Source organism: Schistocerca gregaria, chromosome 1, assembly GCF_023897955.1.
Source record: "Schistocerca gregaria isolate iqSchGreg1 chromosome 1, iqSchGreg1.2, whole genome shotgun sequence".
NCBI lineage: Eukaryota > Metazoa > Arthropoda > Insecta > Orthoptera > Acrididae > Schistocerca > Schistocerca gregaria.
The window spans coordinates 739131439-739275617 of record NC_064920.1 but is presented as its reverse complement, the minus strand read 5'-3'; the positions used below and the strand labels follow the sequence as shown (position 1 = coordinate 739275617).

General features: G+C 39.5%; 1 protein-coding gene across 1 annotated transcript; it reads right to left on the bottom strand.

The window, feature by feature from the left end:
- Positions 1-42001: 42001 nt before the first annotated feature.
- LOC126267270 (nuclear pore complex protein Nup153-like) lies at positions 42002-126967 on the bottom strand. The gene is made up of 9 exons (XM_049972339.1): positions 126710-126967; positions 126035-126260; positions 102415-102663; positions 102209-102331; positions 101998-102116; positions 101810-101923; positions 62493-62857; positions 59094-62405; positions 42002-44034 (listed from the first exon to the last, which is right to left on the bottom strand). Exons 1-9 carry the CDS (start codon positions 126776-126778, stop codon positions 43950-43952), a joined length of 4662 nt encoding a protein of 1553 aa, XP_049828296.1. The 5' UTR covers positions 126779-126967; the 3' UTR covers positions 42002-43949.
- Positions 126968-144179: the final 17212 nt, after the last annotated feature.

Genomic DNA, 144179 nt, shown 5'->3' with positions numbered 1-144179 from the left:
GAGGCCGATATGCACGCGTTTTAGCTCACGCAAGCTGGCGTGAGGTCTGGAACATGACAAGGGAATTAGAAGTGTGAAAAACGGACGTAGCTGGTGGAATACTTAACTTTAATCCATTAATGGAGAAAGTCGCTCTTTATGGTACATGATTCACAATATCAATAATACGGATACTGGCGCCTTGCTAGGTCGTAGCAATTAACGTAGCTGAAGGCTATGCTAACTATCGTCTCGGCAAATGAGAGCGTAGAAGTCAGTGAACCATCGCTAGCAAAGTCGGCTGTACAACTGGGGCGAGTTCTAGGAAGTCTTCCTAGACCTGCCGTGTGGCGGCGCAAGGTTTGCAATCATTGATAGTGGAGACACGCGGGTCCGACGTATACTACCGGACCGCGGCCGATTTAAAGGCTAGCACCTAGCAAGTGTGGTGTCTGGCGGTGACACCACATAAACCGCAGTTGCATTGTGCTCCAGGCAATCAGAAACAATGACAAAGCTCATATGCTCAGTTTTGGCTTCCTGTTTGTAATATATAACAAAAGGATGAGTGGTAATCTGTTGTCTTGTCCAGTGGAAACTCTGAGCTTCATCCTGTATAACTATACTACAGTTTTCTGAATAATCACATATGACAACAAATTCAGATTCCATAAGGTTTTCACCGAGCGAGGTGGCGCAGTGGTTAGACACTGGACTCGCATTCGGGAGCACGACGGTTCAATCCCGCGTCCGACCATCCTGATTTAGGTTTTCCGTGATTTCCCTAAATCACTCCAGGCAAATGCCGGGATGGTACCTTTGAAAGGGCACGGCCGACTTCCTTCCCCATCCTTCCCTAATCCCATGAGACCGATGACCTCGCTGTCTGGTCTCCTTGCCTAAACCAACCAACCAACCATAAGGTTTTCTCTTGTGGAGTTAAGGAATGTTCGTTGTTGCTTGGCAATGAAGTCATGCCGAATCAATGTCGACATCTTACTACAAAATAAATCTATGAATTCTTCAGAAGATTTCTGAACAATTTTCAGATTACATCGGTCAACTGACATTCACTGTCTTAACTGAACTTGTTCAATTAAGTTTTCATGAAAAAAGTCTTAACATTTTACGTATGACAGTTTCTCCTGGGCAGTATTCACAGTTTCCCCATGTTGCAATCAATTGATGATGGGTTGCAAAGCATTTTTGCAATGCACTGCTTATAATTGTTTAAGCTGCTGTGTGTTACTGTATTTAGTTTGGCATTTTCTATCATTAATTTTATGTTTTGGCGAGTTGTGCACACGCAGACAGTTTGTATGCCACTCCGGCCACCTAATACACAATGTTTTGGTCTCCACTCAGCAAATTTAGAGAAACCTATTTTTATGTTAGGAAACTTGTCTTTAAAGTGTTTGTAAGCGTCTTTAAGGTTACACAAAATAAGCCTTTTTGATATTTTTGTTTATTTCCACTTGTTTCTGTAATTATCACACAATCTTTAATACCTGGCGTTGCCCTGCTAATTTCATCATTTTCATAAAATGAATGTACAGTTTTGACAGTTTCTGTTGGTAAACACTTCCCTCGTTTTGTGTTCGGACTTTCCATTAATCCTCTCTCTTTCAAATTTTTTTTGGACTGCCGAACAATGTAATTAGGAGCATTAAATTCCCTCATTATTTTCCTGACACTCCACTTTTCAGGTAAACTTGTAAGAATCATTAGTTTTTTGCTCTAGTTATAGAATTTTTAAAGTTTCTTCTAAGATTTTCAAGAACGGATTCATCAGTATCAGTATCTGACGAAGAAGTTTCAGGAGCAACAAAAAGTTTACATGTCATTGATGAGATTTTCTTCACTTTTGATTTGGAGTAATGCCCAGATGTTAGTTTTTTCTTGTCAATTGGGGAATCACTTAGTTCTTGAAGTGTTGTGTTAAATGTTTTAACATCTACTGAAGTTGGAGTGAAGTCAGGGTCTTGGATGATTATCTCTGATCCAGAAGATTCTTCATCAACACTTTCATCACTAATGGGCTCTGGTGTATTTTTCAATTTGGTTACATCTTTTCTACATTTATCACAAATCTTGGCACCGTTTGGTATTTGAGGAAATAATTTGGGCATCAATGTTGTGACATTTCTCAGTTTTTTTCTGTCTCTAATAAAATGATTTGACTTCTTCAATGATTACAACACTGTGCTCTTACAGCACTGCACGTTTTACTTGGTTCCATATTTATACAAAAACCACTTATAAACTGTCCTTCAATGTATTTACTTGAAAATGAACTATTAAAAATGTTAGATACAGACTGATCAACACAGAGGTAACAATTGATTTGCACTAAAACCACAGTGCACAACAATGCTGTAGGCACAGAAAGCCTTAGAAGGTAACAATGCAGACTACATCATCCCAACAATGGCTCCAGTCTCTGAATTATTGTACAGCCATCAAGCCCTATGTATACGGTACTCTATTGATGTACTATCTTAAAAGTCAGTTTGGTCAAACCAGGGCTGTTCGTGAAAAACAAGAGTCCAGAATAATTTTTTTTAACAATGAACCCATCATCATCCCACATTTATATTTTGCCATGTGATTTACAACAGTATGAAGAAGTTATGAAAATATTTTGAAAATTTTCAATGATGTACTTTTTGTAAAAAATTTAAATCAAAATATTAATTACCATTTTGAAAAAGGTTGTTAATTAGAAGCTGGAAAGAGCATGAAAAATGCTGCAAAATAACACCCTTCACAGTTCTCTAGCTCAATTAGAGCAGCTCCTAGGGCAATTTAAAAAAGTCCGTTCACACATTTTTGGCCAGTTTTTGAAAAGTTTACATGACCATATTTCAGGAATTGTTTGAGGTAAAAAATTGAAATTTGGTATTTTTCTTAGCACCCATTATAAGTATACCAACTTTCAGCAAAAATCTAAGAGGGTGAGATAATTTTTATTTAAAGTGTGCTGATTTGACATGGAATGACTCAGTTGCAAAAATTAAACTATCTTTTAAGTAAACAGTACAAAAGTTTGATTTCAAACGAATTCACACTACATAAAATACAGATATTAAAAATATTTAAAGCCAATGGTACCAAAAATTTAACAGAGCCCTTTCACATAATCTTGTTGAAACCCTTGTACATATTGTAAGTAAGAAAGCAGACTGTCTGCATTGAACAGAAAAATTCCAAAAAGTTCCTAGCACTCATTTAAACAAATTGCTTAGATTCTTTTGCAGAAACGGAATACAAATTATATAAAGATGTCAAATAATACTATACATGTACTGTAGTGCCGCCATCGCTGCTATTTAAGAAGAGCTGTACAGCTATTATTTTGTATTATCAATTTTGTGGAGGTTATTTTGGGCGATATTATCAATAAAACAGAAATTGCACTAGTGCTCGATGTTAATGGAGGACTTTTGTGACTGTTACATTTATAGTCTGTCACAGCTCAATAACAAGCATTAGTTTTGACACTGACCACTATGTAACAGGTATGCACTATTCAGTCACAGGTATTTCAGGAAGTGCGTCAAAGACATAACCATGACATAAAAACATCTGCAATAAAGTAGCAGGGTGTGATTTATTGTCCATTACTATTTCTAGTTGTACACCAGCAGAAATGGATGTGTGTTTTGGTAGTGTTTCATTTTCTTCTTCTCTTTTACAGCTAGGGTGGAACTGTTTCCAGCTAAATTCATAGATTATGACATTGAGAGATATGTTGGGCATCCTCCAGCCAATGATGAGGAAAAGCTGCGAGCATTAAAAGAGCCTTGGACCCCCGGGATACTTTCAAGTTTCCAGTCACTGGCAAGAAGAACCTTTCTTATCAACGTCATTGGACTTCCAGGCACTCATGGCTTGTGTATTCAGACATCATGCAGGGCGCATTTTGCAAAACATGTGTTTTACTTGTAAAAATGCAAGGCGGCTGTGGAACTTGGAGCCTCTGTTAGTATGCCATTTACTAACTGGAAGAAAGCTTTAGACAGCTTTAATCACTATGCTGATACAAAATATCATAAATTTGCTGTCGAGCAGGCAGCAAATTTTATAAAAGTCGTGGAGGGAAAAGCTCTTGATGTTTCAGAGTCCATCAATGTGGAAAATAGTAAAATTGCTGAAGAGAACAGAAGAAGATTTAAAGCTATTGTAGAAACAATTCTTCTCTGTGGAAGACAGGAAATTGCCCTAAGAGGGTGCCGTGATTCTGGAGAAGTTGGAATAAACGAACCTGCACATAATGACGGTACTTTTAGAGCGCCACTTCGTTTTCGTGCTCGATCCGGTGATGAAGCACTTAAGAATCACTTACTTACGCAAAACATCTACAGTAGAGCCATGTATACCTCTTCAGGAATTCAGAATGAAGTTAGTGAACTGTGCGATAATGCTATTCAAGCACAAGTACTGAAAAGGATCAAGAAGTCAGGCTTTTTTACTGAAATGACTAACGAAACAAGAGTCATATCACACCAAGAACAAGTAGCGTTATGTTTACGATATGTACACTGCCCATCTGGAAAATCGAGTATCATGGAGGATTTTCTTGACTTTATTTACGTGGAAGATGTTTCAGCGCAAGCATTGGGAAACACAATCATAATACATCTCTTATCTTCTAACTTGGATATGGACAAATTGGTAGGGCAAGGCTTTGATGGCGCTGCAGTAATGTGCAGCCGGTTACGAGGCGTGAAAACAATGATTGCAGAACAATATCCGACAGCACAATTTGTACACTGTGTGGCACATGTTCTTAATTTAGTTCTTGCCCATTCGTGTGAAATACCTATGATTCGTAACTGTATTGGAACAATAAAAACTAGAATAAACTTTTTCGACAATCTCCACTTCGTGACAACCTTTTGAAGAAAATTTCAGATCAAACTAACTCATCTCATTCAACGCTGACCTCCCTTTGCGAGACGCGATGGATCGAAAAGCATGTGGCTGTTGAGAGATTTGCAGAAATGCTTCCTGTAGTATACACAATACTTGAGGCCCTTCAAGAATCTGTTAGTAGGGATGTCGCCACTGAAGCATACCAACTGCAGACTGCCGTGGAAAATAGCCAATTTATCATGTCACTTGTTATAGTACGAAAAGTTTTTTTCGTATACCACGAACCTGAATAATTTTTTTTTAATTGATTTATTTAACCTGGCAAGATTAGAGCCATCAGGCCCTCTCTTACATCTAACCAGGCATTCACATGTTTTAGTAGGCATGTTAAACTACATCTAGTACAAAAAGTGAAATAAACAATTAGAAAGGTACACCTGGAAAAATACATACATATAGCGTTTATATTCGTAGATCATAAGTACTGTTATAATTAGACATTATTGAAGAGACAGATTTTAGATAGGAGTGCTCGCAGCAGGGAGTATGAGGGAGACTCATGGTGAAGGGAGGAGAAGAATAGAGAGACATGATGAAACATAATTAAGGAAATATAAAGGAAAAGAAGATTGCGTGGCTAATAGAGATAGATGAAGAGGAAGGCATCTCAGGAGCAAGATAGGAGACGCCAACTTTGCTATCTGACAGATGAGAGGATTGGCCTTGTACATTACTTTTGTGGAGAACTTTATGAGGATGATAGTAGGAAATGCTTCAACTTCTTCTTAAAAGCAGCAGGAGATTGAATTTTGCGCAAGGTAAGGGGCAGTTTGTTCCAGAGGCGGACAGCGGCAACTGAAAAGGATTTTGCAAAAGTTTTTGTTTTGTGAGTGGGCACAGTTAGGATACCAAATAAGAGTGACCTCGTGTTTCGATTATGATGGCGTGACAGGTTTTTAATCTCTGAGGCAAGGTACTGGGTTGAGGAGTCGGTGAAGTAGACATAGAGTGTGGTAGTCACGCAATTTGTCCGGCCGCAGCCACCCTAGCTCGGAGTATGAAGCACTAACATGATCATATCGGCGAATGTTGCAGATGTAACGCACACAGGCATTCATGGTTAGCCGTCTTTTGTTTTCACTACTCACGCCTTGTTGAATTACATCACAATAGTGGAGGTTCGGTAGAACGAGTGCTTGCACCAGCTAGCGTTTCAAGTCCTGTGGAAATATGTTCCGAAACTTTTTGAGAGCATAGAGACAAGCAGACGTCTTTCGGCACACTGCGACTGTATTCTCCGCCCATTTGAGATGCTCATCCAAAGATAGACCCAAGTACTTCACTGTTTTCTGATATGGTATTGGAGTACCGCCGAGCAGAATAGGAGGTAGCCGTTCGCGGAAATCTGAACTTATTAATTTATGATGGGCTATTAAGATTACTTGCGTCTTTTTTGCATTTAGTTTAAGCCCCAGGTTTTTGGCCCATGTCGCTACTGAAGACAGATCATCATTCATCTGAGCGATTGCAGTGTTTACGTCTTCAGGTCTGACGCTTAGGTAGAGCTGGAGGTAGTCGGCATAGAAATGATATTTACAGGAGGACAGAACCGACGAAATATCGTTGACATATAAAGAAAACAAAAGTGCTCCTAAGACTGATCCTTATGGCACACCCGAAGAAACATGTTTCCAGGAAGATTTTTCATTTACGCAGACAACACATTGCTGTCTGTCTTTTAAGTAGCTTTCAAACCATCTCATTGCACTATGAGAGAAAGTAAGCTGTTGCATTTTCCTGAGCAATATGTCAAAGTTAACAGTGTCAAAAGCTTTGCTGAAGTCCAGTAGCGTTAATATTGTTGCCTTTCGATTGTCGATGGCATATTTCAGGTCATCAGTTACTTTAATTAGAGCAGTGTTTGTGCTGTGATGTTTACGGAAACTGGATTGAAATTTGTCATATAGGCTGAATTCGTGCAAGTGTTCAGTGATTTGGTCATGAACAATATATTCCAGTGCTTTGGAAACAGCAGGCAGTATGCTAATTGGTCGGTAACAACTAGGCAGTTGCGAGTTTTCGATCTTAGGGATGGGTCGAATTATGCTTCTTTCCCATGCAATGGGGTATATTCCGTTCACGAGGGAAAAATTAAATATGTCAGTTAAGACAGGTACTAAGATATCGGCAACATTCTTAATCATGGATATACCGATACTGTCGTTGCCTATTGCATCAGAAGAGATTCTCATTATTGCTTTTCTTGCCGTATTTGTTGTTACATGTTTTAGATGGAAGGTATCGTTGTTAGTTATCCTGTTTAGGGACTCTTGTGGATGGTAATTATCAGCCGTGCGGGTATTCAGAGGTGCAGAGAAGAATTCATTTAATTCGTTAGCTGACACGTGAAAAGTATTTTCCGATTTTGCCTTTCCGACCCCCAAGCTACGAAGATTCTTCCATAGAGTCGTGGGCGTCAGATCGCTGCGTACAAGGGAGCGAGCGTGCCTGATTTTAGCATTGTGAATGCATTGTTTCACTCCGTTCCGTAGCTTTCTATACTCTTCGAAAGGCTCGGGTTTCGGATCTGCCTTGAAACGCCTGAAAGCAATGCAAAAGGTCAATGTTGACCTGATGAGCACTTGCATTAATGCAAAAACAGTTAAAAGTAATCTACAAAATACTCGGAATGAAAGTAAGTTCTTAGTCCTTTTCGAGCAGGCAAAACAGATTAGCTCAAGTGACAAAACTGTTCCAAGAACGACTGGAAGGCAAACTCAGCACAGCAATGTACCACGAGAAACTGCTGAAATATATTATCGTCAAAATGTATTTTCCCCTTTTATTGAACGTGTGATCACAGAACTTGATGCTCGTTTTAAAACACATGAAGCAACAATCGAAGAATTCAGATGCTTCTGCCTGAGAAAACCAATAATGACTCCAGGACAAAAGAAAATCTTAAAAAGATAGCGCAAATATTTGTTGGTGAGAATGCAGGCAGAACAATTCTGAGTGAATACAAGATGTGGCACAATCACTGGAAATCTGTAGATGAAAAACCCGTCACTGCTATAGAAGCTCTTGATCAGTGTGATGAACTATTTTTCCCTTCGATAAAAAAGTTTATTATCATATTAGCCACACTCCCAGTGTCAACGCCGACTCCTGAAAGATGTTTCTCGACTATGAAGAGGCTAAAAACTTACATAAGGAATAAAATGGGAGGTGAAAGACTTACTGGTCTTGCTCTAGTGAGTGTTCATCGTGATCTGGCGGTGTAACTAGATTGTGAAGAAATTATTAGTAAGTTAGCAGCAAGACGCAAAAGGCTAAATCTAATACTTTAAATTAAATTAATTAAAGTTTATTTTTAAATTATCTTACGACCTGAAGTTACAGAAAAATGTCAAAGAGTCACAATTTAAATACAAAGACTAATATAATAATATTATTGCTTAATATAAATGATTAATAATGGTATTCAAAAATATATAATTACCTCCAATGTTAGCTTACAGTTAGTTGCTTTTTCATAAATAAATACCTCAACAGCTACAATACATGTGTTTTATTTAAAGACGTTTGGATCAATTAGCGTTTCTCTACAGTTTTACCCGCATGTAATATGGATGCTAACGTATTTGTGTGTGTGTGTGGTTTTTTTTTTTTAATTTCTGCTTGATTGACTCTATTGGCTTTAAGAGCAATACCTTTTTATGTGGTGGGCGAAGACAGGTTTACCTTCCTAAAAGATAGTGTTGCCCCCCCCCCCCCCCCATGCACAAGCTGAAGGTACGTTCCTGAGTCAATCATACTTACACCAGAACAGAAGCATGATTTACATGCCATACTGAAATAGTTCCCCCCCCATGAACTATGGACGTTGCCGTTGGTGGGGAGGCATGCGTGCCTCAGCAATACAGATGGCCGTACCATAGGTGCAACCACAACGGAGGGGTATCTGTTGAGAGGCCAGACAAACATGTGAACATGTGGTTCCTGAAGAAGGGCAGCAGCCTTTTCAGTAGTTGCAGGGGCAACAGTCTGGATGATTGACTGATCTGGCCTTGCAACATTAACCAAAACGGTCTTGCTGTGCTGGTACTGCGAACGGCTGAAAGCAAGGGGAAACTACAGCCGTAATTTTTCCCGAGGACATGCAGCTTTACTGTATGGTTAAATGATGATGGGGTCCTCTTGGGTAAAATATTCCGGAGGTAATATAGTACACCATTCGGATCTCCGGGCGGGGACTACTCAGGAGGACGTCGTTATCAGGAGAAAGAAAACTGGCGTTCTACGGATCGGAGCGTGGAATGTCAGATCCCTTAATCGGGCAGGTAGGTTAGAAAATTAAAAAAGGGAAATGGATAGGTTAAAGTTAGATATAGTGGGAATTAGTGAAGTTCGGTGGCAGGAGGAACAAGACTTTTGGTCACGTGAATACAGGGTTATAAATACAAAATCAAATAGCGGTAATGCAGGAGTAGCTTTAATAATGAATAAAAAAATAGGAGTGCGGGTAAGCTACTACAAACAGCATAGTGAATGCATAATTGTGGCCAAGATAGGCACAAAACCCACACCTACTACAGCAGTACAAGTTTATATGCCAACTAGCTCTGCAGATGATGAAGAAATTGATGAAATGTATGAGGAGATAAAAGAAATTATTCAGGTAGTGAAGGGAGACGAAAATTTAATAGTCATGGGTGACTGGAATTCGTCAGTAGGAAAAGGGAGAGAAGGAAACATAGTAGGTGAATATGGATTGGGGCTAAGAAATGAAAGAGGAAGCCGTCTGGTAGAATTTTGCACAGAGCATAACATAATCATAGCTAACACTTGGTTCAAGAATCATAAAAGAAGGTTGTATACATGGAAGAATCCTGGAGATACTAAAAGGTATCAGATAGATTATATAATGGTAAGACAGAGATTTAGGAATCAGGTTTTAAATTGTAGGACATTTCCAGGGGCAGATGTGGACTCTGACCACAATCTATTGGTTATGACCTGTAGATTAAAACTGAAGAAACTGCAAAAAGGTGGGAATTTAAGGACATGGGATCTGGATAAGCTGAAAGAACCAGGGGTTGTACAGAGTTTCAAGGAGAGCATAAGGGAACAATTGACAGGAACGGGGGAAAGAAACACAGTAGAAGAAGAATGGGTAGCTCTGAGGGATGAAGAGGATAAAGTAGGTAAAAAGACAAGGCTGCTAGAAATCCTTGGGTAACAGAAGAAATATTGAATTTAATTGATGAAAGGAGAAAATATAAAAATGCAGTAAATGAAGCAGGCAAAAAGGAATACAAACGTCTCAAAAATGAGATCGACAGGAAGTGCAAAATGGCTAAGGAGGGATGGCTAGAGGGCAAATGTAAGGATGTAGAAGCTTATCTCAATAGGGGTAAGATAGATACTGCCTACAGGAAAATTAAAGAGACCTTTGGAGATTAGAGAACCACTTGTATGAATATCAAGAGCTCAGATGGAAACCTAGTTCTAAGCAAAGAAGGGAAGGCAGAAAGGTGGAAGGAGTATATAGAGGGTTTATACAAGGGCGATGTACTTGAGGACAATATTATGGAAATGGAAGAGGATGTAGATGAAGACGAAATGGGAATAAGATACTGCGTGAAGAGTTTGACAGAGCACTGAAATACCTGAGTCGAAATAAGGCCCCGGGAGTAGACAACATTCCATTAGAACTACTGACCGGCTTGGGAGAGCCAATCATGACAAAACTCTACCATCTGGTGAGCAAGATGTATGAGACAGGCGAAATACCCTCAGACTTCAACAAGAATATAATAATTCCAATCCCAAAGAAAGCAGGTGCTGACAGATGTGAAAATTACCGAACTGTCAGTTTAATAAGTCACAGCTGCAAAATATTAACTCGAATTCTTTACAGGCGAATGGAAAAACTGGTAGATGCGAACCTCGGGGAGGATCAATTTGGATTCCGTAGAAATGTTGCAACACGTGAGGCAATACTGACCTTACGACTTATCTTAGAAGAAAGATTAAGAAAAGGCAAACCTACGTTTCTAGCATTTGTAGACTTGGAGAAAGCTTTTGACAATGTTGACTGGAATACTCTCTTTCAAATTCTGAAGGTGGCAGGGGTAAAATACAGGGAGCGAAAGGCTATTTACAATTTGTACAGAAACCAGATGGCAGTTATAAGAGTCGAGGGGCATGAAAGGAAAGCAGTTGTTGGGAACGGAGTAAGACAGGGTTGTAGCCTCTCCCCTATGTTATTCAATCTGTATATTGAGCAAGCAGGAAAGGAAACAAAAGAAAAATTCGGAGTAGGTATTAAAATCCATGGAGAAGAAGTAAAAACTTTGAGGTTCGCCGATGACATTGTAATTCTGTCCGAGACAGCAAAGGACCTGGAAGAGCAGTTGAACGGAATGGACAGTGTCTTGAAAGGAGGATATAAGATGAACGTCGACAAAAGCAAAACGAGGATAATGGAATGTAGTCAAATTAAATCGGGTGATGCTGAGGGAATGAGATTAGGAAATGAGACACTTAAAGTAGTAAAGGAGTTTTGCTATTTAGGAAGTAAAATAACTGATGATGGTCGAAGTAGAGAGGATATAAAATGTAGACTGGCAATGGCAAGGAAAGCGTTTCTGAAGAAGAGAAATTTGTTAACATCGAATCTAGATTTAAGTGTCAGGAAGTCGTTTCTGAAAGTATTTGTGTGGAGTGTAGCCATGTATGGAAGTGAAACATGGACGATAACTAGTTTGGACAAGAAGAGAATAGAAGCTTTCGAAATGTGCTGCTACAGAAGAATGCTGAAGATCAGGTGGATAGATCACGTAACTAATGAGGAGGTATTGAATAGGATTGGGGAGAAGAGAAGTCTGTGGCACAACTTGACTAGAAGAAGGGATCGGTTGGTAGTACATGTTCTGAGGCATCAAGGGATCACAAATTTAGCATTGGACGGCAGCGTGGAGGGTAAAAATCGTAGAGGGAGACCAAGAGATGAATACACTAAGCAGATTCAGAAGGATGTGGGTTGTAGTAGGTACTGGGAGATGAAGAAGCTTGCACAGGACGGAGTAGCACAGAGAGCTGCATCAAACCAGTCTCAGGACTGAAGACAACAACAACAACATTGAAATAGTTCTCACACGTTTTTGAAGAAAACTATAGTAATAAAGCGTAACGTGTATCAAATGAAGGTACACCCACATGAAACTCTCTGTCGCACGCTATATGCAATTTCATGAATGAAGAAGAAGGCAATAGTCAAACCTGATGGTAGTGTTCGCTTTGTCCTTGAAGCTAGGGTAATAAATAAAATCATCATACCCATAAGAACAAGGCCAGACAATACTGAAGAGCAATTGTTAAAATTGCACGGAGTTAAGTATTTGACCTCAGGGCCTCGTACTCCACCCTGGAAGACGTCAGTATGCTGCCTTCCTGTGCAACGGTAGAAGTTTGCGTTCTGCCTCAATGTGGGTCTCGGCGTATTTATTGCAGCATTAGATACAGTGCTTAGGCCAGAACATTTGAGTCAAATCACTATATGTGGATGACCTTCTTATCGCTACATCCACGTGGGAAGCTCATGCACAAATACTTAGAAAAGTCTTAGAATGGTTCTCTGAATAAGAAGTTACCGCTAACTTGTCAAAATTTGAGTTTCCGCGGGAAGAGAGAAGATTTTTAGACCGCATCATCTCACCTATAGGTATTAGACCTGATCCCAAAAAGCTAGATGCAATCAAACATTTTCCTTGACCACAGACAAAGAAATACCTAAAGGCATTCCTAGAGTTAGCATCATTTTTTCGAAAATTCGTGCCCAATCAATTATTAAATAGCGATGCTCAACCGAATTCATCAAGGAAAAACACACATGGTTGTTGATGCCCAAGTGCCAAGAATGAAGGCAATGAAACAGGTTTTAATAAACTCAGACACATACCCAGTCATCACAAGGACTGGGGACAATATTGTTTCAAACCGCATCAGAACAGGAACATCAACACATGAGCATCATCAGTTTCGGAAGTCGTACAACTACAGAAAGTGAACGAGCTTATTCAGTCACAGAAATTGAGGCATTGGCAATAATATGGGCTTTTCGAAAATTTCAGTATTTTTAATGGGGAAATCACACTAAGATATTCTGTGGTAATCAAGCGCTTTCATTCCTATTAACATGCAAATTATTACACCAACAAGTAGCCTGATGATGCCTATTTTTACAAGAATTCGATTTTGAAGTAATTTATGTCAATGGTGAACAGAATGAAAGTTGAAACAAATGAGCCCCTGGTCACAACATTTCTAAGAGTGCCTTCATCAGAAGTTAAACGTTTAAAGTTACAAATTATGAGAAAAGAAATTTTTAACAGCCAGCTGTACGGGCATGTCTCGGTCTTGTATTGTTAGTCAGTACTTACACTTTTTTATATATAAAATATTTCTTTTCCCATCAATATGTAATTATATTATAAGCCACATTAAACGTTTAAATTCTGATGAAGGCACTCTTAGAAGTGTTGAAACCTGGTTAATAAGACTAAAAATTGTGACTGAGTGCTCATTTGTTTCAAGTTTAATTTATAAACCATCACCGAAAAAATCAGCCATGTTTAAAACTTGGTAAACAGAATATTTTGGCACACACTTTGTCTAGGATTCCGCAAGGACTGAGAGAATATGCGTAACTCAAGGAGCAAATCTCAGATTTCAGACTAGTAGTTATGCATGACAATTCTCTTAGACCTTATTATCTTAAAATGGTGTAGGAACATACCTCAGTAACAAGGAGAGGATGAACAGTGGCATAAGCAACAGGCAGTTTGTGGACAACAATTCTGAAGTAGGGAAACGACACAAATGGAAGAACGGAGTATTATTTTACTAAAGAACACATGAATCTCAGAAGTGGTGTGGCTGCTTGCCAGAAAAATGCATTGACAGCTTTACATAGTTCACACACAATGAATGGGGACATTATGGCATGGCAAAGTGTACTAGTAAATCACATCTTACTGTTATTTTCCCAAATATTAGAAAACGGCTACTGCAAGTAATCAATTAATGCATTATATGTCAAAACGCTAAACAACCAAATAAATCATGTCTGAATGAACTGTCTTCAATCCTACCAACCAAACCCGGAAACCTCGTGTCTATTGACGCGGAACTGTTTCCAACCGCCAGAGGAGGTGCAAAACACGTAATCGTCTTATAATCACAGATTTTCAAATATATTAAAATTGTATGTTACCAAATCTCTTGTAGCGGGAGCCATAATAAAAAGATTAGTAGGAGGTTATTTTGTTTGAGTCTGCAAGCCGAACGCCATACTCACTGATCATACTATAAATTTTACAGGCTCTAAGTGGAAAGAATGTGTTAAATCTCAAGGCATAAAACATATTTTTGCTATCTAAATTCCACCCAGAAACAATCGCCATTGAACAGGTATTTCAAGAATTTAATAGACTCATCAGAACATACATCCCCACTAAACACAGTACACGGATACAGTTTGTAACAAATTTCGAACAAATAATAAACAACTTGCCTCACTTATCTTCAGGGTACACATCTTCCTAAAATAATGTTTGACAAGCTTTAAAGTGATGATTGGGTCAAGCCTTTACTAAAATTGTACTATAAGACAGTATCTTTGAAAGAAATGGTACGACAAGGATTGCTAGCTCTAGAACAAATCACACAGTACAGGAAGGCGGTGTACTTTAAAAAGGTTGGTCGTACGACTGCCTTTCATGTTGGGTAAGACGTGTTGTTACGGTCACATCCACTATCAACAAAACATAGGATACCGAACCGAAAATGCTAATTAGTGTATGTAGGACCTTATGTCATACATAAAATATAATATCCAGGATGTTACTGAGTAATACAAAAATCGGGAAAACGCGAGGATTGTACCCACATAAAGATGTGAACGTATTTATACGATAAGACGGAGGTCATGGACAGACTACGATTAGGAAAGAGTCATTTCCAAATAACACATGAAAGCGAAATATGGAGGAGGTCATAAAAAGCACAAATTGTTTTTAGGGTGATATTTATTCCATACTTTAGCGTCTTGTATATAAGGAAAGAAGGTGAAGGAAGTAAGCGAAAACACACATTTCTACACTCCTGGAAATTGAAATAAGAACACCGTGAATTCATTGTCCCAGGCAGGGGAAACTTTATTGACACATTCCTGGGGTCAGATACATCACATGATCACACTGACAGAACCATAGTCACATAGACACAGGCAACAGAGCATGCACAATGTCGGCACTAGTACAGTGTATATCCACTTTTCGCAGCAATGCAGGCTGCTATTCTCCCATGGAGACGATCGTAGAGATGCTGGATGCAGTCCTGTGGAACGGCTTGCCATGCCATTTCCACCTGGCGCCTCAGTTGGACCAGCGTTCGTGCTGGACGTGCAGACCGCGTGAGACGACGCTTCATCCAGTCCCAAACATGCTCAATGGGGGACAGATGCGGAGATCTTGCTGGCCAGGGTAGTTGACTTACACCTTCTAGAGCACGTTGGGTGGCACGGGATACATGCGGACGTGCATTGTACTGTTGGAACAGCAAGTTCCCTTGCCGGTCTAGGAATGGTAGAACGATGGGTTCGATGACGGTTTGGGTGTACCGTGCACTATTCAGTGTCCCCTTGACGATCACCAGAGGTGTACGGCCAGTGTAGGAGATCGCTCGCCACACCATAATGCCGGGTGTTGGCCGTGTGTGCCTCGGTCGTATGCAGTCCTGATTGTGGCGCTCACCTGCACGGCGCCAAACACGCATACGACCATCATTGGCACCAAGGCAGAAGCGACTCTCATCGCTGAAGACGACACGTCTCCATTCTTCCCTCCATTCACGCCTGTCGCGACCCCACTGGAGGCGGGCTGCACGATGTTGGGGCGTGAGCGGAAGACGGCCTAACGGTGTGCGGGACCGTAGCCCAGCTTCATGGAGACGGTTGCGAATGGTCCTCGCCGATACCCCCGGAGCAACAGTGTCCCTAATTTGCTGGGAAGTGGCGGTGCGGTCCCCTACGGCACTGCGTAGGATCCTACGGTCTTGGCGTGCATCCGTGCGTCGCTGCGGTCCGGTCCCAGGTCGACGGGCACGTGCACCTTCCGCCGACCACTGGCGACAACATCGATGTACTGTGGAGACCTCACGCCCCACGTGTTGAGCAATTCGGCAGTACGTCCACCTGGCCTCCAGCATGCCCACTATACACCCTCACTCAAAGTCCGTCAACTGCACATACGGTTCACGTCCACGCTGTCGTGGCATGCTACCAGTGTTAAAGACTGCGATGGAGCTCCGTATGCCACGGCAAACTGGCTGACACTGACGGCGGCGGTCCACAAATGCTGCGCAGCTAGCGCCATTCGACGGTCAACACCGCGGTTCCCGGTGTGTCCGCTGTGCCGTGCGTGTGATCATTGCTTGTACAGCCCTCTCGCAGTGTCCGGAGCAAGTATGATGGGTCTGACACACCGGTGTCAATGTGTTCTTTTTTCCATTTCCAGGAGTGTATATAGGCTGGGGTGTAATATAATGTTAAGTAAGGTAAGTAATATAGCTAGAAAAAAATAGTTTGTGAGAGAATTTATATTTGTAACACTCTTCTAAAAGATAAAAATTATAAACATTACACTGTGTATTATTTCTCATTTGCTGGAACCTCACTGGAATTCGTTTCACGTGGAGCGGATGTCAAGCTGCCTCAAGAACAGTCACGTAAGACAATGAGGATACGTTTTATGCTGTGCGTTACGCGTACGTACATCGACTCAGATGATACGGGGCAACAGCTTTACAGGCACATTGAACTCGGACAGCACCGGCCAGGAAAGTGATCCAAATAAGCTGCAGTTCTGCGAACAGTTGTAAAGATGTAAAAAGAAACAATATAGCTTTGGATGTAAATAAACAATATAGCTTTGGATGTCACTTAATTTTTAAACAGAAGGAAATAATGTGTGGCAAAAGTTAACAATTCTTAGGTGACCCGTCGAAAAACATAAAATGCTCTCGATCTTAGCTAACATTGTATTACAATTAGACACAAGAATGAAGAAAATTCCTGACTTTAACAAGGGCAATTTTTCTGCACGAACTGTGTGTGGTGTAAAAGCGCACTTCTCTTTCCCATGTAGTTAAATATTGAAGTCACTGAAGGTATTACACTCAGTAGTCTGGTGGCCTCTGAACTCATTTCGTATAGGACTTCGAGGAGTACGGTACAGATCAGTACTGTTACGTTGATGACGAGGCGATCAGTTACAGAATCCAAATACACTAAAAATCCACATTTCCTCCTCCTTTTTTATGACGTGTTGTTCTACATTGCGCCATCGTTCGACAGTGACGTGTCACAAAGCTTCGTACATTAGTTTCAATACCTTTGGCAGGTTAAATGTCCTATTACTCGCGACAAAGCCCTTAACTTGGATCCAGATCAATTCTACTCGATCCAGATTGCAATTTTACCGCGAAAATGTTTTCCATGTTTCTATGATGTTTAATCAGTCTGGGTCGTGTGAAACCACATTTGTCCATAAAACGATGGGAATACTCAAATAAAGAGTATTTCATTTCCCATTTTTCTCCAAAAAATTTAATTGTGTAATATTTTCTTAACTTCAACAATATTTTATAAAATATTGTCATGTAGAAGGAGGTGCAATTAGATGAATGACGAACACTAACTTCACTTAGTGAAGGTTTATTCAGGACTTGCACATACAGGAGGTCGGGGCGAACTGCCTCTGGCCAGAACACATACAGTATATATACAGATACAGAACATTCCAGTACAATGATTCTGGACATTTGTGGATACTTCTAGAATGTACTCGAGCCGAATATAGAAATTAAAATTGTATAGTCCAGGTAAGTTTCGAACTCACACAACTCGATATAACAGTTTATTATCATAACCACTACATCACAGTGCAACTCAGCTTCCTTTATGACATTGCTTCCTCCTTAAGAGTACAGCGTCTCGGTGTTATGTCCTAGTCTGGCAATGAGTCATCGGTCCTGCATACTCTGACTCCCAATGACTGGCGGTGATCTTCTTAGAACTGGTGCTATGCTCTTCATCATCTTTCAACCTGTTGCCTGTCGCTGGAGCTTCGAATTTACTCTGGGTTGCAGGATCCTTGTAAGGCTTCATTCGAAGTATGTGAACTGTATCTCTGGTCTCTGGTCTTTCGTCGTCTTGTGTCAGGGTCGAAATCTTCCAACTTCATAAGTAACATCAGACAACTGTCTTACAACCTTATAAGGTCCAAAGTAGCGCCGTAGGAGCTCCTCAGAGAGATCAATCTTCCAAACAGGAGTGAAGATCCAGACAAGGTCATCAGGCTGGTGGTTCACATCATACCTTCGGAAATCTTTTTCTTGAGCCTGCAGCATGTGGAGTCGAGCTAACTGGCGTGCTTCCTCATCTCTAATTAACACCTGACCGCTGTTGTCGCCGTCGTCCACATCATCAGGATGTAATGGAAACACAGTGTCATCATCGTAGTCGTCTCACGCCCATGCGCCAGGAAAAATTGCGTACATCCTACGGTGCCTTGTTTGGCAGTGATGTAGGCAAACGTCACGAAAGGTAGCACCTCATCCCAGTTGCTCTGCTCAACACTGACGAACATTGATAGCATGTTGGCCAAGGTCTTATTAAGGCTTTCAGTAAGCCCATTACTTTGTGGATAGTAGGCAGTTGTCATGTGATGAGTTATGTTGCACCGACAGTTTATCTCTGTCAAAAACTTTCCTTTGATCCGTAATTAATGACCATGAAGCACCATGTTTTAATACGATGTCTTCTAAGTTGAATTTGGCTACCTCAAATGCTTTGACTGTTTGCACGGCTTTTGTAATGGCGTAGCATGTCAGATAATCAGTGTAAATAATAATCTATCTATTGCCACTAGAAATCGTTGGAAATCGTCCAAGGAGGTCAAGCCCAACACACTGGAAAGGCATTTCGGCTGGAGGAATTGGTATGAGTCGGCCAGGTGGTTTCTGAGGAACTGCCTTTCTCCTCTGGCACTCTCGACAGCGCGACACATAGTGATGGACACTCCTAAATAAACCTGGCCAGAAAAATCTCTTGCGGATTCTACCATATGTCTTAATAAATCCTAAATGTCCGGCCACAGATGTGCCATGGAATTTCTGTAGAGCATCTAAGTCCATATGTTTAGGAATCACTGGTAGCCACCTCTTTCCAAACGGATCAGAGTTTTTCTTGCAAAGTAATCCATTAACTACCTTAAATTGTCCTTTCACATCCTCTGACCGATTTAAGGCAAGCATAATTTGAGATATCTTTGTGTCCTTCTCCTGCTCAGCAGAGAGAACCTGGAGTGGAGCAAGACAGTCGCTATCTTAATCAAACTCTTGATGGTCTTGTGCAGGGTTTCTTGAGAGACAGTCGGCATCTTTGTGTTTTCTTCCACTTTTGTACACTATGGTAATGTCATACTCCTCAAAACGCAGTGCCCACGTTGCGGATTGTCCTGTTGGATCCTTAAGACCTGTCAGCCAACAAAGTGAATGATGGTCTGTAACAACTGTGAATGGCGTTCCATAGAGATATTGTCGAAATTTTCACACGGCCCAGATCACAGATCGAAAGAATTTTGTTGAACACCAGCCCATATAAATTTAGCATCACCTTTTAACAACTCTTGGAGAGGCCTGGCTTTGATACAAAAGTCTTTGATAAAATGATGGTAATAAGAAAATAATCCGAGGAAGCTTCTCACATCTCTAATACTTTTAGGAATAGGAAATTCCGTTATAGAGCTCACCTTTTCTGGGTCTGGAAGCACAACTTCGTTTGACACAATGTGTCCAAGTACAGTAGAGCGTCGATTATCCGAAGTAACTGGGCGACATGGGTGTTCAGAAAACTGGTTTGTTCGGATAATCGAACTGTACAAGTTTATTTGTCAAAAGGAAGTACTGTACAGTAAATTTATTCATAAAACAGGCATCTCTTTTAGTACTGTAAAGTAACATACAAAGGCAACTTCAGTAAGAATACAGGGTGATTCAAAAAGAATACCACAACTTTAAAAATATGTATTTAATGAAAGAAGCATAATATAACCTTCTGTTATACATCATTACAAAGAAAATTTAAAAAGGTTTTTTTTCACTCAAAAACAAGTTCATAGATGTTCAATATGGCCCCCTCCAGACACTCGAGCAATATCAACCCGATACTCCAACTCGTTCCACACTCTCTGTAGCATATCAGGTGTAACAGTTTGGATAGCTGCTGTTATTTCTCGTTTCAAATCATCAATGGTGGCTTGGAGAGGTGGCCGAAACACCATATCCTTAACATACCCCCATAAGAAAAAATCGCAGGGGGTAAGATTAGGGCTTCTTGGAGGCCAGTGATGAAGTGCTCTGTCACGGGCTGCCTGGCGGCCGATCCATCGCCTCGGGTAGTTGACGTTCAGGTAGTTACGGACATCTAAGTGCCAATGTGGACTCTCCATACAGTTGATTGTGGAATTTGCAGCTCTCTGCTAGCCCTGCGAGTCGATTTTCCTGGGCTGCGAACAAATGCTTGCTGGATGAGTTCTACATTTTCATCACTCGTTCTCGGCCGTCCAGAACTTTTCCCTTTGCACAAACACCCATTCTCTGTAAACTGTTTATACCAACGTTTAATACACCACCTATCAGGAGGTTTAACACCATACTTCGTTCGAAATGCACGCTGAACAACTGTCGTCGATTCACTTCTGCCGTACTCAATAACACAAAAAGCTTTCTGTTGAGCGGTCGCCATCTTAGCATCAACTGACGCTGACGCCCAGTCAACAGCGCCTCAAGCGAACAAATGTACAACTAAATGAAACTTTATAGCTCCCTTAATTCGCCTACAGATAGTGCTTAGCTCTGCCTTTTGTCGTTGCAGAGTTTTAAATTCCTAAAGTTGTGGTATTCTTTTTGAATCACCCTGTATATAGTATGTGGCACATTTTACATACGCATTTTGCATGAACAATACACACAGTACACAAAATTAACGTTTAAAAAAATCCTTTATTTTGGTCTGTCTAAGCAAACCTACATGCTTACGAGCAGCTAAGTCACGTACTTTTTTCATTACAGGTATGAGAAACTGGGCACTTTCATCTTGGGCTTCAACCCATCGCAAGGCAATATCTAAACAAGTGAACGGCCCAGAAGCTGTTGGTATACTTTCATCTTCACTTTCTGGAGCACTGATTGATGAGATGCTGGCGGCGTCATCTTTATCAGTGACGAGGTTTACAATCTCGCTGTCCTGCAGGATTTGGTGTCCTGGATCTGCATCATCGATATTCATCCATTCATGAACGTCTTCTTCATCACACTTGTGGCAATCTATTTCGTTTAACATGCCGAGAATTTTGAACATATCATTCTGTTCGTCATTTTCAATCATACCTTGTGAATTTTCTTGTGTCCAAAATTTTATTCCAGGCTTTCTTCAAATTCTCTTCCTTTACACTATTTCATGCTGCACTGATCATGTAGGACGCGTCTTTCTATTCAATATTCTTATGATTTCTTAAGAGACTTTTTTCTCTATCCTCTTCTCTTTCTAACAATAACTTACGCAACAATTCTTTCCTGTAATATTGTTTGAAAGTCTCAATAACGCCTTGATCCATGGTCTGTAATAAGGAGGTTACGTTAGGTGGAAGAAATATTACCTTTATGAACTCGTCTTTTTCGTTTAAAATATCACATGAGTTGGTGCATTGTGAAGGAGAAGCAGTGTTTTCTCACCTCTTCCCATTCTTTAGCTGATGAGCTTTTACAGAGGGTACGAAAACGTCCAGAAACCACTTCATAAAAATCGTACTATCCATCCAGGCACTCTTTTGTGAGGTGTACACAACAGGCAAGGCTAGCATATTAACGTGCTTGAAACAAGGAGGTTTTTTTACTTTTACCAATGACGAACACGGGCAGCCGGTGACTTCCAGTAGCATTAGCACAAGCCAAAGCTGTAATACGGTCCTTGCTCGTTTTAGGACCAGTAAAGTCCAGCTTCGTCAGCATTGCAAACGTTTTCGGGAGCATAATCTTCTTCCCTTAATACGTCCCTTAGTTTGACTTCGAAAAAATCAGCTGCTGAAGAATCAGCCGACAGTTTTTCTCCTTGTATTGTAAGCTCACGAATACCGTGTCTTGTGAAGCGTTTTAATCAGCCCATACTCGCTTTAAAGTTTGAATGCCCTCCAAGTTTTCGTTGAGCTGCATTGCCTTCTCACAGAGAATGGGACCTGAGATAGGTTCACCTTCCGATCTCTTTTGTGTAAACTACTTATAAACAGCAACATCTAGATCTGTGTTAGTGGCGAGCTTCATAGTTTTACGGCTTGTTGATCCATCAGTAGAATCAAGCATAGCTATAAAATTTGCTATGCTCGTCTTTTGTTTTTTTTGTCCGCAATTTTCGACTTCCCCACCTTGTACTCATTGGATAAAGTGGTTGTAGATTCACCTTCTTCTAACCTTTTAATAATCTCGTGCTTGTCTCTCATAAAAAGGATAACAAGTTTACGTTTAAGCATTTTGTATCGTCAAGTTCACTTCTTCACGCAGCAGCACACGAGTGGTCGCAACAGAGAACAGAAGGTGACTACACCGTGAGAAGCTCTTCTTGGGGGCGCGCAATACTTCAAACTGCGCGGAGCGGCATGCCTCAACTCTAAGCTGGCTCAGCTGTTGCTGTGAACAGCTTTGACACTGCCGCTGCTTCTACTGCCAATGCCAAACCGACAGAAGTGTGCTGATTGTTGAAACACAGCGACTGGCGGCTTGGCCGGTCAGCAGCTCCTTGTGAAGGCCCCATTAGAAGCAATGTTCCGCCAGCGGTGGCCCAGTGCGGCGACTACTGTGGGATACTTGGTTTGGGAGTGAGGGGGAAGATGGACGGTAGGGTGGGAGAGTAACAGGTGCGAGCGAGTCGGACGTCGGTTGACCGACGTTCGGATGATCGACGCTCTATTGTAATTTGATTTCTTTTGCACCCAGGAGACACTTTCTTGGATTAAGTTTCAGTCTGCCTACTTGGAGACACTTAAGAACGGGCCTCAGTCTTTTTATATGTTCATCAAATGTTTCCGAGAACACTATAATGTCATCTAAATAACAAAGACACATTGTCCACTTCAGGTGAAGTAGAAGATTATCCATCAACCGTTCAAAAGTTGATGGTGCATTACACAAACCAAACGTCATTACCTTAAACTCATACAGACCCTCAGGGGTGATGAATGCAGTTTTCTCACAATCAGCCTCGTCTACCTCAATTTGCCAGTATCCCGAGTACATGTCCATGGTTGAGAAAAACGTAGCAGCCTTCAGACAATCTAGTGTATCGTCAATTCATGGAAGAGTGTAAACGTCATTTTAGTTATCGTCAGTTCGTGGAAGAGGATAAATGTCCTTTTTAGTGATCTTATTAAGCTTCCTGTAATCAACACAAAAGCGCCAACTGCCATACTTCTTCCTGACAAGAGCCACTGGTGACGACTGTGAGCTCGGCAAAGGCTGAATGATGTCATTCTTCATCATTTTCTCTATGTAGTCACGAATTATTCGACTTCCTGTTGCTGACATACGGTATGCTCTCTAACTTATTGGTTGATGGCCTGCAGTGCTAATCCGGTTCCTCACCAATGATTTGCCTAATTTGCTCTTCGCCTGTTAGTGGGATCTGGTGATAGACGAGCTAGAAGATCTAGTCTCATAGTGGTAGCGCTAATTTCGCCCACAGACTCAGCATGGAAGGTTTCTATGACACACAGCTGTTCTGCAATTAACGACTCCTGGGGTGTTTTAATAGGAAGGAGGAGGGCGTGAAATTGAATGACATCTGGATGCCGGTGCTGAAGAAGATGTGTACCAGTCTTCCGCCATGGGATGATAGCAACAGCGGACGGCGGCAACCGACAACGGCCAATTGCGCTCGCGTATTCAAAACATGTGACGTCACGCCTATGCGCGGGAGCACGCGAAAACAAAAATTTGCTGCAGTCAGTAGTGAGACAGTGTGTGTTTCGGAAGTTAACAGAAGCCACGAACCCCCTTGAAGATGTCCTCCGCAGATGGGGACGAAACGTTGGGTTACAATGCGAAATCCATCAGACCACGGCATAATAGCCCGGAAAAGAATTTTATTAATCATGACAGTTCCGGCCGTGAAAGTTTACATTTTACAATTAGACGCCTCTACGGGGAGGAGATGTCAAGGAATGTGCGACGCATGGAAAATCTCCAGAAGAAGAGAGTGCAGCTTTTGTGTTCACTCACATTTCTGTCTCGTTGCAGAGCGGTCGGTGTTATTCCAAAGTTTTTGAGGATTAAGCGACTATGCAGCTCGGCCAAGGCGCAGCGTATTTTCAAACGGACGGAAGACGCTTTAATCCGAGAGCGGATTCAACAGACCCGCCGGGACTTGGCAAGCACAAACTGTAAGTTAATGTCTCTCCATATTACTATCAGTAATAAATTGTGTAGTGGTGACTGGGATAGAATTGACAGACTGTTGCATGGCGTGATTAGGAACTACATGTTGACAACGTCTAGTAGACAGAGGAAGAAATTTGATAATTTGCATCCTAATCAGACGATCCGCCAGTTAGACGCTTCCCGTACTGTTATCAATTTATCCGAACACTTGTTATCTGACGATGAGAGATCTGTGCTTGCCAAGGGTGGAAATTTTGTCATTAGTCCGCGAGTTGTGCCCACTGAGGAGATAATTGCCAGTGTAGAAGCAGGCATTCGTAGTGTGGACGCGATTACAGCCGAAGAAATCCGCATAGAAACTGTGAGAGTATTAGCTCGCGCAAAGCCTCCAAAAAGTAATTTAACCGTGGGTGAGAGGAATGCAATAAAACGCCTAAATGAGGACGATAGTATTATCATTGTCCCCGCTGACAAGGGAAATGCGACGGTGGTTTTGAATGTTACTGACTATCACAGCAAGATTAATGACTTACTAGATCCGCAGACTTACAAGAAGTTGAGTAAAGACCCGACTGATAAAGTTCTTAGAACGGTTACGCGGTTAATTAAGAAGTCCTCTATCGAACAGAACGTTCAGAAAAGTCTGTTCAATTCAGTTGCGCTGCCACCAAGACTCTATGGCTTGCCGAAGGTTCATAAACAACTTGTTCCTCTGAGACCTATAGTGAGTGCCATTGGTTCGCCCACCTATTCTATTGCAAAGTTTTTGACAACGCTATTACGGCCGCATGTGGGACGATCGGACTCCTATATCAAGAATTCTGCACATTTCATCAGTAAATTAAGCGGCATAGTGGTCCAGCCGGAGGACATGTTAGTCAGTTTCGATGTGGCATCGCTATTTACTATGGTTCCTCTCAATGAGGTGTTGCAACAGCTGAATAGAATTTTTCCTCCCGACATTGCAGAACTATTTAAATATTGCCTTACGACCACATATTTCAAATGGAACGATGAGTTCTACGAACAGACTGATGGCGTGGCAATGGGGAGCCCCTTAAGCCCGGTTATAGCTAACTTTTTCATGGAAAAATTCGAGGCGCAGGCTCTAGAAACTGCCAACAAAAAACCGAATATCTGGTTCCACTACGTAGATGATACGTTTGTGTTGTGGAGGCATGGCAGAGAGGAACTAGGCCGTTTTCACAAACATCTAAACGGTATTAATCCGAAGATTCAGTTTACCATGGAGGAGGAGGCAGAAGGAGACTAAATTTTCTGGATGTGCTAGTTTGCAAGAAACAAGATGGTAGCTTAGGCCATACAGTTTACCGGAAACCCACGCGCACGGATCGTTATCTACACCGGGATTCGAACCACCACCCACAACAAAAGCGAGGCATAATAAAAACGTTGGCGGATAGAGCGAGGAACATCTGTGAACCTGGGCTACTGGATACGGAACTGGAACACCTCACTGATGCATTACTCAGGAATGGTTACTCGGCTGCTGAGATAAAAAGAGCGTTAAGACCGCCGCGTGAAAATCATAGCACTGCACAAGCGCTTGCAAAATTCTAAAGTTTTCCTGCCTTTTATTAAGGACGTCACTGACCGCATAGGGAAAATATTGAAAAAACGGAATATCGCGGTGATTTACAAACCTACCCGGAAGATACAAGAACACCTGAGATTGGCTAAGGATGCTCGTAAACCGCTGGAAAAAGCAGGAATTTACAGGATCCCGTGTAGTTGTGGGGAGGTATATGTGGGTACCACAAAAAGAACGGTCAAAAAACGACTAGAAGAGCACAAGGGCAATTGTAGAAGGGGAGAGATTGATAGATCAGCTGTTGCGGAACACGCTTTGCAGTCAGGAGACCACCACATTTATTTTGATAGAACTCAAGTACTGGCAGCCACAAGCGGATATCATGAAAGGCTTTACAGAGAGGCTATAGAGATTATGAAACACCCCAGGAATTTTAATAGGAAGGAGGAGGGCGTGAAATTAAATGACATCTGGATGCCGGTGCTGAAGAAGATGTGTACCAGTCTTCCGCCATGGGATGATAGCAACAGCGGACGGCGGCAACCGACAACGGCCAATTGCGCTCGCGTATTCAAAACATGTGACGTCACGCCTATGCGCGGGAGCACGCGAAAACAAAAATTTGCTGCAGTCAGTAGTGAGACAGTGTGTGTTTCGGAAGTTAACAGAAGCCACGAACCCCCTTGAAGATGTCCTCCGCAGATGGGGACGAAACGTTGGGTTACAATGCGAAATCCATCAGACCACGGCATAATAGCCTGGAAAAGAATTTTATTAATCATGACAGTTCCGGCCGTGAAAGTTTACATTTTACAATTGGTTCTAGGCACTGCAGTCTGGAGCTGAGCGACCGCTACGGTCGCAGGTTCGAATCCTGCCTCAGGCATGGATTTGTGTGATGTCCTTAGGTTAGTTAGGTTTAATTAGTTCTAAGTTCTAGGCGACTGATGACCTCAGAAGTTAAGTCGCATAGTGCTCAGAGCCATTTGAACCATTTCTCATACCATTGCTTGGCAGTGCCCTCCAAGTAGAAAAAAACGTTACCCAAACACATGGTGCCACCCCATTTGTTAAATTTGGCTATACCCTAATATACCTTCAGCCACTTGTTTGGATCTTGGCCATCGTCACCAGAGAACCTGGAAGGATGTGTCATGTGGTGGCACACAGTCCCTGGTAGATTGCGATCTGTTGAATATGGCTCGAACTCGGGTTTCTCGCCACGTAAACGGCGGCTCTGTCGTGGCGTGATGGGAGCTGCTGTGTCGTCGATAATGTGCGCTGTCACAAGTTCCAATACCCAGCGCCTCCACCGGAATAATGCCACGTAGAAGACGATGTAATTAGATGAATGACGAACACTAACTTCGTTTAACGAAGATTTATTCAGAACTTGCACATACAAGAGTACAGAGCGAACTGCCTGCGGCCACAACCCCTATAGTATATCCCTTTCAGACCAGCACCTAAACTTGAAATGAAAATTTTGAAATAAATGCATTTTTGTAACTAAAAAAATATAGAATAGTGGACCAATTGCTTAGAAAATTTTATTTTTTAATTTTGATACAAATTTTGAACCCACACGATTGTGTGGGTCGGGATTATCTTACATATTTATATCATGCAGTGATATTCACGAAAGCAATTACTGTCTTTTGACAAACACAAATAAATATTACACTTCAGACATCTTGTTCTCGTCTTCTTCTCACAATTTTTTTGCCTGCAGCAAGGAGCTGAAGGCAAATTATCAACAATGGCTAGTGATGATATCCGTCTAGCCGCTTCTCATCACATGGTGTGTTTGCTGGTTTGTACATTTTATCTGGTGGCTGTTCATCGGATTCACTTTAATGTTCCTGCCCTGAAGAAGAAGTAATTAGCGCTTGCCCAATCACTTGTTGGAATCCAAGAAGATCTAAAGTGATTTTCTTTTGTACTTTATTGGCTTCGCATTCAACCTTGTATTGTAACCAGGAATTGACGCTAGCCAAATCAAGTAAATGAATCAAAACTTTTAAAGTCCACTTTTTTGTCTTCAAGAAAGTCCTGTAGGTCTCCCACATTTGATCGCAGAGGTTTACTCCTCCCATACACAGGTTGTACTTCACTATTACTGCAGGACATGGCACTAAGATGTACTTCTTTTCTGGTTTACTCCATCTCTCAACATCGCTTACAGGTTCACATCCTGTATAAGTAGAGGCAAGGGTCACAGCTTTTGAATCTTTCCACTGGACAATGACTATTTTATCATCGGCCCTGCAGAATTCTTGCGTATCTCCTCTCTTCAGTCTTTCTTCTTCTCTCAGGTGAACAGGTTTCACTCTGTTTTTCATTATGGTTCCTGTTCCTTCCAGCCCCAGGTCAAGTAACTGTTACAATAATGGCAAAACTGTAAAATATCTGTCAAAATATAGCCTTGCACCTTGAGGTAATGTTTGAGCAAGGTGAAGTATTACAGATGGCCCAAGACCAAGACCAACATCTGGCAGAGCAGTTGATTTACCTTGATAAAATTCAAAATTAAGTACTAAACCTTTAGTTGTTGCCAAAACAAAATTTTTGAATTCCCAAAGGGCGCGGATTGTTTGGAACATACTGAGACAATGTACAACGTCCAATAAATGGTACCATTTGCTCATCAATGGAATAATCATTTCCAGATGGGCGTGGAAGTTTCAAACAAACACTGCGCACAACATTAATTGCAGGTTGTACTTTCCACAATCTATTAGTTTCTGATTCACATGGAAAGTTGTTAGTGTCCACAACATGCAGTGCTGTTCTGAGAGTGAAGAACCTGTCTCTAGACATACAACCTGCAATAGCTGCCATACGCAATGACTTCTGCCAGTGCATACGTGTACAAGGATATCTAATGCATCCAGTAAGTACATGCATGCCATACAGCTTTTTTATCTCTTGAGGATTTGTATGAAGCAACTTGCATTTCTTCGAAAGGTAGCAACTGTTAGTGCTGTCAGATGCTAACTGAAAAAAATCTTCTGGGTAGTACTCGCTGAAATAGCTCATTGGAGTTTTAATTTCCTGTCCTATATCATTCTCTGAGTGCGCAGAAATTTTGGAGGTCAATGGTCTTTTTCTCCAAGTGGACAAACGACGATGTGTTTCCACTGTTTTTTTAGAACTCTATCTACTGTGAAACTTCCTGGCAGATTAAAACTGTGTGCCCGACCGAGACTCGAACTCGGGACCTTTGCCTTTCGCGGGCAAGTGCTCTACCATCTGAGCTACCGAAGCATGACTCACGCCTGGTACTCACAGCTTTACTTCTGCCAGTATCCGTCTCCTACCTTCCAAACTTTACAGAAGCTTTCCTGCGAACCTTGCAGAACTAGCACTCCTGAAAGAAAGGATATTGCGGAGACATGGCTTAGCCACAGCCTGGGGGATGCTTCCAGAATGAGATTTTCACACTGCAGCGGAGTGTGCGCTGATATGAAACTTCCTGGCAGATTAAAACTGTGTGCCCGACCGAGACTCGAAATCGGGACCTTTGCCTTTCGCGGGCAAGTGCTCTACCATCTGAGCTACCGAAGCACGACTCACGCCCGGTACTCACAGCTTTACTTCTGCCAGTATCGTCTCCTACCTTCCAAACTTTACAGAAGCTCTCCTGCATACCTTGCAGAACTAGCACTCCTGAAAGAAAGGATACTGCGGAGACATGGCTTAGCCACAGCCTGGGGGATACTGGCAGAAGTAAAGCTGTGAGTACCGGGCGTGAGTCATGCTTCGGTAGCTCAGATGGTAGAGCACTTGCCCGCGAAAGGCAAAGATCCCGAGTTCGAGTCTCGGTCGGGCACACATTTTTAATCTGCCAGGAAGTTTCATATCAGCGCACACTCCGCTGCAGAGTGAAAATCTCATTCTTTCTACTGTGTTGACTGGGAAAATTGTCCTGAACTTCTGGAGCAACTGGTAGTATTATTGAAGAAGCTTTGTTACAATTTTCCTCCTCGTCAGAAGATTCAGAGCTTTCTCCAAGTCTAAGTTTGATTGTTGGAAGACTCCAAGTGGTATCTAACAATTCGTCTTCACTACTGAAGACTTCCACTTCAGAGTCATCTAATATGGCTAGAATTTCCTCCTCAGTAAGCCCTAAAACGAAACAAACAAACGAACTGTGAAATTAATGCGTAAATACAATAGTAAAATGACTTACCTATTCCGAATCGTAACCACAATCATCGATCGAAAACGACCATATGTTGGTAAAATAGTCCAAACACGCACAATTGTGCGTATGGATGTTACAGTCATGTCAGCTATGAAAGTATTCAAATAATTGTGGCGCACATATTTTTATTTACTTCTGTACACCTTTCGGAATCTCAAACACATTTTTCCCAAATGTCAAAACGCAATAAATAAAGCGCAATAAAAATTTCCCTCCACAGACATGATTCCGACCCGCCATCTTGAAAATTACCAAAGATTAAGACACAACATCTCGAGTCTGTAACGAGATGTCGATATAAATCGAGTTGTATAGGAAACAGTAATTCCTGCACACTCGTGTGACTTGGGACTCAACTGTATAGCGGAATAATATGATGCTGCAACGGAAATAAACCGCACCCACACAATTGTGCTTATCGAGTCTGAAAGGAATGTATACGAATACAGGACATTCCAGTACAATGATTCTTGACATTTGTGGATAGTTCTAGAATGTACTCGAACCGAATATAGAAACTAAAATTTTACAGTCCAGGTGAGTTTTGAAATCACGACCCTCCATGCAACAGTTAACTATCATAACCACTACACCACAGTGATACTCAGCTTCTTCTGAGACAATATCGGTAATACAGAACGTATATTTGCAATGAAAACCAGACTTCTGCATCCGATATGTGATTAGAAACTGGAAAACGTGCATTTTTATTGAAGAATGATAGTTAAGTATGAGTCAGTTAACATATACTTGATGAATTTAGATATTCTAACTGAACAAAAAATGTTTTATAGAACACATCGAGTTTCGAACCGCCGCCCACCACCATACACGAATTTCATCCTACGACAATATCGTTGCCCTAGACATAGTAATATACAGTACATTGTATTTATTACATAGTATTTCTCGAAAAACGTCAGACTTGACTTTTCTCTCTAAACTTGAGAAAGATGTTCCACATAAGTGTTTCACTGGGAAGCAAGAAACAGTGTTGTCCACATCCACAGTGCTTATTAATAGCGAGACAATCAGAGCACAAGTAATATTCGCACAGACAAAGTTGATAATCGGCACAGTGGCTGATGAGAGCGACTGTAAGTGGAAAATGCCTTTACAGTCGCTCCCCTGAGCCACAGCACCGAGTTCAACTTAGTTTGCGTGTGCAATAACGTTTACGGAGGCTATGACTGTGCACGATTTTTGAAATAAAAATCACATAGCTAAAGTATGATTAAGAAAAAGTATGATGGTTGTTAATACATTAGAATATCTTAAAGGTTCTTTTGCAGTGACATAGTAGTAAGATATTTAATACATAAGTTGGACCTACTTCCAAGAGTGGAACAACGCCAACTTACAAGAAGTATGGATTCTGACCAATCATCGCATTTGTGGATGTTTATATCTGGTTTATTCTTATGATGAACGAAGTATAGCAATACGCTGTTGAAGTTCCTACCAAGAGGCAAGTGCTACTGTGTGCAACTAAAAGAGCAATTAATCTGACCAATCAGATAAAGATTTCTTAAGTCAGTGGAGAATAAATGTTGTAAATAGATCTTTGTTGGCTAGTGCTAACACATTCACCTACAGTATTAAGCAGCGATAGGAAGGGCCAAATAGTGTACATATTTATCTTAAGGAATATGACACTTCAGGAACGAACTAATATTCTGAATATTTGAATGAATAAATGAAGGGCCAGTGTAGTTACTCTTTGTGAGCATGTAAATAATATGGAAAATAGATTAGGATAGTGGGAAGCAATATATACAGGAGGAAAGGAGATTATACAGGGTGAGCACAAAGTCTTGTCCTGATTATAAAAATTTATAAGAGAATAACCGTTTGACATAATAAGTAACATTTGATGCCGTTACAAGGGTTAGTGTTATTAGTTGTTGTGGGCTGTGACCAGTAGATGGCGCTAGAGCTCCACAACGCCGACGCGGTCTGTTAGGTCACGTTAGCTGCTGGCGAAATGGCATCGAAGCAGGAGAAAGCGCAAAGTGTGCTTTGGTTTCACCAAACGAAATCGTCCATTAGTGTTCAGTGTAAATTTCGGGCTTCTTACGGGTGCAGCCCTCCTTACGTCAAATCAATAAAGCGATGGTATGCAAAGTTTAACAAAATAGGCAGCGGTGAAGATCATCCTCGAAGTGGCAGATCTCGTGTGAGTGATGCAACTGTTGATCGTGTTCGGCAATAGTTTCAACAGAGTCCGTCTAAATCAACTCGTCAAGCATCACGTGAACTTCAAATACTGCAAGCAAGTGTGGTGAAGATTCTGCATGAAATGCTTAGGTTGCATACTTACAAAGTGCAAATTGTGCAGGCCTTGCAACCGAATGATTTGCTGACACATGCTGAATTTGCAACTGAGATTCTTAACAGGAATGATGGGGCTAACATTTTCTTAAATCGCATATGCTTAACTGATGAATCCATCTTTCATGTCAGTGGAATGGTAAATAGCCATAATGTCCATATATGGGGTTCAGAGTCCCCACATGCTACTGTATAGTCACAGCGAGACAACGAATGTTTGGTGCGGCCTCATGAACAACCAGGTTTTTGGACTGTTTTTCTTTGCGGAAAAATCCGTTACTGCTAACATTTACTTAGACGTTTTGCAACAGTCCATTGCCCCTAAGTTAGAAGAATATCAACCATGGATACTTTTCAGCAAGATGGAGCACCCGCCGCCGCCCCCACCCATGGTCTTTGATAGTGCGTGATTTTCTGGATCGGTGGATTGGAAGAAACAGTCCACCACCCTGCTCTCCAGACATTACGCCCCTTGACTTTTTTTTATCTGGGGTATATCAAGGAAAGCGTCTTCGTCACACCAGTTGCTGACGTCGACGAACCGAAGGCTAGGATACAAGCTGCTGTGGGTACTGTGTTACGAAACACCTGGGGGGAACTGGAATATCGCCTCGACATTCTCCAAGCTACCAAGGGAGCACACATTGACATTTACTAACTAAGTGGTTTTTTTTTTTTTTTAAGAAAAAACCCTATGTCACGGCATCAAACATAAAACGGGTATTCTGTAATAAATTGATATAATCAGGACAAGACCCTGTGCCCACCCTGTATATACACACGAACTATTTAAAAACATAGAATCACAAAGAGAAGGAAAAACTATGTACAACGAGATTATTAAGCGAACAAAAGAACGGGTTATACGAAAGCTAAATACACTTTATATTCTACTAGCTACTGCTATTTAATCTCAAAACGCCACATGCTAAGTTTGCTACGAACTACAACCGATTAAGCTACTCAACTACAAGCTACACGAAACTACAGCTAGCAAAACTTATATCTAATGGATTACTACTACGCTAAAGCGCCGAAAGGAATGCTAGCTATACACGTAAATGGATTCGACACAGCACAGTGAGCGGAAGCAAGTTGCAAAGCTAAGTTAAAACGCCACAACACAAAACGTGATTGTGAAAACAAATCAATGCAGGGGAATTCGCTGCCAAATATTGAAATAATAAGGTAAAGAGCGATTTGTTCTCAGGAAAGCAAAGAAACAGAGGTGGCTAGCAATCTGGAGAAGTACATAGCTGTAAAATTTGTACATGCGTGTGTGTGTGTGTGTGTGTGTGGAAAAGTTGTCTATAGCTTCTCGGAGCGACATGTGTACTTAAGGATTTATTAATATTGCATATGAAGTGTAGGCAGCAGGTACCCCATAACGGGACCCTCCCCCACGGTCTATTATTTTTAGGTATGTATGTTAGTGATTGTGTGCGAGTAGTAATGAGAATTGTCCAAGCCAAGTACACTTGTTCTTTTACACTGCAGCGGTAAGCTTGAACTCTTGCTGCATTGCTTACTAAGGAAGAGAACGGATCCAATTCGCACTAATTACAGCCTGCGTGGTGGAATACGACACAAAAAAGTATCAAAAGATCCTTGTTCACGCATTACATTAGATTATGCATGATGTATAAATGCATTAATTAATAATTTATTACTCTTAAGGTACGAGATTCTTATGAATATGATAAAATATACATCACCACTAATGTTTGTTCAACGCAATGACTTTTGAAGATGAAGGTAGCTATTAAGTCATAATTTAATAAATAGCTTGACTAATCAGTTGCTTAATTAAGTCCTTTCCTAACCTCACCTCATTTGTGGTCGAAATGTTCTTGTATTTATGATGACAGTAATATTAACGATTTCCGAACTCAGCTCGCATAAGTTCTCTCTGTTGTCTGAAGGAGAAAGCTATAATAAATAAAAGGAAAAAAAGCAATGGTGTCCGAGGAGGAAGTTTACCCCAAAAGTAGCTGGTAAGATGACACTAGAGGAGACCTAATTTAAATTTCAAAAATACATAAGATTAAAACTCTAATCCTTCATAAAACTTTGTTTCCAAAAATTGTATATGTATGTTGAGTGTTCTATGTGGAAGTGCAAACATGTCTAATCGAAAAGTGTGAAATAGAGAGGGGGGGGGGGGGGGAAATCATGACACAATGAATTAAGCGTCCCAAAGGAGCTACAAACCAGACGAAGTAATCAATTTATTAGTGACACCAGGATTTACGATCCAAACAATGACGCATTGTTGGCGAAGACATGCGGGTACCCACCTCAGATAGTGGAATAATTTCTTTGGGTGTGGATGTTCTGGTGGGTTCCTAAGGCGATGCACATCCGTGCTGTCGTCTGAGTCTGTATATTATATAGACAAAATTAAAAAGAACTGGTCTCGGACTCCACGCTGTTACCCTTAAATTGCGAAATGAATTTTCTGTAACGTATACCACGAAATGGGGTATCTGGGCCCCCTCTGTTTAAACCAAGGTTTAAGGCAAAAATCATTTGAAATTCTTAATTTATGCTATATAACTTTTAGTTTTACAGTTACTTAAGTGTTGTTTAAATGCTTCTAGTTCGTTTTATTGCACTAAACAAAACCTGCAGCATTTTATTATTTATGACACAAAGGCACATAATTTTGTGTGGTTCTTTTAAATAGTACTCATAAATAGACTGTTGAAAAGTACTGAATTTCACATTCTGAACAATTATACCATCTCTGTAGAAAATAGACTTCCAAGTAAAACTTAATTCCTGGGTTTAAATTTTAGCATAAAAACTCCACCCGATATGTGCAAAAAGAAAGTCTCAAATTGACACTCACTGTTGGGAAGTAAATTTTTCTACCCAACGGCAATTATGTATTAGTAACATAATGATTGTTAAAGGGTCTGCAACAGGCAGAGAATGATTTTCCAGCTGGCCTAAAACACAGTCACAATAGTTAAGTAGCTACACAGAACTCTTTTATCAAGTTTCTATGTTAAGGTTTATACAGATCAAGCCAGACTGTACAGAAATACAGTTTCTTGTAACCAGATTAAATACCCAGTACTAATGTTATAAAATACATCAGAATTTTTTAAAGTGGGAACATGTCAATAAAGGGGGGGGGACAGGTTTGAACTCACGAAATATTGTTAGGTTTGGAGAAGAGGAATACACATGTCGGCAGCAATTCAGTAAGTGTATCAGGGAGTTAGTCGCCATTTTTCCAGCCCAGTTTGTATATACTGTCAATCATGCAACTTTCAGATGTTGGGGTTAGATGGAAGCACCAGAGTGTGAAGGAGTAGTGTCACTGCCTGGGCCACATTTCAGAATAGTGGGGAATCACTGGATCTACTCTGTTTTCACCAGAAAGTGGCAATAAATTTTGAGACCAAGACTTTCAAGGGTTTAGCAAATTTGAGGTACAGGGGAGGGGGGGGGCTATTGATTAATGGTATGAGATTTGATATGGCTGAAACACAATTTAACCTTCCTATTACAATTACCGGAACTGCTACGATTACAGATTCATGACCAATGTATTAGTCAGGAACACCTTTCAGTGTAGTACTTACACAAAATTTAACTTTTCTGAATAGCACTTTAGATTTCACATTGCTACCTGATCAAATCAGGAAGAAGACAAGTGTCAATGAGTCGCATGTTACAGTATGTACAGAAGTATTATGTACAACGTAAACTGTACATTGCAACAATTGGTGTATCAACCACTAGTATTTTTTCTGTTTGCTAGCATTTGTTTGATTTATATTCTTAGACAATCAGGAATGTAAATGAGAGACCGATTCATGAAACTCCTGTACAATGAATTAACATAAACAAGTAAAAAGATGGAGAAATGTGCGATTAAGCTGTGGAAATAGGATAAACTCGAGAGAGAAGGTAGTAAGTAGAACTATTGTTATAATAACATTGTACAATGTACTAAGGAAATAAACAAAATGTGGGACAAATGTTCTAAGAGGAGGAAGGTGTAGCACAGTGGAACATTTTTGTGTGGGAAGACAAAATACTAAGGTTATCGGCCGAGCATTGTGTCTGCAGTGAAGCCAGTGTGTCAACAACTGTGGCATTTGTCTTAAGTGAGTACACTTGGCAAATTGGCTGGCAGAAAGAGCAAGCTTGGCAAGGCAGTGTGGGGCTGCGAGCAATTCAGTAACAAATGTGCAACAGAGACAGGTGAGTCTCAATGTGCCTCCATAACATTATTTAAGGAGGACGATATTCACTTTGCAACTCCATTCACCATGGGTTTATCAAGAGGGCTAACTTAACAAAATAAATCGTGAAGCAGATGTAGCAGTGGGGGAGGGTACTGATGGCTAGGAATAATGGAGGATGGTTGGTCACTACAAATGATGTCTAATAGCAAGACCCCTTCTCAAACTATAATAAATACACCAACCGACAGGCCAGTAGTCACTTGATCAGAGGGATCGACAGTGTTCATCTTGTTTATGCTCAAATCTGTTAGGTAAAGTTTGTGAAGATTGTTCCAGTTCTCTGGTATATCTCTGCTACACTGATGGGTGAGGATGACTGATATTTGTGAGCTGCCTTCAAGACTGGAAAGACAACTGCCACTGATGAGCTACTCAGGAGGCAATCATCATGACACTGAGATTGGGCACAAGCTGCTCTCATATCGCAGCCACCAATCCACCACTGGTTAGCAGAAGGGCGGGTCACGATCAGTAAACAGGATGACATCACAACGCAGTCACGTGCTGGGCTATCATCAGTCATCACATTATCCAACAATTAAGTGCCTGGTGGGGCATCTGGCAACTCTACAACACAGTGTGTGAGGCGAGAGGAGCTGTGGGAGGGACTGAGCACTCCTGCTTTCTCTCAGAGGTCCAGTCAGAGAACCACAGCAGCCAACAGACATTAGTCTCTGCTCCCAGGACCTAGCTTAGAAAGGAAGCAGCTCTCTGGATTGTAAAAATTACTAAACAAACATGTCTTACAATTGATTCTGTTACTGAATCTGCTCATGCGTCTAGGAAACTACCAGGACCATCCTAAACACACTAGAGGCACCAGCTGGATGTGTTGGCTTCTACAGTAGTGAGATGTATCAACTGCTATGCCTAAATGTTTCTTCTCATCATCAGCATTAATTGCCACTTCTGGGTCTAAACAGGTGGTGCACTTTGTACAGGAATACCCCAGGGGTGATTTATCCACAATTTCGGATCTCATACTCTTCAATAAAAGGAAGGTAGTCATTCTGGAGTGCCAAGATACTTTTCTCTCATACTTCACATTGACCTGTAGTGTTTTTAGTTGTATATCTGATATCAGCCTTTTGAGGCCACAGCATATTTATGTTGTCATGTGGATCTATTTTTAAGCTAACCTGTTCCTACAAAACTTCTAGTTTGAAAAATTTCCTGTTTAAGGAAGCTACGATAGCATCTGACTGGTCAGGTTGAGCCATCTGTGACTAATATCAGACAGTCTCAAAAGATGGGAGATGAGCTCTCAACAGCTTATCTCTCAAAGCCTGACTTAGTAATTCCAGTAGTGACTTAAGGTTTTTGTTTTGCCTTCTTTTTCCTTTCTGCTTTTTTCACATACTTTTCAACAGCTGTTAATTTTCCACCCACTAGAGGGGACAAAAATTTTGTAAGACAACAGACATGGCTATAATATTGTTGGAATTAGCTGGGCAGGATGGTGGTCAGAAGCAGCCCGAAAAGCTTGCAAGGGTGTTGTCCAGAACAACTTTCACAGTTTCTGATTTAATTAGCATCAAAGTTAGCCAATCGGGTTGCAACACGTGCAAATTCAAGCAGCCTGCCAGAGACACTGATGCCAAATGGGTTCATTCTTCATTTGGTTTCCCAACTTAAATTTATCACTTCCAAAGAAGGAAAATTTTTCTGGTAATAAGCATTTGAATAAGAGGTAACCTAGGGACCCACAGGTGTCTGTATCTTACCACATTTTAGTGCATGCAAGTGCTTTAACTTGTTTGCATGGTGACCTGGTTGGCTAACTTCAATGATAAATAAAGCAGAAATAACAAACACACTGAATTTTTTTCTTAACAATTATATCTCAGCTCAACCACCCCTCCAAAAGCCTTACAAGTTATCAAACTGTTTCTAACCACCCTGTAATAAAGCTCTCAGAAACTGAAAAAGGTTCTAGTCAACACTAGGATAACCTTGTCCGAAAGGCACCATGCATTGTAAGCAAGTTGTATGTCCCAAAGCTTGGGATCCTCTGCATTATCCTCAATTTTAAGCTTGCTCTTCAGTTCTCTTAGGAAAGTCTTATTAAAATTAGGGCCATCTATGGACACATTAACAACTGGGGTTTTCAGATATATCTTATATTGGGATGCACTTCCCTCAAATTCATCAACTAAATGTTTCGCAGGACTTTTTCCAAAAATCATTGGAGTGAGGTACTTGCTCGAAACCTTGCCCAATACAATATTCGAGAAATTAAAAAACAGATCTCTGCTGGTTTTGGCTAAGCTTATTCAAACCCTCCCCAAACCCAATAATGACTATGTCGCAGGCAACAGTATCCTGTAGTTGTTGGCCAAGAAGCACTGTTATCAACTGTCTTTTTAGTAGCAGCATATAACACATGCATAAGAATTATTACATTTCCCTTAAGTGCCAAGGGGGGTGGGGAAAAATCTGAACACAATGCAATAATTTATTTTTGACTTTTTAAGCTGCACTTTGCAGAATACTGTTACTGTCTGGGAACAGATTCGGTAAGAGATTAACAAGGCTGCAAGAAGATTGGCATCTCGCAGTACCCAACACACAAACGGATCTCTTTCCTTCATCACTGCATCCCTTGGTACGTAATCCAGCACCATTGGCCACCTACCAGACTTTTCTGCAGTTTGTGCTTGATGCAAATGCTTTGGCTTAGGACCATGTTGCCGAGACATCACAACTGCACAACACATTCAGTGCCCGAGCCACAGCAGACTAAATATGCATGTGGACTATTACAAAAGATTTCTTTTTTTTTCACTGAAATTTTACTTTCCAGTGCATATATGGAGTCAAGAGCGCTGTCAGGATTGTTCTTTCCAATGTCAGAGTGGATGATTGCATTTCTTCAAAACTTCTTTTCCTTCTGTTCCTCATCTCTATGGATCTTGAAGTATTGGCACCAGCCTATTAAAATACAATGTTAATTATTGTTGCAGCTTTAGACATGTAAACTTCATATGACTGGGATGTCATATGAGTGTTTTTATAAAACATACCAACATTGATCATCTAAGTATGTAACTCACCCTGAAATTTGTATCATTCTTAAAATTCACAGTTAAGGCTGTATCTCTATTCTGATATGCTACTGTTGTCACTGACCAGCCCCATGATTGCTGAACACAATCTGTTCAGTTAACTTTTACAAGCTTCCAGTGCTAGTGGTTTCTTCTTCTGGCAGAAGAGTTGAAGGAGAAGGAAGTGGGGGTGAAGGAAAAGGACTGGAGAGGTTTAGGGAAAGGGGTACAGTTCGGAAAAGTCACCCAGAATTCTGGGTCAGGGGAGACTTCCCAGACGGCCCTTCTCATCCCACCCGGTAAGTCTCCCCTGACCCACGGTTCTGGGTGACTTTTCTGAACTATACCCCTTTTCCTAAACCTCTCCAGTCCTTTTCCTTCCCCCTTCAACTCTTCTGCCAGAGGGAGCCACTGGATCTGAAACCTCAAACAGTTAAATCCGTGTGTGTTTGTTTTTCCCCTGCCGCCACTTTTTTTACCTGTCTGTTTCTATTATATTATCAATAATTGATTATTTCCATTCCAATTCTGTGGAGTTTGCTACTGGGTCCTACATTTGAATAAACACATTATTTAATGGTCCATATGTCACCCTTGCTCTGAGAAAGGGCTGTCTGTATGTTACTCAACTGAAATCACATTTCTGTCCATTGTGATGCTTCTTGGCAGGTACACAGCACTAGGAGCAGGACAACTTACCTGTGCAACATTCACCCCCCCTTTTTTTGCTTCTATGTGTAACTCAATTATTAAATCAAACAGCTCATTACAAAACCCCAGATTATAAGTTCACCCACACGGCATTTTGTATTCCTGGGGAGGGGGGGGGGGGGGGGGGGGGGGGGACATTTGCAACCCATAAATGCTTCCTTGATTTTACATAAAAAAGTTTAGCAGACATGTGACTCCCAATGGTTCACACTAAAATGTCCCTACTGGGTTAACTACAAATGCCAGTGGCCCTTCTTCAGTTTGGCACTTAGTTTTCAGATATTCCAGGGAAGATAATGGACAGTCTACCAGTTTTCAAACTACTGTTGGAAAATCACACTATATGCAGTGCAGGCCACCATGCAAATTGTGGTAAGTTCTTTACAAAATCAGAATAGAGCCAATGGTGTAGGGACTTTAATCATGTGCTACCACACAAAAAGTAGAAGCACATACAACAGTTATAACATTTTCCTTTCAATGCCAATGGAACAACTATAGCAATACAAAATGTGCATTACAAAATTCTCATTATAAATTGTCATTTTTTGATGTTATCAACTGTCTTTTAGTAGCAGCATATAACACATGTACAAGAATTATTATATTTCTCATAAGTGCCAATGGAACAACTAATGCAACAAAAAATTTACAACAAAATTCTCATCAAAAAGGAATCAGGTATTTCTTGAAGTTATAAGTCATCCTTTACTACATCATGGCATCTTTCAATACACATTCTAGTACTTCCTTGCCCCTGTGAGACTGCTCTATCTTTAATTAAGGCTGCTGAATACTGCTTCAGTAAACTGAAAGATTTTAATGTTTATACTGAGTCAGACTGTGTCTGACACAGGACGATCCGTAAGATATGAACAGTCACACTCTTTCAATATTGCTTACAAATAGCAACAACATGGTTTATTTTCCTGTGTTGAGTTACAGCCATTACTTCTTGAGGGGTATCTTCCCCATATATTATGCTGCATAATCAGAAGGATAATTCTAACACTATTTCTCTCTTGTGTATCTTCTAAAGAGGATATAGTTTTAAGAAATTATGTACTTAATTCTGACCATGCTCAATCTTTGCTATTTTGATTTAGAGGGGAAGGAGAGCAGAAGGAAAACTGCTTCAAAAATAGAAGACTATAAAAGAATGGACTCAAAACTAAGTGAAAAATTGACTTACAGGAAGATACCCACCAATACTGAGACTGAATTCAGTTTTCTACACACAACTTGCAAAATCACACTACCATCCAAACATATATAATAGCTTTACCCCTTATTTTGAGGGGTGTTGTTGACTTTATTACATGGAAAAAAATTATTCAACACTTAGGACAACAGAGAACTATATTTAAAAAGAAGTTGTTCTATCAGTAACTCCAGAATAAAAAATGGAACAGTGGAGATATATACATGCTCTTCGTGTAAGAACACACATGTAATACACCAAACAGCAATTTTAAGAAGAAACTTAAGGTTTGAAAACAATATATTTTGAACATGTTATGGATACAGATGTAATTTACATGTACAAGCTGTAATATGGAAACCGGATCATTTTCAAGCTGGTATAAATACTGATCAAAAATGAAATAGTATAAACTCTAGAAAAGAATCATACAACAATTCATACTGCTTCAACATTGTCTCTTAGACTTACATACACTATACATGCTAAAATTCTTAAGGAAATTAATGTCACTCAGCACTGTGTCGAAAAGGAAAACATTTACTGGGCCATAGAATAAAACAAAACGACTTTGAGAGTCTCAGACAGTGGGAACACACTGATATACCACAGAAAAATAATCATAAAGGCACAAATAATTGTATATGTGTGTTTGTGTGTCTTTAAACATACATATTTATATATTTGTTCACTCATTCATTTATTTATTTATTTATTGGTGCTGAAAATTTCATCTTATATTTTCAACATATTTACACATATTCTGAAGAAACATAAAGTCAACAGGCATAACACATTTGCACACGACATACACATATATATATATATTATATAAACAACTATTTAAGATGTCATGTAGAAATGTTTTCTGTTGATATGGAGTCACAACCATCTATGTACAAAACTATCATAAGCATTACAAAATGGTATTCCACAAATATATAATAAGTACCAAGATGAAACTTTCAGCAGTAAATTTAAAAATATGACATTACAATTTAGTACAGTATTTACACACTAAGCAGTCTAACTCCTTACACACATTTTTTCATTTTCCTTTTTTTTAACCCATAAAAATTGTAACAAAATCATTTATAGATATTCAAAGCACACGTCACTCACTTCATAAATCCACTATGCTGGTGACAGTCATTCTGTACAAACTAAAATAAGCTGTATAACAAATTGGCCAGCGTCATTATTTCTAAAGAGGAATCTTCAAGGAGTGAGCCTGCCTATGCACAAGGCCTGGCCCACTAGAATATCACAGAAATGCTCATTCTCCACAGTTTGTGGCGATTTTGTTTTGGGCCTTGCCAATTTATTCTTTTGTCTTATTTTACCTCAATATTGTGTACACAGAAGCCTCAAAATAAATTCTATGGACCAGGCCATTATATCGGTGTGTGTGTTGTGTGTGTGTGTGTGTGTGTGTTTTGTTTACATAAAAAAGGTGTCATTTCACTGCAACTAATATTTATATCATTCTAGTGCAGTAAATGACCTCTACCACTAAGTCATTACATAAATATTCACTAAAACTATGAACATTCTCTTTCATTAAATACATGGCACTCAAATAAGGCCCTGATACAATTTACATTCTTTCAAAATATTAAATTCAATATACATATTCTAGTCCAAATACTCGAGGAATGACAAATGAGGACATAGCCCTCAGATAACTGAGAATGTTCACAGTGTTCTTCTTCTATTAAAAATCCAAAGGAATCTACATGCTCAGTCACAGTAAATGTGCAATCACTACTATGAGTGAATGATGTGGCTGAGCAAAGCTCTAAGGAAAGGGATAAGGAATTGAAGGAAATTCCAAACATCACAGAGCCTTAAAACTTAATAACAACATAGTGCACTGCACAGACACCTCAAGCACAACACATTAACAAGTTGTGCTAAAACGTGAATTATAATCTGATTGTTGGGTTAATCAATCAAAACTGCAATTTCAATAATGCTTTCAGAATATTAAATTTACAAAATGATTTTACGATGATCATTATGCAGGTAAACTTTGAAAACAGTTCTCAAATGTCTGAGGTAGAACTTTTTCCTTAGGAAATTAATGTGAGCTTCTTTATTACATGAGAACATGAATATGCAAACAAATACAGTGTGAACTAAATTTGCATCAAAACAATTTAACTACCAAAAGTATTAATGCTTCCATCTAGTTAACACAATAATGCTTAGCGCCACTGTAGTGAGCCAATTATAAAGCATTGGCTCTTGCCTGTGTTCTGCGTACTGCCTTTTTAATTCGTCGTTGAGCAGGAGCAGGTGAATTAGCTTCAGCTCTGGAATCAAAATAAATGAATTATTTATCCTCAATAATATGTCTGGATTACATTTAGTTAAGATCTTTATACTAATTTGCTCAAAGTGCTAAATACAGAAACAAAGAAATTGGTTCAGTGATATCTGCAAATCTCTTCCAGTCGCGTTATGCAAACATCTATGAAGGTGTTAGCAGACAACACATTTATTAACTAAATGGTGACATCATTAGGAAATTGTTATGACATGCAGATACCTAATCGTCACCACTTAATTGATGTGTTAACACACCCACTTTAAGGAGGGTAGGATATCAAACAGGCCGACTTGGAGCAGGAGAAGCACCACAGGACACATTAATTAGACTGTCTATACTTTTACAAATTAATTCATAAAACTATGTCGTCATGTCCTGGAAGGATTCAAGATTCACACTTACAGCAGTGGAAGTTCAAAATCAAACTCTAGAATTTATTTAATTTATGACTGTTATCTCAATTTTTACCACAGTTTTTAATAGATTTTGAAAATTCTAGACTTTCATACACCTGTAGGTATGATTTATATGCTGTGCAAAATTCATGGAAGAATCTCTCTTACTTATGAAGAAAAGTGTACCTATAGCAACAAATGCAGCCAATAGTAAGAGAAAAAAAATGATGAAATGTCACATGTAAGAAATTTTATTTTGTTATGTTTAGAACGTCCACTGTTTTGAGTGTGAATCCTGAATTCTTTCTGGTCATGCTGATAAAGTTTCATGAATTTATTTTTAAAAGTATAGACAGTGGAAATTAAAATGTTCTGTGGTGCCTCTCATGCTCGAAGTCAGCCCGTTTGTCGTCCTAACCCCCCTTGGTCATAAGGAAACCGCTGCCAGGTTCATGAAGTATTGTTAAATTACCAAGTTGGATTAAAACACAGAAGACTGAAAAAGATTTATAAATGAGCTATATTCTTTACCATGGGTTTAGTCAGCAAAACAGTACTACAAAAATATTAAATACATTGTGCTAGTGATAAAAAAGGGTGCTGTGTAAGACTATGAACCTAACTCACAAAATTTGAAGAGACCACATTCCAAAACATAATTCTTCCAACACATATCTTGTATAGTGATCGAAAGACAGCAAAATTAGAGAAAAACTGTAGCTCATACAGCGAGACGTTGATACTTTCTTCCATATATCGTATGCACATAGAATAATGGGAGGGGGCTGTCACTCTGACTGAATAAGTATCCTACACCACATGCGAGGTATATCCACAAAGTAAGTTCTGTTTGGTTGTATAAAACAAACGTGTACAGATACAGAAAAAATGTTTATTGTACAAAAATCTACAGCGGGTAAACTACTTATCTACATAGCTTCCGAAATTTTGTAGGCACGTGTCATAGCGTGGCACAAGTTTTTGTATGCCTTTTTCATAGAAGAAATGGTAGTCATGACTTTTCGAGGTGTCATAATTTGCTTAGGCTTACCCTTAATTGGGGATGAAGTGTGCCTCCATTCCACTGATTGCTGTTTTGTTTCTGGGGTGTTGTGTATTCAACCATGTGGTAACATGTTCTTTAAGTTCATCATCATCATCATCGTTGAAGTGTTGACCACCAAGGACAGATTTTAGGTGTAAGAAGAGATGGAAGTCGCTAGAAGCGAGGTCCGAGCTGTAAGGATGATGATGAAACGAGTCCCAGTGAAATTCCTGTAAGAGTTGTTTGGTCACATTCGCCATGTGATGTCAGGCAGTGTATGTGCGGATGGATATGTGTGTGTGCGCGCGTGTGAGTGTATACCTGTCCTTTTTTCCCCCTAAGGTAAGTCTTTCCGCTCCCGGGATTGGAATGACTCCTTACCCTCTCCCTTAAAACCCACATCCTTTCGTCTTTCCCTCTCCTTCCCTCTTTCCTGAAGAAGCAACCGTTGGTTGCGAAAGCTTAAATTTTGTGTGTATGTTTGTGTCTCTATTGACCTGCCAGCGCTTTTGCTTGGTAATTCACATCATCTATTCAAAAAATGTGTGTGCACAGAGAAAAACTTCATCCAAATTGGTGGGGGGGGGGGGGGGGGGGGGGGAAATTGCAACTGTTCTTCACCAGACAGGAGACAGACGACAAATATCATCAGAGTCTCCCCTCAGAAAACAATACGAAGGAGAAGGGGGGACATTTCAGCGAATTTTAGTTGTAATTTTTCCTAATGAAACACTATACCAAATGTACTGGTATGAAATGAGCATTTTTTCCTTCTTTTTGTGAAAATGAAACACTAATTCCGAATTGAAAAGTAAAAACATTTTATTCAAAGTACTGACCATTGCTTTCTATACATTTTAACCACCTTTCTGGCAATTTGTGGACACCACGCCAATAGATATGTTCGTCTTTTGAAGCAAACCAATCAAGACAGCCAATTTTTGACTTCTTCGTAGGAATCGAAGTGTTCCTCAGCCAATGCGTGTCCCACTGATGAAAACAAATGGTAGTCGGAAGGGGCCAAGTCTGGTGAATATGGCAGGTGGGGTAGCAGGTAGCAGCTCCCAGCCAAGTGTTTTGACTGTAACCTGAACCAGTTTTTATTTGTGTGCAGGTGCATTGTCGTGTAAAAAAATTAATTTGCCATGTCTTCTGGCCCATTCTGGTCTTTTTCTGATCAATGTATAGTTCAAATTGATCATTTGTTGTCTGTAGCAATTAGTATTCACAGTTTCACCGGGTTTTAGAAGCTCACGATACACCACACCTTTCTGATCCCACCTTCATGTTTATGACTGTCCCAGATTAACCCATGATTTTTCACGTTTAGGATTCTTAAAATAAATCCATTTTTCATCACCACTAATAGTTCAATGCAAAATTTATTTTCTTTCATGTCTTTGAAGCAAAATTTGACAAATGGTTTTTCGGTTTTCCATCTGTCTTTCATTCATGTGGCACCCATTTTCCACACTTTTGGATCTTTCCCATAGCTTTCAAATGGTCAGAAATTGTTTGTTGTACAACATTTAGCATTGCTACCATTTGCTTCTGACTCAAAAGTACAATCTTCATCCAATATTGCTTGCAATTCGGTGTCTTCGAATTTTTTTGGTGGTCTTCCACGTTCTTCATTTCTTACATCAAAATCATTATTTTTGAACCGTTGAAACCGTCTTTTGCATGTTGCTTCTGATAAAAGCATGATAACCATATGCCTCAACAAGCATTCGTGTGACTCCACAGCACTTCTTTTTCAAAATGAAAACAAAAAATTATTGCTTTCTGCAAATCATCACTTTCTGGCACAAAATTCGACATTGCTAACACGATGAAAACATATGATGTTGTTTGTTCCATGACTTGATGTATACTACATATCTTTTGACAGATGTCATACCAAAAAAAAGGGGCTCGTTCACAACTAATGTTCCCTAGTGAACAATTTCATGTTATGTCTAATGGAAGTACATGGTATTCAAAACTATCTATACTCTTTCAAATCATTGCAAAACATGTTTGTACTAAGGTTAGGTATTATATGTATGGAAGAAACAACTCGAGAAGCTTTCTGCGCTAAAGAGCTCCCCACCAACCAGGTTGCCGGACCCATGGAGAAGGCATTTTGTGCGATTGAGTCCTCCAAGAGTGAGCCCACAACCACACTGTCAGAAATTTAGGACCATATTTAACAAAGCTCCACCTACCAGGAAATCCATTTACAAATGGGTGCACAAGTTCAAGGAAACAAGATGTCTTTGTAAAGACAACAGCAGTGCGTGGTCATATACCTCTGAGGAACAAAAAAAAGTTGAGTGGACGGGGGGAACACTTCTCAGTAATTCACGAAAGTCAAAGTGTTTTGTACCTGTCAAGAGCTAGAAATTCTGAAATTGATTGGAGTGTGCTGAGCAACATCTGCAAATGAAACCATACTTGATTCGATTGCTTCAACCTTTTATACATTGTGACAAATTTTTATTGAAACAGTTTTGCTTTTCTATGCAAATGGAAGAGGAAACTTTTACCCTCAGGGTTGTTTTCAACAATGAGGCTGCCTTTCACCTGAACACTGCTGTAAACTGGCACAGTGTGGGCATATGGGGAGCAAGAATCCCCCCTGCCCCCAAACGTTGTTGAACATACATGATTTTCACCTGTGGAGTTATATCAAAGACACCAGCTTCACTTCCCCATAACATCGCTGACATACAAGGACATATGGTTGCACATACAAGGACGTATCATGGCACCTGCAACTGACATCTATGAAGACACTTTGGCCAACTGTGGGCTGAACTGGACTATTGGCTGGATATAGATGGTGCAGCTAATGGTTCACACTCCGAATATTTGTGAACATGACACAAAAACCTTCTCAGCCGCATATATATAAAATACCTCACTGTAATACAAACATATTTTACAATCACTTGAAAGTGTCTCGATCATTTTGTATAAACCTTTACAAAATTAAACACAAACACTGTCAATAATGACACATAGCCTGTTTTTTCATGGCATTTCAGATCAGAGCAGATCCAAAGGTTATTTAAAAAGGAAAGCATGTTATCTGGAGCACAGTCTTCTGTCTTAAGACATAAATGGCTGAGTTTAGGGGTGTTGAAACTCCAAGCTAAAATGCTTGGAGAGTCCCCCAATCTCTAGTTACTGTTTAACAGACCTCCAAAATCTTCTTAAAATATTCTTCCGGGATTTAAGTCTGAGGCTGTATCCAGAGAAATGAGTTCACCTTTGTGTATCTCAATACATTAGCCTATCAGTTCAATAAAATCAACTTCCCATGTTCATCAACACATATTTCACAGTTTGGACAGAGGCATAAGAAAGCAGCTATATTCACACTTTCACATGCATGTCCAGTTGTGTTCAGGTGTGCCTTCTATGTACTAAATGGAATTCAAAGATCACCTTTCTGACAGTCATGACATCTGGCAAAATGAGTTCATATATTTGCGATTTCTTGGCAATTTCAACAATGGGTAAATAACAGAATATCCATAGTAGCCTGAGAATACGTTTTATTTGCGGACAGCCCAAACTGTTTCCTTACTTTTGACTTTTTGGTAATGCACAGCTAAAATACATAATCTGGAGCCTTCCAGTTCTTTTATTATTCTGAGCTCACTAGTCATCATGATGTCAAAGCTGTTATATAGTGGCTGCTTCCATGCTGCAAATAAATTGCGCAACACAATCAGCTTAAGTATCACACAAGCAGTTGTAACTTATTCAACTATCAACGTACATTTTATCAATGTGAGAACACAGGCCTCTTCAAAGGTTCTGAATATTTCTCTTCCAGCAGTAATTAAACTCCCTCATCCATGTTTGGAGTGCTGAACAACTGGGCAAAGGATACTACTGTCTCCTCAAGTAATTGAATGCATTGGGAGAGAACGAATATTGCATGAACTTTCTTTCCAGTCAGTTATGTGTCAAATTGGGTGCCAATTTAACTGGTATTTCATGTTATAACAAATGGCAAAGACAAAAGCGAAAACAACTTGCTCCTAAATATTGAGTTCTTTTATTCAGTATGTCCCAGTGAGGATATGACACTCAGTGCACTGAAGTACCTGGCAGGATATGTTGTCTTCAAATGCAGGAACATCACCAGTTCACTGGGTAGTCTAAGAACATATTGTCATTTTAGACATTACTGGCGTATGATTATTTTTAGACGTTCTTAGTTATTAAGCCAAGTGGAACTGTCCAAATGGTGTGATATTCAGAAAATTGAATTGTTACTATACTGAGGCAGTCGCAATGACTGACTATATCCCACTGCATGCCATGGTGTATACTCTCTGCCCTCCTTCCTGCTGTCGATTAGAGTCAAAGGTGCCAACATGTAATTACATTACTGAAGTGCTGGTAGGAAGTGATCATCAGACAGTGTGTCACCAAGAAGATCATGTCACAGATGAAGTGGAGAGGCTTCCATGCAGTGTGGTTGGATTGTTTAGGGGAGGAGACCAGACAGCGAGATTGTCGGTCTCGCTGGATTAGGGAAGGAAGTTGGCCATGCCCTTTCAAAGGAACCACCCCGTTATTTACCTGGAGTGATTTAGGTTAATCACGGAAAACCTAAATCAGGGTGGCTGGATGCGGGATTGAACCGCTGTCCTCCCAAATGCGAGTTCAGTGTGCTAGTCACTGCGCCACCTTGCTCGGTGCAGTGTGGTCTCTGCTCTTCAGTCAGAATGGCATAATTGGGTCTTCCTACAGATTGCAGTTGTGGTCCAAGCATGATCAAGGCTGAGTCACAGGCCTTAGTTGCCTGTAGCCTTTATTTATTAGCCACCAAGTAGTCGGATATCTACAGTTGTTTTTTTTTTTTTTAACGATGAAATGCAATCCCCATTATGCTGGCTGTTTTTAGCAACTTAATGTCATCATAATCCATTCCATTACCTTTGAAGATACAGTTCGCTGTTGTTATTTATCTGTGTGATGCCTGTTCTCTGTGCAGCTTTGTGGCATGGTCTGACCTATGTACATTTTTCAGCACTGGCACAGTATGCAGTAGATTTGTTTTCAGAATTCTAAGTCGTCCATAAACAGACTTCAAGAAGGCTTTCATATTTGTGTGGCGGGCAAAATGCATACTTTATGGTATATAGTCACAGTGTTCTTCAAATTTCTAACAATGTGTTACAGATGTATGGAATAAACACTTGTTGCAACACACTTAACTCTCCCTATCTACTTAGCTACCTAAGTATCTTCAGTTTTTGCCATTCTGAATCTGGGATAGTAGCTGTAACCTTTCTTCCAGAACTTTTGTGTACGTGCTGCAGCTTCACTGTCTTCATCAACCCTGTTATCAGCAGTATCCAAAATGTTTATGGAGGCATTTAAACAACTTCTGGTTATGCAGCATGCAAACCATCATGTTTCTTAAACACATGGACAATTATGTTTGTAACTTGACCAAACTATACACAAGACTTTCTGAATCTAGGAAATTGTTGCACCAAATCATTAGATTCATGACAGACAGAGAGAAACAAACACCCTCTGTTTCCTGAGTATGCTATTCAAGAACAGACTGAATGGCACACTAGGACAAAGCACATACCAGGTGTAGAAGTATGAAACTAATTTCCCTGTAGATGGTGCTAGCCGTCAGTGTAGGGTCAGTGAGGCCGCATCTGCAGCACCATCTGCTTCCTATAATTGCTGATGAATGTCAACACACAGTAATCCAAGTTTCATACATCAGTATCCGTTTCAAACCCATAAACATGTCGATTTTTGTGCCTACGAACTACGACTTGTGGACAGCACTGGTTTTCTGTTATCATTTAAAGAAAACTGGTGCAGAACCACATCAAATGCTTGTCGAAGCTTTTTGCGAACATGCTCTTGGGAAAACAGTGTTTCAGGTGGTTCAAAAAATTCAAAAGTGGTGATTTTGAGATGAGAGACGACGAGTGTGGGAAACCACCAAAAAAGTTAGAAGACAATGAATTGCAGGCTTTATTGGGTGAAGAAGATATTCAAACTCAGCAGAAACTCGCAGAACAATTGAATGTGATGCAGAAAGCCATTTCTCTTCAGTTGAAAGCTGTGGGGAAAATGGGTTCCACACAAACTGAATGGAAGACAGCAACCAAACTGAAAGACCTCTTGTGAAATGCTGCTCGCTAGATACAAAAGAGTGTCGTTTCTCCATCAAATAGTGACAGATGATGAAAAATGGATATATTTTGAGAATTCTAAGAATCATAAATCATGGGTGAATCCAGACAAACCATTGAAATCCACTGCAAAACAAAATCACTTTGGAAAGAAGACAATGCTCTGTGTTTCGTGGGATCAGAAGGATATCATCTTTTATGAGCTGCTGAGACTAGTGAAACCATTTTAACAATGATCGCTATCAACAGCAAACGATCGATTTCAAACAAGCATTACATGAAAAACAATTGGAATATGGAAAAAGGTAACACAAAGTCATATGTATTGTTCCATGATAACGCCCCATCATACACTAAAAATGGCTCAGGGAAACGATCGAGGCATTCAGTCGGGAAATACTAGGGCACGTGGCTTATTATCCAGACTTGATTCCATCAGATTCTCATCTATTTGCATCACTGAGACACGCTCTGACTGAACAACGCTTCAATTCTTACGAAAATGGCTACTCATTCGCTTCAAAAGAAGAACTGTCTTTTTGATGTGTCATTCATAGCCTGCTGGAGAGATGGGAGAAACATATAAATAGCACTGGAGATTATTTTGAACAAAATATTGCTTATCAGTTTCAAACAAAAGACAAGTAATTATTGCAACCAGATTACTGTTTCATACTTTTACATCTGGTACTGTTCACCAACTCACACACATTTATAATTGTATGCCTGCAGCTGTCATGGCCTCTCTCAATGAGAAGGCATCCTTTGGAGACTAGTACACAGCACTCTTAAAACTTCCAACTGAAACATCTTAGAAGCAGGGCTGCATACCAGAAAAATGAAGAAGCCTAGAGCACAATGTGTAGAGGAAGATGAGAAACTTGTTGGGTTGATGTTTATTTCGTATGTCTGTAGTATACTTATGAAAATGAGGGAGGGGGAGACAGTCTGGTAATATAATATCAGGTGTGCGTTTCGCCCCCTCCCATAGAAAAAGTCCTGTTGGAAGTCTGTTAAGGATGACCCAGACCTCTGAAACAAGGAGTCTTTCACATCCCAGGCCAATACGCATACGTAAATAGGTCAGATGATCCACATGGTGGAGGAAGCATGTGGAACATGGGCATCACACAGATAAAAAACAACAAAGTAAGCTGTTGCAGACCAATGCATCTCAAAACAGGCAACAGATTCTGGGAATGTATTTTAAAATGTCTATAGAGATCCAATTACACTTTAGACTAAGAAATAAAGACAGCAGCTTCCAACTAAGGCCTGTGACCCATCCTTGCACATGCTCAAAGCATAAAGGCAGTCTGTGGGAAGACCCAATCATACCATCCCAACTGAAGAACTGGGAGCATCACACAGAACTCTCTGCTTCTCCAGTAGTGACATGAACTTGGCAATAATGGTTCACAGGCTCCGGATCGCCATTCACATCAAGTTGTTGCACTTCCACACAACCTCAGCAGTTGCACCATGGCCTGGCATTACAGGCCTGTGGCTGACAGGAGGATGGATGGTAGAGAGTATATGAAATGGTGCCTAGCAGAAGACAGTCAGTCATCAGGACTGTCTGAAGATGGCAACAAATCAGTCTGACAAAATATAACACCATTTGGTTGATAACTCTGAGCTGACCGCTCGAGAATATTTTGAAAGGAGTTCTCAGCCTGCAAAATAAATATTGTGGACCTGATTGGATTAATGTGACTTCTAGAGGAGATGTCACAGCTTCCATCACCTGCAAGGCAGAGTAATCAGTAGAATCTAGCATATTTTTGCGAATGATGTTATTTTAAACATCACATTTAATTGATAAACTTGCGTAACATACATGATGTGTCACATTACTATAATTTTATCATTATGACTATTATTTGACATTTATCCAAGGTGTCCAGTGATTGATCATTTTCAAATTCAAGGTTTTTTCCAAGGCTTTCAAGGCAAATTTTTTCCATCTTTTTTTTTTATTAATTTGAGACTAAAACATCCTTTTTTCAAAACTTTATATTGATAGTTGTTAGAATACGCGTCACTAATTATAAGTCATTTCTTTAGCAGTATAAACCACAGATACAAATTAAAATATTTTTAAATCATAATTAATACTATATTTTGATTTACGGGCAATAATAAATATAAAATTTACAGATTTTCTTTATTTATGTCATTAGAGGGGTTTTTCTACCTTAGTTCAACTGGTTAAGAGTGAAAGTACTGCTGAATACATGAATGCATTTGGAGGGAAGTGTTTATTTTATTTAATTTCCCTCGTACTTCATGCTGGTAGGAACTACTGCCCCCAGCAACACAACCCAACAGTGTGTGGCACTGCAGTAAGAAGCCATTATACAGTGAACAGCTGCTCATTTCAACATGATTGATGTTGGTACATGAACGGACAAATGATGAATAAAGCAACTACTTCTGCCCCATCCATATCTACACTGCTATGGACGCAGGCTGAAGCAAGAAAAATTATTACAAACATCACACAGTGTTGCAAATGAAAGAAAAACAAACAGGAGAGTACATAAAAAAGGGTGTGAATAATTACATATTAATGATAATTGTATAAAATTTCATTCATCTCCTCCTGTGTGAATACAGCCTCGATTCAATTTCTTTCGCTCACAGAAGCAATGTTAAGTTGTTCATACAGTTTGATACCTCATGTCATTTGTAGTCCATCTGTATCATGAAACTTAAAAAAATAAAAAAAATTTGGTTATAAAAATGGAGCCTGCAAGTTATCTTGTAGTTGGCGTACAAAGTAGGAAGGTCAGCTCAGATGAAAACTACAAAATAACTCTGTCAACAATTGGTAGCCAGCTTGAGTATTTTGAAACTTGTTCGACACTATGATCCATGTCTTTTTTTGTATCTGCATCAGTAGTTGTTCAGTCTTCATTGCAGATGGTTCACTGATGTTCATCATTATCTGTGTTCCATTTCCCTTGTAAAATAGCTAGTAATAATAGAAAACTGAGTGACGCAGAACTTGAACGGCTAGCTAACATGAACTAAGGAGAATAGGATGAGTTTATGGATGAATTCTCTTAAGTGAGGATTCCGATACAAACACTGAATGGAATGAAGAATGAGTAGTTTGTACAATAGCAGGCATTACGAATAACAGTGATGAATGGAGCGACATTCCTCAAGATCCACCAGTATGTGTATTTAACGAGGATGCTACACTGAAATTAAACTTACATTGGTAAAGACTGATCATGGGTTCAAATGTCAGTTTCTTTATCAGTGATGAAGGGGTGAGCCGAAAAAGTAGAGCAATGAATGAATAAAAACAAACAGTGAAGTTTGCGTACTCAAAGTGGTACAGTCACTGAATATAAATCAAAAATAAAGTGTGAAACATGTGTAAAGTGTACTTAAGATTATCTTTTAATAAAAGGTTGATTTGATTCATTTTTTAGACAATGCCCAAATGTAAAGGAGGAGATCTTGCCAGTTCTGAAGCAAAACTTCAAAAACAAAAAGAACAGTGAAGAAATGAAGTAGCTGAAGAGTGCAAAACATGTTCAAGTTTCCAATGAATGGGAATGAGCACCACGGGGAGCAGAGAAACGAAATAGCAATGAAATAAATGAACTGAAGAATTAAGAATTGCAACACAAACTTATAATAATAGACAGCAAATTCAAGTCAGCCATAGAAGCTATCATCCTATGAGAAGCATAAGTAAACGGTGCAGCCTAACAAACGAAGCATTTCAATACAATCCTATGAAAGAATATAACAAACACATCATAATCAGAAAAATGGATAACACATGCCAATTTTGCAACACAAAAAAATTCAGTAGAGAAACACAAGGATTCTATTGCATGAATGGAAAAATTCAATAACCACCACTCGAAGCACCTTCGCAACGAATTTTTACATTACATGACTGGGGACAAACTGAGTGTCACTTCGATCAACACTAAACAATAACAGAGATGAAATCAATTGTTTTGTCAATCCAGCGACAAATCTATCACAGCATGGGTCTATTACTACCACTACCCAATTAAGAGCATAAATTTCTGCAAATACACTTCATCGGAAATGAAGAAAGAGAAATTAATCAATGATGTAAAAATATCAATGGACTGAGACAATTACTAGTGCAAGATTTACAGAAGAACTTACACAAAAACAATAAACTGATTCACGTATTCAAAATAGAACTAGACTGAACAATTTTTGATGACTATAAACATATAATTCGACCTGACAAAAAGACCTGCTGGAGAACACAAATGTTGATTTAATGCACCTCAGATAGATGAAGACGCCATCATAACTCTGGACAACGGAAACAAAAGCTGTGACATAATTATACTACAAAGAAAAGGACTATTACACATTGCAGAGACACACCATTCATATGATGTGCTGCAATATCTATTAATATTTCTGCACAGAGAGGATGATCATCATTTTAATGTGAAAGAAATCCAACCTGAAACAGGTGTAGAAACAAACAAAAGTGTCACTTCCAAGGAGTTCAATGCTTACTGCTTGAACATCATTATTTACCTAAATATAGCATCACATTCTCAACACTGACCGTTTATTCCAACAATTCCAGTTAAATACGCATGTAAAAATAGAAGTGGAACGGATGCTTTACATAAGGCTGAATCAGAGGAAACTATGCTTGGAAGAATACATCCACCTTCAAGACGCAATCATAAATACAGAAACAATGACAACACTGGAACAATGATAATCTTACCCGCATCATACATAGGAAGTCTGAGACAAATGCATGAATACACTCAAAATGCCATGACCTACATAAGAAAATATGGACGGCTTGACCTCTTCATAACATTCACATGCAACTCAACATGGCCAGAAATCAAAGAATAACTGAGATACAGACAAGCCCCCATGTATCAACATGACACAATAGCCCGAGTTTACTGACAAAATCAAATAGATTTGTTGAAGTCCCCACGAAATATGACATCTTTGGAGCCATTAGATGCTGGATGTACACAATCAAACGGAAAATACGAGGACTGCCTCAATTCTCACGATCTCATATGGCTACATGACAGACACCATATCATGGGTAAACCAGTTGCACCACGAGATACTCAAACATCACACATCTGTGAATGGGAGGGAGGGAGGGGGGAGGGGGAGAGAAAATTCATTATTTTCTTGTATCATTCTGCTTATTTACAACTTCAATTTTGTAGTTGGAAGTTCAACAGAAATAAAATCACCATACACATGGATGTGGTCATTAATTGTCGACCCTTTATAATGTATTCAAATTGGATAAAATTCTTGGGAACCAAATAAGGAACCCTCAAACGACTACATTAAAAAAATTAAAACTGATCAGTGTAATATACATACAAGGTAATTCTGTGATGATGCAATGAACTTTCCGGGACAAAGTAGAAGGGTAAATGTATCAATTTCAGATGAAGGGCCCTGGCCCAGGAATGACTTGTGTCGAAAATCGTAAGCAAAAACTGTTGACACCTCTGACAATGGCGTTCATATTCCTGGAGGGGGGGTTTCAAAGTAAAGCAGCCCCACCTCACTTTGGACTGAGGGCTTGTGAACATGTGGACCAGACAGTCCCTGAAAACTGGACAGCATGTTCACCTGATCTCACCCTCCTTGATTTCTTCTTAGGAGGCCAAGTGAAATGTCTTATGTACGAGACGGCTGTCGAGACCATGGAGGATCTCCTGGAAATAATTCTTGGTACCTGCAACACTGCTGAAGTGACACGGGGGATATTAAAATGGGTACAACAGAATCACATGTGATGATGCCACGCCTGCTCTGACACAGAGTGGATGCCATTTTGAACAACTGTTGCAAATATAGCATCTTGCTGCTGGGTGGGTGAGGGGTTTGGTGCCGGTGTCACCATGATATGTACTTGCCTGCAGTATACCTTTCAAAATTTTCCGATTGTGACTGAAACAATCAAACATATTTTGCAACTTTATTTGAGTTTCACTCAGTCAAGTATTATCTTGCTACCAAAGGTTAGGCTATTTGTAACATTTCTACGCCAGTCTTATACATGCTATTAGATGTTCTACTGGATTTGGGTGTGTAGGACCAAAAGTGTTTCCCAATAACAACTGATCATCATCCTCAAGTGGGAATGTGACATGCAGAAAAACACCACTAAAATAGAAAAGTAGGGTTTCTATTCATGCATCTCAAGACTTATCACGGCATCTTGCACTTTTGTGTCCACAATATGAATTGTTTTCTATGCTATGCTGTAAAAAGGCTTTGACATGGCTAGTCATATTGAAAGTTAGAGAGATGAATACAGGGCAACACTGAAATTAAATTTAAGCCATACTGATGAGATCTTTTACAATACCATTCTATATAGCATTTCATCAAATTTCAAAAACAGGTAGTAGAGTGCAGTTACTGCATTGCCATAGTATATTACCACTTAAAAAGGTGCTGGACTCTGTAATCTTTTCAAAAAAACATTGGATTTCCCAGCTTGATGAGTGATTGAGAGTGAGTGAAGAGGTAAGAGGGAGCCAAGGGCAGCAATAATGGGGGTGGGGGACTGCACCGAGGAATGGCAATAACAATAGAATACTGAGGTCAATTAGAAAATTGCATTAAGCTGATCTGACAGATGTATTACTCATCCTGTTGGAGTGTTGTGTGTTCTTGCTTTCCTCAAGCTTCTGAACCAGCTCAACAACATTTTACATGCGAGCACTTGGATACTAGTTAGTTCCTGTCACCTTCCCTAATTTTTAAAATTGCATAGCCTACAAAGGCACCTGATGATCCCAGCCATTAAAACGAAGCACTGGCATGCTGAATATTCTCAAACATCAACAAAGTCACAACAGTCAGATATGAGCTGTTACATTGACTGCTGGTAAGGGTGTTGAGAATGACACCCATACAACAATCTAGTGCCTAGTATCTCATTTGTAGCCTTGACACTCACTATATGATTGAAATGTAAATGTCATGCACTCTTCCCCCTAAATTCAAGACCTACTAAATACAGCTGAAAGATGTCCCTTGTTGTTTTGGTGCTCCAATTTTAACATAAACACTCCAAAATATCTATATGGGTGAAAGAATACTTTAAAAAAAATGGAAAATCCAGAATGGAATAATGACAATATTACAAAACGGACAGACTGCTACTCAAAGTATAGACACAACACTGAGTTGCAGACAGGCACAAGACTGCTACAATCTTTTTGTTGCAATTGTCTGCAACTCAATGCCTCCTCTACAAGATGAGAAACATTACTTCTAATATTTTTTCTGGTTTGTTGATATTTTCATGATATGACAGGAAAGTTTTTATTCTCATGCTTTACATTATATATAACTAGTTTATTACCTTATAGCTCGAGATTTACGATTAGCTGAGGTAAAAAGTACTTACGTGAAAGTTGGTGTATTTCCACCGGTGAAATTGAACGAAGGTTTTGCATTAGGGTTGAATGTTGGTGGACCAGCAGGCTGCGTTGATGAAAAATTAAATCCTGAAGTTGCATTCTGACTTGCTTGTGCACCATTTGCTCCTTGGCTTGAGGTGAATCCAAAAACATTATTGTTTGTCTGCAAATTCTGTCCAAAAAAGGGAGATCCTGTAAATCCTGTATTCCCACTAGCCCCAAAGGCTGGTGCAGTTCCAGGTCCAAAAATAGCTGGTCCTCCAGATGATGAAGTTGCTGAGTTGGAGCCAAAATTACCAAATCCAAAGCCAGAACTCTGTCCTGCAGGAGAAGAGGTGTTGCCAGCTCCAAAGCTAAAGTTTGGGGGTTTTACTGCTGGCCCAGAAGCATCTGTAGCACTGTTCTGTGTTGAACCAAATGAAAATGGCAATGAAGGTAATGATGTATTAGAAGAAAAGACAAGTGGTGCAGATCCTTTACTGCCAGTGTCAATTGTTGGTTTTGTAGTAAAAGTTCCAGAAACTGAAGAACTGAAGCTTGGTACAGGTGTTGTTACATTACCAAAATTCTGAGTACTTGTTGCACCAAATGCTGGCGTTGTTAGAGGAAAGGCTGGTGTAGTTGCCGGTACTCCAAACTGCTGTGAAGTAGTTGATGGTGCACCAAATCCTGACAAGTTTGTAGCAGAAGCACCAAAATTTTGTGCTGAATTAGTACTGAATGTGCTTACTGTTGACACAGGGGCACCAAAACTCTGTTGCAATGGTTTCTGATTACCAAAGAGGGCAGTATTTCCTGATGCAGACACTGTTGATGCATTTGCAAATACTGATGTACCACCATTACTTTCTGAAGTTGCAGTTGTGCCAAAATTCAGCACTGGTTTGTCACTACTGAAATTAGTGGTGGCCGTCGTTGGTGTGGAAAAGCTTAGGGCAGCTGATGAACCAAACTGTGGAGTAGTTGTGATAGGGACTGATGTGAAACTTGATGTAGAGGCAGTACCAGCACCAACACTAGATGTATCACTTGTAGTCACTGCACCAGAATGTTGCACAGATGAGGTCACACTTCCGAAATTCTGAGTAGTCAAGGGCACACTGAAGTTTACTGGTGCTACAGAAACACTTGTTGCAGCCACTGATGTTCCAAAAATTTGTTGCACGGTATTAGTGGCACCAAAGGCTAATGATGTTCCTGATGATGAAATCTGTGAAACTGAAACAGGTACACTTGCAGCTGAAGCAACAACACCGACAGGCTTTTGTAGAATGGAGACAGATGAGCCTGAATCCTGAGTTTTGTTTGGAATATTAATTGGCAAACATGAAACTGAATTTGTCTGAGGCCCTTCGGCTAATTTTGTTAAATGCTCCTTATTGGTAAACACTGTGTTTGCAGTAGTTACAGGAACTGATTTGGCAGAGGCTTGTGATGCTCCAAAAATTGAAGCATCTTTCTCAGATTTAGATGTGACCTCATGAGCACTTTCAATCTGGCTGGATTTCATTGATTTCTTTTCACTATCACTTGCTTCATTTGTAGACACTGTCCCTCCATTATCTTCGGATAAGGTTCGAACTGCAGCATTTGACACAGTCTTGGTACCAAATGAGAACAATGAAGGTGATACTGTTGAAATACTTTCAGATGAACTACTTGGCATTAAGAATTTGAAATTCACCACTGCAGATTCAGAGGATTGTTTATCACACTCACCAGACAAATGACCAGCCAAAGGTACATCAGAACTTTTCTCTTGGTTTTTGGCGTCAGCATATGGTAAATCTGATTTCTGTGTCACTTTCACTATTTTACCCTGTTTCTCACTTAATGATTCATTACTTTCTTTGGTAGTGGCAAGATTTGCAATGCTGTCATCTGATTTACACACACCATCTCCAGAAGCTTTGCCTGCTGCTGATGCGTTTGTCTTTATCTCCACAGGAGGAGGAATACCAAAAGTAAACACTGCTTTCTTCTCTGTACTTGTATTTTGAAAGTTGCTTTTCCCATTGTCTCCCATACCAAATGTGAATCCAGATGCTACTGCAATGGCCTCTGTTTTACCAAATGAAAATCCTTTTGGAGCAGAATCAGATAGTGCTGTAGTTTGTGATTTATTTATCCCAAAAGTAAATTTGCTAGCTTCTGCAGGGATATCGATATTAAACTTCAAAGTGGACTTTGCAACAGCTGATCCAGGTTTTACTTCCTCACAAGCAGCACATTTTTGAGCTTCATTTTTGTTTCTTATCATGCAAGTTGGACACTCCCATGTGTCCGTAGGTTTCATAAATTTTCCAATAAGTGTTGACGTTCCAGTTTTTTCTTTTGGTTTACTTGTTTCACAAGCCTGACATTTGGATAAGGTTTCAGGATTTTTTATCCAACATGTAGCACATTCCCACATAGCTTTTATTGGCTTTGTAACGTCGTTAGATACTTTTTTACTTTCGTCTTGTAGAAGTGTTTTCTCTTCAGCCTGTTCCAGTTTTGAACTTTTGTCCAGTTCTTTGGAGGAACTGCTTTTGAGTTGTTCCATGCTGTGAGAATAGGAAGATTTTTGTGGTAATTCACGTGGTTCTGTACATGCAATGCATCTTGATGCACTGGGTTTGTTTCGTATCAGACATGTTCCACACTCCCATGTGTCATCGGAAGTTTTTAAAATATTTCCCCAAGATGTAGTTAAACTTACATTTTTACCACTTCCTGAAGGTGTCCCCAAAGAGTGCAGAACTTCTCCATTTTTAGGACTAGTTTCAGGAACATTTCTGCTAGGACCACTGTCACCTTTTTTCCCTTCTGCTACTTTAGTCTGTGGAGGTGCACTCTTTACTTTATGATCTAATGAGAAAAGAGAAGCCTGCTGGCTACTCCCAGAACCACTAGTCACAGAACCAAAGAAACATGTTTCTTTTACATTGCTGTCAGATAGGTTTGTGTCCATTTTTGGCTTAAGAGGAATGTCCATCACTGGATACCGGCTTTTATCAGTATTTAATGAAACTGTATCAAAACAGTTTTCACTGACACTTAATGGTTCACTAAAACTAAAAGGTTTTTCAGATGATGCTGTCCTTGAAAAATCTTGAATTGTAAAAGGAGTTGCAAATTTTAGAGTACCAGCCGATGTAGGCGGTGGGCTGAACTGAGGAGGAACTTCAATATCAAACTTTGGAAGAACTGTGATGGGCAACGCAATATTAGGCAGATTAACTTCTTTTACAGTTTCTTCCTCTTCAATGTTTGTTTTTCTTCCAAGTACCTTTCCTGATCTAGAGTCATCTTTGCTCCTATAAAAGAAAAAGAAAATGAAGCACAGATAATACATTTAACACAATTATTGGTCAACACCTCTACTACTGTTAGAAACATCTCACCTCAGTTGGTAGCTGCTATCTTTTGTTGACGTAGCTATTAATCTAGCAGACTCCAGGGAATCTTGCAATTTCTCACGACGACGTAATTTTATTATGTCGGGTACAGTAGGAATGGTCAGCTGACGCAAGGAAGATTTTTGTTCAGTTACTGGTGGATCGAACCGCGAACGCTTAGAGGCCAAAGCGGGTAAAGATGGTGAATCTATCATCATTTTTTTTGCATCCTGCACTGGGGATGCAAACTGCTCCAATGCTTCCAAGATACGACGGGTTGTTTGACTCATTGCTGCCATATCACTTGATTTACTTGAGGAGCCACTGTTTACTGGCTGGACCTCTATGCTGGATCTTCTAGACATATGTAGCTGCAAAAATAAGAAAGTGATATGAATCAGAAAGTGATAACATACTTTAAAGGAAAGACTATTTTAATATCAATAGAACAACTTTAAAAGCAAAGTCATTTACCCAAGTATGGAAAAATTCATGATACTCATGTAAGGACAATTCAACAGTTGAGGAGTCAAGAGTAGGACACTTAACATTTTAATTGCTGTCTGGTTTAAAGATGTACAGCACCATCGTCATCAGCAAACTGACTTTCAAGATCCAAAATCAGAAAAAATCAATTCAATCCACACTACTACTAACAAATCAGAAAACTGTCTAAATCTATACCCCCTTTAAAAAACCAACCTGGAGTTCTTTTTGCAGACTAGTCATAAAAAGTGCAGAGCATTTGTTCCTTACTGCCCCTTTCATGCTACTTCACTATCAATAGCAACCTTCGTGGCCATTTTTGCTGTAATTCTGACTCATGACCAATCTTCCTTCAAGATACAAAAAATGTGCAAAATAGAAACACAAAAAACAGCACAATTATACAATTCAGGCAAAGTGGGCTGATCAAAGTTGATCGTTCTTCATAATGAGTGCTACACTCACTATAATGGAATTATTCTTGGAGATTTAAAAAAAAAAAAACAAAAAACACCGTCATGTTTTCTATTTTTTACTATAAAATATATGTCAAACTTACAACACTACTAACAAATCACACACAAGAGCCATAAATATTTACCACACACGTTTTCTCATCTCATACAGCAATAATTTCACATTTTTATGTCAATAAAAAGCAACCACCTCCTGCTTTATTCCCACAAGAGAGAATACAGCAATATATTTAGAACTGTGGGGGTTAAGTGAAAATTTTCTGTACAATACTTATGGATTACAATAGGAGAGCATATTTTGATTGCTCGCATACAAGTCAGTATACTAATGACATTTTAAAAAATTTATTATCCAATCACTTCCAAAGAAAGGCACTCATTGAAAATCTCCAGCTTTTTATACGGACATTAATAAACGAACACTGTTCAATGGCAGTAACTTAGGAGGCAAATAAAGATTTTTTGTGCGTAATTATTTTTCTTTATCTTTCACAAAATAATCATCCAAATTTTTAGACTACACAATATGTCATCCATCTATATCAAAAATAGGTGGTAAGTAAATGCCTCTAAGGAACATAATTTATATGGTTTTCACACCACGAGGAGTTGTCACCTGATATAGAATAGCTTCAAGCCTGCCTCAGTACTATTAGCCTTATTACCAGCCTGCGTAAACACCACAGAAAAAAAAAGTTTAACAGTTTCTCAACAATAGTATGGTTTTTTTTAAAAATGACTGAATACCTAAATCTGCATGAACACACAGGAAATTCATCCTTGCTCCTTCCAAATGCAAGGGCAGTGACTTAATATGAAAAGTGCAACAGACTACTACTTTTGCTGCACTACACCCAGTTACTGCATACATTATACTACTGGTATTAACTATCTAATCACACATACAATATTAAACTGTTGGACACCACTAACGTTTTTAAAATCTCTCTCAAAATTTCTCCAAGCTCAAAAATAATGCTGAAAGGATAATGCCATATAAAAATAGAACAATGTGCCTGAAGATTTATGTGAGGATACTATGCCTCCAAGTGATAAAGTAATATTTTATGCTATTTAAAAGCAGAAGACAACAGCCTTACTGGGTGCAAATAACCTTATTCCAATCTTTGATGGTAGACCACCATTCTTCTATAGGCCTAAAGTTTAACTCTAGAATGACAGAAAATGCTAGTGATCTACCTGTCATTTTTTCCTTCGAGGTCATATCTAATTTTTGTAAACTGTTCGTAAGACCATTTAAACTTTCCCAATTTTCCACTTCTTTATAATAATATATTAGGATCTACAAAATAATTATATTTTCTTGCACATTTCATTTGCTATGCCTTGAATGGCAAGAGGGATCAATTTGACACCACTGCAATTGCTCTTCTGAATATTTGTAAATAATCCAACAATAAAGCAGCAATCATCTAGAGCAGTTGTTTCTCACTGCTGTGCCATGGCATATGCACATTCCAAGGTGCCACAGTATATAATAACATTCACTATTTGTCCATGAAAGACATTTTCAAACATGTCATGAAGGAAGTTACAAGTCTCCAAAATTGAATTGAAAATTGACTGTACTGACTAAAAATGAAGATTTTATACCAGAGACAAGTGAAGACCCAGACACTGTGTTTGGGAGGAGGATTCAGATGCTGAATCCTCACTTTGTTCATCACATCAGGCCCAATTGAATGTCTCTACAAACACAATCAATAGGGATCGAATCTGGTGGGAGACAGACAATTTTACATCTTTTGGAAGGAGGTCAGCTGTGAGCATTCTATAGAAGAGGAGGTCCCACTATTTATGTTTGTCAATGAGCAGATGACTCTGTTATCTGTGCTTCCCATTTTTGATGATGCAATGCTACATCTCACAATAAAATACACAGAATGAAACGCTTAAGAAAGTACTAAAAAAACAATGCATGAGCCATGTCACCTCACAAACTGGAAAAATTGGCAGTCATCATATATCCTCAGAGGGTGTCAGTTGCACAAAATGTTACGTCTGCAGATGATCTTTCACTGCATTATTCAGTGACAACTTTCACTGGAGTTTCTAAAGATTTCTCGGTTTCAATTAAACGTCACCTACAGTTGAGTGCCTGCCAGACTACAAATTCTCTTCTGTATCTGAAATTGGGGAAGTTCAGGAAAACAGTATTCATTATTACTGCCCTGGAGAAAATATAACCATAGATGAGCAACTATTACCAAGCAAAGCAAGATGGCGGTTCATTCAATTCAGGCTCAATAAATATGGTATCAAATTCTGGATAGCTGTTGATGTAGCGACAGAGTATATATGTAATGCTTTTCCCATACCTCAGAAAACAGGGCACACACAGTGAGAAGCAACTGCTGAAGAGTATGACATCATGGCTCTTGGAGCCATTTCTAAATCTAGGAAAATACATGATTGCAGACAACTTCAAATCTCTTCAAATTGCCAAGAAGCATACAGAAACGGTAACTTTATTAGTTGGTACAGTGAACAAGATCTGTTGTGAAATCCCAGGTAAGATAAAAAGGACAGATGCTGAAATACACTACACCACCATCCTGCACCAGATTGGCAACACAGACTGCACCTTGACTGTATGCCAAGGAGAGTAGAACAAATATGTCATTCTTCTGAGAACACTGCATACTGAAACAGCAATGAGGAAAGAAGAAACGTAAAACCACAACATTCTATAATTCAACAAAGTATGAAGTGTACGTCATTGATCAAATATATTACAAAGGTTGCATGCAGACGATGGCTCATGCAAATGTTCTACATCATCTTGGACATGGCAATGAATACATGCATCACCTACAAAATACTAACAAACAAGAAAATGGAAAGGAAGCAGTTCATGCTTCAGCTGCTGAATGAATTCAAAGGAACGAAAGAGCAAGAAGAAGAACGACAAAAGAGCTTACGGGACCAAAATCATCTAGAAAGTGGTAGTAGTGCCAAATCAGACTCTGCAAAGGCAGCAAGACCACCGCCATCTGTGCAAAGTGCTACAGAGCCATGTGCAAAAAATATGCACATAAAATACTAGTCACTTGTGCTAAATGTGCCTAGCAGATTACACTGACTTCAATAAAAAATACAATAAAGCCCTGTGTCGAATACGTGTGAGTTAATGTGGACCGCATACATGGTGTGATCAAAAAGTAAAGGGGAAATTTTCGTTTTACTTAAAGAATATATTTTTTTAATTGATCAACATCAACTCAGTCCCACTCAAAGTAACCCCTCTCCGATAATGAATTTGTGCCCGTACTTTTTCCAATCTTGGTAGCACTTCTGGAACTCACTTTTCATTATGGTATACTGGTATTCCTTCAGCAATTCTCATCAATGGTAGAGAAACAACGTTCTTTCATAGTTCTGTTCAGCCTCGGAAACAGAAAGAGGTCAGAGGGGGGCCATGTCCAGTGAATATGGTGGCTAAGGCACCATAAACGAGCATTGCGGTGTGAGCAGAAGCATTTTTGTGATGCAATTTCCATAAGTTGTTTTGCCACAGTTCTGTTTGTTTTCTTTGGATTGCTTCATGCAAACAGTGCATAACTTCCAGGTAGTATTCCTTATTGACAGTACGACCGTAAGGCACGAACTAGTGATGCACTATCCTAGCGCAGCAGAAGAAAACATTATAAGAAAAACGATCACATATGATCAAACTTGTTGAATTTTTTTTGGTTATGGCTCTTCAAGTAGTTTCCATTGGGTCTTCATTTCGATGTCATACCCACATACCTATGTTTCTTCGCCCGTTATAACCTCCTTAATTGTCTAATCGTCAACTTTACTCGGCAAGTCACAAGTGATGTCTATGCAACACTGTTTTTGGTCAAAATTCAACAATTTTAGAACCAACTTTACTGCTACACACTTCAGGCCCAAAACACCCAAAAAACTTGCTTGACATAGGCCAAAGGATATGTCGGCACCTTCAGGGATATCTCTGGTGGTGATTCGCCAATTTTCCAGAATCTATTTCGTTACTTCTGCCACACTGACATAAGTAACTGACATGCTAGAGCTTGACCCTCTTTGAAACCACACTTATACCACACATAAATTCTTGTCTAGTGGAGTTGAATAAAGCTGTAATCATAATTTTGAATGTGGTGCTACACTTTATTCACCTTTCAAGTAAAATTTAATGTAAATTCTTTGATCCACTTTTAAGAACGACATACCAGGAGACTCTAAGTTTAAAAATGGTTTCGTAATATGGAGGGTATCAGAACATGCAACATAATTCGTGTTCAGTAATGCGTTTATAATTTTCAGGTGAACGAGAGCGGAGAAAACACTACTGAATCTGCAATTCGAGCAAGCTACAGGGTCGCTCACATCATTGCGACAAGTGGCAAGCCATTTTCGGTGGGACCACTCGTAAAATCGTGAATGGTAGCAGTTGTAGAATGTTTGTTTACAAGTGAGGTGCAGGCAATTGAAGGGGTTTGCTTGTCAAAGCAAACAATGTCTCGTCGAATCCTGGACATGGCAGTGGATTTAGAGACACAGCTCACGAAAAAGCTTTGTTGCATTTTCGCTAGCGCTTGACCAAAGCACCGCACATGCTGAGCTTGCAGTCTCTATTTATTTCCTGAACATCGTATTTCTTGGTGTAGCATGTCACCATGTCTTAGCAGCTAAAGTATGAGGTTGTCGATCTTGTAAGACGCAGCTGGCACATCAAAACACTTGTCTTGCCACCTGCCTCAGCCAGCTGTGCCACGTGCCGGCCCACTTGAATGGTCGCAGCAAGCGACATGGCTCCGTGGAGCAGGGAGCGCTCCGTGGCTCACAACGGAGCCGACGAGCTGGAACAGCCTGACTTAAGCCTAACTAACCTAAGGACATCACACACATCCATGCCCGAGGCAAGATTCGAACCTGCGACCGTAGCGGTCACGCAGTTCCAGACTGAAGCGCCTAGGACCGCACGGCCACACTGCCCGGCGATCCACTTTTATCCAAAGTAAAAATTCATCGAGCATCTAAAACCTGTATAACCTTTCAAACTGTCAACAACAAGCTAAATATTCATAACAACTGAAAATTTAAACTTACTTTAGAAACGTGTTCCGAAAAAAAAAAAAAAAAAAATTAAATAAATAAATAAAAAAAAATATGAAAATCTGAAGTATGGAGCATGCGAAATATATTTCCTGTTACCTTTTGAACACACCTCTTACACTGTGTGTTTCACCTCAGCAATGTCTGTGGTTCATGTGACAGAAGGATCTACAAGTAGTTAATAAATGAAGTCTATAGCTTTGGAAAATTGTTAAGATGAGCAATGATAAAGCAATAAGAGGTTTTTTGTTGTTGAAATAAGTCAGTAAAGTAAAATTATTGCGTTAAATAATTGTTGCTGTAACTCGCAAAAAGGAAGGGATTCATATAAACTAAAATTAAGCACTGTTTATGTCAAAAATGAAAATATTTCACACTGGGGAAAATAACCGTTTTCTGCTGTTTTAGAAATATCAGAAATTCTGCCATTTTAGTGTTAATGAATAATCAGCATGAGAATAACAGTAGCTTACCATTTTAGATAAGAACACCGTAACACATTAGTGACTATGTCCACCTATAAATCCAATGCAAATCAGCACTGACTGTTCTTCACTGGTGTAGGGAATCTCAATGGTCTTGAATGTGACTAACACAAATTTTTAAGCAATCTGTCTCTGATGAACAAGGCTTAACCCAAGAAAAGCACGCGTACACAGAAAACTGAGGAACAACCATACGATGCTGTAGGGTCATTCCATGGATATTTGACAAGAATGGGCACTTTCCTCATCCACTATCTTAGATTTGGATGAAACTTTGTTTACTTGTACTCTCTATGGAGATAAGTAAATGTCTCATTCTCTCTACGGAGATAAGTGTTGTTGTCATGGTCTTCAGCCCAGACACTGGTTTGATGCAGCTCTCCATGGAGATAAGTAAACATCTTCTGGATTATATCTCCCCTCATTTCCACTTTAAAATCTCAAAGTTGTGTATTCTTTAGTAAAGGATGGTAGGGAAAAATCTAATTCTTCCGGATTGTTTTTCAAGGAAACTGCAACTGTTCAAATAAAACAATTTACCTGTTTCAGTCACTTTTTGTTTTCCCCCAAGATGCGTTTCTAGGATTTATACGCTCATCTTCAGGTGGAAAACAGTGATATCTTGTTACACATGTACCAGCTGGATGCAGCTAGTTAGTTGGTTTGGTTTCTTTCTAAATCTGTTCCAGTGAACATTTATGACAAACTGCAGGATTCTGTACAATGGAAGATTCAGAGTGAAACCAAAACAAACAACTAGCTGCATCCAGCTGGTGCACATGTAACAAGATATCGCCGTTTTCCACTTGAAAATGAGAGTATAAACTCTCAAAGCACATCATAGGAGAAAACAAAAAATGATTGATACAGATAAATTGTTTCTATAGGAGTTTTAAAAAATATGTACTTACACTTTTGTACTTTATTGTATACAAAAAACAATGTTTTTTACATTGATATCACATAAAGGGAAAAATACAGTCCCTAACATTCTTTTGCAAAATAATCAAAATATGCCTTATGATATGGGAAAATAAAATTAATGTGGTTTCGTTAAGTGATAATGGTTTTATTACAGAATGTACATATAGCCACCTCGGCTACATGCAGCTGAGGTGGCTATACAAACATTCTGTAATTAAGTTAATGCACTGTTGCTGAACTTCAGCCTATATAATAGTTTTAAAATTTTTCTTGAGAATAATAATAATAAAAAGAATTAAACAAAATTTCAAAGGTACTGAACAATATACTTTCGAAATCTGTTAATTTAAAAGATTAACTCAACCAATGTAACCTTTTTTTAAAAATCATGCTTAAGTTAACTCATTTCTTTTAATGAACACCAGATATGTCATACATAGTTTACAACAGTAATACTTTTTTCTGAACAGAGCACATACACTAAGTTCTTCAGCTGATACTTTAGGACATTCAACAACAAGAACATGAGAAACTGGAACCAGACAAATATCCTCTCGTTTTGGTAAAATGACTTAAGTCCTGGAGGATGGATAAATTGTACACTGACATCATGTTTTGCTGTATTTAATTACCTGGTTACCCAATAGCACCACAGATTGGAATCTGTATAAGCTCCATATTCTTATGGGCTCAAATTTTCCCCTCTCAGAAACGATGTCCAACTTTGTTTAAAGATGGGTTCCACATTACTATTGTCAAACAGGTCACTAAAGAGTTGAATGGCTTAAAATTATGGAAACTCTTGCTGTCAAGAAGTGTTTGAAGTTCTGCAAAAGCCAGAGTGTGTCTGATATAAAGTGCCTTAAAGAATAAAGTGAAACTTAACTTTGGTGATGTAAATATTACAAAACTTAAATCTACAATAGTATTTGATTTACTATGGGTCTTTGTAAACTTCAATCTTGTACTAATCTTTTAGGTTCCTCCTATGCCATCACACTCAGTTTTTCCATAGCTACTTGCAAACAATAACCACTCAGCACAGATATTAAAATTGTTTTGATAAAGATGTAGATGTATAAAATTAAATTTATTTTATTATCTTGTGCAGCTATCACTAAAATATATATATTTTTTAATATTTGAATGTCTTCTTTCATGAATTCAGTCACAGTTTCTTCAATTTTGTAGACCACAAAGACATCACGTTTCATGTCATCAAATATAAGACACAGACACTTAATCTTTCAGTTTCAGTACATTATGATTAATTATATCAGAATGTACAGCACATGTCTAACGTCCTAGATAGTGAAATAGTGATTTTCACTTTAGTCCTTTAATACTAGGGTAACATTTACATCAGATGATTTTTTCAAGTGTCTTACAGTATTTTAATCGAGGATGTGATATGATGATGGGGACACACAACAGGGAGGTCTTTAGGGCCCATATGAAAATGTAATGAGAGGGTGATGATAAATCAGAATTCAAAGAATTACAAAACTTTAACTACATAAAAAAACCAGCAAAACATTTGACACACACACACACACACACACACACACACACACACACACACACACAGAGACAGAGAGAGAGAGAGAGAGAGAGAGAGAGAGAGAGAGAGAGAGAGAGAGAGAGAGAGCAGTCCGAAAATCATGAAATATGTCAGGTTTCAAACTTGGACTAAAAAAGAAAGAAGTTGTTAAAAGAATTAAAACAGCATACATAATCAAGAACTTTTTTAAAATGACTATTTCAAAAGTCAACTTGAAACTATAGCTACCAAATTTATTTATAAAACAAAATGGAAAACACAAATACTGTGAGTTATAGTTTTTAGATTTATGCAACCTCCTACATGAGTTCATATTTATCCATGATAATATGGTGATACAGTCTTTGATTCTTTGATGCTACGAAACTCCTCTACAATGTACAACAAATATTGTTGTTTATATGTCATTTATTTACAAATAAGTAATACTCTCTGCAACAATGATATTATGAACGAGACATTTCACAATAGAACATCAGTCTTGTAGTAAAACTTGAAGACTTGATATATTGCTGTTCCACAGGTGAGCCATCTCTATGCACAGATAAGTACCACACATTGATGATTGCTAGCACTGGCAAATGTAAATATGGCTGAACTACGCAAATTGCCAAAATGTTACTCACGCCAACATTAAAATTAAATACCGTCTTTCCAAGAAATAAATAACTTAGCCTAAAATCTAGATAAATGCTGTTACAAAACGTAACAAAAGAATTTTTTTACCATTGTTTCTACAATGTAAAAACATTACAGTTTGAAGATAATAACAGAACACCAGAAAAAGAATAAAAACTACTAAACAAAAGTATGCAAATAAAAATAATTAATTGGAATATATTAAATCAATATTTAATCCACAGTTCAGTCACACAAATTGTTATATGAATGTCTTCCATATCAGTTATCTTTACACGATAAGAACAGGCAAATTGCAAACTGAGTTAATTTCACTAAAATATTTTAATGTAGTACAATGAAATGAAAATTATATTTCCTTATGCTATTCATGTCATATAAAATCAGAGTAATCACTAAAGATTAGACAGACCTATAAACTAAACAACTATTTGGTTTACATTAAAGATGAACTTCTTAGATAATTAATTATATAAAAAATGTTTGCTGTAGTTGGCATTTATCATCAGTTTTATTAAATAACATTAAATTTGTTGTTATGCGTGCATAAATACCACAGAGAGTAATTTTATAACCAAAAATTTTGCCCCCTCTTTTGCCACGAAATTTAAAAAAAATCTTGATTATTGCGGTCAGGGCTTTTGGAATAAATAGACCTGACATTGTTCCGTTTGATACAGAATCTAGAACAATTTTTGGTGGCAAATTTGCAAAGAATCTGGGTTTATTCTAGCCTACACTTTTCTACATTTCCTTATTTTAATCTCCATCTGTCACTTCTTGCAATGCAGAAAAATCATTTTCTGCATTAAAGAATGTCCTGACAATTAAACGCTTGGTCCTAAATAGGAAAATTTGGATTACTACTTATTTATTGAATGGCTTTTGGTGCTGAGATTTCCTGAAGAGATATACGACTTGCCTTTGATTTAGCTCTTTTAATTTAATCACAGTGGTTGCATCTTTAAGAGAATTTGAATATGTCAGTAGAGAAAGGAATTCTGAAAGAATTGGCTCCGGCCTATGGTAGAAACCAACCCCAGAATTTGCCTAAAATGAATCGCAGCATTACCCTGTTAGGTAATTAGGCTATTATACTAATTTTAACTTACCATAATGCTAGTGGACAACTAAAAAATGTTTTCCACTTCTTTCTTGTTACATACGTATAAATAATTAGAAACCATTATAGCAGCACGCAATACAAAAAACAGTAAACAGCAGCAATTACATTAAATTTAACTGCAAATAAGAACTGAACTAACAAAACAACAACTGAGCTCCAGTAAGGCTAACAATATACTGTAGTTGGTAAGGAAGGAAGAAAGATTGGGTTTAATGTCCTGTTGACACCGAGGTCATTAGAAACTCAGCACAAGCTCAGACTGTGTCAATGATGGGGAAGAAAACTGGCCGTTCCCTTTCACAGGAACCATCCCGGCATTTGCCTCGAATGATTTAGGGAAATCTCGGAATGGCCGGACATGGATTTGACCATCGCCTCCTGAAAGTCAAACTGGTCTTGGCTAAAGTAGGTAAAGGTGATAGTAGATTGTGCTATCGATACATCAACAGATTAAGTCTATTGATGGCCTTGCTGACTATCAATACTGCATATCCTTTTTCGTCATACCTTTCAATTTCACTACATGGCAAAAGGTTGTGCCTCATTTCATTTGTTGACAGGGGCATCCAGATCTCCTGGACTACTCCTTTGACTACATCCTTCTGAAATCCCTATAAAATTGGAGCAGATGTACCCCGTCTGCTCCCCCAAGACCTATGGCTAAGGCCTACAGGGTTCTGGCTTTCATGTTCCTCAGATCTAGCAACCATGACAATTTGGAGTAAAAAAAAAATGATGCCCACAAATCTCATGAAGTCTTTAAAATGTAGAATGGTATCTCTGATACGCAAGCTAGGTAAACACACACACACACACACACACACACACACACACACACACACACACACACACACACACACACACTTATAGGAAGAAAACTGAAAACCTGTCTTAGCAGCCCGCTTCTCTAACCTCCGCACAGCAAGCTACAACTGACGAGTCACTGTTGCACCAAAGTCATTCATAAATAAGGAGCATTTTAAAGGGCTCTTTACCGCAAACATGATACTGTTTATAGTTAAGATCATAATAGTTAAGCTTCTCTCCAACATGGACCCTATTAAAAAAAAAAATCGGGAAAGACCATATGAAGATGGTGAGGTGGCCACGTAAGCCCCATTGATTAAGTTACTCTAGAATACAATGTGTCCAAGTAGTGTCATACGCTTTACTGATGTCAAAGTAGATACCACCACAGTAATGTTTATACAGGAAAGCCAGCCACAAGCAGAGTAGCTTGTCGACATGGTTCGAAATCTCCACAATCCACACTGAGAGCAGCTAAGGAATTGTCTGATCCCAAGCAACCAGATCAAATAATGGATAACCATTCACTCCAGGGTCTTTCCAACACAGATTTGTAAGGCGATACTCCAGTAAGAAGTGGGACATGTGCAGTCCTTTCCTCATTTGAGGAAAGGGATCAAAATTCCCACATGGAGAGATGGTAGTTGTAAGACTCAGAATAGTTGGATCTGATGTCCACGTTGCCTGTCTCTTGTCTACGTCGCCCTTCTCTTCAGTAGAACAATAGCAGCAAAACGCTGGATCCTGACTGGCATTAGCAGTAATCTTTGCAAAATGCTCCACCAATGTCTGCGTGATGTCTCCAGGCACTGTCTGGAGACACCACTGTTTCAGTTGTCTGGAGACACAACTGTTTCAGCACTGCTGCTATTGGTAAACAATTGTGTTTGCCAGAAAACCTGTTGATGGCCTCACATATTTTTGTAAAACAAGTGAACGGTTGACGGAGTCCAGGAACAAACACTTGCTGTGATTTTCTTGCTCTTCTTAATCAGGTGTCAAGTCTCGGCTCTTGCGACACAACATGCTGCAACGATGTCTGCTGTTATGTGGTATTTAAACCATTGAAGAGCGGTACAGCTGTCTGGATTGCTGACTGGCACTCACCAGACTATCAAGGTAAATGTTACCCCCTAAGAGGAGCTGACAACTTTGGGATGGATAAGTCCGTGGCATGATGCAATGTGGTCCACACATTCCTGGACACTGCCACAGTGTTCGAAGACAGCCAGCTGGCTGAACAGTGTCCAGTTAGCCCTGCTGAGCATCCATTTCAGTGGCTTCTGTTCAGATAACCACAGTGGGAAGTGGTAACTGGAATTAAGGTCATCAGCTGCTTCAAACTGAGAAGTTTGCCCGGGCAGGAGAGCAGAAAGAGAGGTCGATGGCCAAGAACAACCCAAAAGTGAGTGGGACTGCACACCTCCTGAGAAATCATAAGATTCTCCAAGACTCAACCACTAGGGTAAATATAGTGTGAGCTCCATAATATATTTGACATCTCTTAGTAAGAGAAATCGTTGGGGAAGTTGTTTCTTAAGATCTACCTCAGAGTCTATTCCATCCTGTTTTTTTTTTTTTTAAATTTTTTTTGGTGGTGGTTTTAGGGCGCACAACTACAGTGGCCGTTAGCGCCCAAAATAAATTATGAATGCACTGCAAGGCACAATGTTAAAACAGCAACTAAAAAGAACAACACTATAAAAGGCACATTAACAGGCAAGGGATTAAAGGAAAACAGCATAATCAAATGTCCTTAGACAGGTTTGTTAAGTGGATAAAACGCGAGCAGCTGCTCCTGAGTCATCCGCTAAACTTTCGTCCAGTGCCCACATGGGCAGAACAGCGCCGGCGCAGCCGTCAGCAGATGGCGGTGGCTGAACCGGCAGTGTCCAATCTGTAACTGGGCCACAACAACCTCCTCCCGCCGAGAAGGGCGTGAAGAGGTCTTCCAAGCCGTTGGGAGAGGTTTCAAGGCCCGAAGCTTGTGTTCAGTAAGTGTAGACCAATCGGCATGCCACAGCGATAAAATGTGCTGACAAATGATCCTGGAGGCTGGAGGACCGCACCCTTGGCCGTGGCATCTGCACCTTCGGTCCCAGGGATACTGACTTGGCCAGGAACCTATATAAAGGTAACTGGAGAACTGTCATCCACCAGCTGCTGAAGAGAGCGTTGGATCTGGTGCACGAAAGGGTGAACCGGATACGGATCACGGAGGCTCTGGATGGCGCTCTGGGAATCAGAGCAGATGACGTAAGCAGAATGTCGGTGGCGGCGAATGTAAAGAACAGCCTGATAAGAGGGCAAATAGTTCAGCTGTGAAGACAGAACAATGGCCATGGAGCTGGTATTTAAAACTGTGCGCCCTGACAATAAAAGAACACCCGACACTGTCATTGGCCTTAGAGCCATCTGTATAAATGAAGATCATATTAATGAACTTTGAACGAAGTTTGACAAACCGCGAGCGGTGTACCAAAGCTGGGGTAGAAACCTCCTTTGGGAGCGAGCTGAGAATAAGGTGAACGTGAACCTGAGCCTGGAGCCTAGGTGGCGTTTGGCTCTCGCCCACTCTAAAGGTTGCAGGGAGTGGAAAATAAAGTTGCTGAAGGAGGCGACGAAAGCAAACTCCAGGAGGTAGCAGGGCAGATACATACAACCGGTATTGACGGTCGAGAGAGTTGTCAAAAAAGGAACGATAAGACGGGTGGTCGGGCATTGACAATAGCCGACAGGCATACCGACAAAGCAATATATCGTGCCGGTAGGTTAGTGGCAACTCACCGGCTTCAGGATGAAGACTCTCGATGGGACTAGTATAGAATGCTCCGATCGCAAGACGTAACCCCCGACATTGTATAGCGTTGAGGCGGCATAAGATCGACGGCCGTGCAGAGGAGTATACAAAGCACCCACAATCCAGCTTTGAGCGGACGATCGACCGATATAGGCGAAGTAGGACGGTTCGATCCGCTCCCCACGACGTACTGCTGAGAACACAGATGAAATTTAGGGAACGGGTACAACGGGCAGCCAAATATGACATGTGGAGACCAGTTAAGTTACCTGTCAAATGTAAGACCTAAAAATTTTTTTGTCTCCACGAATGGGAGAGCAACGGGACCGAGATGTAAGGACGGTGGGAGAAACACTTTGTAGTGCCAGAAGTTAATACAGACCATATTCTCGGCAGAAAAATGGAAGCCATTGGCGACACTCCAGGAGTAAAGACGGTCAAGACAATGCTGAAGACAGCACTCCAGGAAACATGTACGCTGCGTGCTGCAGTAAATGGTAAAATCGTCCACAAAAAGGGAGCCTGATACATCAGCCAGGAGGCAATCCATTACTGGATTGATCGCTGTAGCGAAGAGAGTGACGCTCAAAACTGAGCCCTGTAGCACCCCATTCTCCTGGCGAAAGGCGTCGGACAGGACAAAACCCACACATACCCTGAACTTTCGATCCATTAAAAATGCAAGAATAAAAAGAGGGAGGTGACTGTGAAGGCCCCATGTATGCACGGTGCGGAGAATGTCCGCCCTCCAACAGGTGTCGTAAGCCTTCTCCAAATCAAAGAACACTTCCACTGTCTGGTGCTTCCGCAAAGAAGTTATTCATAATGAAGGTCAACAAGGTAACCAGATGGTCAACAGCAGAGCGGCACCTACGAAATCCACATTGCACATTGGTAAGTAGGCATCAAGATTCGAGCAGCCAAACTATTCATTCCATCACCTTACAGACACAGCTGGTAAGGGAAATGGGTCGATAACTGGAAGGCAAGTGCTTGTCCTTCCCTGGCTTAGGAATCAGGACAACAATAGATTCTCGCCAGCATGTGGGAACTCGACCCTCAATCCAGATGCGATTATAAATAAGAAGAAGAAAACCTTTACCCGCAGGAGAAAGGTTCTTCAGCATCTGAATATGAATAGAATCAGGCCCCAGAGCAGAGGACCGTGACCGGGCAAGTGCACTTTCGAGTTCCCGCATGGTGAATGAGGCATTAGAACTTTCACAATTTGAGGAGTGGAAGTTAGGTGGCCTTGCCTCCCCTGCCTGTTGTCGGGAGAGGAAGGCAGGGTGATAATGAGCAGAGCTCGAAACCTCTGCGAAAAATCGGCCGAAAGCATTGGAGACATCCTCAGGGGCCACAAGGAGGTCATTCGCGACCGTCAAGCCAAAAATGGGTGAGTGGACCTTAGTGCCAGATAGCCGGCACAGGCTACCCCAGACAACAGAAGGAGTAGTAAAACTGTTGAAGGAGTTTGTGAAAGCAGCCCAGCTGGCTTTCTTTAATAACACGATGACACTGTGCACGTAATCGTTTATAATTAATACAATTCGCCATCGTAGGGTGGCGCTGAAAGAAGCGTAAAGCAGGTCGACAAGCACGTATAGCTTCTCTACATGCTGCGGTCCACCAGGGGACCGGTACGCGACATGGAGAAGAAGTAATATGAGGGATGGAATATTCAGCAGCAGTGATAATGACTTCTTGTGTGCGACGTGACTATCACAGCTTGCGAAGTTTTGATCCTGAAATGTCGCCCTGGAAGACAAGAGCCCCCAGTCTGCTTAGGACATGTTCCAACTAGTTGAGCATAGAGATGGGATACGATGCAGGAGATGGATAAAGGCAAGTGGTCGCTCGAATATGTATCAGAAAGAGCGTACCACTCAAACCGACGTGCAAGTCGGGTAGTACATATAGAGAGGTCTAAATGGGAATAGGTGTGTGTCGTGTCCGAAAGTAGGGGCACCAGTATTGAGGCAGACAAGATTGAGGTGGTTGATAAGGTTTGCTAAAGGTACGTTGTCCAAGACTCGACGCACACTAGTGACTGCGACTGGTCGCTATGTGACGTCAGCAGTTGCCTACTGGCGCATGCGCAGTTTGAGTTTGGGATGCGACACGCAACTGTTGCAGCAGCTGCCGCAGCACTGCAGCAGTGAGCAGCGTTGCGACGGAAGTCTGACGACACAAAGACGTACGGCTGCCAGAAAGATGTCGAGCCAGTAATAGAAAACTGAAATGAGCCACTCACAGGATTTGATGCTCTGTGAGTTGGTCTCGCAACATCCTTGCCTTTAAGATTTGAAGAACCCTAAATATAGGGACACTTTGTTTAGAGACAGAATTTGTGAAGAAATTGGTGCATAGTTGAAACTGGCAGGTGAGTGAAATACATATTATTTTCCCATTAATGCAAATTTTTCAGTCCTGTTATGAAAATCAGTATAATCCATGCAGATGTAGAATTAGAATGATGAAAATGAACTTGCAGGTTAATTTTCGCATTACTCTTTTTTGTGACGATAAAAATTGAAAACGGCAAGTAAATTATAAAATGAACAATCTAAAATACAATGAGAAAGTTACATTTTACAATACCTTCACTCTGAAAGTAAACGGTAGATTGGTGTCTTGATGATACCTTCGAGTTGTGAAAAACCACCACCAGATTGTTGTACAGCTTTCTGTAAAAATAGGTGTTCGTTTTTGAGGGAGGTGTTTCTCAACAGAATGCGCAAACAGTATGCTGCAATAAGTAATTTGTCACATTCACTTCAATTCATTGGTAGACGATGGTGCTCAAAAAACTTGTGCCAAAAGTGCACAACTGTTTTACAAGGCCCTTTTAGTCTGACACAGTTCACAATTGAAATTCGTCTTTTGTAAATCATGGAGTCGTCTTTGGAGTGCAGCTTGGCAAGATTGAATGTTGATGTCATCCATAACGACATATGCTGTCAGAATATAAGAATATGGAAGGTCATTTGGATGGGAATAAAGAGTCAGTCGGCTATGAAAGTTGCCTTAGCTTGTTCCAAAAGTTTCTGCATGGGAGAAACTGACAAGTATAATTTGGGGAAATTTTGTGAACAAGCACAGACATTATTCCTTCCACATTTCTGCCAGTGTATACTGTAGACGTTCAGAATGAAAATTCTAGAGATGTGTAAGGTGTAACCCTATCTTGTTGTCAAGAACTTGAAACAATGCAATGACGCTAGCGTGCACTTATTGTTAATAAACTTATCTTTCATTGGTTCATTGGAATTTTAGGTGAAATGTGCAAAAACATGGAGGAATATTCGGGACTCGTATCAGAGAAATAAAGCTTGGAACAGGCTCACATGCCTCAGCAAAACCAAGAAAATGGGTTCTGCTTGATCACTTGGCTTTCCTGGAGACAGTTCAACAGGAGAGGCAGTACGTATATTTGTTGATTTTAAACACACTGCTTTCATCTGCACACCTGTTTAGTTTCTTTACTATTGTAAATAATAATTTTTGCCTCATATTGATATATTTAATGAGCTACAACCAAAAATACTTCTTTCCAGATCTATCTCCAAGGTTTCTCTATTGGAAGAAACGCCTGACAGTATAGTTTCTGACATTATAACTGATTTCGAGGAGAATACAGACGTTGAATCTCCTCAGCCAGAAACGTCTGTCACAGTAGATCTAGGTACAACTTCCAAGCTGTTGAATCAAGAACCTCATCCCAGCGGCACAAACGTACGTAAAAGGAAGAAGTTGCGTTCTGAGGATAGAATATTTGACCTGCTCGAAAAACGACAGAGTGAGCAGGAAATGGCATTTGAAGAAATAAAAAAAAGATGCCTAGAGACAAGTGGAAAGGAAGATGATGTCGATTTGTTCTTACAAGCATGGCCCTGACGTTGAAATCATTCCATCCTACTACTTTAGCGGCAGGGGGGGGGGGCATTTTAGTGATGGGCATGCGACTTTGAAAATGAAAAGATTCAGACCACGGCAGAACAGCCTAAAACTATCCGAGGTGCTTGTACCATAAGCGACATGCACTGTATATTTTCTCTTTTGTAAAAATGTTGCTTCATTTATTTAATTTTTTTTGTCGTTTTAAATCAGTTACAATTATGAAAATAAACTTGATTATAGTGTTTAAATATTATTCTTTTATTTGTGGCACTACAAACTGAAAAGGTAGCTGAGCAATAATTTGCATCATGTCTGCCCTAGTAACAGCAGACGACGATGGTGTGTAAACAGTACAAATGGAAAATATGAAAGTGGGGAGAGTAATTCGGACAGCAACTGCCTGCAGATCGGTGTGCAATGTGATGGGATCATAGTAGAATCATAGTAGATATCATCCTGGACCAGCAAAATAACCCCTCCATGAGCCAGAATACCTGCCACAAGGGGTAGGTCAAAGCACACTGAGGTATAGTGGGCCAAGTCAATACGATCGCATGGGCGTAGCTTCGTTTCCTGGAGAGCTACTACGAGTGGACAGTGCAAGCGTAGCAACAACCTTAAGTCCTCTTGGTTTGAACAAATGCCGTGAATATTCCAATGAAGAAGAGCCATCGTGAGAAGAAAAAGAAAAAGGAGAAGCAATAAGGTGTCACCTTGAAGGCCGCTGAGGGCCTGGCTTCGAGCGAGTACTATTGCCGCCATCAATAGGCGGAGAGTCATCGTCAATTTTTTCAATAGGTTCGTAGGCCACCATGTTAAGAAGGTCAGGAGGGGAAGCTTCGTCCACCGGTGAATGGCCAGATGTTCGGCTACCAGCAGTGGGGCCAGGCGAAACGGATGATGACCTGGAGCGACAACCGCTGGGGTGGCGCAGGAGAAGAAACGTGCCGAGGCGGAGAAGGAGAACTTTGCTTAATATGAGCCTTCTTGGAAGGTCGTTTAGTCAAAGTACTGGCCGATGGCTGGGAGGTAGGGGTATGTAAGAAGTCTTCATGGGACGGTTCCTTCTTGAATGCCTGTACATCTGACTTCTGGGTCTTAGTCTTGGCAGAAGCTGATGAAAGTGCTTGTGTCTTAGGGGAGGAAGAGGAGACGTTGACCAAGTGATTTTAGCACTAGCCGAATGGATGACCGTAGCGCTAAGGGTCAAATCACATGTCTGCGTCAATACCTCCCTGGTAGTCCTAGGAGAGGCAAGGACGGTACTGTATTTCTCTGCTGGGAGCAGCATGGGCTTCCTACTAGCAAATAGCTTGCGAGCAGCCGAGGTGGACACTTTCTCTTTGACCCGAATTTCCTGTATACAGGGTTCATCCTTGTAGATGGGACAGTCGCGAGAGTACACTGCATGGTCACCCTGGACAGTTCACGCAACGAGGAGACAGAGGTGGACAGTCACTCTCATGGGCATCCCTGCCACAAGTGACGAATTTAGCCGCATTAGAACAAGACTGGCAGGTGTGGTTAAAACGCTGACACTGGTAGCAGCGCATATGTGTCGGGACATAGGGGCAAACAGAAACAACCTCATAGCCTGCTTTGATGCGCAACGGTAGCTGAACACTATCAAAGGTCAAGAAAAGTGTGTGTGTCGGTAAAAGGTCATTGTTGACCTTTTTCATGACCCTATGGACAGCTGTCACGCCCTGCTCAGCGAGGAAAGAATCTCCTCGTCAATCAGTCCGCGGAGTGATCTAGTATATACCACACCATGCGACGAATTCAAAGTGTGGTGAGCCTCCACCCGGACAGGGAACGTGGCCCGAAGGAGTTTGTGTGTCTGAAAGGCGCTCTCAGTTTCCAACAACAAGGTACCGGTATGCATCCTGGTACAAGACTTGACAGGTCCGGCTATGGCATCTACGCCCTTCTGAATAACGAAATGGTTGACAGAGGAAAAATCCTTTCCGTCCTCAATCTAGAAACTACGAGGAACTTTGGGGCAGGCGGTAGTACTTTTGTCACTGGTGGCTGGTCAAGTTTCCGTTTTTGGGCAAAAGCCGAGAGAGAAGACGAGAAATCCATTGCAGATGAATCCCCCATGATTGCCAGCGTCTCCGATGGCGCGCTCCTTCCTAGTGGGGACTCTCTCAGAGGGCATTCCCGCCTTAGGTGAATGTTTACACTTCAGGTCACACCTCCGGAGAAACAGACGGAGGGACCAATCGGAAGGTGTCAGCTTGGGCAATAACCCTTCCCTGGGCCTGGCCTTTACCAGGAGGTACGCACAGGCCCTACTCGTCTACCCAGGGTGGGGAATTACACTTTACCCCATCACCGGTTACGCGTGCGAATGCGTGGGTCAGCCTTCAGGCATGCACAGGGAGAAAAGAAGAATAGGAAAAAAAAAAGGAGAGGGAGAGAAAGGACAGACTGTCTCAAAAGCCAAGGCGGAGACCATAGGGTGGACAAGAAGGCAAAGAGAAGAAGCTAAGCTAAAAAGTAAGGAACACAGTGAGAGAGGGAGAAGGACAAAGAAAAGAAACAAACAAAGGATAGAAGAAACCAGAATAAGCGAAAAACCAAAATGACCACAAATGTAAGTCACTGAACCGACCGTCTCCGGATGCAGGCGCAAACTACCCCCTTGAGGGGGAGGGACTCCTTTTAGTTGTCTCTTATGACACGCAGGAATACCTCGGAAATATTCTTACCCCGGACCCGCAGGGGGGATCTTGTGGGGGTAAAAGTGAGTGAACAGTGATCACCCGACACACGTGACTTTCAACTGTGGCTGCTTGCAATTCAGTAACTACAGGGAGAACAGGGGAGTGGTGTGCGTTACTGACCAACATAGTGACCCCTCCCTTGGCTCTTTTTCCAGTCAGGTCATCCTTGCAGTGTTTCTTGTTAACAAACACAGGGGGCATTGCTGTGCAAGGAGCTTCAGTTCCTCCATATGAGACCTGAACCCATTTGTGTTTCACTCTAGTATCGGAGCCATTTCAACACTTTGCACTGGGGAGGTGGGGCACATTTAGAGTGAGGGGGAGTGAAGCGAATGCCTGTGTTCGATGATCTGGCATCTAACACTATGATGTTCCCCTAAGCAGTCAGATGTGCCAGAATAACTTCTGATTACACCCGGGCAGCTTTTTACCTCAACACTGTGACCCCTTCCGTGTTCCCATTCCCTTCGAGGATATGAGGAAGTTGCCACCAGGACTGCTATGTCTTCACTCACTTTGCTTTGCCATATACAGGTTTAAGTACAGGTGGATGTGTCCACCTTGGGAACAGGTTTCCACACCATGCAACTATATAAAGTAGCAAAGACAGTGGATTTTGTTGCCTTATATTCTTGTTTTGCTTCGGCGTGGGGAATCCACATGGTCACTTTTAATTTCCTGACTTTCGCATTTCTCAGCAAAAACAGGGTAGTTCCAGCTCCACACTGGGTGGCTCCCAGAGCAGCTGATGCAGATCGACAGACGGGCAGTTCACTCCCAATGTCATTGACTGCCTTTCCACACTTCACAGTGGTCACTTCAACTCCACAACTCACTGCTGTGCAGCCAAAACACGGGAATTTATAACACCACATAGGATCAGGTAAGTAAGGCCTAACTGAAGCTGGAGGAATCCTGCCACAATACATTTAGGCAGTGTTGGAGAACTAAAGGTAACAATGAAAGTGGCAGTCGTCTCAGTTTCTCCATTAATCCTTTGCATTCATTGCTCCACATCCACCATCAAATGTGTGTCCATTCTTGGTTCAGTTCTGCTTCATCCATGTCCGTGGTATAACAGCACATGACCATACGAGTTGAGAGAGTTGTGCATCTCAACGATAGCAATCACCCAATTTGTGCGATTTCCTAAGAAAATCCACCCACTTTGACTGGTTAGTTGGTCCCACAAACAGCTTTGGAAACAAGGGTCTATCCAGACAGAGCCATGCGTACCTGAGGAAACTTTAAAAAACTGAGGTACGGCAGGTTCCCCAGAAGTTGCCCACTAATGACTGTTCTACTTTGACAGCCATGCATCTCATCACCATGCAGCACACCTTGATACTGAGAGATTTTACCATTCTCACGATATGGGAAGTTAAGCAAAGATACATGTTCCCTGTGATACACAATATTCCATCGCCATCCCCACAGCGGTCGTTGAGGCATGCCCGGAGCTTTTGGTAAAAAGGTCCAGCGGTGTCCATCAGTCCCCAGCTTAAGAACCATGGGGTTGCCATATGTGGTGTGAAATATTAAAAACAGCCACACCCATCTCTAAAAATCTATCCTGTGCAAGCTCCTTCATTTACCAGTACCTACTGCAACCTACATCCTTCTGAATCTGCTTAGTGTATTCATCTCTTGGTCTCCCTCTACGATTTTTACCCTCCACACTGCCCTCCAATGCTAAATTTGTGATCGCTTCATGCCTCGGAACATGCCCTACCAACCGGTCCCTTCTTTTTGTCAAGTTGTGACACAAAGCCCTCTTCTCCCCAATCCTATTCAATACCTCCTCATTAGTTATGAGATCTACCCACCTAATCTTATACATTCTTCTGTAGCACCGCATTTCAAAAGCTTATATTCTCTTCTTGTCCAAACTATTTATTGACCATGTTTCAATTCCATACATGGCTACACCCCATAAAAATACTTTTAGAAACGACTTCCTGACACTTAAATCTATACTCCGTGTTAACAAATTTCTCTTCTTCAAAAACGCTTTCCTTGCCATTGCCAGTCTACATTTTATATCCTCTCTACTTGGACCATCATCAGTTATTTTGCTCCCCAAATAGCAAAACTCCTTTACTACTTTAAGTGTCTCATTTCCTAGTCTAATTCCCTCAGCATCACCCGATTTAATTTGACTACATTCCATTATCCTCGTTTTGCTTTTGTCGACGTTCATCTTATATCCTCCTTTCAAGACACTGTCCATTCCGTTCAAATGCTCTGCCAAGTCCTTTGCTGGCTCTGACAGAATTACAATGTCATCGGCGAACCTCAAAGTTTTTTATTTCTTCTCCCTGGATTTTAATACCTACTCCAAATTTTCCTTTTGTTTCCTTTACTGCTTGCTCAATATACAGATTGAATAACATCGGGGAGAGGCTACAACCCTGTCTCACTCCCTTCCCAAACACTTCTTCCCTTTCATGCCCCTCGACTGTTATAACTGCCATCTGGTTTCTGTACAAATTGTAAATAGCCTTTCGCTCCCTGTATTTTACCCCTGCCACCTTCAGAATTTGAAAGGGAGTATTCCAGTAATTTATAAAGAAAGTAACGGATCAGATTGGAAAGATTTTAAGTAAACATGATATGAGACCTGTTTTTAGACCAACGAAGAAAGTTTGTCATGTTCTCCAGTCTAAAAGATAAACGCGCTCCTCAATCAGCCAGTGGCGTATATAAAATTCCGTGTAAATGTGGTAAAGTTTATATTGGAACAAAAAAGAGAAGCGTAAATACATGGTTAAAAGGACACAGAAGTCTTTGCCGATTAGGAAAAACAGACAAATCGGCTGTAGCAGAACACGCTTTTCAGTCAGGAAATCATCAAGTGAAGTTTTCCGAAACAAAAATTTTATCTACGACGACGAACTATTAACCACAGCTTTGTAGAGAAGCAATTGAAATATATAAACATAGGGATAATTTTAATCAGAAAGAAGAGACCATGAGATATTTGGACAGTAGCACTACAGAATTGCTAGACAGTTTTATCTGTGACGAGATTACGATCGATAGTTAAGTTTTATCTGTGACAAAGATTATCTCTGCATATCACGTGTAACTCTGGCCACACCCACTTTCTACAATATATAAGTCGCTCTCAGACGTCCAACCCGTCAGTCGGCAAGAATATCCAGAGGAGAAACACCCCTCTGAAGATGTCCAGCGCAGCTCTGGACAAAACGTTAGGAGCTGAAGAGTTTCATGGACCACAACCTTACATCTACATCTACATGACTACTCTGCAATTCACATTTAAGTGCTTGGCAGAGGGTTCATCGAACCACAATCATACTATCACTCTACTATTCCACTCCCGAACAGCGAGCGGGAAAAACGAACACCTAAACCTTTCTGTTCGAGCTCTGATTTCTCTTATTTTATTTTGATGATCATTCCTACCTATGTAGGTTGGGCTCAACAAAATATTTTCGCATTCGGAAGAGAAAGTTGGTGACTGAAATTTCGTAAGAAGGTCTCGCCGCGACGAAAAACGTCTATGCTGTAATGACTTCCATCCCAACTCGCTTACCATATCTGCCACACTCTCTCCCCTATAACGCGATAATACAAAACGAGCTGCCCTTTTTTGCACCCTTTCGATGTCCTCCGTCAATCCCACCTGGTAAGGATCCCACACCGCGCAGCAATATTCTAACAGAGGACGAACGAGTGTAGTGTAAGCTGTCTCTTTAGTGGACTTGTTGCATCTGCTAAGTGTCCTGCCAATGAAACGCAACCTTTGGCTCGCCTTCCCGACAATATTATCTATGTGGTCCTTCCAACTGAAGTTGTTTGTAATTTTAACACCCAGGTACTTAGTTGAATTGACAGCCTTGAGAATTGTACTATTTATCGAGTAATCGAATTCCAACGGATTTCTTTTGGAACTCATGTGGATCATCTCACACTTTTCGTTATTTAGCGTCAACTGCCACCTGACACACCATACAGCAATCTTTTCTAAATCGCTTTGCAGCTGATACTGGTCTCCGGATGACCTTACTAGACGGTAAATTACAGCATCATCTGCGAACAGTCTAAGACAACTGCTCAGATTGTCACCCAGGTCATTTATATAGATCAGTAACAGTAGAGGTCCCAGGACGCTTCCCTGGGGAACACCTGATATCACTTCAGTTTTACTCGATGATTTGCCGTCTATTACTACGAACTGCGACCTTCCTGACAGGAAATCCCGAATCCAGTCGCACAACTGAGACGATACCCCATAGCTCCGCAGCTTGATTAGAAGTCGCTTGTGAGGAACGGTGTCAAAAGCTTTCCGGAAATCTAGAAATACGGAATCAACTTGAGATCCCCTGTCGATAGCGGCCATTACTTTGTGCGAATACAGAGCTAGCTGCGTTGCACAAGAGCGATGTTTTCTGAAGCCCTGCTGATTACGTGTCAATAGATCGTTCCCTTCGAGGTGGTTCATAATGTTTGAATACAGTATATGCTCCAAAACCCTACTGCAAACCGACGTCAATGATATAGGTCTGTAGTTAAATGGATTACTCCTACTACCCTTCTTAAACACTGGTGCGACCTGCGCAATTTTCCAATCTGTAGGTACAGATCTATCGGTGAGCGAGCGGTTGTATATGAGTGCTAAGTAGGGAGCTATAGTATCAGCGTAATCTGAAAGGAACCTAATCGGTATACAATCTGGACCTGAAGACTTGCCCGTATTAAGCGATTTGAGTTGCTTCGCAACCCCTAAGGTATCTACTTCTAAGAAACTCATACTAGCAGATGTTCGTGTTTCAAATTCTGGAATATTCCATTCGTCTTCCCTGGTGAAGGAATTTCGGAAAACTGCGTTCAATAACTCCGCTTTAGCGGCACAGTCGTCGATAACAGTACCATCGGCACTGCGCAGCGAAGGTATTGACTGCGTCTTGCCGCTTGTGTATTTTACATACGACCAGAATTTCTTCGGATTTTCTACCAAATTTCGAGACAATGTTTCGTTGTGGAACCTATTAAAGGCATCTCGCATCGAAGTACGTGCCAAATTTCGCGCGTCTGTAAATTTTAGCCCATCTTCGGGATTTCGCGTTCTTCTGAACTTCGCATGCTTTTTCCGTTGCCTCTGCAACAGCGTTCGGATCTTTTTTGTGTACCACGGGGGATCCGTTCCATCTCTTACCAATTTATGAGGTATGAATCTCTCAATTGCTGCTGCTACTATATCTTTGAATTTGAGCCACATCTCGTCTACATTCGCATAGTCAGTTCGGAAGGAATGGAAATTGTCTTTTAGGAAGGCTTCTAGTGGCACTTTATCAGCTTTTTTAAATAAAATTATTTTGCGTTTGTTTCTGATGGGTTTGGAAGAAATGGTATTGAGCCTAGCTACAATGACCTTGTGATCACTAATCCCTGTATCAGTCATGATGCTCTCTATCAGCTCTGGATTGTTTGTGGCCAAGAGGTCAAGTGTGTTTTCGCAACCATTTACAATTCGCGTGGGTTCGTGGACTAACTGCTCGAAATAATTTTCGGAGAATGCATTTAGGACAATCTCGGAAGGTTTACCCGAAGATATGTCATCCGGTCGTAAAAGCCTTCACACTATGAATAGTAATTTAGTTGCTGTTGCTATATTACTTTCCACAGTTATTTGTGCAATACCCATTTAATGCGTAACCAGTCAAGAAATGATGGAAGGGACCAAATTAATGTGAGAAAATACCACTTCTGCTAAGTTGGGAGTATGTATAGAACATCTTCCTCGCCGATGTGGTTGAATCTGACTTGTTTCTTTTAATTATTGGAACAGTTTTGGTGTGCCTAAGACGTATCCTACAGGTGTACCTGACCTGGTTCAACCATTCAGCTTCCCTAAAGGTTCCCATTGCTTCAATATACATGAAAACAATGCTTCATACATGCATCACCCCTCCACTAACTCAACCAATAAGATTTATTCTCTTTCCGAGTGCACAGTCATGAGTTACTGCTAAACATTGGTAACTGCTGTCATCTGCACTGCACTATTGCCATACTGGCAACAAAACAGTTCCATCCATAGGGTCAAAATTATTCATTGCAGTGAACTGTGTGTGATACTTTGTGATCACTGTGTAGTTATTAGTGTGTGTCTACATCTGCTAATGCGATCTGAAAGTAAATATCGCAGGTGATGGCAATAAACGTGAAGGGCTTCCAAACATACTGAGGAGTACAACTTACCATGTTAAGTAATTTTCAAATGTGAATCTGAAAGTGTGTCTCCTGCATTCTGAAGACACAAGAACGGACTGCAAAAGCCTGCAGTGTCAGTAAGCGAATTGTACAGCTAATTTTGCATGAAAATATTACAGTTGTAGAAAGGATTCTAGAACTAGATTTTGTGTTGCCTGGAAGCATCCAAACCACAAAGAAAACCTGTAACACTAAAATCTATCATACTCTGCTACGGAGAAGTTGCAGAGCTTCAGTATCACACTGAAATGATAAATATAATAAGCGATTTCATCTACTTGAAAAAATTACACTTAAGAGGAAACAAAAGCCAAAGGGGCCAAAAGATAGATTTTTATATTTTTGCATATTTGAACAGCCCTCTATTCGCTCTGTAAAATCATTTTTGCTTCATATGAAGACCACAATTTGTTCATGAGTTACGACTGTTTTCCTGATGCTCTGTGTGGTCTGGCATTTAAATGCCACACCTTCCTTCTTGCACCACACAAAGAAAATAGACACACAGAAAATTGACCGATTTTGATGTTCCTTGTATGCCATTTGCTGCTGCTATTATTTTATCGTGTCAAGGTTTCCTATCCTGAATCTGATATCAATACTCTTCATTCCAATTATGTTTGTAATTGTTTGTGAACACTTATTTATACTTACTGAAGTTTGTTACGAGTGAAGGAAGTTCTGATTTACGTTTCCTCTGATTTCAACATTTTTATAAATATGCCATGAACAAAGAAATTCTTGCCCAAATTAAAATTCAGTGGCAATAAATAGGCAACAGTAAATTAAATTCATGGGCCAAATAAGTCAGATGTAAAGAAAATGAGCCCTCAAGAACTTGTGGTATCTTTAAAAATCTCTCGTTGCAGTCAGCTAGTGTAGACAACACTCATTTGAAAATACTGTGGTTAACTTCAGCATGCTCTCCTATTTTACTGCTAAAAATATTGTGTGCAGAATATGTTCTAGTGACATATCTTTGGGAGAGAATCTGTGACTTCATAAAGGGCTTGTGTCCAAACTGACATTGAATCAGGCTAGGCATGAAGCACCTGCTACAACGAAGATATCAAACGGTAAATAATACTCTGTATGATGATAATAATATAAGGCCAGTTTATGATCTCAGATCAATTGGTAAAAGAATGGAAGCAGGCAAATTTTTTGTGCAATGCTTGACATTCCAAATTCACCTACGAAATTTATGACTTTCAATGAAATTACTGGAACTGCTGTTGCTGAAGTCAATAATCTCTCAGTGAAGGAAGCAGCTCTCAAGGAAAGTGATGATGGTGAATGTGGTGATATTTGTGCACATTATGATGGCAGCTAGCAACAATAGGCCACACTTCACTTCACTGTGGCAGCTACATCATTTAATACCGGCATGATTACTGATGTAGATATTGTAAGCAACTACTATATAACGTGTGGCAGTGGAATTGAGAAAGAGGACGAACACAACTGTCAGAAGAATTATGATGGTCCAAGTGGTGAGATGGAAGCAGCAGTAATTCTAAGGACTTTTAATTGATCAGTGGCAAACAGAGATGTTAGATACACACCGTATTTAGGGGATGGTGACAGCAAGGTTTAGGACCCGATATGTGCAGAGAACCCAATGGTCCTAGTGTCACAATTTCCAAATTGGATGTATTGGGCATGTGATGAATAGAATGGGGGAAAGTAAAAAATAGAACTGGAAGATGGTTAGAAGGTAGTTGGCAAAGATCTCCTGACAAACAATGAAATAGATAAATTATAGAAATAAATTACAGAATTATTATGGCTTGAAGATAAGAAGAAATGTTGGGAATTGAGACAACCTGAATAAAACTGTATGGGCTACCTTTCCCCACAAAAGTTTTCCACAAACAATAATTCTCAGCATTTTCTTTGCCCAAATGTTCCCGACACTTGGTTCCAGTACAGGAAAACAGCAATGTATGACTACAAAAGTTCTTTACCTGCTGCAGTAATGAATGAAATTAAACAGACCTATATTTAGATATTTTTGTAAAGATACTTCTTTGAAAAAATATTGCCATGGGAAAACACATAATGTAAATAAATCTATAAATTCTGTCACTTGGTCTCTGTTACCAAAATCTGTATTTGTTCAGATCACAACCCTCAAATTTGGTATTTATGATTCAGTTTTATACTTCAATGATGGTGTAACAAACAAACCAAACTTTTGGATGCACTGGCCATAAAATCTAGTGGAAATACTACAAATTCCACGATGCAAATAGATAAAGAGACAATCCAACTGGCAGAAATTGCCAATTAAAAAGCACAAAAAATAAATAAATAAGAAGATGGACCAAGAGAAGAAAAGAAGACTAGTAAGATTCAGATGATGCTCTGTATGGAGCGAGAAAACATTAATTGTACGTAGTTCTCATAATTAACTATTCTAAAATTGCAATATTGAATTTTAAATTGACTTTTCTCAAAACTACATTTATGACTTTTCAGATACCATTATTTTCTGAACAAAATGGCTAAGAAATATAAAATTTGGTCAATTTGTACTCAGATGGTAGTAAATTATAATAAGTAAACTGAAAACCACCAACCCCAACAGAAACTGCTTTATGATCACTAATGTATATGAAAGTGAAATTTTATGAGTGAAACGTTACAAAATTTAGCTGAAATCCATAAGAGACATTTTGTTCATTTTACTTATCAATGGAGGCATTTATGTTGCATACATTCAGTAAATATTTCACTGTTCTGACACTTATAGTTCTTTGGAAAAGCATACACGTTCACAGGCTGGAATAGCATTGACAGAATTGCGATAAAAAATGCCTTTCATCCCTAATCAATGTCCTCATGAAGCTGTGTCAAGTGTTCAGCATCTTTCATCAGGTTCATAGGAAAATGACTATGTGTACAGTTCTGCAGCATCATCAAGACATGAATTTCAATTTTTCTCAAGCAGATGAGAAACTGTTCAATATCAGGTACAACATTTATTATGTTCCTCAGGTATTTGAATGTATAATATGATGTACTGTAGTCAAATGAACCTGAGTGTTGGTTGCAGCAATACAGCTTGGAAATGTGGACACTTCTCCACCTCTGTTATCATGCATAAGCAAACTTTATATCTTACTTGCTTCCCTATCAAAGCCTGTACAGGGTCACCTTCCAACGTGCTGCGTGCTATATGGTTGATAGATTTTACCCTCAAAATTTTAAATACAGATAGCAGTCTTACTGACCATTATATCAAGACTGGCCCTGTCAGTGTACATTTCATGCCATCTGCTCTGTATTAGTGTGGTTTCTGTCTCAATCCCTCAAGATGTATGATTACATTTGGGTTACTTCTTACAAACAAAGATTTCCAAGTCCTTGCATTCCTGTGGCAGTTATCTCACATCACGATTCGCTTCATCACTTTCCATATTGTTGTCTCCAAACTAGGGTTTCTTACCTCAAATTTAAACATCTGCCTTTGTTCAACATCCCTGAAAGTTTGTACTACTGTGAAAGAACAGTGTTATTTAGACATTAGCCAAACCATATTTCTTCCATTCTTTTCTATTATTCTCTTGTAATGATTTTATCATGTACTCCACACAAAAACACTCTTCCTCTACTAAAACACTCTTCCTCTACTAAAACAGTCTTCCTCTACTAAAACAGTCTTCCTCTACTAAAACAGTCTTCCTCTACTAAAACACTCTTCCTCTACTAAAACACTCTTCCTCTACTAAAACACTCTTCCTCTACTAAAACACTCTTCCTCTACTAAAACACTCTTCCTCTACTAAAACACTCTTCCTCTACTAAAACACTCTTCCTCTACTAAAACACTCTTCCTCTACTAAAACACTCTTCCTCTACTAAAACACTCTTCCTCTACTAAAACACTCTTCCCAAGTCTGCATATTACGCAGCCATAATATAATCATATATCCACAAGGTAATCCCACATTTATATGTTTAGTGACATTTAGGGAATCAAGAGATGCCAGTTTTGTAATCTCCTGAAAAATTACTACTTACGACCTGTCATCTGAAGACTATTTCAGATTTCTAAGTGCAGCATATTTTCTGTTGTCACAAATACTGAATTTTTAATTGGTGGTTTCTGCCTCTCTCCACTTACTCTTAATTATAATAAATTTACCTCTAACAGCTCTTAACTGTTCATAAAAAAACAGTGTTATTACATGGACAATTATTTTTTCCTAAGGACTGTTTGGTTTACTGCAAAAAATTTTAACACACACAAACTAAATGTAAAACCAATGTCTATTGGTGACCAAAATGATTCAATAGTTTTGCTGTTTAGCCCCAGCCTGTTTAGAAAGCTGTAGTTTTGGTGTAGTGGATTGTTATGACAGCATTTAAATATTATATGGTGCAGCAAAAGAAGATACCAGATAGAAAGTATTGCAAATTCTAACAGGATTTTTTTGAAAGTGTTGCAGCCTAGACTTCAACTGATTGTCATCAAGTTAACATTTGATTCCTTGATGAATTTTGCACAGCATACAAATCATACTTACAGGTGTAAAAAACTCTAGAATTTATTTAATTTATGAAAAAACTTCAAATGTTTAGAACAAACTCAAATTTTATAGTTAATTATCTCAATTTTTAACAGATTTGGGAAATTCTAGAGCTTCATACACCTGTAACTATGGTTTGTATGCTGTGCAAAATTCATCAAAGAATCTCTCCTAGTTATGAAGAAAAGTGTACCTATAGGAACAAATGCAGCCAATAAGTGAAAACCTGCTGAAATTTCAGATATTAAAGAAAATATATATATATTTTGTTAGTTTTTGAACTTCCGCTGCTAATCCTGAATCCTTCCTGGTCATGTTGCAAAAGTTTAATGAATTTGTAAAAGTATAGACAGTGGAAATTAAAATGTCCTGTAATGCCTCTCCTGCTCCAAGTCGTCCCATTTGACGTCCTACCCCCCCTTAATGATGCGATTCAGATAATTAACACCAGATAATTTTGCGAATTGCATATTACCATTTAGCAGTAATGTAATGCTGCAATTCTACTTCCATCTTCCACAAATACAACTTTAAAAGAATTTCACTTGAATAGAGCCAACCCAAGATGGGGAGAAGGTTCTGCTGGCAGCGATTGAGTACACTGGATCATGGCTGGCATCGGCATGAATGACACATGCTGCCTGGGTATAGAGGTCATTCCTTGTTCGTTCATACAGGTCACTAGCTGGTTTGGTGAGGACAGGTAGCCTTGCTCACATGGTGGAAGCAGCTAGCTTCACTCACATGGTGGAAGCAGAGCTATTGTTTTGTAGCACTTCTCACAACTGGCCGCGCTGTCCTCTAGTTTGGAGCCAAGTGGACAGCTTAAGCCAGAGGCTGAGACCATTCTGTGATGATCTTCGACATTTCTAGAGCTACTTATCAGGTGAACAAATGTAGGACCCTACAACAATGGCTATAAGGGTAGCAGAGTAAGTGTAGCATGCACACATTGGTTTTTTAGGATAGAGAAATCCATCCACAGGCCTGAGAACATGCATACTTAGTCCAGACAGGATAGTATTTGTCACAGCAGAACTGTGAAAGGAAATGTTCAGACATCAATTAAATTTCTGGGACCTATGGAAAGACCCCGGAACTAGACTAACTTATAAGCAGTTGCAATGGCCACATAGTACTAGGGTGTCAATAGCAATGCAATTCTGAACTCCAACTGCAAATGTGTAACGCAAAAATAGGCTGAAGGCTGGTGGTAAAGGCAAGCTTATAGCAATAAAAGCGATAACATAATATCTAGTGAGATTACAACAGACTCAGAATGTGAAAATCTGGGTGAAGGTGAGTGTCGAAGGTGGACCAATATGGTCATCAGATGCTTTTATACACCACCTGGGCAATGGCAGAACATATGAGGGGGGAAACTTGGGAGAACATGTGTTGATTTCCTGGTCGTGTTATAATTTTAGGTGGAGACTTCCATTTACTGTTTATAGATTGGGAGACTAGAGTGATTAGGACAGGTAATAGGGTAAGAGAATCATGTGAAACTGTTTTAAGTGCCTCGTCTGGAAATTACATTGAGCAATTAATTATGGAACAGACTCATGAAGATGTCTGTGAAGTACTGGATGGTTTAAGCAAAAGCTTTTGAACGCTAGGCATATTTGTTGATTTAACTAAAGTGTTTGAGTTGATCACAAAATATTACGCCAAAAGTCGAACCATGATGGAATATGGAGAGTAGCTCACAATTGGTTCACCCCTTACTTTAACAACAGACAGAAAATGGTCATTATTCACAGTGTTGAGAATGGTTGTGATGTGGGGTCCAAGTGGGAGACGGTCAGTCAAATGGATGGTGCCCTAGGGATCGGTGTTGGTGCCATTCCTGTTCCTTATTTACATACATGACATGCAGGTAATGAATTGCAGGTAATAAAGAACAACAGGTAATTCTACAATATTTCTGTTTGCTGATGACTAAAGGGTGTGTGTGTGTGCAACATTGGTTTTGTTTCAAATAGAGCAGTTCACGACATAAGTTCATAACTAATGCCAAATCACAGTGCGCCTCCGTTTTTATAGTTTCTAAAACACACTTGAACAAAACCCCACTTTTAATTTCACAGAATGGGCATATGATTAGTGAAACTGAACAGTTCAAATTTCTTGGTGTCCCGATAGATAGTAAACTGTTGTGGGAAATCCATACTCAGGATCTTGTTCAAAGACTGAATGCTGCCATTTTTACTACTAGAACGGTATCTGAAGTAAGTGACAGTTCGACAAGTGCCCCCCCCCCCCCCCACACACACACACTCAACTGTCATTTCTTGTTAACAATGTTAGCTTATTCCCAAGAATTAGCAGCTTTCACTCAGTTAATACTACGCAGGAAACCAATCTACATTTGGATCGCACTTCCTTAACTCTTGTACAGAAAGGTGTGCAGTATACTGCTGTATCAGTTTTCAATAAGCTACCACAAGAATTCAAAAATCTTAGCAGTAGTCCATGTGCTTTCAAATCGAAACTGGAGAGTTTCCTTATGGGTCACCCCTTCTATTGTCTAGGAGTTACTTGAAAAATTAAGCAGATTCCTATGTTATATTGTTGACTGCATTTACTTAAAATTATGGCTTGACTTTTTTGGGGTTTATAAACATTGTCCTCATATGTTATTAATTATAAGTTGTAATTTCATGTACTGACACATTCCATGACCTTTGAGATTTGTTCCTCAATTTGGTCCTATGAACTAGACTTGGCTGGTGACAAACAGACCCACACTTTTTGACTCAGTGTAGAACAGAAAATCAGTGAGCATAAGATTATTATAGCATCGTTGAGTACAGCTGTAAATAGGAATACAAAGAAAGATAGGAAGATCCTTATGTTTAGCAAGAGCAACAGGAGATAGACTCCAGTTTACTTGACTGGCCAACATGAAAATTTGATCTCCAGCACTGACAATACTGAGATTCAACGGACAAAGTTCAAGAGTCTCATACACTACACTTTATAGAGGTATGTGCCAAGCAAAACTGGGAGGGATCTAGAAGACTCACACTGACCCAACAGCCACGCTAGAAAGATGCTACAAAAGCAAAGGGAGCTTCGCTGCAAATGTGAACATGGCCAAAGCCTCACAAATAAACAAAAACTAACCAAATAAAAAAATCAGCGTAAGGAGGGCTTTCGTGAAGTGTTCAACAAATTCAAAAGTAAAATTCTATCTCTTGACTTGCAGAAAATCTCAAGGAGTTTTGGTCTTATATTAATAAATAGACTGGTACAGACACACTGTGACTACAATGGCGCAGAAACTGATGACAATACAGAAAAGGCCAAAATACCAAATGTCATTTTCCAAAACTGTTTCACGTAGGAAAATCACACTGTAGTTCTTCATTTAAACTGATGCATGAGCAAAAAAGTGACATATTAAAATAAGTGACCAAGGGGTAGAAAAACACTGAAAACGTTCAACAGAGAAAAGGCCACTTGATCTGACGGGATACCCATCTGATTCTACACGGAATATGCAAATGAACTTGCCCCTTTTCTAGCAGTACAGTAACCTAAGTCCGTGGGGGAATTAACGGTTCCTAATGATTGGAAAAAAGCACAGGTCATTCCTGTCACTGAACAGACACACAAAAGTATAGGCCCAATCTCTGACACTGATATGTTGTCAAATTTATGCTTGATTACTGTGACATTTCCAGATACTGAAAGTCTCCTCTCTAGGAACCAACATGGGTTCCTTCAACAACAATCATTTGAAACCCAGTTTGTTCTGCTCATTCACAAGATGTAGAAAGCAGCAGGTGCTGGCATCCAGGTTCATGCCGCATTCCTTGACTTCCAGCATTTGATAAAGCTCTGCACTGCCACCTAATGAATAAAATAAGAGCACATGGAACATCAGACAACTGTGCCATTGTACTAAAGAGTTTCTTGCACACAGAACACAGAATAACATTCTGAATGGAGAGAAGTCTTCAAAAATGTATTACTTAGTAGATAACATCGAAGTTCCAGGAGGCTTTTCACTAATGATGCTGTCATACACAGAGAAGTCGCAATGTTCAAAAATTGTTGTGAAATGCAGCAAGCCTTGCAGAGGATCAATGCTTTCCACAGGGAGTGGCAACTGACACACAACAAAAACAAATGTAACTGTGAATATATAGTAGATCTGCTATTGTGTAATTAAACAACTGTGAGAATCACTGGAAGCAGTTACTTCCATAAAACATCTAGGACTATGCATACAGAGTGATTTGAAGTTGAACAACCACAATAAAATGAAGTGCAGGCAAGGCAGATGGCGGACTGGGATTCATTATTCCTCAGAAAACATAGTCCATCACAAAGGAAGTAGCTTAAGGAACACGCACCTGACCACCAATACTTGTATATAGCATGTCCATACCAGGTAGGATTAACAGAAGAAACAGAAAAGATGCAAAGAGCAGCATGTTTCATTACAGATTCATTTAGTAAGCATGAGAGTATCACAGAGATGCTCAGCCAACTCCCGTGACTGACGTCGCAAGAGAGGCATTCTGCATTGCAGTATGATCTATCATTAACGAGTTCGGAGAGTATGTTCCTGGAAGAGTTAACCAATATACTGCTTACCCCTCCTATGTATAGCTTGCAAAAAGACCATGAAGATAAAATTAGAGAGATTCGTGTCCACACAGAGGCTTACCAGCAATCGTCCCTTCTGTGAACCTTATGTGACTGGAAGAAGAAAAGGGAGAAGTGACACTGGTTCACAAAATATTCTCTGCAACAACCGTAATGGGGCTTGTGGAATATAGACAGAGACACTTTTATCCTTTCAGAAAAAAGTCTGCTCACATTCTCCTACACACAAAGCCAGTTTTATACATAATTCACTATTATGAATTTCGATGTTTAATTGCCAAGAATTCAAAAGGTAACAGTAGATTTGAGAAAATTTTCTTCTTTCTGTTACTTTTATTCCCTATAGAGTACACAAAACTATGATAAAATCTGAATTTCTCATAAAAATAAGGTAGTAAGCTCTATATGCCTATTTGAACTTACTGTGTTTCCTAATAACTGGAGGAAACTCTGCTGTCGCCAGCACTACTACATAATCAATATTACACTTTTACATGCACCAAATTACAGTGTCTCTCTTCAAAGTGACTCATTCCACATCATTTCAATGACAGGTCACATGATCCAGGGAACAGGTAACTAATGAAGTCACTGTTCAAGCTTACAAGTAGTTAGTTCTGTGGGGTAAAGGAGGAAACGCACATCATGAATTTTCAGATGAACAAACATAAGTAGGAATATATGTCCACAACTTCCGAGTTTGCCATGTGCCAACTTCATGACACTCCACGCCACAGCTGATGCATGGATGAGAAGGATACAGGGGCTGACTGACTGTCACATGGTCTTCAGGGCTTGACTGCAGGGTTTCCTTTTTCTGATTGTTTGACTACTGACAAACCTGTTTGTTCAAGTACTGACAAAATGTTTTCTTCTCAGAATAACATCAATTTTAAAAATTCCAAACTGATATGGCATCTATACGCAGAATGTGGAAAACGAAAAAGAAGAAGACCAACATCACCATACACTGAAGCACCGAAGAAACTGGTATAAGCATGCTTATTCAAATACAGATATATATGTAAACAGCCGGAATACGGCATTGTGGTTGGCAACACCTACATAAGACAAAAAGGGACTTGCGCAGTTGTTACATCGGTTACTGCTGCTGCAAGTGGCAGGTTATCAAGATTTAAGCAAGTTTGAACGTGACGTTACAGTTGGTGCACGACCGATGGCACACAGCATCTCAGAGGTAGTGATCAAGTGGGGATTTTCCTGTACGACCATTTCACAAGTGTACCGTGAATATCAGGAATCTGGTAAAACATCAGATCTCCAACATCACTGGGGTCAGAAAAAGATAGTGCTAGAATGGAACCAACCTGACTCAAGAGAATTGTTCAAAGTGACAGAAGTGCAATCCTTCCAAAAATTGTTGCAGGTTTCAATCCTGGGCCATCAACAAATGTCAGCGTGTGAAACTTTCAGCAAGACATCATCAATATGGGTTTTCACAGCCGAAGGCCCACTCATGTACCCTTGATGACCACATGACACAAAGCTTTACATCTTGCCTGGGCCCATCAACACTGACACTGGATTGTTGATGACTGGAAACATGTTGCCCAGGTGCAGGAGTCTTATTTCAAATTGTATCTGTAACAGTGTGGAGCATGTGAAGCTGGAGTGATATGGGACCCCTGATACATGTAGATACAACTCTGACAGGTGACACATACATAAGCCTCATGTCTGATCACTTGCATCCATTCATGTCCATTGTACATTCTGACGGACTTGGGCAATTCCAGCAGGACAATGCGACACCCCGCATACCCAGAATTGCTACAGAGTGGCTCCAGGAACACTCTTCTGAGTTTAAACACTTCTGCTGCCCACTAAACTCCTCGGACATTAACATTATTGAGCTTGTCTGGGATGCCTTGCAACATGCTGTTCAGAAGAGATCTCCACCCTCTTGTACTATTACAGATTTATGGACAGCCCTGGAGGATTCATGGCGTCAATTCCCTCTAGCACTACTTCAGACATTAGTAGAGTCCATACCACGGTTGCGGCACTTCTGCATGCTCGTGTGGCCCTACACAATATTAGGCACGTACATGACTTTCTTTGGCTCTTCAGTGTAAATCCAAATATTTCATGGCATGCCCAGATAACTTGCAGGTATGTTACAAAATGAAAAAGAAAGATCGTAACAGCACACATGATCAATATGAAAAGGATATAGAAAGATATTGACCATATACTTTTCAAAAGAATCATATGTGGCTTCTCCTTTATTGATTTATGGGCCCACTGAAAACCTTAACAGATATTTACACTTTCCTGTTCCAAATGTATGTTCAGTGCCTTAACCACTGAGACACATTGCTAGATGTGCAACACAAAAATACCAAATCACAGTTACAGGTGACAAAAAAATTAGTTTCGTTTCAGAGTAGCCATGGCAGGAAAATTAGTAATTGATTCCATGATAGCACTGCAAGAACAGAGGCATTGCTCCACTGTTATTGTTCAAATTCATATACCCACACTACTGACATTACAAGATTAAGTCATTCTCCCAACCGCTGTGAGATATGTTACATTACTATCATTTTCTGAAATGAAAATGATGTAAGATAGAGTTGAGAGTGAGAGAGTCACTGAAGTTGAGAATTTTTTCCCTTCCTCCTTCCATAAATGATAATTGTATGCCATGCCCTCTGCAAAAAAACCCCACCCACAGAATACCACAATAATTAACGCCCAAATTAATTTTTGGGATGTTGAGGACTCTACCCAGAAATGGTGAATCACAGTAGATTATTGCAATATCATGCAATCTGAACATAAGCTTAGCAGTGAGTTACATTGTGTTGCGCCTGCATGTTTTGTAGGGTGAAAGCTGTTAAAGTAACTAGTTATATCATGACTATTTACCTCGGGCGTAAAGTCGTGACTGCGTCTGTATGCTGATGCACCTCCGTAACCAGTCCGCCCGGCATAAAATGGTGAATTAATGACAGCTGATCTTGAAAGTGAGGTATCCGATTCCTTGAATGAAAGGGGAAATCATTACAGCATTGCTTATATAAACAACAAAAATTACAATGTTAAACTATACCAACCAAACTTGGAGACCCAAATGCTGATACATTAAATAAACTTCTCCTCCTGTTCAAAGGAGTGTTCATTCTTGGACTGCGTGTACGATTAAGTAACAGTAATCTCCTGCTGTTCGTGGGAGCTGAAAATAAAATGAATATCATGCCAATAACAAGCAAAACACTAAACACACACTTAAAACGCGTCATAACATGAAACAAAATATAAGCTTACTCGTGTTGTCAAAGATTCTTTTTGTATTTGATGCGCTATTATTAATGGATGTCTGATGAGTCACACGGTGTGGGAGAGATGAGCATCCACTTGTCGATTCACTACTCTCCGACACATCATCTCCTACACAAAGGCAAGAAGTACATTACAGAAATGAAAAAACCTAATATGAACACAGCTGAAATTACAGAAGTCTGCAGTCATACCATTTATTTTTCTGTCAACACTTCCTGAGCTGACAGTAGATTGGTTTATATAAGTTGACAGAGATGGACGTGGCCTGATGTTTCGATGCTCTCTGACAGAACTAATTCCATCAGTTGTAAGGCCTGCTGATGCTACGGCATTTAATTTAATTTGCTGTTTGTTAAGGCCACTAGGGCCAGGTACTGGATCATCAATAATCCTTTGAGGAGAATATCTCGATTCAGCCTCTGGTCTTTCTGCCACCAATGCTGTAACAAAGGAGAACATGAAATAAAAGTAAGTTTCCAAAATATACTAATTAAAATAACAATAACATCATGCACACAAACAAAAACTCCCATTTTCAAATGCTGGATGGTATGGCTCAATGCAATTAATGTACAGAAAACACACACACACACACACACACACACACACACACACACACAGAGAGAGAGAGAGAGAGAGAGAGAGAGAGAGAGAGAGAGAGAGAGAGAGAGAGAGAGACTGGGTTTATTTTACATAGCAGCATTGCCTTGAACTCAAATCATTTATTTGCCGAATACTGCCATTATTATATGAAAACTAAATGTCAATAACAAGTCTTCATACATGCTCTGATATAACCCAAAAGAAGAGTCAGGAGTGGGGGGTATTTCTGGCACTTATTGCTTTAGCAGCTACTAGATTCGACTGCTACACACTATGACCATGATTACTTTGACTAAATCCTGAGAAAATTTTATTAAAAATGAAAAAATATGGCTAGGAATTACCAATATTAAAGGAATCCTAATGATATAACAGCATTTCCAATAAAAGATTTATTCCTTCTTTAGGGCTGGAACTGGGCAGGGGGAAGTAAGGTAGGGAGAGTCTTAGGGGCAACTGACACAGGGTGGTGCTCTTTGACATTTGGCACCTTCCCACACTTTTCATTCGATTTTGTGAACAACCAAAACATTTACTTGAAATCTGTAACTACGCTGTTCTCTGCTTCACATTTTCCATTTATATTTTGCTACAACTTATTGGGATAGAACTTTCATTTTTAAATTATTATGTAATACTACTACATAGGTCATAGTCCACACTTAATTCTTTCATATGTCTACGGTAAATCATCAATACTTTTATTCACAAAATTTTTCTACAACAATTGCACTGACCACAAAATGCAGGTCACATTAATGGTCTAATTGTACCCCTTTTCTAAGCCACTCCAGTAGTTTTCCTTCGCACCTATTCCTTCCCCTTCACCTCTTCTGCCAGAATAAGCGCCACTCGCTCTGAAAGCCTGTGTAAGTTAAGCCTGTGTGTGTGTGTGTGTGTGTGTGTGTGTGTGTGTGTGTGTGTGTGGGCACGCGCGCGCACGCTCCCACTGCTGCCTGATGAGTAGCTCTTTCTTATTTATCCAATCATATTATATGCTACACATCAGTAGGTCATCACAGTTTAGATTTGATAATAAGATTCACTGGCCTTTCCAACCCGACCGTCATCGTCCGATATAACCTAGACCTCACGCTAAGATACAGATCTGAAGTACAAAAAATAATACAGACCAAAAAGAAATATTGTCAGCATTCTATTCTCACTCTATTTGACTACATATTATGTCACACATCATTGAGTTACAGGATGAAGTTGACATCCAATACTGGTAGGTTCAGTTCACCTGATTGACTTAACTGATAATGCCACTTCCTGTGAAGAATAAAACTAAACTATGCTGGGTCCATGAACCATGGACCTTGCCATTGGTGGGGAGGCTTGCGTGCCTCAGCGATAAAGATAACTGTACCCTAGGTGCAACCACAACGGAGGGGTATCTGTTGAGAGGCCAGACAAACGTGTGGTTCCTGAAGAGGGGCAGCAGCCTTTTCAGTAGTTGCAGGGGCAACAGTCTGGATGATTGACTGATCTGGCCTTGCAACATTAACCAAAACGGCCTTGCTGTGCTGGTACTGGGAATGGCTGAAAGCAAGGGGGGAACTACAGCCGTAATTTTTCCCTAGAGCATGCAGTTTTACTATATGGTTAAATGATGATGGCGTCCTCTTGGGTAGAATATTCCGGAGGTAAAATAGTCCCCCATTCGGATCTCCGAGTGGGGACCACTCAGGAGGACGTTGTTATCAGGAGAAAGAAAACTGGAATTCTATGGAACGGAGTGTGGAATGTCAGATCCCTTAATCGGGCAGGTAGGTTAGAAAATTTAAAAAGGGAAATGGATAGGTTAAAGTTAGATATAGTGGGAATTAGTGAAGTTCGGTGGCAGGATGAACGAGACTTCTGGTCAGGTGAATACAGGGTTATAAACACAAAATCAAATAGGGGTAAAGCAGGAGTAGGTTTAATAATGAATAGGAAAATAGAAATGCTGGTAAACTACTACAAACAGCATAGTGAACACATTATTGTGGCCAAATGATACGAAGCCCATGCCTACCACAGTAGTACATGTTTATATGCCAACTAGATTCGCAGATGATGAAGAGAATTATGAAATGTATGATGAAATAAAAGAAATTATTCAGACAGTGAAGGGAGACAAAAATTTAATAGTCATGGGTGACTGGAACTTGGCAGTAGGAAGAGGAAGAGAAGGAAATGTAGTAGGTGAATATGGAATGGGAGTAAGGAATGAAAGAGGAAGCCACCTGGTAGAATTTTGCACAGAGCATAATTTAATCGTAGCTAACACTTGGTTCAAGAATCATGAAAGAAGGCTGTATACATGGAAGAAGTCTGGAGAGACTGGAAGGTCTCAGATATATTTTATAATGGTAAGATAGAGATTCAGGAACCATGTTTTAAATTGTAATACATTTACAGGTGCAGATGTGGACTCTGACCACAATCTACTGGTTGTGAACTGTAGGTTGAAGCTGAAGAAACTGTAAAAAGGTAAGAATTTGAGGAGATGGGACCTGGATAAAATGATTAAACCAGAGGTTGTAGAGAGCTTCACGGACAGCATTAGGGAGCGGCTGACAAGAATGGGGGAAGAAATACACTAGAAGAAGAATGGGTAGCTTTGAGAGATGAAATAGTGAAGGTAGCACAGGATCAAGTAGGTAAAAAGATGAGGGCGAATAGAAATTGTTGGGTAACGGAAGAGATACTGAATTTAATTGATGAAAGGAGAAAATACAAAAATGCTGGAATGAAGCAAGTGAAAATGAATACAAACGTCTCAAAATGGGACAACAGGAAGTACAAAATGGCTAAGCAGGAATGGCTAGAGGACAGATGCAAGGAATAGCTCAGCAGGAATGGCTAGAGCGCAAATGTAAGGATGTAGAGGCCCATATCACTAGGGGTAAGATAGATACTGCCTACAGGAAAATTAAAGAGACCTTTGGAGAAAAGAGAACTACTTCCATGAATATCTAAGAGCTCAGATGGAAACCTAATTCTAAGCAAAGAAGGGAAAGCAGAAAGGTGGAAGGAGTATATAGAGGTCCTATGCAAGGGTGACGTTCTTGAGGACAATATTATTAAAATGGGAGAGGATGTAGATGAGGATGAAATGCGAGATATGATACTGCGTCTAGAGTTTGAAACTGCTGTGAAAGACGTAAGTCGAAACAAGGCCCCGGGAGTAGACAACATTCCATTAGAACTACTGACAGCCTTGGGAGAGCCAGTCCTGATAAAACTCTACCATCTGGTGAGCAAGATGTATGAGACAGGCAAAATACCCTCAGACTTCAAGAAGAATATAATAATGTGTTGACAGATGTGAAAATTACTGAACTATCAGTTTAATAAGTCTCGGCTGCAAAATACTAACACAAATTCTTTACAGACGAATGGAAAAACTGGTAGAAGCCGACCTCGGGGAAGATAAATTTGGATTCTGTACAAATGTTGGAACATGTGAGGCAATACTGACCCTACGACTTATCTTAGAAAATAGATTAAGAAAAGGCAGGCCTACTTTTCTAGCATTTGTAGACTTAGAGAAAGCTTTTGACAATGTTGACTGGAATAATCTCTTTCAAATTCTGAAGGTGACGGGTAAAATGCACGGAGCGAAAGGCTATTTACAATTTGTACAGAAACAAGATGGCAGTTATAAGAGTGGCATGAAAGGGAAGCAGTGGTTGGGAAGGGAGTGAGACAGGGATGTAGTCTCTCCCTGATGTTATTCAATCTGTATATTGAGCAAGCAGTAAAGGAAACAAAAGAAAAATTCAGAGTAGGTATTAAAATCCATGGAAAAGAAATAAAACTTTGATGTTTGCTGATGACATTGTAATTCTGTAAGAGAGAGCAAAGGACCTCGAAGAGAAGCTGAACGGAATGAACAGTGTCTTGAAAGGAGGATATAAGATGATGAACATCAACAAAAGCTAAACAAGGATAACGGAATATAGTCAAATTAAATTGGGTGATGCGGCAGGAATTAGATTACGAAATGAGACGCTTAAAGTACTAAATGAGCTCTGCTATTAGGGGAGCAAAATAACTAATAATGGTTGAAGTAGAGAGGATATAAAATGTAGACTGGCAATGGCAAGAAATGCGTTTCTGAAAAAGAGAAATTTGTCAACATCGAGTATAGATTTAAATGGCAGAAAATCGTTTCTGAAAGTATTTGTACTGAGTGTAGCCATGTATGGAAGTGAAACATGGACAATAAATAGTTTGGACAAGAAGAGAATAGAAGCTTTCAAAATGTGGTGCTACAGAAGAATGCTGAAGATTAGATGGGTAGATCACATACTATATAGGAAGTATTAAATCAGATTGGGGAGAAAAGAAATTTGTGGCAGAAATTGACTAGAAGAAGGTATCGGTTGGTGGGGCATATTCTGAGGCATCAAGAGATCGCCAATTTAGTATTGGAGGGAAGTGTGGAGGGTAAAAATCATAGATGGAGACCAAGTGATGAATACACTAAGCAGATTCTGAAGGATGTAGGTTGCAGTAGGTACTGGGAGATGAAGAAGCTTGCAAGGGATAGAGTAGCATGGAGAGCTGCATCAAACCAGTCTCTGGACTGAAGATAACAACAAAAACAACAACAACAACAACAACAACAACAACAAGCTGGGACCAAGTGGTACGAAGGGTTTTGCAGAACTTGAAATTACAACAAAACCTTCAAATATAAAATTTGAGTGGCGCAAGTCTTCAGGACAAATTTAAGATCCAGGATGAAAATATTATGGGCTGATGAATGCAGAAGGTTAAAAATTGTGAGAAAGAAATACAGTGAGAACAAAATCATATTCATACTACAAAACACTATGTCGATAAAGCAGATGCCAGACAGAGATTCATTGGAGGAATCCTAAGGAAACGCCGTCTGAAAACAAAGGAAGTATGTTACATTACACTTGTTCGCCCACTGCTTGAATACTGCTCACCGCTGTGGGATCTGTAGCGTGGTTTGTTACAGGATCATTTAGTTATTGCGAAAGCATTACAGAGATGATAAATAAACTCCAGTGGAAGACTCTGCGACAGAGATGCTCAGTAGCTCAGTAAGGGCTTTTGTTGAGGTTTCAAGAACATACCTTCACCGAGGAGTCAAGCAGTATATGGCTCCCTCCTACGTGTATCTCGTGAAGAGATCATGAGGATAAAATCAGAGAGATAAGAGCCCACACAGAGGCATACTGACACACTTTATTTCCACAAACAATACGAGACTGCATTAGAAGGTAGAACCGATAGAGGTACTTAAGGTACCCTCCGCCACACACTGTCAGGTGGCTTGCGGAGTATGGATGTAGATCATCATACACTTGTCAAGTATAAAATCTGACAGCTCTTACATATTCTCAAATACTGTTCACAGTGAAGAGGGCACCAGCATTAGCACAGATGTCAGACAGATACAGAATCAACAACTACGTAGATGAAGTTGGACAACTTTTTTCCTCCATAAATAAACAACACAATTTAGATTTTCAGTGCAACAGTTCGTTTTTGACCTATTTTAAGGTCACTGAACTACATCATCACCACACAGGACCACAAATTCAATTCTACTCCTGATGAATTCTTGAAAGAAGCTTATTCAACCATCTATGGATAAAATTAGGATTATTTCAAGTTATGCTGGGAGCAATACATCTTTCACAGCTCTTCTCCATAGTGTTTGGATATATATTTTGCAATGAAATTTACGAGGGCATCCCTTACTATATTCTTTATATGCTGAAATTCATTATGCTGGCTGGTAATATCTTTATGCAACTTCATTTCCTCCTTGATAGATTAATTCAAAGAAACAAGCTTTGCTGTGAGTAAATTATATCAACACTTGAAGTTTAAAACATCATTTTAGGGAAAATGATGTGTTACACTCTCTGTCCTTAAAGAAGAATGCGACATTTAATGAATATTTTTATTAGTGAAGTTAAGTTTCAGGTAAAATACTGTCAGAGAAACAGTATATTATTATTACAGGCAATGCAAGCTACATCGCAATAGGAAAGGATAGCCCCCACAAATACACATATGATAACAGACACAGAGTTGTTCAATTTGCACTAGCACATAATACAGCTGAAGGTAGCACTATGTTCCCACACAAAAGGATCTACGAAGCAAATGACGTAGCCCTAAACAGCATATCTTAAACCAAAATGACCAATAATTATTGACGGCAGGCATTTCTCAAACTTACTAGATATACATACCTACAGAGGAATAATGAGGATTCAGACCACCATTATGTAATTGCTAAACTACATGCTCAAATATCTAATGCAAGAAAAGTGAAAGGAACACCTCGAAGAAAATATATGCTGTCAAAGCTAAAAAATAAAGAAATTGTTAAGGCATACTCTATGAGAACGTTACTGAAAATCTTGCACTAAACGCTTCTAGTGTAAGTAATACTCTGCATCAGAAATGAAGTGCTTGCAGGGACACAGTCATTAAGGCAGCAGAAGTAGTGATAGGGAAAGAAGGAAAACAATCAAAGAATTCCTGATTTGATGAGAGAAGAGAATACTTTATGAGAAAAAACCTGGCTTATAAGAAAATGTTTGAGAAATCTTATACACATGTAGCGGCAAGAAATTATCAAAAGGAAAGAAGAGAAGGAATTGCATCAGAAGGAGGAAAGGGAATGGGAAAGAAAGCTGACTGAAGTATTGGAGTTAACTGAAAAAAACAAATGTCATAAAATCCTACCAGAAAACTGACAGAAAGAACAACATTTAAGCTGCATATTAATACACGTAAAAGTAAAAATGGGGAATTACTAACTGACAACCAAGAGAAATTGTAACGTTGGGTAGAGTATTTTAGTGAATGGTTGGATGCTCTAGAGCCCCCTATTGAAGAAATCCCAATACACTCAGAAGAAGTTGATAATGCCATGGTCCCCACCCCTCAAGGAGAAATAGACAAAGCGAATGCCTGACTGAAGAACAACAAAGCACCAGGGATTTCAAATCTGAGTATGAAACAATAAATCACGCTAAACTTTATGAAGCAATACGGGAACTTCGGGTGCCTGGGAAGTTGATGCGTTTGATAGAGGTTACCCTAAGGCACCCCCACTGTACTGTGCGAGTGCTGTCTACGCTATCACCCCAGTTTTCCATACGAAATGGGCTAAGACAAGTGGATGGGCTTTCTTGCCTACTCTGGCACTCAAAAAAAAGTGGTACGTGAATCAAGTATCCAGACAAAAGGTACTACCTACTATAAGTCTGTACAACTGCTGGGGCATGCAGGTGATTTGGACCTAATGAGCAGAATGTTTAGATATCTACAAAATGCATTCTCAGCTCTAAAACTGAATGCACAGAAGATGGGCTTGAAAATTAGTGAAGGAAAGACCAAGTATATGTATAATGGTACAAACCAACCCTTACAGCCCACATTAACCTATAAAATGACTGTTGAACAAGTGGAATGTTTCACTTATCTGGGCGCAAAGATAGGAGCCAAATGGCAGCACTTCGACCGAAATTACAGCCCACAAAAATGGTTCTACTCAATGTTATTTTGGAATACTACAACATTTAAAATCCAAGCTTCTACATGAGAGAATAAGTGCCGACTATAAAATGCGGATAGGCCCAGAACTTAAATATGGCTCAGAAACATGGACAATTACAAAGCAGGGTGAAAGCAGATTGAGATCAGACAAAATAAGTATACTGACAAGAGTCTGTGTGCGCAAATGGGAGTTCGAGAAGCTGAAGGAATGACTAGCTTTACGAGTGCTATAAGGACGATGATGTGGTCCAGTTCATTAAGTTGCGTTGATTGAGATGGGCATGTAATACGACTCTTGAGACATATCATGTAATGAAAGCCTGCTGCAGTGAACCTAGAGGAAGAAGCACAAGAGGACGACTGAAGTTGAGAGGAAGTGATGGTTGGAGAAGACACTGCCCGAGTTGGTTGCCAGAACTGGAGGCCTACAGTCAAGTCCAGGGAGGAATGGAGGAAAATTATTGAGGAGGCCAAGTCCCGTCCTGGGATGTAGTGCCAATGGAAGAAGAAGAATGCAAGGTACATGTTGTTGTTGTCTTCAGTCCTGAGACTGTTTTTATGCAGCTCTCCATGCTACTCTATCCTGTGCAAGCTGCTTCATCTCCCAGTACCTACTGCAACCTACATCCTTCTGAATCTGCTTAGTGTATTCATCCCTTGGTCTCCCTCTACGATTTTTACCCTCCACACTGCCCTCCAATGCTAAATTTGTGATCCCTTGATGCCTCAAAACATGTCCTACCAACCGATCCCTTCCTCTAGTCAAGTTGTGCCACAAACTTCTCTTCTCCCCAATCCTATTCAATACCTCCTCATTAGTTACGTGATCTACCCATCTAATCTTCAGCATTCTTCTGTAGCACCACATTTCGAAAGCTTCTATTCTCTTCTTGTCCAAACTAGTTATCGTCCATGTTTCACTTCCATACATGGCTACACTCCAAACATATACTTTCAGAAACGACTTCCTGTTCTCTTAGACTGTTCGCAGATGATGCTGTAATTTACCGTCTAGTAAGGTCATCCGGAGACCAGTATCAGCTGCAAAGCGATTTAGAAAAGATTGCTGTATGGTGTGTCAGGTGGCAGTTGACGCTAAATAACGAAAAGTGTGAGATGATCCACATGAGTTCCAAAAGAAATCCGTTGGAATTCGATTACTCGATAAATAGTACAATTCTCAAGGCTGTCAATTCAACTAAGTACCTGGGTGTTAAAATTACGAACAACTTCAGTTCGAAGGACCACATAGATAATATTGTCGGGAAGGCAAGCCAAAGGTTGCGTTTCATTGGCAGGACACTTAGAAGATGCAACAAGTCCACTAAAGAGACAGCTTACACTACACTCGTTCGTCCTCTGTTAGAATATTGCTGCACGGTGTGGGATCCTTACCAGGTGGGATTGACGGAGGACATCGAAAGGGTGCAAAAAAAGGGCAGCTCGTTTTGTATTATCGCGTTATAGGGGAGAGAGTGTGGCAGATATGATACACGAGTTGGGATGGAAGTCATTACAGCATAGACGTTTTTCGTCGCGGCAAGACCTTTTTACGAAATTTCAGTCACCAACTTTCTCTTCCGAATGCGAAAATATTTTGTTGAGCCCAACCTACATAGGTAGGAATGATCATCAAAATAAAATAAGAGAAATCAGAGCTCGAACAGAAAGATTTAGGTGTTCGTTTTTCCCGCTCGCTGTTCGGGAGTGGAATAGTAGAGAGATAGTATGATTGTGGTTCGATGAACCCTCTGCCAAGCACTTAAATGTGAATTGCAGAGTAGTCATGTAGATGTAGATACATAAATCTATACTCGATGTTAACAAATTTCTCTTCTTCAGAAACGCTTTCCTTGCCATTGCCAGTCTACATTTTATATCCTCTCTAGTTCGACCATCATCAGTTATTTTACTTCCTAAATAGAAAAACTCCTTTACTACTTTAAGTGTCTCATTTCCTAATCTAATTCCCTCAGCATCACCCGATTTAATTCATTCCATTGTCCTCGTCTTTTCAAGACACTGTCCATTCCGTTCAACTGCTCTTACAAGTCCTTTGCCTTCTCTGACAGAATTACATTGTCATCGCCACAGCAAATATGTGCACAATGGGTCATCAAGCTTAGAGTGTCCACCTGCTGTGGGCTGCTTGTTCCTACATATCGCTGCTTGGAGGTGTGTTGCAGCCATGGAAGTATGGAGCTCACAATAACAATAGTGATGCCATAGAAGAAAGAACAAAAGAAGTTTTAATACTGCTACTTCTTTGTCTGAAAATGAAGAGAAAAAGAGAGTGAGTGAGTGTATAAAAATAAAAAATGACAACTCAATGTATAAAGAAGTTTAAACAGATTATTGTTGAAGAAGAAATACTGTTGGGCAATATGTAAAATTGAGGATCCAGCTCTCTTTCAGCCTACAGCACCGAAAACACTGCAATGAGAAATCCACTAGCAAGAGCAGAACACGGTTATATGGATTTTGATTAACTGGGGCGGACAGTGAAGTGACCGCAGAGAATATGTTACACAACAAGACAGAGTAAACCCAAAAATAAATAAATTACACTCAATTTTTTCTCAATTCCCTGACAGGGCTGAGAAATAAAACTGACACACCACACTAGACATCACTTTAAGTAGTAACAGCAATGTATTTCAGTTCACAAAATTCATATATTCCTCTGACAAGTCAGGTCAGGTCAGGACAGGACAGGACAGTACATCAAAGACTGAAATAAAACAGCTTGACATTGATGGAATTTCATCTTCCACTAGCATCCAAAGTTATCCTATTCATGTTAGAGTGTCTTCCCCATCTTTGTTCTTGTGACAAGTAACAAAGGTTTCAGCCGAATGTTACATTTCTAATGAGCATTCCCTCACAATAGACTCAATACATATTTCAAAATGAAGAATTACTTAGATTTACTGTGCTGTAGAGACAAATAAAAGCAAATGTAGGTCACAGATACAGCAGTCAGAATCATTGAGGGAAAAAGTTATGTAGGACTTTGAACAAAACTAATATGTAAAAGATGAAGCTGAAGGCCAATTCTGTATTGGCTTTTAAAAGACACTCGCTCTGCATGTATTTATTACTGCAAGTGAATAAATGCCTATATTTAGTACACCAATCTTATTATTTCAGTTCCCAGGAAAGCAATGAATTTACCATATTTATTTTGTCAATAAAGAGCATTTTTAATTTTGTTATAATACAATCATTTACTACCACTCCTAGTTCCATAACAAAAATATTATAAATGCACCTTTCTGTAAGATAGGTAGTCCCTTATAAGTTCATATACAGTGTTCAGTTCTGAACTGTGTGAAGTGATAATGATCATCTTTTGACAGGACATGACATGACATTGCACCGACACCCGGATTAATTTGGCCTCTACTTTTGCAATATTCTTGAACTTTTCATGTTTTTAATCAATGTGGTGTTGTGGTCTTCTGTCCAAGGACTGGTTTCAGGCAGCTCTCCATGCTAATCTATCCCGTGCAAGCCCCTTCATCTTCGAGTAACTACTGCAACCTACATTCCTCTGAATCCGCTTAATGTATTTATCTCTTGACCTCCCTCGACGATTATTACTCCCCACGCTTCCCTTAAGTACTAAATTGGTGATCCTTTGATGCCTCAGACTGTGTCTTACCAACCAACCTCTTCTTTTAGTCACATTGTACAACAAATTTTTCTTCTCTACAATTCTATTCAGTACCACATCACTAGTTATGTGATCTACCCATCTAATCTTCAGCATTCTCCTGTAGCACCACATTTCAAAAGCTACTACTATGTTCTTGTCTAAACTGTTTATCGTTCATGTTTTACTTACATACAAGGCTACACTCCATGCAAATACTTTCAAAAAGGACTTCCTGACACTTAAATCTATACTCAATGTTAACACAAATTTCTCTTCTTCAGCAACACTTTTTGTGCCACTGCCAGTCTAAATTTTATGTCCTCTCTACTACATCCATCATCAGTTATTTTGCTCCCCAAAAATCAAAACTCTTCTACTACTTTAAGCATCTCATTTCCTAATCTAATTCCCTCAGTATCATCCGATTTAATTCTACTATATTCCATTATCCTCACTTTGCTTTTGTTGGTGTTCATCTTATATCCTCCTTTCAAGGCACTGTCCATTCAACTGCCCTTCCAGGTCTTTTGGTGTCTCTGACAGAATTACAATGTTATCGGCAAACTTCAAAGTCTTTGTTTCTTCTTTCTGGACTTTAGTTCTTACTCCAAATTTTTCTTCAGTTTCCTTTACTGATTACTCAGTATACAGACTGAATAACATTAGGGGTAGGCTACAACACTAACTCACTCTGTTCTCAACCACTGCTTCTCTTTCATGCCCCCTCGACTCACAACTGCCATCTGGTTCCCATACAAGTTGTAAATAGCCTTGTGCTCCTTACATTTTACCCCTGCCACCTTCATAATCTGAAAGAGAGTATTCCAGTCAACACTGTCAAAAGTCTACAAATGCTACAAACATAGGTTTGCTTTCCCTTAATCTATCATCTACGGGAAGTCGTAGGGGCAGTACTACCTTGCACGTTCCTACCTTTCTCCAGAACCCAAACTGATCTTACCGAAGTTCAGCTTCTACCATTTTTTTCATTCTCCTGTAAAGGATTCGTGTTGGTATCTTGCAGCAAAGACTTATTAAATAGATAGTTGAGTAATGTTCAGATCTGTCAACACCTTCTTTCTTTGGAATTGGGATTACTATATTCTTCCTGAAGTCTGAGGGTATTTCGCCTGTCTAGTACATATTGCTCACCAATGCTATCAGTAGCTCTAAGATATGCTGTCTACTCCCAAGGCCTTGTTTCAACTAACGTCTTTCAGTGCTTTATCAAATTCTTCATGCAGTATCATATGTTCCTTATCTTCCTTTACATCTTCCATTTCCATAACACTGCCCGCAAGTACATTCCCTTGTATAGACCCTCAATTACAGATTCCACCTTTCTTCTTTCCCTTCTTGCTCTTGACGTTCATACAGGTGGTTCTCTCTTTTCCAAAGGTCTTTCTGATTTTCCATTAAGCAGCAACTATCTTAAGCCTAGTGACATATGCTTCCACACCCTTACATTTGTCGTCTAGTCATTCCTGCTTAACCATTTTACACTTCCTGTCAATTTCGTTTTTTAAAAGTTTATGTTTCCTTTTGCCTGCTTAATTAACTGCAGTTTTGTATTTTCTCCTTTCCTCAATTAAATTCAATGTCTCTTGTTACCGAATGATTTCTAGAAGCCCTCGTCCTTCTACCTACTCAATTCTCTGCTGCATTCACTATTTCATGTCTCGAAGCTACCCATTATTATTCTATTGTATTCCTTTCCCCTGTTCTTAACAATTGTTCCATAATGCTCCCTCTGAAACTCTCTACAACCTTTGGTTCTTTCAGTTTATCCAGATACAATCTTCTCAAAGTCCTGCATATTTACAGTTTCTTCAGTTTTAATCTGCAGTTCATAACCAGTAACTTGTGGTCAGAGTCCACATCTGCCCTTGGAAATGATGTAGTAGTAGTAGTACTAGTAGTAGTAGTAGTAGTAGTAGAGGGGTTTTGGGCGCACAACAGCAAGGTCTTCAGCGCTCTTTCAGTAACATAGTGAGATGGGTGTCAAGAAATATCCCAGAACAGGAATATAAAACGAAACAGAAAACACGGGTAACAATTGTTGAAAAACATGTGCTCATCCACACCAAAGTGTGGGATGAAGCAGAGCGTCAGCAGTAAAACATGGACAACACAGGAAGAAAATGATAGAGGGAGCTAAAACAATGCAGCAGATGGAAGTGGCTGGCTGACCGCAAGGAAAAAAGGGGAGTCAGCCACTCTGCAATACACTAAAACCTCCAGCCTAAAAGTTTAGGACAGAGTTCAGACACATCACAAAACTTAAAAAACCCTAGACACACACGTCTCGTCATTAGCTAAAACAGAAGGCAGATCCCCATCAACTTGTGCTTTTGCATCACGGTATAAAATGCAGTCTGTTAAAATGTGCCGGACAGAGATGTGCACACCACAAGCATCACAAAATGGAGGATCCTCCCGCCGTAATAAAAAGCTATGTGTGAGAGGACAGTGCCCGATCTGAAGACTTGTGATGGCCACCTCCTCCCACCTGAGCAACTGGCAGGAGGAACGCCACGGCCGAGTGGTTGACTTTATCAACCGCAGTTTATTGACCGTCACCGCCAGCCATTCGTCATCCCACAACTCCATGCACTTCCTGCGGAGTGCAGCGATGACTGACTGCAAGGGAATAAGACACTTGACCACATCCTGCTCCCTGCAGGCGTCCTTGGCAGCCCGATCGGCCTGTTCATTGCCCCATATGCCGACATGGCCAGGCACCCAGCTTAAGGATACTTCTGTACCCCGCCGTTGGAGCAAGTACAGTTGGTCATGTATCAGCTGGACCATCTCCTCTGTTGGGTACAGATTCTGCAATGATTGTAAGGCACTAAGAGAGTCGGAGCATAGAAGAAATCGATCACCCCGAACACAATTCATCTGCTCCAGTGCCTTCTGGATCGCGTGGAGCTCCGCTGCGAAAACGGTATATTCAGCAGGGAGGCGAATCCGGGTAACTTGATCAGGGAGCACTACAGAACAGCCAAGGAAATTCTCCTGTTTGGAGCCATCAGTGTAAACGACAGTGAAACCGTGATGCACATCTAAAATGTTAAAAAACAGAGATTGGAATGTAAAATCTGGTGTGCGATCTTTCTTAAAATTAGTCAAATCTAAAATAAGTTTGGGTCTCTGGAAGAGCTAAGGTGGAGATCTGCTCCAACCGCGACGCAAAACACGAAGACCAGCCATAGACATCGCAGTGACGCAATCCTGTGGGCGAATCCCATAGAGCTGCGTTGCTTGTTGCCGGTTATGAAATAACTGTGCCAGAGGAGGCTGAGCAACGGTATGGTATGCAGGGGTGTATGGTGTGGACAAAGTTTTATACGCCTGGCGCACTGTAAGTAGCTGTCGCCACATATGAAGTGGCGGTTCACCAGCCTCTGCACAGAGGCTCGGTTTGGGGCTAGTTTGGAATGTCCCAGTGGCCAACCGAAGCCCTTCATGGTCCAACATCTTTAAGTAAGAAGGCCTTGTAGACCCATGCACCCATAATCGAGCCGAGATCGCACAAACGCCCTGTAAAACTGGAGCAGACAAGACCTGTCAGCTCCCCATTTACTGTGGCTAAGACATTTTAATATACTTAAAGCCTTAAGTGACTGCCGTTTCTGATCTTTAAGATGAGGTAACCACGTGAGCTTCGAGTCAAAAATGAGCCCCAGAAACTTCACTGTGTCTTTAAAAGTAAGAATAGTGCCCCTCATCCGCAACTCAGGAAAGGTTAAAACCCACATCCTTTCATCTTTCCCGACGAAGCAACCGTCGGTTGCGAAAGCTCGAATTTTGTGTGTATGTCGACCTGCCAGCGCTTTTCACACACACACATATATAAGGGCAGTCAAATGAAAACCGAACACACACAACACTAGACCTATGGAACCAATTACTGTTTTGTAGAGTATGGCTGGCCACTGACACAGCCACAGATTCTGCCCGACACAATGTCAGGGCAACTATGACTAAAGTGCATCGCAGCTTCTGCAAAGTGTCTTCTTAGTGGTGTGCAATGATTATGGTTCCAGGTTTGAGGAACTCAATGCACAGAGGACCCCTGCAGCTGAAGAAGGAAGTCATCATGGCCTTAATGAAACTTGTATGAACAGCCGGGATCCTCTGCCAGGGGAGATGTGGGATGTTTGCACTTTGGCCGCCGTTTGCCACTGGGCTTGAATTGGTGGCACCACATTTCGTCCCCAGTTACAATAGAGGACAGAAAGTCATGTCCATCAAAGTACTGCAGATGACTCATTCTGTCCATCTTTTGTTCCTCTGTCAGGTGATGCGAGACCCACTGTGTAGAAATGCTGCAGTAATGCAAGTGGTTTTTGATGATGGCATGCAGGGAGCCATGGCTTATTCGGACCTTAACATGAATTTCATACTCCTTGATTTGTCGGTCAACCTGGATAAGGCTATCAATCTCCCCCCCCCCCCCTCCCCCCAAAAGCGTGTCAAGGGTAGTGGCTTGTAGGGCCTGTCCTGGACATGAATTGTTCTTTGGTGATGTGTGCCCTTCCCGGGATCTTCTCTGCCACCGATGCATACAAGTCAGGGACATACAGTGTTTACTGTACACTGCGGTACTCCAGCATCCTCAGCCACCAGAAAACGAACCACACTTCTCTGCTCGTTGTCAAAAGCCGAACAAACACACTAAACCAGTCTGCCAAAAACAAAGTCATAATTCCACAAATGTGTGCACTTGGATAAATCCAATGAAGTGGTCCAATGGAGTTGCTTGACCATTTCTTAATATTTTGATTTTGTTTATGTGATTACCCTATAATTAAGAAGTTCAGAACAGTTACCTCGCACCATTACTGAATGGCGGCCATTTTTATTTGTAAGTGCACGATGGTTTTTCAGTTTGGAGACATTAGCGTTAATTTTAATACCTCTACACTAGGTTAAGTTACAATATGGCAATTGACATGACTGTTTCTAGGGGGAAGGGGAGGAGTCAAAACGGCCTCCAAAGTTTCCTACTGAAATATTAGAAAATTCACTTTTTAAAGTCAAAAATAACAACTCAGCAATGATTTTTCAGAGTATATATATATATATATATATATATATATATATATATATATATATATATATATATATATATATATATATATATATTAAAAACAAAGATTCCAAGACTTACCAAGCGGGAAAGCGCCGGCAGACAGGCACATGAACAAAACACACAAACACACACACAGAATTACGAGCTTTCGCAACTGGCAGTTGCTTCGTCAGGAAGGAGGGAAGGAGAGGGAAAAATGAAAGGATGTGGGTTTTAAGGGAGAGGGTAAGGAGTCATTCCAATCCCGGGAGCGGAAAGACTTCCCTTGGGGAAAAAAAGGACAGGTGTACACTCGCGCACACACACACACACACACATATCCATCCGCACATACACAGACACCAGCTAGAACAATGACAAATGTTTCCTCAACTTTCAATATATTTTTGAAATTTTAAAATCTTTATTTTGAAAAGTTTGGGGCTAATTATCACTGGTGGGACTGAATATAAAAATTTGATTTTTGCATATTATGTACACCTATAAAATAGCAAAGTACTGTAAAAATCTCAATATTGATATTTGACTGTGAACAAAGGTATGAAATTTTGAAAACAAGGAAATAATTCACATTACACTACATCTGATTTTATAGTTGTTGCCTAATTAAATCGTTTATTGTTTTGCTGTAACAAGTTAGTAGTGGCCTATATTGAGTTAGCACTATCACCCTATATTTAATTAGTATTATTTATTATACTAATAGAGTATCAAATAATAGGAGTTTCTGCTTTAGTTCTATGTCAAAAATTTCTCATTTAATCATGGTTTACCCTCAATTAAGTATCACATTATTACAAGTTCAAAATGATAAAAGCAAAACAATAAACATATCAAATTTCTCTATTGTTGAGAAGGCTACAGTTTTCTGCACAAGTTTAGTCCTCAAGACAAGTGTGTACAAGAGCTCAGTGGACAGAGTAGCAAGACTGCACAGGAGCCCGCAGTCATTGACAAGTTGGTACATGAACTGGGTCCCCCACTAAATTCATTGTGGCCTATTCAGGAACTTCTGTTAGAGTGGATGTACATACTTCATTGAGAATGTAGGATATTTTATGTGCTATTGTCGTGAGTGTGATTTTTAACTACTAAAATAAGTTTAAAACTTAATAGTAAATAAATTTGAAAGACTAATTGGAACACAATAAAATGAACGAATAGTGCTCTATTTGACAGATCGTGGGATGTGTCACAAATCAGTTTATGGTTAAGTTTCAAAAAACTTAAAAAATGTTATTGACTTTGATGGAAATAGACAAACTTTGTTTAAATTATGAGAAAGTTCTTCTGTATCACCAGTTTGTGAGTGCCAGAGAAAAAATACCTTCTGAAGTACACTCACATTTTTGGGGAAAATAAAATGCCCTGAAACACTCAAAATTCATAAAAAACCAGTTATTAATGAATTGAGGGAAATAAAACTTGAACATCTGCCCTGTTAAGTGTGAAGTAAACAGCTTCCCTGTCAACAATGTGAATTCTGGAAATTCCCTGTACCCAAATTGTTACTCAAAAATATTTTACTTGAATTCAGAACCAGAGTCATGTAACCTTATTAAAGACATTGTATTACTAATGAGGAAGTGATTAGCAAACGGAAATTTGCTTGTTCTAGTTTAGAAGTATCTCCTGCTTTGAAAATAAAAAAACTAAGTAGCAGAAAAAGTAAAGCAGCTAGCGAAAGCAAGATACAATGAATTTAAGACAAAATTAGAAAAGACTTAGGATCACACTTTAATAATGCATACACCCATACACCAACAGCACTTCTAAAAAAGAAGAAGAAAACCTATCTCTAGAATCATCTGACACTGAATTTTTGAGCCTAATCAAGAAATGAAAAGTATGTGTTTAGTGACACCGAAAGAGGACCTGACTCGTGGTTAAGAGCAAAAATAGTTCACGAGTTCATTGTTTCTGATTGTTTGGTTAGACTAACATAAAAATTGGTGAAACAGCAAGGTATTTTACCAGTTTTAGGAAAGAAGGAAGGAGTAGGTATAAATGAAGAAACAAATGATAAGATCCAGCAATTTCCTGAAGATGATGAAAATAGCAAAATGTGCCTGAAAAGCAAATACATTATAAAGAGTTGTTATATATCAAGTTAAAGTAACAAAGGAGAAGCGACTAGTGCTGTCAAATTTAAATGACCTTTATGTAGCTTTCATAAATGCTCATCCTGAATGTAAAATTGGAACATCAAAGTTTTGTGATCTTGACACTAAGTGGTATGTTTAGGCTGGCTCCTCAGGAACACACTCCGTATGTGTTTGTTTATATCATCAATCTGAAGAGAAAATGCCCAACACTTACCTTCAAACAGTGGGTCACAACCAATAGTGCTGAAATGGCAACAGTGGTTAAATCTTAGGTAGAGTACTTTGCACCTTTAATTGATATCTTAGAAAATCTCGAAGTCGCCACTATGTTTCTGAAATCTAAAGCAAGTTTCTGAAGGACAAAAAAGCACAACTTTTTGATACTGAATGCCTACTCCTAGCTGATTTTGCAGAAAACTTTACATTTGTGGTTTAGGATGAAACACTAGGGCACCATTAGGTCAATGAGCAGGTAGCAGTGCCTAAGTGAAAAAGGTGAAGTTTACAGTTCAAATGGCTCTGAGCACTATGGGACTTAACTTCTGAGGTCATCAGCTAAGGACATCACACACATCCATGCCCAAGGCAGGATTTGAACCTGCGACAGTAGCGGTCGCGCAGTTCCAGACTGTAGCGCCTAGAACCACCCGGCCATCGTGGCCGGCGAAGTTTACAGTTCTTAAATTTGCATTCAAAGCAACTACTTGGAACACAACATTTTGGTTGTCCATGTGTGGATTAGATAACAGACAAGGTTGAAAAGCTCATATACTTTTCAGATGGATGTGGTACTCAATACAACATAAAAAAGAATTTTTCAAATCTTTGCAACCACTCAGTAAATTTCAGGTTGGAGGCCAAATGGCATTTTTTGCCTCTTGCCATGGTAAAAATGCATGCAATGGCGTAGGGGATACAACAAAATGTAACATGCGTAAAGCCAGTCAACAAAGAATGACCACAGACCAAATACTTACAATAGAGGATACATATGCCATTTGGCAAGGATATTAAAAGTATCACCTATTTTTTCATCAAGAAAGAAGGGGTAGTTCTTTATCTCAAAACAACACTGCAAACTAGATTTGAAAACTGTATAAATAAATGGAACAGGGCAACTCCACGGATTCCCTGGCACTAAAGGAAGCAATTCGATACTATGTAACACCTGAAAGGCCACACTTGGCATCCTGTCGTCAGTCTTGTGACTCACTCTGAGGATGGCTGGACGATACGCAGCTGAAATTTTATTTGCGCGGCTGCATGCCCAAAAGTTAATGAACTACCAGAAACAGAAATTTACTAGTGCCATTGTGTAACACTGAATGACAGTGGCATGCGTGTATGATGGGCAATGGTGGCTTGCATAGGTTGAAAGAATAAGTTTGGAAAACAATTATGTTTTTGTGCATTTTTACAACTCTGCTTGCCCCAGTATGTTTCATTCAAGAAATCTACTAGCGACAAAGTTTGGATATCAAAGAAAAATTTACTAATAAAGCTTTCAGTGCTTGAACTTACAACAGCAACTGGGATGTCTTATTCTATATCACAAAAGCTGTCTGAAGAAATGTGTACTTAACAATCACCACTAGGATTAGGACTCACCACATCTCTTAGATATGTTAATTGAAAATATTTATTTTAAATTTGTCAAGAAAATATAAATGTTTAGTTCAGTAACTTTTCTAGTATTTAATTCAGTACCTAAACCTCAATAATAACTGATTACATCTAGCCAATATCATGCATGAATTAGGCAACAGCCATCAGATCAAGTAACTTGAACTATTTCCTCATTTTCAAAAATTCATATATTTGTTCACAGTCCAAAGACAATGTTGAAATTTTTACAGTACTCTGCTATCTTATAGGTGTACAAAATGTACAAAACTCAAATTTTTATATTCAGACCCACCAGAGGTCACTAGCCCCAAACTTTACAAAAAATAAAGGTTTTCAAACTTCAAAAATTTATAGAAAATTAAGGAAACATTTGTCATTGTTCTTACTCTATATAAGGCCAGTAGTACACTCTGAGAAAAAACTCCTTATTTTTGGGTTTAAAAAGTGGATTTTCTAAATTTTCAATACCAAACTATGGAGATCATTTTCCCCAGTTACTTTGAATTCAAGGTACTTTGGGCATTAAACAATGCTGTAGAGCATACTTTTCTAAAGACAAACATGTCAATTGCAATGCTCTTGCTAAACCCAGTGCAGAAATATTCAAATTAACACACGTATCTCAAAATTGAAAAACCATTGTGCACTTAAAAATAAAAATGGCCCCCATATAGCAAATGGAGATAAAATCTTTTTAAAAAGTGTTTTTAATGTCTCAATTATAGGACAATTAAAGAGAGAGAATTTTAAAATGGTCAAGCAACCAACTTAAAAATGGAATGACTTTACTTGGATTGACCCATCTGTTTTGTGGCACGATGCCATTGCCCTACTGCAGCAATGACAGTATCATAATGTAACAACTGTGGGGCCACCTGTCGAACGGATTGTGTATTATGACAGTTTTCATTTGATTGCCTCTTACATACTCCACAACTCATCCAACCAAAACCACTGTATCCATTTCCACCAAAATTGGTACACACATCACTTGCTGTCTGGAAAGAACTATTATGGGGTTAACAACAACCTACCTCTCAATGTCATGAAGCCAGTCTCTACTCATCCAGTATCTGAGACAGAGTACTTCGTGACTTTAACAAACTTCACACAATATCAAACATGTATGAGACACATTCTCACTGACACTACCACAATACGACGAAAGGACCTAAGTTTATTGCTTATTACATTTTTACTGGTCATGCATGACCTTTTACTAAATTACTGCTTAATTATTAACTCTACTAGCAACACATTTCCCAGTCAGTATCTACACAAATCACTGGCTGTTCCTGCTGCAGCATGTACTTCATAAGATACGACACCATGGACACTGAGTAACACACAAATGAAACTGCAGGATGAAATTCACTGAAGATAGCTGTGAAATATATATGAAACTTAAGTGGCGTGCATACATGGGCAAAGCTGTGCGTGAAAAGCTCCTAAAATCTGAAGTGATTTTGACCAAATTTTGTATACGTATTACTCACTATCTGGAATGAAATTCTGTAGGGGCAAGAACCAGCAACCTCCTCTTGAGGTGGGGGTCTTAATGTGGAGAGAGATGAGGGGGAAAAGAGGATGGACAGGAGTGGGGGGGGGGGGGGGGGGGGGGGGGAAGGATCAGATTGATTTTATAGAATTGGAATAAACATATACTTGGCCAACACCGGGTACTCAGCTAGTCGTTTCATAATATATTAAAATTGAAGGTCAAAAGAGAGTACACAACAATGACTGACAGGATACTAGGCAGATACTCGTGAGAGAGGTGTTTTGCATCCATATTCCAGTGGCATTTTTTCCTCCTCCACCCCAATCGCCAATGATCTTTTAATGTAGAAGGACTTCCACTGCCATATGCAAGACCGTGACACCTTAAACCATGTGACACATCAAAATACGAGAGAAAAAACATGGAGTTAATATCACATTTGGAACAGAAAGCTTCTTACGCTGGTAAATCCTTTTACATACTGCAGTCAAACTTCCACTGCAAACCTCACTCGCAGCAACAGTGGCTCATAAAGCGGTTTAACTGAAGTGTCCGATGCCGCGTTGTCAACTCTTAACTAACACTACCCATTCTAACCTAGACCTCTGTCTATATCACATATTAGTGTGCCACCACGAAGTACATAATAAAAGATAATACAGACGAAAAGAGTATTGTCAGTGTTGTATTCTCTTTCTGTTGGAGCACGCACAATGTGACATTGTCATTATGTTGTGGGAAGAAGCTGTCGTCCAGTATCGGTAGATTTAGTTGATCCAATAACGCCTTGCACTTTTTCCTTATGATTTCTGCATAGCTCTTCATCAACCCAGGATTCAGTTTTTTGTAATAATTTATGATCATGTATAACACATTAGTGAGCAAACCAATCTGAACAAATTACAATTCAATTAACTTATAAGCTCTTCATTTTACTGACGTTCTTAAAAAGCATGTTATTACCACAATGTATTACACAACTGAACCATAACAAAAACCGTGACCACTTCGTCCACGTGATGTTACCTTGTAATTATCTTCCTAACTGCTATATTTGCCACATAACATTAAAAAAACAGTTACAATGAAAATGTTGGCACTCTCAGCTCTTAGACAAACATGTAATATATATCCCAGTATGTGTTAATACATGAATCCATATTTATAAAAAGTAATTATAAAAAGTCCTATGTTAAAACAGAAACCTAAGACGTATGACAAATCCTGGCACAGTTGCAATCTTAATCGAACATTTGACAGGTCATGAGAACCAAAGAGCAATAATAGAAACACATGAGCACGACAAAAAAAGTCTTTTTCGTTAAAAGGTGTGCACATCAAACCAAAGACATAAAACTTCTCAATTGTTGGCATGATAAAATGCAAGTAGGTGAATACAAGATTTGCTGTTTCATTGACTCATAACACACGTTTATATTTATTACTACCACAGGGTACAATAAGCGATAACCTACAGCTACTCTCAGGAATAGTTACATTCGTATGTAAAAGTTGTGCAACAATTTCAATTACACATTAACCAACCAATCACATAAAGGTACGTCATGTCTCTTCAGAAAATCAAACAAACACACACACACACACACACTTTAAAAGCAGGAAAGTAAACAAGGCAGCTAACACGCACATAAAAAACAGTGCTTGGGAAACATACCTTCATTATCAGATGGTGGTGCAACTCTGAAGCTGTTAACTGGGAATGATCGCTGGAGATCGATTTTCGGTCGTTTACTTGAACGGTATTCACTAACTGTCTCTGTGTCAGAGTCTTGATCATCCGAGTTTGCCTTATCTTCAGTTGATGAAACAAACCACTTACTTAACCAAGAAGACTGGGGAATGAAGCTTGTAACACGTGATGCTACTTTTCTCACAAAAGACTGAAATGATGAAAGACATATTAATGGGTTTTTGACAGAGTACACAGCTAGCACTACCAATTATAAACACTGGACATTCACAAATTTAAATAATTAACACAGTAGCTACTTATTACGGTATAATCCTAAACCGGAAACTAAACTTCAACGAATAACACCAATCTATATTCAAACGACGCACTGGTACCAGTTCATAACAGCAAGTTTCATAACAAAATCGGACCAAGTATTGCCTCAAGCGCTGAACACCATACTGTTGTTGTATGCTTACACATCAAAGAAATAGACACACTAGTTACTCCCACATTTAGCTCTGAGACGTACGAAATCATGTAGTTATTCACTATCCTGCGCTGTTTCCCCCTGAATATAAATTCCTGAATATTCCATGTCGTACACTTTCCTATTCCAGCATTAGGCGCGAACTCCCGTAACAAGTATGTACTTACGTTAGATACATCATACGGCTTGGAAGAATGTGACTTCTTGCTCCTTGCGCTATTGCCTCCTTTCGCCATACTTTGTTTCTTGAAAACAAAAACATTTACTCTACTTATTACTTCATACCATCGAATTTCCTGTCAACTAACCCAACAACGACAATGAATATGGCGGCACCTGCGTAACTAGCCGTTGGTTGGTCTTTACACGTGATACTCCATGGAATTAGAATGCAATTGACGAACAAATGAGAATCAACAACTATCATCGCCTTCTTTATTTCAAATTTTTGAGTTGAGAAGAAAATGAAGACATGAACGCTAACGGCAAAATTGAATGAGTTTTATGAAGAGTAATGCGCTTCTCTTTGTGATGAAATATCTCAGTGCTTTCTATCGAAATACACAAATTAAAAAAACTGAACTAAGCTAGTTACTTTACGCAAATGCAATTTTTGTAAACGTTCACTCGTCGCGCTTTAACATCTTGGACGCCTATAAATAACGAAATCGTATTGTGAACAAGCATATCACTCTTCAAAACTATAGTAATTGTAGACATCAGCAACCTGGAACGGAATTTAAATGCAGTTGAGGAACTTCGCTTCAATTTACAGGTATAGGATCTTCTGACCGTAAAAATAGCTGGGTAGTTGTGAAGTGGGGAATCAAGTTGAACATTCTAAAAGCCAATGTCCCACTCGAAGCACTAAACAGCATAGTTCCATCAGATCCCAGTCGCCCGCTTATTCGATTGCCTTGTCTCTCCTACACAAGTACCTTATTGTGCGACTGTGCTGGTGCCTGGTAACATGGGCCATTTTCTTGGGCAGTTCTTCATTTTTTTTCATGTAGCTCGTTATTTATTTTATAGTACTGATGTCCACTTAGGCGTATAAAAACACAACTTACCACGTTTTTAGCTGAAGCAATAATGAAGGAACAGCTATGGGCTCGCAATTGGAAACAACAGTGGAATGGAACAAGACAAGGTTATTTGCGGTTGGCGCAATTTATACATAGGCGCGCCTGCTCAATGTTAATGTACGTTAATTTTATTGCTGTTAAAATAAACTGAGATTAAACTGTGTTTTGCTCATAACTGTTTATGTTGGTAAAATGAAAACAGCTATTACATTACATTACATTAATACTTCTTCCATAGACCTTAAATGCGACTTTTCGTACCCATGTGGAATGTCTCAGTTTAACATAACCTTTCATTGCACAATATATATTTTTTTCCAGTTAGTACCTCATGTCTAAAAATTAATCTACTGAGTAGAAGTTGTTGTGATTCAGAAATTGTTTTAATTTGTTTTCAAATGTTGATTAGCTCTCTGTCAGACTTTCGATATCATTTGGCAAATAACCAAAGATTTTTGTGGTAGCATATTCACCCCTTTCTGTGCCAAAGCGAGATTTAACCCAGGATAGTGAAGGTCATCCTTTCTTCTAGTGTTCTAGCTATGCACTTTGCTGTTATTTTTTAATTGGGATGCGTTATTAATACAAAATTTAGTAATATCTATTTCGAAGGTATTGTGACTACCGAGAGTTTCTTAAATAAATGTCCGCAAGATGATATTGGGTGGGCTCCAGCTATTATTGTGATTACAGCTTTTGTGCAATAAGTACGTTTTATCTTATTGATGAATTACCCCAACATTTGGTGCCATATGAAAGCAATGAATAAAATTAGGCATAGTAGGCTAACTTACTGATATGTAATCACCAAAATTTGCAGCTACACTGATAGCTTCAATAGCTGAACCTAACCATTTCAGCATAACATCAATCTCTTTCTTCCAGTTCAATTACTCATCAATTCACACACCCAGAAATTTTGAATATTATACCTTAGCAACAGTCTTCTTTTCAAAGTCTATAGTTATCAGTGGTGTTATGTCATTTACTGTACAGAACTGTATATAATGCGTTTTCTCAAAATTTAGTGGGAGCCCATTTTCAGAGAACAAATTAATAATTTTCTGAAATACATTGTTTACTATTCCCTCAGGTAATTCTTCTTTGCTGGCTGTGAGTACTATACATTACTTCACATCTTCATGAATACAGAGTGCAAGTTATTAATATATATTAAGACCAATAAGGGACCTAAGACTGAATACTGTGGAACACCATTCTTGATACTGTACTGTTCATTTCAACCTTCCACAATCTTCCAACTAAATATGAATTAAACCCCCTGTGGTTTACTCGTGTACAAAGTACACCTTGCACCCACTTGTGTACGAAAAATGGCACATTCGCTTGTGGGTTAAAGGAGCATCAGTTGTTAAATAACATCATCACATTTTATCGCTTATAAACGAAGTTTTAATATTGGAAGGCTTACTTGAGTACTAAGCCAATGTTTATAAAATTTGCACCACTGCAAATTTCATATGAAATGATAAAAGAAAATTATTTTCAATGGCACTGTATAGATACGAGAGATACATTAACAGGAAATACTGAACAAATTGAGTTTCTGTTCCACCTGGAAAAGAGCAGATAAATTCCTCTTAGGTTAATATATGAAATATATTTCCAGCAGAAGAAGAGTGTAATTATTTTCTGTAACCAAATTACCAGAAACAAACTTTATACAATTATCAACATACACAGAACACCACTTGTTGATGAGACTGTTTATGTGATCAAGTTGGAACTCTCTGGTTCAAGTTTAATGAATTTTAAGATTAGGGATTTATATAATTCTGATTGTTATATACAGCATATAAAACTATAGTAATATAAATGAAATGGTAAAGCTACAGATATTTTGATAAACATGAGAAAAGATTCCCAAAAACCATTTCTAATATTTGCCATAAATGTGTTAAATTAGTTATGTATCACATATCCCGTTGAGAAAAAGCTGTGAGGGTGGAAAGAATTCTAAGACATAGATTTGGTATAATTTAAGTGTAACATAGCGAAATGATTTAAAATTACAAAATAATATCCTATTACAGTAGCAATTCTAATTTCAGAATGACCTAAACCATCAAATTTAAAATTTCATTTGATATAAATCATCAATGGTTAAAAATTGGTTCTTTATTTATTTCATCAGTTTGATCATATCAGCAATGAAAATGTATAACATGTGATTGGACTACATGGAAAACTGCAATACATAATTAAAAATATATTTAGGTACACTGTAGTACACATCTGGTTCTGAAACCTCTAATCAGCACGACAACAGAATAAATCATTTTAAATGTAAGGATATTTTTCTGTGGAATGCAATTTGGATGGAAACTTAACATACAGTACAGTGGAAATATTGTTTATGTCTTAATAAATAATATTTTTCAAGCTATTGTAGTAAGAGGTAAGAGTATTTATAATATGATGATGGTACATATTGTTGTTCATTATGCTACATTATATACGTAAGTGGACAGAATTGGTGACAGCCTAACGACTATTCTGACGAAATGTAGGATAGTGGGACAAGTAGAGTATATATATATATATATATATATATATATATATATATATATATATATATATATATATTAAAAATATTTCCAAATGTTGTGTCTATTGGGAACATAGGACTGGAAGAGTAATGGAGGATTCTAAATGGTTAAAGAAAGTATTGAGAAGCGAGTGTAAGGAGTGAAGCAGGATGTTAATTTCTCGAAGATGTATTCAAAGGAGAAGAAGGGCGCACCCAGCATTGACTGGATGGAAAAGGGCAGGTAGGCAGACTCAAGAAAGGCTGACCTATAATGTGCGGGCAGAGGCACCAAGCAGAGGAAAGGGAACAGAAAGATTCTTGTCCTTACAAAGTTTACATTGAACAAAAGGTTCATGATTATAATGGTATTAATATGGAAAGGAAAGAGAGCTATATATGAAGTACTCGATGGCTTAAAAAAAACATGTTACATAAATTGATGGAAACGTAAAGTAATATTATATGAATACAATATTGGTGTACATAACGAACATGTACAAAATATCGCATGTTCGAGCTAAAGGGAGGGATATTTAGTGATTCGAGAATCTCGAGGTAAATTATAGAGACCCTCGTATTTCCACTGTCTCGGACACATGTTATTTTAGAGATGAGTGTTGTAAAAGTGGAACTGTAATTATGCCAGCAGGAGTGGCCGTGCGGTTCTAGGCGCTACAGTCTGGAACCGGGCGGCCGCTACAGTCGCAGGTTCGAAACCTGCCACGGGCATGGATGTGTGTGATGTTCTTAGGTTAGTTAGGTTTAATTAGTTCTAAATTCTACGCGATTGATGACCTCAGAAGTAAAGTCGCATGGTGCTTAGAGCCACTTGAACCATTTGAAATAACTATGAATCATCACATGTGCAAGTAAATGATGAAACAGCTTCATTTCCAACTTCAAAGCTCCTGTCTGGTGAATCTGCTAGTATTAACTGTAGAATGTCTTTGATTCATTTGTTTTTATGGATACCGCAATTATTTTGCATTGTGGCATCACTACCTACATCTACATCTACATCTACATCCATACTCCGCAAGCCACCTGACGGTGTGTGGCGGAGGGTACCCTGAGTACCTCTATCGGTTCTCCCATCTATTCCAGTCTCGTATTGTTTGTGGGAAGAAGGATTGTTGGTATGCTTCTGTGTGGGCTATAATCTCTCTGATTTTATCCTCATGGTCTCTTCACGAGATATACGTAGGAGGGAGGAATATACTGCTTGACTCTTCAGTCAAGGCATGTTCTCGAAACTTTAACAAAAGCCCATACCGAGCTACTCAGCGTCTCTCCTGCAGAGTCTTCAACTGGAGTTTATCTATCATCTCCGTAACGCTTTAGCGATTACTAAATGATCCTGTAACGAAGCGCGCTGCTCTCCGTTGGATCTTCTCTATCTCTTCTACCAACCCTATCTGATGTGGATCCCACACTGCTGAGCAGTATTCAAGCAGTGGGCGAACAAGCATACTGTAACCTACTTCCCTTGTTTTCGGATTGCATTTCCTTAGGATTCTTCCAATGAATCTCAGTCTGGCATCTGCTTTACCGACGATCAACTTTACATGATCATTCCATTTTAAATCACTCCTAATGCATACTCCCAGATAATTTATGGAATGAACTGCTTCCAGTTACTGACCTGCTATTTTGTAGCTAAATGATAAGGAACCCATCTTTCTATGTATTCGCGGCACATTACACTTGTCTACATTGAGATTCAATTGCCATTCCGTGCACCATGCGTCAATTCGCTGCAGATCCTCCTGCATTTCAGTACAATTTTCCATTGTTGCAACCACTCGATACACCACAGCATCATCTGCAAAAAGCTTGCAACTTCCGATGTCATCCACCAGGTCATTTATGAATATTGTGAATAGCAACGGTCCTATGACACTCCCCTGCGGCACACCTGAAATCACTCTTACTTCAGAAGACTTCTCTCCATTGAGAATGACATGCTGCGTTCTGTTATCTAGGAACTCCTCAATCCAATCACACAACTGGACTGATAGTCCATATGCCCTCACTTTGTTCATTAAACGACTGTGGGGAACTGTGTCAAACGCCTTGCGGAAGTCAAGAAACACGGCATCTACCTGTGAACCCGTGTCTATGGCCCTCTGAGTCTCGTGGACGAATAGCACGAGCTGGGTTTCACACGACCATCTTTTTCTAAACCCATGCTGATTCTTACAGAGTAGATTTCTAGTCTGCAGAAAAGACATTATACTCGAACATAATACGTGTTCCAAAATTCTACAACTGATCGACGTTAGAGATCTATAGTTCTGCACATCTGTTCGACGTCCCTTCTTGAAAACGGGGATGACCTGTGCCCTTTTCCAATCCTTTGGAACGCTTCGCTCTTCTAGAGACCTACGGTACACCGCTGCAAGAAGGGGGGCGGGCAAGTTCCTTCGTGTACTCTGTGTAAAATCGAACTGGTATCCCATCATGACCAACGACCTTTCATCTTTTAAGCTATTTTAATTGTTTCTGTATCCCTCTGTCGTCTATTTCGATAGCTACCATTTTGTCATCTGTGCGACAATCTAGAGAAGGAAGTACAGTGCAGTCTTCCTCTGTGAAACAGCTTTGGAAGAAGACATTTAGTATTTCGGCCTTTAGTCTGTCATCCTCTGTTTCAGTACCATTTTGGTCACAGAGTGTCTGGACATTTTGTATTGATCCACCTACCGCTATGACATAGGACCAAAATTTCTTAGGGTTTCCTGCCAAGTCAGTACATAGAACTTAACTTTCGAATTCATTGAATGCCTCTCTCATAGCTCTCCTCACACTACATTTCGCTTTGAGTAATTTTTGTTTGTCTGCAAGGCTTTGGCTATGTTTATGTTTGCTGTGAAGTTCCCTTTGCTTCTGCAGCAGTTTTTTAACTCGGTTGTTGTACCACGGTGTCTCTTTTCCGTCTCTTACAATCTTGCTTGGCACATACTCATCTATTGTACGATGGTTTTGAACTTTGTCCACTGATCCTCAACACTATCTGTACTTGAGACAAAACTTTTATGTTGAGCCACCAGGTACTTTGTAATCTCCTTTTTGTCACTTTTGCTAAACAGAAAAATCTTCCTACCTTTTCTAATATATCTATTTACGGCTGAAATCATCGACACTACTTTCTAGAAATTTCAACAGTGCGGAAATATCGGGCAAGGTAACCATATTTTTAGTTTTATAAACAGAAGCCTTCAAGATATTCTATTTTTGTCAGATAGTATTGTAATAGCTCTATTTTCTAATTTGAAAGTATTTATCACTGCTGGTGAGCTTTCCCAGAAGCGGGGTCCATATGTCAGATGACTATGGAAACATACATAGAACACACCCTTTACATTAATCTTTTTTCTTTAGGGTTCTTAATGTGTAGCATGTTTTGTTCAGTTTTGAATTTGTGAATTTAATGTGTTTATTTCATTTTGGGTCCACATACCCAAGAGATTACTCTCTCAGAAGTCCTCAATATTTTGCTGATTGATGCTGAGATTAGGATTATAAACATTCATATTAAGTGAATGACAAAACTTTTGTTACTGTCAATTAGCAGTTGGTTGTTATAAACCAGGCTACTTAGTTGATTTAGAACAATATTAATATTTACTGATTATTGCAATTATCCCAGTTTTTACCCTTGATTGTTACTGTTGTGTCGACTGTGGTCATTATTATTTTATATGCTGCTGTAATCGTATCTAGATCATGTATGTATATAAGAAAGGTTACAGGTCCCGATACAGAACCATGAGGGATACAATACCTTACTGAACTTCCTTCAGATGGATTTTCCATCAATATTTTTCATGCCTTAACAGTGAATCCTCTGAAATTGCCCTATCTCTGATTACTCAAGGGAGGACTGCCCCTTTCCTTAAGTATTTCTCATATATCATAGTTTTCCAGATTAATCAAAAACCATTGTGATTCACTATGTAAAATGTCTTACTTAAGGCCATTAATATTCCCATTATAGCGATGTTTATCGTCTAACAGTTTTAAGAAATTGTTTAAGAATTAATAAACAGCAGTCTATGTCAATGTTTGGCTTTTAACATTATCTTGAGAGACACCTAATAGATTATTCTTACCAAAAAAATTATTAACCTGTCATACATAATTTTTTTAATACTTTTGATAGGATGGATGTTACTGAAATGGGACAGTAGTTCTTAATTTTATCTCTCAAAGCTGTTTTGTATGATGGTATTACTTCAACAATTTTTGGTATGTCTGAAAAGTTCTATAACCTAAAGAGCACTTACAAAGGTGCTTTTTTAGATTAGATTAGATTATTTTTTCTTTCCATAGATCCGTGTTGAGGAGATCCTCGTGGATGTGGCACTTGTCACGTTTTTGTTTAAAAAAAGCTGAAATAACAATACTAATAGTATGAATATATGCAATACATCATTTGTTTCTATTAAAAAAAACTCGTCAATGGAGTAGAAGGACTTGGCCATCAGTAAGTCTTTCAGGCTCCTTTTAAACTGATCTTTATTTGTAACTAAATTTTTTATGTTTGCTGGCAAGTTATTGAAGATGAGTGTTCCTGAGTAGTGGACCCCTTTTTGAACTAAAGCAAGTGCTTTTAAGTCCTTGTGCAGATCATTTTTGTTCCTGGTATTGTATGTATGAACTGAGCTGTTTGTTGGGAAAAGAGATATATTATTTAGGACAAATTTCATTAAGGAGTAAATATACTGAGAGGCAGTAGTTAATATACCCAGTTCTTTGAAGAGGTTTCTACAAGACGTCTGTGAATTTATTCCACAAATAATACGTATTACACGCTTTTGGACTCTGAAAATTTTAGTTTGACTCGAAGAGTTACCCCAAAATATTATACCATATGACATTATGGAATGAAAGTAGTCAAAGTATGCAAGCGTTTTCAATTTTATGTCGCCTATGTCTGATAACACTCGAATTGCAAATACAGATTTGTTAAGATGTCTCTGCAGTTTTGTGGTGTGCTCCAACCAACTGAATTTATTATCAAGTTGTAATCCCAGGAATTTAAGGCTGTCAACATCTTCCATCTGCTCTTCTTCGTACTTTATACATATACTGGGTGGAAACCTCTTACAGGTTCTGAATTGCATATAGTGAGCCTTTTCGAAGTTTAATGTCAGTGAGTTGGCTTTAAACCATTTATTAATTTCCATGAAAATATCATTAGCAGATCTTTCTAGAACTATGCTCGACAAACTATACTTGTGTCATCTGCAAACAAAACGAACTCTGCTTCTGGCAGTGTAACTGATGAGAGATCATTAATGTAGACAAGAAAAAGCAATGGCCCTAAGATGGATTCTAGTGGGACACCACATGTAATTTCTTCCCATTCTGATGATGACTGATGACTTAATTCATTAGTCCATTTGCACTGACACCCTTTTTTCCTGTTAGTGAGGTATGACTTGAACCATTTTGCAGCACTGCCAGTGACACCATAGAATTCTAATTTATTTAAAAGGATGTTGTGGTTTACACAATCGAATGCCTTTGACAAATCACAGAAAATACCTGCTGCTTGCAACTTGTTATTTAATGAATTAAGTAAATTTTCACTGTAGGTGTAAATAGCCTTTTCGATATCAGAACCCTTCAGAAATCCAAACTGTGTTCTTGATAATATGTTATTTGTGGTCAGATGATCTGTACATTCCTTTTCCCAAAATTTTTGAGAATGCTGGCAAAAGTGAAATCCCTCTGTAGTTTGATGGCATCTCTTTATCCCCTTTCTTGAATAGAGGCTTAACATCTGCATATTTCAGCCAATCAGGAAATGTCCCAGTTATAATTGATTGGTTACACAACGAACTTAGAATTGTACTAAACTCATTATAACATGCCTTAGTTAACTTTGTTGATATTTCATTGTAACCACTAGAATGCTTTGTTTTTGAAGATTTAATTATGGAAGTTATTTCTTTTGGTGAAGTGAGTGGCATATTCATGTACCAGAAGCTATTTGTAAAGGCTAGTTTCAGATATTCAAGGGCATAATTAACTGATCCTGACAATCCCATTCTATCAGTACTGGATATAAAGTACTTGTTAAATAGATTTGCCACACTATGCCCATCGGTTACTAATGTGTCATCTACCCTTAGTGCTATTTGCTCCTGTCCCTTTCTGGTTCTACCAGTCTCCTCTTTCACTATATCCCATATTGTTTTTATTTTGTTCCCTGACATTGCTATCTTCTTCTCATAGTGCATTTGTTTAGATGTCTGAATTACTTTTTTAAATATTTTACAATATTTCTTGTAATTAGCATAAACATTAGCATTGTAGCTATTCTTGTTCGACAGATACATTTTACTTTTTGCCTTACAGGAAATCTTTATTCCTTGTGTGATCCATGGTTTTATTATAGACCTCTGTTTAATTTGAGTAACTTTTAGAGGAAAGCAGTTTTCAAACATGGTACTGACATTGTTCATGAATGTGTTATATTTTTCATTCATGTCATGAGCACTATAAACATCATTCCAGTTCATATCTTTGAGCAGTTTTCTAAAACACTCAATTTTTTGTTGATTGAATACTCTCCTGTACTCAGATTTAGCAGTCTTGATAATCTGCTTAGAATTTACATCTAAAACAAGGAGCTTCATGTCATGATCTGATAGTCCATTTATTACAGGTTTTATTATATGATTTTGTTCCTTTGATTTGTCTATAAAAATGTTATCAATGGCTGTCCTTGAGGATTTAGTGATCCTAGTTGGAAATTTTACAGTGTGAGTTAGATTGAAAGACAACATTACTAACTGCAGTAAATGTGTACTGGAAGATTGCATTAGAAAATCTGTATTAAAGTCACCAGCAATCAAAATTTCTTTGTTTCTTCCTGTTAAATAACCCAAAAGAGCTTATAGATGATTTATGAATAGATTATAATTTCCTGCAGGTGCTCGGTAAATAGTTACTATTATATAGGATCTGTTATGGAACTCTACTTCTGTTGCACATGCTTCTAGATGCTGCTCTAAACAGAATTTATTAATGTCAATGTTCTTGAATTTACAGCAGTTTTTAATAAATGTGGCAACTCCTCCTCCATCCATATCTACTCTTCAGAAGTAGGAAGCTAGCTTAAATCTTGAAATGTCTAACATATCTATACCAGTGGCCACTTGATGTTGAGAGAGGCAGATTATGTCAATTTGGTTAGATGAATTCATTTCATCGATACAAATGAGTAGTTCGTCAACTTTATTTCTGAGTCCCGGAATTTTCTGGTGTAATAAAGATAACTGATACTGCATACTAATGTGATTATAACTGCTTTGGTGAAGATGAACTGGCAGTTTCTAATCACTTTCTGTTACACATCGTTTAAATGGAGGCTGTGTGTTAAAATCTTACTCCTGTTCATCTGTTTTCTGAAACTGAGTGTGTCTGCCAATCTCTCTTAAAACTCGTTTTCTATCCCCCTTCCGTTTCGTAAAAAGGGCATCCCTCTGACGCCTGTGACCACTGGTATTTTACCACTTGTGACAGTGTCCCCCCTTAAGTTTTCTGCAATCAACCCAGACCGTTTTCCCTTCCCTCTCTTATTGAGGTGAAGGCCATGCCTAGTGTAGTCCCACCTGTCAACAGCATCCACAGGAATCAAATCAATATGGGACCCTATATCCGTCCTAAGCAGCCACTCCAACTCCAAGTTCACCCTCCCTACAGAAGAGTTCAAATCAGCCCGATCATGGCGTCTCAACACAGACACAAATCACACACTTGTATGCTTCGTTGCTGACACTATCTTCACCAGGACACTTTCTACTGCTTGCCAGTTCAATACTATTCTGGAGACTTTTTTTGTCAGTGGGAAGAGTATTTCGTCTATCGCTGTTGATTGCGTATTTCTCAGTTCAGCTGTTGTAATTTTTCAGTTGTAACACTATAATGAATGTGGATTTATTTGTCACAAATATTGAATTTGTCTTTTACACTCAGAGTGTTGGCTTTGCAATACTGTTTTCCCATATCCCTAGTTATTCTAGTGAAAGGTTTACATCTTTGCTGTTTCTTTTGAATCTGTAACAGTTCTGCTGTTTTATGTCAAAATGATATTATCGCACTTTGGTTCATTCTGGCCGGTTTCCTTCTTTATCCAATTTCACACTGCTTTTTGGTGATTTATCTATATATCTGTCATTACCCATTCTCTTTGCTAGCTTGAAACATTCGTCCCTCCATAAATCATGGATCTTAATGAGGCAGGGCGACTTGGATGCTTTAGTAATACAGACAGCTATACGATAAGTGCAGCCACCATGTAACGGTATCTGTGGAGAGGCTAGACAAACCTGTGTTATCCAGAAGATGGACAATACCATTTTCATTAATTGCTGGGGCTACAGGCTGGATGATTGACTGATCTGGCCTCGTAACATTGACTAACATGGACTTGCAGTGCTGGTAATGTGGGTGGCTAAAAGCAAGGGCAAAATGTAGGCATTATTTTTTTACTGGAGGGCATGCAGTTGTACTGTATGGCTTATTGACGATGGAATCCTCTTGGGTAAAAAGTTCTAGAGATAAAATAGACCCCTATTTGGATATCTGGGTACAGATTACTCATAAAAACGTCGTTATCAGGAAAACAAAGACTGGCATTCTAAGGGTCATGGCAAGGACTGTTAGAGCCCTTAATCGGCTAGACAGATTGTAAAATTTAAAAAGGGCAATGGACAGATTGACATTAGATATAGTGGAATTAGTGAAGTGTTGAGCAAGAGGAATAAGACATTTGAGTACATGATTACCAACAAAATATCAAATAGGGCTAGTGTAGGAGTAGGCCCAATAATGAATAATAAAATATATATATGACTAAGCTATTATAAATAGAAAAGTAAATGTAATGTCTCATATCGCAAATGCACATTTTTTTGTCACTTTCACTTACTGATTCAGCATCTGGAAATATGTTTCATGTCCAAGCAAATGTGAGAAAACTGCTTGTAAAAATTTCCATATATATGTATGTCATACTTGTGTTGTAGATGCCATAAATTGAAGATGCAGCCTACCAATGTTCAAGAACTGCCCCAGTGTGCTACAGCCTGTCACAGTGGAGTCGAGAGATGTTATTGTCTACCCTTGGGGCTGGCTAGTGAGAATGCAGCTGATAGCTTTCATCAACAATATCCAAAAAGTTAAAAAGATTAGTGGGACTATACATTTGTCCAAATTAATGTGTCCATTCAGTTATAACATGGTCAGGTAGACAGTACTACCTCAGCCAAACTAGTACTCTGATTAAGGCTAGAAATGAGATAGTCTTGGTAATGATCATTGTTGGGAGTGATCTACTGGCTGTGATAGGTCATAAAAGGAAGAGACTACCGATGGTACTTAAAGCTTCACATGTCCTTGCAAGATAAACTTTTGGAGGAGCAGGTTTCTACTTTTGTGGTTGACAAAGTTAGAATCCACCTAATGATTCATGTAAAGGGAGATTTTATGTAACAAGTTATGTTTAATGTACCTGAGTACTTATTTAAGGTTATAATAGTATGCTTAAGAGCTACAAGGAACAAGTGTTAATGATTTTAACTGTGAGTTGTTGGTTTGTGATAACAAACTCGTATTCATATTCTTCCATGTGATATTGCTAGAGATTCTGATAACACATTTTAACTTGTTACTATTTAGTGCTTGTGTTTGGATAGAATTTTGGCTTTGATCAAGGTAATGTCTCAAGTGCACTGTATTTAAGGTGGCAGACCCAAGCACTGGGCAGTGGATACTTTGAGAATATCTGCCCCACTCTAACTAAAGAGAGTTCACACTTTTGAGGCACCATTATTAAAGGCATTTGTACAGCTAGACTATTATTTCTGATTTACCGATGTCGAGTGAACTTCTCAGTTAGGATTTTTTAGTGAGTTGCATTTCATTAACACCTGAAGAGGACTGAATTTTTTTCAAATTGGTCCATTTCATGGGCAAATGTGGTTGTGGCACATAGGATTTTTCTTTGTTATTACAGTCTGTTAATGGGGACTAAGAGAAACTGCTGGCACTGATACCCTCTTAATGTACTGGCTGAATAAAATATTAAAAATAAAATAAAAACGTTAAAGCTTCCATACTTGAAGAAAAGTATTGGCTTCCCGACTTAGAATTAAAATAAATTACTCTTACTGTCTTCTAGCAGTCCAAGACTGAAGGTAAACGAGAAATGATAGCTCAAAAGGATTTTAAATGAAAATAAAGGTTCTCAATATTCTATAGGTAATTATAATGCAAAGAGCTATTAGCTACATTACGACTATCTACTTTTAAAAAAATATGTTTATACTGGTGGAAAAAAAATCGCAACATCAGGAATGCGTGTTTCTACATGGAAAGATGATATATATTCAAATTTCGTATCAGTGGCATAAGAACGGCGCTAGTATCGCCACAATGAGGATAAAAATCAGGTTCGCTTTAAATACACCCTTGTAACGTAGCAGATTATTAACTGCATCGAAAACATAGCTTGGCGTCGAGCCAGTAGGAGAACGGATTTTGGTTCACAGACCCACACATCTGACGCCAGTTACTGGGACAGCGAGATTTGTAGCTGCCTAATGCTGCATGCAATATGTTACCTATGTTGTCTATGAATCTGAAGAAGTACTATTAAATATTAATCGGTCTTTTTCATACTTAGTGTATCAAATTCTGTGGATAACACAAAATATCAAATCAATAACTTCCAATATTTTCGGAGATATAAATTTTTACCTAATACATAATAACTGTGCTGGCACTGCAAAACCAAGTAGATAGTATAATGTGTTCATCTATAGTATCGATTGAAACTACAGTCAAGAGAAAGGTTCATATAATCTAATTTTCTGGAATTTTCTGCAGCTTGCCACATATTTCTTATGTAATTAACAGTGAATTGAAAAACTATTATTTCATTGTGTTTTGGAGATACTGAGAGAGTGAATAGAGGACATACGTAAAGGAGAATGTGATATTTTATCAAAACTATGTAAATGTAAGTGCGAGAAAGTTATTGTGTAATAAGGGAATTTGTGATGTATGCCCAAGTGAGCTTGATTCTGTGAAGAGCAGCAGCCAGCCGGAAGGGGCGCTAAGTATTAAATTTATTTGTGATCTATTTTGGGGAAAGGAATCTTATTTTGGTTTCATTAAATTTTGTCTAGTTTCGGAATTACGAGATTTCTAGTCTAAATTACATGTGCTAATCCGATTGGCTGACATTGTAAATAATGCGAGTACAGAAGTGTTTGAGAGAATTTGATTTGCTGCTTAACATACTAGCTGATAGGAATTCAGGATTTCCTGCACATCAAGTGGGGCTTTGTGCCAATCTATGACCCGATATAGTTGCTCAGGAGCTGTGTTCTGGTTAAGTCATATGTTAAATCGTGCTGATCGAATTTATACAAATATGTATATTTAATAAGGTATTGACAGCCATTGTCTGTGTTTTAAAGACAATAAACTAACTTACAGGAAATTGTAGACATTTTCGGAACGACTCATGCAAGAATCCCGAACGCCGAATAGTTTAACTAACTTTCAGATGCTGCCCATGGACTGGAATTATGTGGCCTTTGCATGTTAGGTATTTAGTTGATTTTCCTTCAACGCTATTTTTATCGACTAAACCAGTATCTACCATTGCAGACTGAAGTGGCAGACAAGTTGAAACCCATCCAGGTAGGTGGACTGATTGTTTAAAGGAAAGAGGGAGACCGACTCACCCCGCCGCACGCTGTAACAGTAGTGCACGTTGGTTACCTTTGAGACTGGATTTGGTGAGTTGATTTAAGTCAAAAACGTCTTTAAAGCGACAAAGACGCCATTATCAACTCTTCACTGAGTTTGAATGAGGCTGTGTAGAAGGGTCACAAGAAGCTGAATGTTACTTCTGCGATGTCGCCAGAAGACTTGGTAGGAATTTGGGCACTGTATATTATTGCAGGCAGCAGTGGTCACGAGCATGTAAGATCTCAAAGAGACCGGGCTCTGGACAGCAACATGGCACTACCAAGAGGGAAGACCATCGTATATGGTCCACTGTACTGCGTCTGCAGTATCGAGTTGCAGTTGGCATCACAATCACATAAAGAATGGTACCACAATCACACAACTAACTGTTACAAACCTGTTACGTCAAGGACAGCTCTGAGCCAGACGCCCTGTTGCGTGCACTCCACTGACCCTGAACCACCGCTATTTGCAACTTCATTGGTGTCAGGCAAGAGATAACTGGAGAGCAGGGTAGAAGTCTGTTGTGTTTTCTGATGAACGCTGTTTCTGCCTTAGTGTTAGAGATGTCAGTGTGTTGCTTAGAAAGTGGCCAGTTGAGGGCCTGCAAACAACCTGTCGGGTTGCTACACACACTAGACCTACATGTGGAGTTACAACCTGGCATGTGATTTCGTATGACAGCAGGAGCATTCTCGTGGTTATTCTACTCATCCTGCTTGCAATTGTTTTACATTAGTCTGGTGATTCGACCTGTTGTGCTCCCATTCGTGAACAGCATTCGAGGTGGTCTTTCCTTACAGGATAGAACTCTCCCATATACTGCTGTTGTAACTCAACATGCTTTAGATACTGTCGACATATTGCCTTACCCTGTTCCATAACGAGATCGGTTTCCAATCAAGAACATATGGGACATCATCAGACAACAGCTCCAGCGTTATCCACAAACAGCATTAACCTTTCCTACATTGAGCCCCAAGGTGCAACAGGTTGGAACTAGATACCAAAAACTGATATCTGGCATTTGTGCAACACAATGCATGCACATTTGCATGCCTGCATTCAACATTCTGGCAGTTACACTGATTATTAATGAACCAATATTTCAAATTTACGATGGCTTATCCCATGCTTACATAAACCTATGACTTGCAATGTTACTAACTTAAATATGCCATCTAAACAAATGTATTCCCGAAATCTCATTACTCTACATTAATCATTTTTTGGTGTTGCGACTTATTCCATCACCCTGTATATTTATATGAGATTTACTTGATATTCGAAGATATATTCTGATGAAGTTATAAATAACACATAATACGAAGTTAATTGCATTTTGCAAGAGATAAGAAGCAACGAAGGAAGTCAGGTGCTCTTATAAAATAAAAATAAAGGCAAACCATTGAAGATAGCTTAATTAGATGTAGAATTTTGGAACACGTATTATGTTCGAGTATAATGACTTTTCTGCAGACTAGAAATCTACTCTGTAAGAATCAGCATGGGTTTAGAAAAAGACGGTCGTGTGAAACCCAGCTCGCGCTATTCGTCCACAAGACTCAGAGGGCCATAGACACGGGTTCACAGGTAGATGCCGTGTTTCTTGACTTCTGCAAGGCGTTTGACACAGTTCCCCACAGTCGTTTAATGAACAAAGTGAGGGCATATGGACTATCAGTCCAATTGTGTGATTGGATTGAGGAGTTCCTAGATAACAGAACGCAGCATGTCATTCTCAATGGAGAGAAGTCTTCTGAAGTAAGAGTGATTTCAGGTGTGCCGCAGGGGAGTGTCATAGGACCGTTGCTATTCACAATATACATAAATGACCTGGTGGATGACATCGGAAGTTGCAAGCTTTTTGCAGATGATGCTGTGGTGTATCGAGTGGTTGCAACAATGGAAAATTGTACTGAAATGCAGGAGGATCTGCAGCGAATTGACGCATGGTGCACGGAATGGCAATTGAATCTCAATGTAGACAAGTGTAATGTGCTGCGAATACATAGAAAGATGGGTTCCTTATCATTTAGCTACAAAATAGCAGGTCAGTAACTGGAAGCAGTTCATTCCATAAATTATCTGGGAGTATGCATTAGGAGTGATTTAAAATGGAATGATCATATAAAGTTGATCGTCGGTAAAGCAGATGCCAGACTGAGATTCATTGGAAGAATCCTAAGGAAATGCAATCCGAAAACAAAGGAAGTAGGTTACAGT

Coding starts and splice junctions, on each gene's coding strand:
- LOC126267270 (XM_049972339.1), bottom strand. CDS start 126,778: ATGGCGAAAGGAGGCAATAGCGCAAGGAGCAAGAAGTCACATTCTTCC. Junction 126,261..126,709: donor AGCCGTATGATGTATCTAAC/GTAAGTACATAC, acceptor TCATCATTTCAG/TCTTTTGTGAGAAAAGTAGC. Junction 102,332..102,414: donor TGTTGACAGAAAAATAAATG/GTATGACTGCAG, acceptor GCCTTTGTGTAG/GAGATGATGTGTCGGAGAGT.